The 135,883-nt window shown below is 47.4% G+C and overlaps 2 protein-coding genes and 1 long non-coding RNA gene across 3 annotated transcripts in view; all 3 read left to right on the plus strand.

Annotated features, from left to right (window-relative positions):
* The window catches only part of LOC144168828 (uncharacterized), an 8,839-nt gene extending 2,854 nt beyond the window's left edge, over window positions 1–5,985 (plus strand). The window contains exon 3 of the long non-coding RNA XR_013322252.1: window positions 1,349–5,985. This is a non-coding gene — a long non-coding RNA (uncharacterized LOC144168828). The remainder of the gene's footprint in view (window positions 1–1,348) is intronic.
* A 21,033-nt stretch (window positions 5,986–27,018) lies between these two features.
* Window positions 27,019–28,593, plus strand: LOC144168829 (uncharacterized). Its single transcript, XM_077697815.1, has one exon. The coding sequence runs from the start codon at window positions 27,182–27,184 to the stop codon at window positions 27,560–27,562; it is 381 nt and encodes a 126-aa protein (XP_077553941.1). The 5' UTR covers window positions 27,019–27,181; the 3' UTR covers window positions 27,563–28,593.
* A 16,568-nt stretch (window positions 28,594–45,161) lies between these two features.
* App-bp1 (Nedd8-activating enzyme E1 regulatory subunit APP-BP1) lies at window positions 45,162–115,727 on the plus strand. The gene is made up of 19 exons (XM_077697816.1): window positions 45,162–45,325; window positions 46,578–46,681; window positions 49,450–49,510; window positions 49,600–49,630; window positions 50,044–50,115; window positions 53,711–53,790; window positions 57,892–58,001; window positions 64,934–65,106; window positions 84,618–84,684; window positions 84,776–84,861; window positions 88,103–88,162; window positions 88,308–88,368; window positions 92,050–92,122; window positions 92,269–92,344; window positions 96,740–96,779; window positions 101,469–101,555; window positions 106,351–106,487; window positions 112,681–112,751; window positions 115,473–115,727. Exons 1-19 carry the CDS (start codon window positions 45,246–45,248, stop codon window positions 115,630–115,632), a joined length of 1,629 nt encoding a protein of 542 aa, XP_077553942.1. The 5' UTR covers window positions 45,162–45,245; the 3' UTR covers window positions 115,633–115,727.
* Window positions 115,728–135,883: the final 20,156 nt, after the last annotated feature.

A 135,883-nucleotide genomic window follows, 5' to 3' on the forward strand; every position in this document is an offset into this window, starting at 1 on the left:
GTGTACAAGAAAGGGGATAACACAATGAAAGAGACAACACAAGGCAATGGTGTGCAAAGCACCAACAAAGTTCTGTTCTTTAAAAATAACTACCACTTATACATTCTGAAGGCACAATAGAAAAAAACAAAAATAGAGCCAATACATAATATTAGAATCAACAAAATGCACTGCAATTTTCCTACACCCAATGCGTGTGCATCTAGAAACCCGTTGCTTGAACATATGAAGCGAACTGTTTTTATAAAAAGCGATACTGATGGCTCGGTTCTCTGTGTGCCTCCAATGCCGGAAAGCCACGGAGGGAGGCTCCCAAAGCTCCCGTGATATCCAGCAACCATAACTTGCAGTAAAGTTGAGGTACGGCTGCATCAAATTGTGCTGGGTGCATTCACACCCAGCACAGCACGACAGATGGTTACTGGTTGAGTGGACCCCACAGCACATACCGGTTATCCCTGAGTCCTAGATTCTAGCAGAAACTTGACAAGGGAGACCAAAACATGACATGCTGCAAGATAGCGCTGCAAGATAGCGGAATTTTATGCACAGCGCCCTGTCCACACAATTCATTTCATTTTGTGACAAACACTGCAGCCCAACATTTATAGATGGGTGTCTACAAACGTTGCTGAAGCCCACATCATCACAAGCTGTACGATTCACCGCACTGCAGAGACCAAAAAGCTTCTTAGGTGCATCATACCAATCAGCCACTGTTATTAGGCATGGCTAAAAGGCACTAACATAGCGCAGCACCACCACCAGAAACCCTCTTGTTTTTCGCTATCATTTTCTGCAACCCCTGTGGTGCCTAATTAAATAATTTTTAGCCACTGTAACCAACAAAAAGTTTGATTAACCAGTGGCTTTTAAGACGTGGTTTTAAAAGAGCACCAACTCATGTGCTCAGTGGTGACAGCTTGACTGCCAGCCAAAGGCTCGGTGGAACAATGGAAAGCAGTGGAACGCTTGCACTTCCGCTTTTTATGAAGAACTACCTCAGATCAGTCTGCCCTGAGTACCCCACTCGAGGCTTTATTGGCAATTGTAAATCTAGTCTTCTTCAATGCCCTTTCCTTCTCTTGAGGTTAACGCTAGAGTGGCCATTGGGATTGCTGCTACGTGCTGTTCATTGCCCATTGTTTGCTCCATCGTTAGTGCCTAAATACCCGGGTTAGCAAAGCCCACCATTTTGCATCCTTTCTTCCTCGTGAACATTGTGTGGCTGTGATGTGTGTTGTGCAGCTGACTTCGCATAGGAAGATGCGTGTCATTCAGCTGCTAGGTAAAATGCAACACCACCTTCCCTTTTTTTTCACTGAAGCCCTTGTGCTTTCATTGGCAGGTTACGAGGGTTGAATGATTGCTGCACCGTTGCGAGGTGAGCTTTTTTTTTTTCTAACTGTTCCAAAACATTCAAATGGCGACGAACACATTTATTTGCATCGCCCTGCACCACCGCACATAATCATGGCTCGAAACGCGATGTGGCTCAAACATTGTAATAGTATTCTCAGTTTCGTCATCAAGCTACTGACAACACTTCATAAGTCACAAAGTGTCAAGCGCAAAGCTGCTTTTCCTTGGAAACCAAGTAGCACCTTTACTTGCTGTACTTTGCTGGTTCTAGCCAATGCACCCCAGCAGATGGAAAAAGAACACAAGATGTTATTGGTGTCTGGTGGCTTGAAAGCAGCCGAACTTCAATTTAGTGAGACATTCACAGCATCTTAATTATGTTAATTATGATCTCTTTCACTACGCGCCAATCACTCAGTCCTGGCCTGGCATGCCAAGGGTTAGCTTTGTTTAAATGTTTGTGCAACCTAACGTGCTTCAGTTAACAGTGTAAATTTGTCAGCCGACTAAAAGCCCCAGTGACACACAAAGTTGAAGCTATTTGCAGCTATAGGTATACCCGGACAGCGCTGTACGGATTATGATCATCAGCGCCACACGGTTTCCTGGAACAAAAGGCAGCACAATGCAAACAAAAAAACAGTCCAAAAATGCAGAGCATGTGTGACATTGTGTCTCCTGCAAGCTCTCTTCTATGTGGAATGATACTTTACATATACTGCCACCATGATGGCTCTGTGGCGTTGTGCTTCTGAGTCCAAGGACACAATTTCGATTCCTGGCTTCGGTGACTACTTTTAAGATGGAAGCAAAAAGCAAAAATATTTGTGTGTACGAGATTTCGGCGCACGTTGAGGATCCCCAGGTGGTCGAAATTAATCCAGAGCCATCCACTACGGCGCAGCTCAGAGCCCAGGTATATTCGGAGTGTGTTAAACCCCCAGAATGTTTTTTTGTTTCTTTTTTTAACTTAGCTGGTAACCAAAGAAAGCTGGTGCATTGTAATTATCAACGTAATAAACCATTCCCGGTATTCCCCACACTAGTTCATTTAAAAATCATTTAATTTTATTATTTATTTTTACGATGGACGTGCTCGCATAATAAAAGTGCCCCCTATTATTTTCAATTTAAATGGACGAAGAAAATGAGGTGTTTCACAGAGTGCTTTCATGCTGTTCATTTGAAGGGCTGTTTTCCACACATGCCGGTCATTCGATAACAAGTGCAGATAATCGCAAGCTAGAGACCAACCTCACGCAGCTTTGATGTCACCACCAGCCAATTTGCAAGGTTCCCAAAGAAATAAAAATAGAACAGAACAAAAGACAAAACGCACCTTGAAGTTGTTTTTTAGTTTTATTTTGAGTTGATTTTCTGTTTCGTTTTCATTTTTCTTTTGTTTTCATTTTCCTTTTCAGTCACGTTCTCTTTGCCTCCTTTTCTTTGGGGGAGGTGAGCTACCTCCAACATTTCACTCGCATCTCATTGCAGCCCCCCTTTATACGCATTAATTCGATAACATTTCTGTATCAGTTGGTGTGCAGGCCTGTATTTCGATTATTTGCATCCTATTAACTTCTTTGTGGACTAGAAACTTTTCACAAAAGACTGTAGCTGGTGCGGTAAATTCTGCAAATTCTGTGAGGACTGTAATTTCTTCCTGCTTCCCAAACGATTGCTCCCGAACACATGTACCTGGTTCCACCCCTGAGATATTTAATAAAGCTGCATGGGTGCATACGTTTGGGCGAGTGTCCGCTTGTGATGGCAGCATCTAGTTTACAAGTGCCCTGCTAGAGCCAGCTTATCTTGACTTGCCACATGTCAAATGACTTGAGCACATTGCAGAAAGTGTTTGTTAACATCGAGGCAATATTCTTGAGGCGGTCAAAAAATCTGTTTCAGCCGCTCTCCTTTATAGTTGTTCGTGTGATGGGTGGGGTCATGTAGAACTGTGTGAATGTGTTTTATCTCCAAGTTCCTCCTTTTTTTTATGTTAGAGTCAACAAATTGATTCATCCTCTGTAGTTCAGTTTTACCCTTTAATTTGGCCAGGTTAGAGGTCCCATCAGCATATGAAGCTATGCAGTTTAATTGCAGTTAATTTTGGTTAACCCCTTAATCCAACCAACTTCAACCATCCGCCATATTGTGAACCGAGCATGCTTTCCTGCTTTTTTCTGTTATCATTGAAGCTTCTTTCCCTACCCATCAGATCGCATTTTACAAGGCATAAACTATGAATCATGAGAACAAACAGACAGCGCTGTGTTTCTTTGTTGTCTCTTTCTCGTGTTTCGTCATTTTGTGCTCTTTATTCCCTTTAAAATTTATCAACTCACCCAATCTTCCTCTTCTGTTAAGAGGACATGTGTAGGCATGTTTCCCAGATTGACCTTGTGTGCTTCCCTCACTGTGAGACTGAATGGTCAGTGATGGGGAGGGAGGGAAGAGGGGGGATTAACTTACCTTGGGCTTACGTTGCTGGCTATGGCTCCGGCTTCCATCTTTCCAGGCTTTGTTGTAGTTGCCTGTCCAGTTCACAAGATGCCTGCTGCACCTGTGGTCCTGTATTCAAGGTTCGCACAGGTCCTTGAAAACCTTGAAAACCCTTGAATTTAGAAGTGTAAATTTCAAGGCCTGAAAAGTACTGGAATTTTGAAAGGGTCCTTAAAAACCCTTGATTTTTCTGGAGATAACAAATGGCCCTATCTTTTCACAAGAATTTAAAGTGTTTGTCGTGAATTTTATGTTTTAAAAATGTACAGAAACATTGTAACTATCAAGTTTTAGTGTATTGCGTGAAATTACGAGTTGTGGGTTCTCATTATTACGAGGCAACATTGGGAGCAGCACTCCTCAATAGAATTCATGTCACGATACAATCCCGTGAAAGCCAGCTTCCGTTCTCTATCTTGCATGTTCCATCTAGTCTGTGGACGGCCTTTCATTGCATGTTTGCTGTGCCTCATACGCTCCATCTGCGTTTGCTTTTATGTGCAAATGGCGGACGTGTACACAGTTCATCCTGCCTTGCAGCAACACTTGCTGAGTTAATTTCAGCGGATACTCTTGCTGACAAAGCAGGAGATGCAGGCAACATTAACTAAATTTTGAAATCAAACAGCCTCAGCAAAACACCAAGGAAAACGAAAAACCTCTAAATATAAACTATGAAAAAAAAATAACGCTGGGGGAGCATTCATGAACCCATAGCTCTTATCTAAATGTGCAATAATGTTCTTAGGTACTAGGCAATATCAAAATTTTGCATTTTGTTGAAAAAGTTATAAATAATCCCAGATAAAACATAAGATGGGGACCTTGAAAATGTGTTTTCTGGTCCTTGAAAGTCCTTAAAAACCCTTGAAATTTAGCTTTTGAAGCCCATACGAACCCTGTGTATTAGGCTGCATTCTCATCTCTGGCTCCAGTCTTGGCTGTGGCTCCAGCTCTGGCTCCTACCTCTGCGATGATGTAATGGTGTTGTGTCCCCCTGTTGTTCGGTCTTGGCCTTATCTTAACCTAGTTCTTAAGATAGTTCTTAAGACGTAGTTCTTAAGACGTAAAACTAGGTTAAGATAAGACCGAAGGTCTTATCTTAACCTAGTTCTACGTCTGTTTCCTTTTTTGATGAACGCTCTTTTTCCGTGCACTGCTGTTGTGTCTTGCTCGTTAGTCTTACGTTTGGCTAGGCAGCATAGGTAGCGCTCTGGGTGGTTGCCTTTGCAGGTGACACACACTCCCACGTCCACATTTCATCTTCTAAAAACAATAAGACACATTCTTCTGGGTTTTGAAAGAACACTATTTAGAGATAGATTTAGATAGCTATGCCATAGCTATGCCATTTGGTGTGGCAGTTGTCTTTAATGTTTTAATGGTGCTAGTAGTTGATACAACTTCTGAAGTCTTAAAAAAATGGACCGTCGTGAATTTTAAAAGAAATAAACAGTTTGATGAAAACGCAACAGCTCTGCTGCCATCTTTTTCATTCATTACTGATGGGAGAGTTGTAAGTAGCGCAAGGTACAAATAACACTCCTCTCTCAGGTCGCTCTTCATTTTTTTCACTCAACTTCGCAGAGAGAACGGTTGGAGCATTTCATAGGCATCTGTGCGTAGCGGCCACTTGTCAGCGCTAAGAAGCAAAGTCGAAAGAGATGCACGTGCCAGTGTTTGTCCTGTACATCGCTCTCTTCTATATCCTGTACTTGGTGGCACTAGGTAGTTGTTTGTTCGAAATAAAGTGTAGACCCCTTAGCCGAGCATCAAGTTCTCCCAGGCCTACATCAGCCCTGTGGCCAACGGCTAGGCATATGAAGAAATGTGCCCTCAGGTGGCGTGATTTACAGCCCTGTGCCACCTAGACATGTAGGACTGTGCTTGAGCTCTATGTTCTCGGACTGTGATGATGGCCATTTTGGATCAATCTTTGGACCAGACGGCGCCAAAATCCCAGTGTCTAATGCACACAAGTTCTCCATAGACTCATCAGTTGTTCACACTTCCATTTTCAACTAGCCGGCACAAATCACTGGATGGCTTGCCATATGCGCACACCCTTAGCTGGTTGTCCTTCAACGTAGATTGTGTTGAACTCCTCCATCTTTTCTTTCTTTTCTTTTTTTTTTTTTTTTTTTTTTTTTTTTTTTTTTTTTGCTGCCATTCAGGGTTTAGAGCTGCCAAATTTTCAGAAGGTTTTAATGAAGACTGGTCTAGTGTGGATTTTACTTCATATAAGTGCCACTGTATCGCTAATTGTGACCATAGATGCTGCGCTGCTCAGGGTCGAGGGTAAGTACATACTTGTCTACAACACAGTACTTCAGTATCCTGCCTTAACCCACGAGGGATTTGAGGAAAACTACTGAAGCGTTCTGAAGTCCAAGCCCACCCCGTTGATCTCCAACATTTTTGTAAGAAATGTGTTTCTGCAGTTTTCAGATGTGACTAGAAGTTGAACTCGTAGTTACAAAAAAGTGTGTTGTGCACTATAGATGTCCATCTTGCAGTCGAACAATTATGGTTCGCGCTTTCTTTTCCCCAATGGGGGTGTTGCGACTGTCTCAAGTCTTTCTTGAATAAATTATCAGAACATTGTAAACTCACTCTTTCTTGCTTCTTGCGTGACGTTTCCCTCCGATACATAGCATATACACGGTGAATCCTTCCCTATTTAGTGTGTTGGAAGATTGTGCTGGGATTTGTCTTTCAATCATATTAGGCCACTGCGGCTGTAACTTACCAGTCGCATGATCACAGTGCGTACTTTTCCCGTTTCTTCAGCACAAAAATAGTCCAGCGCATTCTCAAGACCGTTATGCAGTGCCGCGAGGTTTGTTTTCTATGCCTTTACAATAAGCATGCTTGGGGTACACAGGTATAGTACACGTACCAGCACACAAAAAATTGCGTAGTATATGCGTGGATTTCTTCAGGGGGCAAGTTTTGGCTCGCTCTCCATGCCTTCCCATTCTCTGCTGTGAGGCCTACAGAATGCTGCCACACAACCGTGCCTGTGTGTGTGGGTAGCAGCCATTCGCAGAATATTGATTGATTGTAAGGTTTAACGCGCCGACGCAACGCAGGCGATGAGGCGCGCCGTAGTGGAGGGCTCCGGATTAATTTTGACCACTTGGGGATCTTTAACGTGCCCCGACATGTCGAACACACGGGCATTTTTGCTTTTCGCCTCCATCAGAAAAGCGGCCGCCGCGACCGGGAATCGAACCCCCGACCTCGTGCTCAGCAGCGCAACGCCTTAGCCACTGAGCCACGGCGGCGGGTCATTCGCGGAATATTGCATGCGATTGAAGGTGGATCATCTGAAAGACCTATGTAGATTGCGTTAGGCTTTCTTTGAAGTCCCAGAGCTGTTGCCATGGTCGCACAATGCGCCAAAGAGAGTTCTTCAAAGAAATAAGGGGTATGCACTAACCTCTCTCACCAGCCTGGGTTCTAGGATGTGGGTGGCAAAGTGATGGGTCTAAATAACACAATTACAGCCTCCTGGTAGAAAGCCGGTAGAGTTTGACTTATGGTAACATACAGGTATAGCTAGTTAAGTATGTGTCCATTGGATGCTGCGGAAAGGTGAGCATTAGCTTCCCATGCTACGTTGATCCAGTTAAGCTTGCTCGATGCTTATTTCTGTACAGAAGGCGCTCATCAGCAACTTTTTGCAGCAACTTGCAACTTTTTATTCTTTAACGTTCAAGGCGCATTATACATATACAACAAATATAAAAACAGTAAAAAAAAGGAATGGCAGGATTACAATTATTACAGTGCACTGTTATAATCATGTTGATTTAAATGTGCTGGCATCTGTGACTGAAGCGATGAATGTGTTAGTACTTTTTTTCAGTACCGTTCGAACGCGTTCAAACGGTACTGAAATAAACTGCTCCCACAATTTTAACTTATGCTATGGTAGTTCATTTAGTATTTTGGAACATCACTTTTCTTACAAAACTACACAAACATAAAGAATGCAGCGATGCCCTGAAAACCCTAGGTTCCTTCCGATTGTTTCTGTCTCAAGCTTTTATAACATCATTGGTCATCTCCAGTTCCAGGCAAATTGTGTTTTAACTGAAAGTTGAAAATTTGGAAAAAGTAAAAAAACAACAGACTGTTAGTATCCCATAAAGAAAAGAAGAAGTAGTAATTACTCTTTTTGAATTAACTTTAAAACAGGAAGTTAAAATTACTAAGTAAATCACAACTAAAGACTCTGAAAAAAAAAAGACAGCCAGACTCTGTCAAGTACCAAAAGTATATTTTTCTTGCAGTACATAGGCTTCTCCGGTTGTGGAACAGTTGTGGAACAATAATAGCCTGAGTTCTCCCTGAAATAGGTACTACCTATATCAAAATTCATTAGTACCCAAGTCAAGGACGTAATTGGTGATCAAGAAAAATTTCAAGTTATGGAATCGGAAAAAACAGTCATAACAGACACCTGGTTGTACACCCCCGCACAAATACTTTATCGTGATGCAAGCATTCATTATTACTCAGAATTATTTGAAAGCTTTTGCATTACTTTGCATTGCTTTTGCAAATTGCAGTTAAAGGAGCCATGAAGAGAAAATACAACTTCGTTTAATTTGAAAGAACGAGGGTTCAGTATCTCACTCAGCTCCATTACAGCCACAAAAGATGTTTTTAACGAAAAAAAAGCAAGAAGTATTTAAAAACTTTCAAATTTTGCGCCACAGTGACGTGTTATGAGCAAGAATGACGTCATACGGGCCAACAATAAAACATAATTTTCAGTGCGTTAACTGCACGTTAGCATTCAAGTGATGCGGTCAAATGGAACTAGAGGCCCCATTACAGACGTCCAGTCATGTATCGTCGCGACAGGTCAGTTAGGCGGCCGCCAATCGCACAAACAAGGTTCCGTGACGTCATAGAAAAGTTGCGGGAAAGTGGCTAGGGGGTCGCTACTGCTTCAAATGTTTTCTTTAATATCTCCGTTATTTGTTCGAAGATTGCGATGATATTGGTATCATTGTTATCGGGACTAAGCAGTCTTTCTAATAAACCCAACTTGTATTTTGTCTTCATGGCTCCTTTAAGGCGGTAAATCACAATAAAGTTAGCATTGCCCAGTGGTCTTTCTCTTTTCCTTGTTTCTGTTTCACTAGCAATTACGTCTCATTATACTAAAATCACAGTAGATGCAATGTCAGCAGTTGGGGTGTGTTTGTTGTACGTCTATACAAGTCTGCATTTTCAGGTAAGCTGCTGTTTTCTAACTTGACGGGCGTCGCTGCAGTGCGCCTGGACATGCCCTTCTGTGTGGCACGCCTTGTCAGCAAAGGCTGTCTCGATGACAACAAAAGACGCAAAATGCAGAAGTCACAACTTCTGGCTTCCACTCAAGATAGTAGAACGAGTGAACTCTTGCCAAGCGAAAAATCGAAGTACAGGGGACGGGAAAAAAAAAAAGACGAGTATGCTGTGCTTTGAAAATTCATTCCTTTTGACTAAGAGTTTTTAGCATAGCTGGAAGTTCTTTTCTGAGCATGAGGACGCGGGTTCGTTTCCTGGCCACGGTGGCCGCTTTTCTGATGGAGGTGAAAAGCGAAAACACCAGTGCGTTCGAGATTTCGGCACACATTAACGATCCCCAGGTGGTCAAAATTATTCCAGAGCCCTCCACTACGGAGCGCCTCATCGCCTGCATTGCGTCGGCCTGTTAAACCCTACTATCAATCAGTCAATGAAAGTTCTTTTTCAAGAAATGTAAAATAGCCATTTGAACACAGAATGCCATTTGAAACGAAACAGCCATTTCAAAAGAACAGTAGAAATAGCAGCGAAGAACTTTATGTAGCAAAGAACCGGAAGTGGGTCCTCATTCGAGGAGCTGTGGTGATGACTTGGTCTCTGTCCTGGAGGCCAGCAGTTTCTGACGTCAAGGTTCATTCGCAGCTCAGGTTGGAGAGGAGGAGGAGAGGAACGAAGTGGAACTGCTAAGTAGTGAACACACCCGATAATGACATGCACACGGGTGCCTGGTTGAGAGGAATGCTGCAGGGTATTGTGTTGGACATTCGGGGTGTAGCCCAGCGAGGTCAGGAAAAGCGCTCATCTGGGTCCTACGCGTGGTCTCCTCTTCCCAAACAAAATTTTGGATCCCGTTCGGGCATTTTGGGAAGAGAAAATGGAAGGGCTTGTACAGGGGTGTCGAGACGAATAGTAAAACAAAAAAAGCTGCTCTCGCATGATGCTGCCAAAGAACTGTAGGTGCCAAAACTCTGTCCAGTAAAGATGTAGATCGAACTGATTGTTTACATACTTTGATACATTGCCGTAAATTTCACTGCGACTACTTCGTATGTGCCAGTACAGAATGGCGTCGCATTGTGTCACTGGCTAGCATACTTGCTGGCTGTATTCCATGAGCTGACATCATACTTTTCTTCTTCAAATAAAACTTAAGCAAACATACGCTCATTCATTACACAGCACTTCTGCATGGCTAAATAACACGTAGATTAGTGTTGAGCTGCAGTTGCTACACTCGTTTCACATGAATGTGTTCTTTCACAATTTTTTGCCTTTGTGGGCTCCATCAAAACGTACTGCCACTTGGCCAGCACGCCACAGTGGTACATAAGAACCACACAGGCTGCATGAAACATATGGTTGTACGCTACATACTGTACATGCATGCCAAAGCCGTCAGGTTAGTTTTATTGAATTTTTGAGTCACTGAATCGCACTGAAGTAGAAAAAAATGGGGGGGTCATCATCTGTAAGTTTTGCAGTCACGCCAACAGCGAGACAAACTTCAGGACTAGCACAACTACGTAAGGGTGAAGCGATTTTATTGCATCCCCTGCCTTTCCACAGACCGCGGCCTGCAAACAGAACATCATTAAAGTCTGTAACATTTCTCGACAAGGCGGACCTCCCTTTCTACGGCCACAACACAGGACTCCTTCTTCTTTGGGGGGTAAACATAGCTGGCTTCAAAGGGTCTCACTTGGTGCGCAGAGAGCAGAGGTGTAGAGGACATGTCACCCCCATGTCAACAGCTTTTCATTCAATCTGTTTAATGTGCCTTTGCGCAGTTCTCTTGTACTAAAATGTGGCACTATTTGCTGAGTGTACCTGCAGCACCAGCTGGAACTCAGCTTGTTGTCTAGCCAGTACACATATTTTCTACCCATTCATTCTACCCATCCTACCAACTTCATTTTGGGTCTGTCCTATGGAACAACTTGTATGCAAGCCCAGGCTGTGAAGGTTGAAGATGTTCAGTGGCGTTTTGTTAGAATTGTTTGTGATACGCATTTTGATCGAAGAGTGTATTACCAGTGTTGTAACATTTTGGACAAATTGCACTTGGTTGCACTGTCCAAGAGAAGGAAGGATGCAGATTTTATATTTCTGTTTAAATGTTTGCATCATGTGACTGAGTGCGAGAGTTTGACGTCGTCAATACACTCGTGGGTACCTTATACGCCATTTTGAGAATTCAGAGTGTTTGGATCAAACAAAGTTTGTTCTCGTATGCAACAACTGTTTCATTTGTATAATGGTGTGACGTCGCATGATGTTGACGCTTTTAACACTAACATGTCGGCATTTAAACTAGCTCTTGCAAAGTTATAGCGTCTCATGTACTGGTATTCATGTTTATTCTCTTTTGAAGGGTTTTTTCTTTCATTTTCTTTCTTTTTTTATTTTGTGCACCACCGCCTAAGGCAACGCGCTGTTGGTGGGCACGTACAAATAAAGATGAATGAATGATGAATTCTTGTCCGTAGCGGGACTCCACCAGCCGCCGTGTGGGATCATTACACACTGTCTCGGAGTTCTCAGCTCCAGGAAAGAATGATGGTGCACTGTGAGACTTGTTGATTCTTGCCACAAAAAATAGTGGAATACGGGAGAAATAAAAGTCAGTTTCATTTCTGAGCAAACCAAACACCATTTTTCAACTAAAGACCCAACTACGAAAGACTTAATGTTTCACAAACCTTCTCATGTTTGCCATATGCCCTGCTTCCGTTCAAGCTCGTAATTGCCTGGCATGCCTTCGCGTGCAAGGGCCTTTTTCATGCTATATATTCTCAAGGCAATCAGCTGCTGCCCATAAGCCAGCCGTATGCGATTTTTGGCGACCAGCTTTCGTTGCCCAGCATATGGTGGTCTGCAAACTACACTACTCAATCGAAAACCTCTTTCGCGAGGTAGCCTCCTTTTTCTACCACCACCACCACAACATTTGGCTAGAGTGAACTAGAATATTCTAGTTCGCTGTAATTTGGCAATAACACACAAGGGATGAATTTTGCTATCCCCTTGGAGCTTGTGTAGATTTTCGCTCACACTATTTTGACCCACGAAAACGTTCAAGCGGGGGAGTGCTAAAAAAGACAAATACCCATACCGATGTTTATTTAACACAAATTAAATTGTGTTGCATGCAGAACCCCGCATACCTTGAAAGGATGAACCAAGCACAACCCAACTGCTGCTAGAGAAAGCCACAACCACGTGAGCGTTTATACAGCAAAAGTTTAAATGTATAGAAGCAGCTGTAACGTTTGAACGAAGTTTTTCTTAGGTCGGATAACAATTCCTCGCTGTAATAAGCACACTGTAATCGCATAGACTTGAACCGTTTCTACCTTGACAAAACATTGAACGATGCAGTTAGCGCACGTATGTCACAACACTTCATCAATTTAGCTTAAATAGGCTCACTGCAGACAGTCGATGTTCTGAAGCTACAGTGCGAACGAGCAGGCAAGGGGCGCTTGGACGGAAACGCGAGCACGCCGAGTTTCGCAGATTCACTGGCCTCGGGAATCCCACAGAACAGCGAATCCTCGGATTCCTCGCGTCCTCGCCTCGCCGGTCGTGCGCCAGCACTGCCAGCACGCCAACAAAGTGACGTCACCAGGTGTTGTCACATGACATTATGACGTCAGAGAATCAAACGGTGCCGAACATGCTCTGACGGGTTCTGGGGCTGAATGCGTTAAAATACAGGTTGTGCGGCCAAAGGGTTGAGGCGCCTGCTTGCAGTCTCTGCATAAGCGTGCCTGTGATGCACGCGCGCTGCTCTCGATAATAATGTTCTTCGAAGTTTTGCTCCGACGGCTGAGGGTCGGATTCCAATTACCTTTGCTGCTTGGTGCAGTGGGATGCGTGTTTTGGAGCGTTCGAGCGCCGTTAGCGCGCCAGCCGAGCCGCCGAGCTGCGGAGCCCCAAAACAGACGTTTAGCGCGCCGGGACAAGCGAATAAAACGGTGAAAACAGGGCGCATAGGGATCACTTGCGACCGCCACTAAGCGTCGTTCACCGACGTATACGGTGGGCGCTTGTGCTTCTCAGGCACCGCACGAGATCCGCGAATTTTTGAAGACAGCTCGCACACCGTAATGCCGATAAAAACAACAACACACTACGTAACCCGCGACTGGGCGCCGCCATGTTGGAGAGAGTTGTAGGCGTGGCTGGCGGGGCCAAAGCCCTCTCGTTAACGAAACCAAGCGAAACGGCGAAACCAGCGAAACCGTCCGGCGGGAACCGCCTCCGCCGCCTCCCGTGATCCCGTTTGTGCGCGCGGAGTTTTGAACGAGAGAAACAAGAAAGCGGATGCATAACAATAACGAGAAGCACTTCCTCAATGTAAAATGGTACTTTTTAATGCGCGCCCTTATCTCCCAGGCCTTTAAACGTGCGCGAAAAAGTTAGGAGGCTTCCAGAGTCTGCGTAGCGTTACTGGAAGCGAAGTGGGAAATGATGACAAAAATGACGGAATATATCTGGACACACGTTATGTGCCGTATTAACCCGCACAAATTGTTGCAAAATCACGCATTCAAAAGTGTGTGAGTGCGAAGTTCGGACATTCTTCTTTCGCGAAAGAGAGAACTGAGCAACGATAATATTTGGCTGCGTGAAGCTCCGAAGACGGAATGCATAAAAAGACACGCCCATGCCCTCCGTACCCTACGTGCGGTCGGCGTATGACGCGTGGTCTGTTCATTTCGAAGCGACGTTGTTTGTCATTGCTACGTTGACGCCAATGTTGAGACCGCCCCGCTCGAACTGGAAGCAGCTGTAGAGCGGGCGAACAGTTATACTCCATAGCTAGCGGGCGGCCGAGTTAATTTATTTAGTATCGTCTTGCAATGATTTCCTTTCAGTGGCAAGTCGAATTGTATTCTGTTGTATTTGCGCATATTGTAACAGGCGTAACAGGTGAGGAAAAGGGTGTAAACGCGTATGCGGCTAGCAGGGCGGCATCACCAGTCAGATTTTAAAACTTTCCGACCTTAATAAAATGAATTTCACGTTCCGGCATCACAAAATCAAGGACACGTTTTAATATTTATGGAAACAATAACAGTTTTACTAATCTATAGTGACGTCTTTGTTAGTGCCTGTTTACCGAATGTCATCTGAACCTCTATGTGAAGACTAGCAGATTGGAAGTCATGAGGCCGTCGAGGCTGTTTTTCTCAACGCTGGCTTTTCTGACGGAGGTGAAAAACAAACAAACTCTCCCGCGTATTGCGCGCACATTACAGTTGATTCTGGGGAAAGTAAACGTGAATTGAATTTAATTGAATTGACAGAGGCAGCAGAAGCTTGGTGTGGGCGAGTTGGTTGGAAAAGAGGACAGAAGAACATGAACACGGACGGGCAATAACAAATTCCATCTCTGAAATAATGATGTCTTCAAAATAGATGAAGGTAGTGTTACACTACCGTCAGGTCACGACGATCTTGCTATCGCATCAGAAAGGTAAGTGCCGCTGATCTCTTTATCGGCAAGTGCAGCTGACGGGGAGCTGACGCCCGTTCCCTCTCCCCCCTCCCCCGTTATGAACGGCTTCCAGTATCTCCCTTTCTAGCTAGCCTGTTTTGACGGTCGAAGAAGAGGTGTTCTTAAAGCTCCGCTACGTCCATAATGCCGCGAACCATGTATGGGTTTGTTTATTTATTGTTTGTTTACTGCCCGGCCACGCTCGGCTCTGCTATCTGTGTCTTGTTTTTCCTTCAAGACTACTGCTTCGTCTTTGGCCACGTTACAATATGAAGGCTTAGAGGTTTCATGACGGGGGTCTGGACTGCCTATCGAGGCCGTTTTATCCGAAGGGCCTAATTTAGGCCTATTATTTAACAAAATTTGCACTAGTTGTTTCTTTTCTACATGTTTTTCAATTGCGCTAAGTATACAGACGAAAGGACACTAACGGACAGGGACGAGGCGCAGTCCGGTGCGGTTGTGTCCTTTCGTCTGTATACTTAGCGCAATTGAACATGAAGAACCACTAACTAGCCCCATTCTACGTCCTTTTAAACTTTCTTTTCTAGTCTTTTCGGCGTTTTGTGCGTTTTTCCAACCCTCAAGGTTTGTATCCAGGATATTTATTCAGGAAAATCTTTAGCAGTTTTTTTGTATATATTTCCTCCATGCACCAGGAAAAGATACATGTTTCTTTGGTGAGTTTATTTGTATACACACAGCTGTTTTTGTTCTGTTCATTGTCGATATGGAATTTTTATAACGAATGTGCTTCTCACTCTACAGTCCTCCCTGTAAACCGCATAGCACAGGGTTCTCGAACTAACCTGACTGAGTGGGCCGCAGTCCCAAAATTTAGTCCCGTAAGGTCCGGGGCAGCGAAGTTTAACACAAGAGGGGGGGGGGGGGGGGGGGGGGACAAAAAAAATGTCAGCTGACGCTGCCATTTGAAGAAACAAGTCCTTTCCCACATCTTGCGAATATGTCGGACCATTTACGAATGGAATTTGGCGTCAGGATTAGAGAAACCTATCGATACTGCTGCGCTTTCCAGGATGTCTAAAATCTGGGCGCCGTATAATCGGACCAGGCGGCAATCGAATGGGCCGCGTGTTTGAGACCCCTGGCATTGCACATCACGGCGTAGCAGCCTACCCATTTGTTTTGCCTTTGTTCTGGTCTCCGCGCCATTCTATATATAGAAGAAAAAAATAGCAGTGGCTCAGCTCGGCTACGCAGGATATACGTCGCGCGAGCCAAGGTTCAGCTAGTTATTCTTAGCTTTCCTGGTTGTATATTGGATAAGCTTGATTAAAATGCTTACTGCTGCTTCAATGACACACAGACGGTATACCCATTATGTGACACATGTACAGTTATCAAGCGGCTCCGCCGCAGCGTCACCAATCGCCCCAGAGCTAAGCAGGTTCCACAGGCGCACGCCGGTGTTGCTGCGACGCACGAGCCATCGGTTCCACACCCGGCCACCCCTCGCATGATCATCAAGTGGACAGGGGCGCCACGTGCGTAACGGAGGTCGGCGAAGACGCTGGGCGCGTGCGGTGTGTGAGAGACGCCGGGCAGCGAGCAACGTTCTGTGCGCCGTGTGACGTCACTGCTCCTCGCGCATGCGCAGCACGGCTCTCCAGGAGCCACGGGAAACGGCTCAACCTCGGGCAGTGTAGCTCACGGTACAAAATCAACAAGCCCCGTTTTCCACGTTAGGCATTTCTCTCCGAAAGTTAGTCGCCACAACTCAGGTTGGTCCGTGGCGCCTCTTTGCCCCTAAGCATATTCCGTTCGCGTCTCTCTCTCTCTCTCTCTCTCTCTCTCTCTCTCTCTCTCTCTCTCTTGCTGGTGCATTTGTGTTTTCGACGAATTCCTGTGCTGTTGCCGCCCTTCTCCTGAATCAGGACTGCACTCTGTCGGTACGTCATTTTCCCCGTCGATGAGAGTCATTTAGCACGAACCTTTCCCAGCTTACACGCAAGTGACGGAAACTTTCCAAGCCGCACGCGTACGCCAAATGTGCGCGTTCCCGCCGCCTCATAGGATATCCGCGCGCGGCGTTTATACTTGCTCCCTTTTTCACTCTTTCGGGGTGTGATGAAATCGGAGCGAACTCGGCGCCGTCAGCGTCGGGCCTCCTGCGACGGCTCGAAAAAAATAAGCACGTGGAAGGAAAACCGCGCCAACTTCCTTGTGGCGTAAAGTCGTGCGCGCGCCACCGATTTTTCCCTGACCTGAGTCCTGGTCTGTAAGCTTCATGCCTCCGGTCGGTCACTCCTTGTCGTCTCTTCACGCTGCTTCATGAAGCCGATGTCCAGAGATGGCAAAATTACTTCTAACAAGTAATTAAATTACATTACTCATTAGTCTCCAAGAATTTTCAAAAATGTAACTAAATTACATGAGACATTACAGGAGGCCGAAAGTAATGACATTACATTACTATTACTTTTTAAAAGTAATGAAATTACTTTGGAATTACTTTGAAACGCATGAAAAGGGAACGAAGAGGCGCGAGAAGGCAGGCAGAGCTCTCATCAAGCGTTGCTTCCTTCGCGTTCGTAGAGTTCCAACGCCAGTGTAGCTCACGCTAGAAAAACTGGCATCACAGTGAAACGGTCAAAACATCACAGTTGCGGATGGATTGCAATCACGGGCTAGAAAACACTTCTCAGTGGTAGTCTGAAAAATTATTTGCCGTGACCACGTCACTGGTGAGCGCATTCCAGTTTTCTGTTGTGTTAGGAAAAAAAAGAATATTTATAAAGATTAATTCGGCACTGATATGGTCTAATTTTTCTTGGGTCATCCCGTCTCGAATTGACGTAATAAGGCTCCTTTAAGTAGATGCTTTTATTAATTCCTCTCTTGTCACCTTATATGTTATGAAAAATCTTAATATTTTTCTACGTGATACCAGCGTCTTCCAGCTAAGGTTACAACTATAGTTGTACTGCATGCTAACAGTAAAATCGCAATTGGCTGTAACAAATCGGGCTCCGCGTTTCTGGACGCCCTATAACTTGTCTATATTTATTTTAGCAAATGGATCCCATGCTTGGCAAGCATATGCAAGGAATGGCCTAATGTTAGTCATGTGCAGCGTTTCCTTCAACTCCGTGGGCATGCCTGAAGTTTCTCTGAAAATAATACAACAGACGGGACGCTTTTGTTGCAACAGTTTCATTGGGCCTCGAGTTTCGTTTGATCGGGTCTCTTGAACGCTATGCTTTTAGTGCATGCCCATATTACATTGCGCCTGTCCATATATCACGTGACCGTAGCGCGAAATTTGAAAGTTTTGTTTAATATGCTTTTGCTATTCGGGGTTAAAAAAACGTCTTTCGGTGGCTAGAATCGACCTTGGTAAGCTGGCAAACGCTAGTTATTTCGCATTAAACAAAGTTATATTTTGTTTTTGTGGCGGAAGCAGTAGTAGGCAACACCGCCAACTATATTGAGAGACGGTTGTGCCATTCGTTGACAGCATTGTCCCCACGGTATTGACCTTTTATGGTGATCGCGGCGGGGAGACGCAAGAGCGGATACGAGAGAGGAAAAGCCGATGCGTCTCTGCGGAAATCGGCGGCTCATGGAGGCTGCCTGAGGCGACTTCCTACGAGCTCTTGCCCGCAACTTAAAAAAAAAAACGATACTGTTATTATCATCTGCAAGGTGATGAATGTGTATGGCTCCTTCAATTCATAAACAATAAAGCTTGTCACATTGATGTTACGTGGTGTTATATGTTCTGTTCTGTACGAAACCAGATAGCAGAAAAATGCGCTAGTACGCTTCTGTGCCAACTTATGATGCAGCTGCGACAATTGCTCGTCATTGTCACCGGTGCTCTGCGGAGAACAAGCATTGTTTCAGTTCACCGTAATAAGGGGAGCATATAACCCTCTCGGTGCAATTAAGCACACCATTGGGCAGGCAGCAACCAGCTTGAGAGGTGACCGAAACATGAAATTATATCATCACACCAACGTAAGTACAGGGATGTCACGAACGGTGCTGTAAGCGGTGACAGTATTGCGGCAAGCTAGGCAGTAATATAAAAGATTAGATACACACGCTTGAAAGCTTGAAATTCGACAATGGAACAGAAGCGATTAAAAGAAACAAAAAAATCAGGAAAATATGTTAACATATGTTGGAAGCTTTTTGCATGTAATGCACAGCAGAGACATGATGGTGTAAAAATACCGACTGATTAGATGAGCGCAGTGCCAGGTTGAACAAAATACGCAATGAACAGAGTGGCAATGAAAGGAACAAAACCACATTTTTGATGAAACGGGCGTAAATGGTTTGGTATACAACGGGCACATATTTTAGATAAAAAAAGTCCGATAAACGGGCCGGAAACCGCCGCGCCGTCGGTTCTAAACAGGTGATATTTGAATTTGTCGTTCCCGAACTAGTATTTTAGTACTCATTAATCAACGGCGCATCAATAAGCGGTGTGCTTCGCTTCTATAGACCACTGAGCTGAAGATCACGCATATTTCTACTCTGTTTATCTTAGATCCAAAATTATCCGCCTCGTGAGTTGAAAAGTGCGCTGATGCGCTAATTGCGGCTCAGCGCATTTATGCAAATGGAGCTCGGCTCTACAAATTTTCGCGTAAATATAATCCGCAACTATATAAGGGGCTAGGAAAAGCCATTGCAAACGCCGACGTCTCATATACCAGCGGCCAAAGGTACATTCGACGTAAGGGAAAGGATTTCTCAGTGTTAACATTTGCGGATGATGCCTGCGTGAAATATTATTTTGTGTTTTGTGCATTCGGATGGGAAGTGTCGCCAAATCGCAACCCTGCAGTATCACGTGCGCTTTATCCCCTCCTGCTCGTCCGTGCCTCGTTGATGAACCTGCAACATTTCTTAAACAAGGACGACAATATGAAATGAGTCCCATAACAATTGGGCTCCCATCGAGCTGTCGGCACGGCTCGACACGCCCGACTCGACGCATTGTAATAAAGCCATCACAAGGAACAAACACGACTTCTCTGACAATCGGCGCAAGCGGGTGCGTCAGGATACGACGACCCGGCCACCCACTCGCCTGCTTACAACTCGTCAAAACATAGTCGCCGTAGGAAAGAAAGAATCGCGTACCTGTCTGCGTCAACGGCTGATAGTACGCTGCACGAAAACACTCCAGCCCTACCCTCTCCATATCGTTCTTTTTTATGATTTTAACTTCCCCTTTTGTCCGCGTCTATGTTCGTCTCGTAGGCGATCCCCCGAGCGGTGCGCCGCTTCCAAGAGCCTTTCTTTCGGAGCAACTTTCCTTCGTCAGCCCGACTCGCTTGTAATTTTGTCCGCTTCTTTCGGGCAGTGTTTCCGCCCCACGAAAACGTATTGTGATTTCCTCCCTCGATCGGTTCTTTCCTGCACACTGACCGAGTCTGATGCTTGCATTGGAGCGTGCACTTTTGCACATCTCTCCGCTCAACTTTTTGCCAGCTGGTCATTTTTGTTAGCTGGTCACAGAGCTCGCTCACAAAGCTCGTAAGAAGAAAGCCAGAGTCTAGAGATTGCGAGAACGTAGTGGGGCGTGGGCGCGGCCCCCTACCACATGAAAGAGGGTCCCGGGGGCTCGCAGAAGCGGCATTGCGGGGAATATACGGTGGGGTGCAATATTATTTATTTATTTATTTACAAGATACCTACATCGCCACGAGGGCATTTTTGTAGGGGGGACATGCAACATGTACAGAACAGAGTATACAAATACATTTATACATCCATACACTTTTTAAAAAGCACTTATTCATATTGATTAAAAAAATGAACACCACACTGATCATAAACGGGAGAAAAAAATATCGTTATTTTGAAGGCTAACCAATTCCTCTGCTCTGATAACATATTCCAGTCACTTATTGTTCTAGGGAAAAAAGAATTCGCAAGAATATTTGTTCTGTGGGAATACGCCAGCACTTTTTGTGGATTACCATGACGAAGTGATATGTAGTTTGGCTCGAGGAGATACTGTTTTTTGTCGATACCTGTACTATTGTAGTAAATGCAGTGGGAAAATTTTAACCTTAACTTTTTATGTCTGGACTGCAGTGGTTCCCAGTTCAGGGTAGCTTTAATCGCCGAGATGCTAGCAGAAGGGTCGTACTTCTTGGTAACAAAACGCCAATATGTGTCATTTAGTGGGATGGGGAAAGGTATTCGTCAGGAGTGCACGCCGCACGCCGGAGCTGCCGTTCCCTCCTCTTTCGTTAGGTGTCAATGCGGTGGTGGATAGATGACATCTTCTGACTTGTAATGTTGAGTTACTTCATGGCACACGTGATCAACGGGGTTGGCCTATCTTGCTCGCTTACCGGGACAATCTGACGGGCTACTTGGTCTGACATGATGGAAACAAAATTTCGCTAAAAGGTCTTCTATTCGTCCTGTCCTTTTAGCGCAGTTTTATTTCCATCATCGCTTCCCAGGGCTCGGCGGGATAACTGACTGATTGATTGATTGGTTGTAGGATTTAGTGCGCCGACGAAAGCAGGCGATGAGGCTCGCCGTAGTGGAGGGCTCCGGATTAATTTTGACGTCCTGGGTATCTTTAACGTGCGCCGAAATCTCGTACACACGGGCGTTTTTTCTTTTCGCTTCCATCAGAAAAGCGGCCATCGCGGCCGGGAATCGAACCCGCAACCTCGTGCTCGGCAGTGCAACGCCTACCGCGGTGGGTCGGCGGGACTCTCAGGTCAACAGGTGAGCGGTAGGCCTATTGTTGTCCGGGACGGCAGAGTGGACGAGTGCCCATACGATCATGACGGATCTGTCTGGTGGACGCCGGCAGAGGATTTCGTGGGTTGTCCGGTGATATAGTCCGCACGAGAAGTTACCGCACGTGCTTGCTGGGAATCAAATGATTACTTTGGCTTTAGTACGTTTGCTCTACATGGCGAGAGCGATGGCCGCTTCTTCCGCTTGTAAGAGGTCGTATCCGGGTAAAAGGTTGGTGCTTGGCAGGTTGGTGCAGTATAATTACGTAATATCAGCGTTGGACGTAGGATGAACTATACGTTGAGACAAAACTTGGCAAAAGGATCAGCCCGGTGCCAAAATTTCGACTGTTTGCTCGCCATCTTCCACACTCCATGGTTGTATGCGTTATAATAAGCTCAAATGTGTGGCTGAAAGGGGTCAGACGATATACCAAAATAAGGACGGCATTGACGCATGCGTCAGCCAGGGCTATCTGATAAGAAGGCAGTCTTTTTCATTCAGTACACCCGACTGCGAGGGAAACCTGGAACGGCGCTCTCAACTGACGCAAGTAATCAAGACATCCACGTATCGAACATTCATGACACGCAGAAGTCTCGAGCAGAACAAGTGGTACGGTGAATACTTTAAATGTGGGCTAGTTGGTACTGTTCATGGTGGTGGTGTTCCTGTACAGCTTTCTTTCTTGTTTTTTAGCACGTACTATATCCGCAGCACGTTGTTTGGCTAAAGATATAGGCACGTGCGTCAGCCATGATTGTCTAAAAGGAAGACAGCCTCTTTTCGTGCGAGGGGAGTGGAAAGGGTGCTCACGCGGACGGCTATAGATTACTCGCGATAGTTGAGCAAGGCCCCAGATTTCTGACGGCCTGTTGGCCGACAGAAAATGACTACCTTCTTATCAGAGAATTATCGCTGACACATGCGCCGACTCAGTCTTTAGGCATTTTTATTTGGGCGCATCATCGTCTGCAGTTTCCTTTGACTGATAGGTGTGCTCCACCACGCGTGTGTGGGGCGTTAGTTTTATTTCTTTGTCCCCGTCCATTCTTGTGTCGGTCGCGTTTTGCAGGCAAAAGAAGTTTCAAACTGGGCCGCGCGTACTGGAGGAGTAGGTTTGATTTAGATTGCCTGGTGTAGTGTGGAATCTCGTCTGTACTTTTAAACGTTTGTACTTAAACACAACAAAGCAGCGTCTTGGTCCATTAAACGAGGCAAATTTGCTCAGGCCTCTTTTCCTCCCTAGGAAAAGCGCAGAACCGAAACGCGCCTCTAACGCGGGGCAATCCTGCACCCGATTCGAGGAAACGTCCAGCAAACGCGGTGCTTCACCTGCGGCTTCGAATTGCCGTATAATCGACTAATGGGCGTTTCAGTGAAGGAGGGGATGCCGACGCCGACGTTCACAGGTGCGCGTCTTATAGCTGTCTGCAGGGATTTATCCACGATTTAAATTTTGGGGAGGGGGTGTCGAAATCCTCCCAGGGGACGGGGGGGGGGGGGGGGGCTATGTATAAATCCCTGGGCGGTGGGCTTGTGGTTGTGGAAACTTTTTGGGGGGGTGTCGAAAGCCTTCTTGGGGTGGGGGGGGTGGGGGGGGATGTTGGGATAATCCCTGGCTGTCTCCCGTCGCGAACGAAGTCTTTAGCGTAGTTATCCAATCGTTCAGACAGCTCGACAGAGAGAAGACGACAAACGGTAGACAGACGACGGGGCTTCCGTCCGTGTGTCGCCTTCATCTGTTGTGCTACTCAAACGATTGAAAAGGCATATCAGCCGACCCTCTCGAGTCTTAACATCAAGCCGGGAGCAGTAGTAGCGCGCCATGCTTGATAAATTCCATACCGGTCTCGTTTGAACTCGTGTACGACACAACAGCAACAGCGCCCCAATGCGCTGACACCGCGGAGGTGATTGTCCCACAGTGAACGGCCTCCTTCGCGGAAATCAAGATCCAGCAGGCGAGGTGGCGACGACGCGTCCACGATGTAGCGACGATGGCGACGGGGATACGAACGAACCCTATCGCATCATCGCGGAGAACCGCCCCTTTGCGATGTGACCGGGACAAATTTAACAAAGTCACAACAAACCTTTGGAAAAAGGGCACTAGCTTCTGTTACTACTCATTTTACACCACTGAACTCGCAATTACGTAACCTTTTTTCGAATAGCGAAAATGCCCGTGCGTCGAGATTTCCACCTGACCTGACTTCATCGTTGCCGACGCGTTTCACAACGCAGGCGTTGCTTCGTTGCGTTAAACACTAATTTCAGTAACGTACAGTCGTGGAAATTCGATCAAGAAAATATAAACCAGAAAAATTAACAGTGGCTTAGCTCGGCTATGCATGATATACTACGTAGCGTGAGCTAAGGTTCAGCTGGTTATTCTTAGCTTTCCTGGTTGTCTAGGATTAGCTTGATTATCATGCTTACTGCTGCTTCAATGACGCACACACGGTATCCGCATTATGTGACACATCAAGCAGCTCCGGCGCAGCGTCACCAATCGCCCCAGAGCTAAGCAGGTTCCACAGGCGCACGCCGGTGTTGCTGCGACGCACGAGCCGTCGGTTCCACACCCGGCCACCCCTCGCATGATCATCAAGTGGACCGGGCCGCCACGTGCGGAACGAAGGTCGGCGAAGACGTCGGGCGCGTGGGGTGTGTGAGAGACGCCGGGCAGCGAGCAACGTTCTGTGCGCCGTGTGACGTCACTGATCCTCGCGCATGCGCAGCACGGCTCTCCAGGAGCCATGCGAAGCTGCTCAACCTCGGCCAGTGCTACAAAAAAAAAAAAAAAAAAACGCTACAAAAAACGAAAATTTGAAGCAATCCAGTGACAACCTTCAAAGCGCCTGTTCACGCGTTGTGTGCGCTGGTACAAAGTTAAGCTTCGTGAACTCCAGTCGAAGTGGTTACAATTTTGTGGAAAGAGATAACACCCACACGCGTACGGCGGTGTTCTGACAAAGAATCAAGGGCGTAGCCAGGGGGGTGTTTCGATATCAGAACACCCCCTGAAATTTATGTGGTGCATCCCCCCCTCCTCTCGGTCTTTTTTTCGCCCATGCCTTTTACACTTCATCTATAAATTTAAATGTAAATACGAAAATAACATAACACAAGGGAAATAAGGTAGTGTTTAGGCGCAAACTATCTTTTCTATTTTTTTTTTCGGGGGGGGGGGGGTGTACAACGCCCCCGAATAATATTTTTAGTCACGCCACCACAAAGAATGGTCATGCAAAGGTGGTAAAAAGGCTCGATCGTAACGATTAGGTCTGGACCGTATTGCCTTCTTTCTACACACTCCAAGCTAACTTTATCTTGCTCAAAATGAGGACACCAAGCGGCTGAGGCATGCTCCAGCATCGGTCTCACCAAGGACTTGTTTGTTTCCATAAACGTACTCACGTTATGGCGAAAAATAGGGTAAAAAGTTGCAATCAGCAACTTGACTATGCCCTACATCTTCCGAAGAGGCAGGGTAACATCGGGATGGCAACGTTCAGACAGCCTAGTCACATTGGGCGTTTGATTAATTTGCAGATTAGTTTTCAAAGAAATTTGCAGGCGGTTACCCTAGATCATTATTTCAAAGTTTTCAAAGTACGTTTTTGGCACCCAAGTTTTCGTAGAGCTCGGGAACTCAGTCTTACCTACATATTTGCTCCATTTAAGGTCAGATGAGAACGTGGCTCCGAGATATCTGAATTCACTAACGTGAGTGCACCCATTATTGTTATTACTGAAACTAAGAGGCTGCTTTTAGTGCAAGAAAGTCATAGCTGCAGTTTTCTTAAAATTCAGGGGAATTTTCCGCGTGTCACTCCATTTGCAAACTAGCGAAATACGTTATTAAGCGTTTGGTGGTCTTGGGAATTAGTAATAGAGCATTAGTAATAGGGAATTAGTAATTAGTACAACACAGTCATCGGCACACAAACATATGCTCACAAGTGTACCAGTGAACATATGTAACGATCACGAGTGGTCGTTGTGTGTCGTGAGTGCTCATGTACCATTTAGGCTACAAGAACTGTGTGTGTTACTCTCCTTCTGGACAAGTTGGTATTCCATCGTGGACGCGTAAAGCGGAAACAAAAAGCCCTTGTCGCCATCCTTCTTTTACTTTATTTTGCTATTTACACGTCCACGATAATCTCCTTCGTATCGTCACGTCGCGTTTTGCTCGCGGCTTAAAAAACACGTGGTCTACTTTTTTTTTTTTTTGCAAACAATTTTTTTGACTAATTCGGTTTGCCTGCCTAGTTTAAGCGAAAATAACAAACAACTAATGCGAGCGAGCTTCCAGCCCAGGCGTTATACCATATTAAAAATCCGGACTCATAAAAATAAACAAGGAATGAAATAAGTTGTTTAAACCGCGTATTATGGCTTTTTAAGGCACAACAGGGCTTTCAATGCCAAGAGTAACATTCAAATTACGCGCGTCGTTTTGTAACCGCGCGCTGCCTGGCGACAAAATTTATTTGATGGGCAGATAGAGTTAATACTACTGGCAAATACACACGGGCACATAAGAGTTGACATTACCGATTCTAATTACGCGCGCACAAAACGACGGTATGTCTAATCAGCAAATTTGCTACATACAGCTTTTCAGAATCATGCGGCGGGCGCGCGCTGCGACAAATTAGTCAGCTGTTCAGCATATTCAGGCGCAGCGTCATAAATTTCGGAAAGATGTAGGGATGCGAGGGTTCACACACCGAGTCCGCCTCACATTATACCACAATCGCGCCAATAAAAAGAGAAAACGCGCCTGCTCGAAGATCAAACTCACAACTGGTTGTAGAAAAATCTCGAACCCTAAGCTCAAAACCGAAACGGTTTCATCCCATCCCCCCATCGTTTATATGTCTATGCACAGAATTTTTGAGTTTCGGTTTTGGCCCTAGTTACCGCCGCAGCCTTGTCAGCGGCAAAGCGGCGGCCGTGAAAAACATTCCTCAGCGCCGACGCGCAGCCAGCGCAGCTTGTTTGCAAGCCGCATGGCCGTGAATCTTGATCGGACATCGCCCTGGCACTGAATCAACGAACGGCTTGCGCAATGAGAGACGATGTCGAAAGCCAGCCACGCGAGCGTACGCCTTATCGCGTAGTCGGCGCGACGTACGGCCTTCAACCGGCGACGCGCACGGCACTGGGACGATGACCCCGGCGGCGTCGTTTACTGCTGGCGAAGCAGCTGTCAACGCAAAGGCGCCACGTTCAAGGCACGCGCGCAGCCTCTTTGAGATGCGGGCTACAAAAACTCCACTTGGCGGAATGTCAGGTCACCTTCGGCGCTTGCAAAAAACCCGAAGTTAACGTAAATTTTTCCTCTATTTTGCTATTGATGATGGGGAGAAAATAACTGACACCGATCCGATCGTCGTCACAGAGTGGTCCAGCGCGGGCCTCCGGTCAGAAAACGGTCCCGGTACGCTGGAGAAAAGGCAGCCGGTGCCCCGAAAACCGCCGTAATCGGGATCAATTTTTCTTTTTCGTGCGTCTGCTGGCGCCGGCCGGTCGCAGCGGGGGCCAGGAGCGAACGGCCTCGTGCCGGGTGCCGTGTGCAGAAGGACCACGTGAGCCCTGCCGGTGGCGGTCCGTGTGCAAACCCCCTTCTTTGTTCCATTTGCTGCTGTCGTCGTGTCGGGGTCGGTCCTGCTAGCTCGCCCTTCTTCGTCCACCGACACTTGGCTTCTTCGTCCCGTCCCCCCGGAGGAGCATCGTTGCAGCAGGATGAGCAGCCAGGAGTGCTACTCGTGCCACAAGACGGGCCACTTCGCCCGGGAGTGCCCGCAGGGAGACCGCGGCGGCTACGGCGGCGGCCGGGACGGCGGCTATGGCGGCGGCTCCTTCGGCAACTCCTCGTACCGCGCCGGCGGAGGTGGGTTCAGCTCGCGCGGCGGAGGCCGCGGAGGCGGAGGCGGCGGCATGATGCGCGGAGGCCCGCCCGGCCGCATGGGCGACTCGCGGGGCTCCTTTTCGGCCAACCGGCTGTCCTGCTACAACTGCGGCAAGGTGGGCCACATCGCCCGCGAGTGCCCCGAGGACGGCAAGACTTGCTACACCTGCGGCAAGCAGGGCCACATATCTCGCGACTGCGACGAGAAGCCATGAGCGCCGCGATAGCGAGGAGCCAGGCAGAAAAAAAAAAAAATCCTCCGCCGCTGCCGCACACGGATGTCAGTTTGTTGTTGCGTTGTCATCGTTCTAGGCCTGCCGTGAAGAGAAAAGCATTCGATTTCCCCCCGCATCAAGTACGCCCCTAGTGGCCGCTCCGCTAGGACTGCATTTGTTTTCTTCCCGTCACCATTCTGTCCCCCCGCGTTCGAATGCACTGTTTGACGATGTTCCATTTCTTTTTTTTAGTCCCTTCTCAGCTCATCGGGCAGGCAGAGACGTGAATCGCTTCCCCTAGGGCCAGAAAGACGCAAGACAGGAAGGTCTGGCCCAGATTTTTTTTCCTCGTTCGGCCGGTCGTCCATCTTTGAAAACGGCGGCGGAGGGAGGAGGCTGCGCACTGCGCGGCGTAGGCCTAACCGCACCGGCCCACAATGGAATCACACGTGGCCGGCTGCTTCGTGACGGCGACGCGACGAGATCGGTGACCCGTTGGCAAGTCGACGTTTCTTCTCGGATCACCCCTTCCGTGCTTTCATTTTTACATTTTTTTCTGATCGGATCTCTGCTGGTGACTTGACTTTGACGTGTTCTTTTTTCGCGTGTCTGTTGGTGCGCGCTTCGAGCCGTTGGTGTGTGGCCAGCCGGGCGGCTTTTGTATTCGTCTTTTTTTACTAAAACTTTACCTGGCGCGCCGAAATTGAAGGAAGACGACCGTGGAATCAAGATGAACAAAAAAGAAATAGGTTGGACTTCGCGGCTTTACATAACGGAGCTTGTTCGAGGACTGTTTTGAAGTGTTTTTTTTTTCAACCTCGTGTGTGTGCGCGTGTGTGGTGCGTAGAACTGGCGTTTCATTTTCTTCTACCCTTCTTTTTTTCTTCTTCTTGGCTGTGTGTATAAAAAGAAACGAGAGCCTCATGTACAACCTTCTTGTCGAAAGGCTGGTTAGTGGTGAGCCTTGCAGTTGTCGTTGCAGGGATACGGGAGGACAAAATAAAGACGAGGCAGATCTGCACTCTCCGTGACCTTGGCGTTGTTGTTGAATTGCTGAAGCGTTGCTCGGCCTTGTCGCAAGCACGACTCGGAGCCAGTGGCTTCTCTCTTCTTCTTTTCTAGGGCGTTTGTGGTGGCAGGACCCCCAGGCAATGCCTTCGGGACCCACCTTGGGGGGGCGTGCGGTCGGGTCTTTTCTTCGGCTTTCGCCGCCCGGGTCTGGGTATGGACGACTGCATTTCTTTCTATCACTCCCCTGCCCCCCAATGTCCCTTTAGCCTGTTGGATGGAGAGAGGAGAGAGAGCCTGGAGATTGGTGGTGAGACGATGTGTGGAAGCCCTTTCAAAAGCGGTGGCTTTTTGAAAGGCGTGAGTTGTGTGTGCATGGCTGAAGCAGCATGCATTATTGGCCTCTCTGGGAGCTAACTTGTAGCTTTGACGTAGAGCTTAACCCTAAAATATAGCAGATGTTAACTATTACTCTTCTTTATAGAAGTGGACTTAGTAGCTTGTTTTAGTGGTGGTGGGGTTAACTGCGCAGGGTAGGGTTAAGAGTGCTGCATTGATTGAAATTAAATCTGGCAGAGTTTTAACACTTAATTGTCATTGAAGCTAGACTGGGGTAAATGCAGTATTTGGTTACCCAATGCAGATCATGCATAACCTTTTGATCAGTGAACACAGCCTTGTCTTGTAGGTGTGCTGAATTTGAACAGGCTTCTATTAACAGTAATTTATTACCAGGGGAGCACTGTTGAAGGTATAAAAGCTGTTTAAATATTTGCAAAGCAGAGCAACCTTGTGGATAATTTGGGTGGTGGACCTACTGTGTGCAGGTATTGTCTCTGCCGCATTAGCAGTCTTGAGGCACTAGATTGCATTATGGTGACATGCGGTAGTTGACCAGAAGGTTCAGTAGAGATGGTCCTGCATTTTTCAGGCGGTATGTGGCTATGTGCTGTCTGCACTCTTTATATTTGCAATGAAGCTGACAGCTGTTGGGAAATATAACTTTTGCAAGTGTAGGAATTAGTTTCTATTGGGGGAGGAGATGCAGCTTTCTGGAAACAACGTTGGCATTGCGACCTTTATGGTCTCCTAGACATGACTGGGAACTGTTTGCTGCTTAATTTAGTGGTGCATGCTGCGAGGGCAGGCCTGGAATGGGAAAAATTTGGTACGGTCATAGAGGGCATCTAGGTAGGTGCAGCCATCAATGCCGTTGAAAGGTGGGTAGTGGTCTGTATAAGATGCGTTTAGCTTAAAAATTTTGAACTACTGGAGTTTGAACTTGAAAGGTGGGTAGTGGTCTGTATAAGATGCGTTTAGCTTAAAAATTTTGAACTACTGGAGTTTGAACTTGTAGACTGATGCTGAGGTTGAACAGGTTCAATTAAAGAAGCCACTAAGACAAAATACAAGTTGGGTTTATTAGAAAGACTGCCTAGTCCCGATAACAATGATACCAATATCATCGCAATCTTCAAACAAATAACGGAGATATGAAAGAAGACGTGTGAAGCAGTCGCGACCCCTAGCCAATTTCCTGCAACTTTTCTATGACATCACGGAACCTTGTTTGTGCGATTGGCGGCCGCCTAACTGACCTGTTGCAATGACACGTGACTGGACGTCTGTAATGGGGCCTCTAGTTCGATTTGACTGCTTCACTTGAATGCTAACGTGCAGTTAACGCACTGAAAATTGATTTATTGTTGACCTGTACGACGTCATTCTTGTTCATAACGCACCACTGTGGCGCAAAATTTGAAAGTTGTTAAATAATTCTTGCTTTTTTTTTTCGTTCAAAAAACATCTGTTGTGGCTGTAATGAAGCTGAGTGAGATACTGAATCCTAGTTCTTTCAAATTAGGCGCAGTTGTATTTTCTCTTCATGGCTCCTTTAAGGAACTGCTGATGCTAGTTGCAAAGAAATGGAGCACTGCAGAGTTTTTTTTTTTAAACCCCAGTGTGAGCATTGAATACGGCCGTTATGGAGTGCACATTTGCTCATTTTAATGGGCTCTGCTCTGCACAGGCAAAGCCCTGACTGGGGAAATGTTGCTGGTTGGTCGAGGTTGTCAAACCACCGGGTCATATTCAGAGATCCTTCAAATGTGCACCCTTCTTATGAAGTCAAGGGAACTTGGGCTGGTGGGGCCTCGTCCAGACAGTTGCTATTTTGTTTGGTCTAAAAGGCAGTTGGTGCGAATTGCTCAGTTCGAGGCCTAAGTAATGCCTTGTAAGCACGACTTTTGCGCATGTTAACAATCTGCACACCTGGCAGGTAACTTTGCACAACACGGCATCCCTGATTGTGAGGGAGTGTGCTGGTGGAGTTCTGCTTCCGGTTTTTACGGACTTTGGTTTTGGCTTCCGGTTTTTACGGACGAAACATGAAGCCAAGAGCTAAGCACCTCTAGAGGGGGTTTGGAAGCTCACAGCCCCATGGTGGCACAACACCACAGGTCTGTTGTGAATTGAACTCGAGTGTTTGCTGCACGCTCAATAGCCCCCTATAGTGGGTTCTCGTGCTCCTGCGGTGTGTAATGAGGCTTCTCAAGGCACGCCTAGCTTGGTGCGTTGGTCATTGAGGAACTTCGGCCAAGTACTTTCTCGTCTTAGGTGGGTTGTAGTGGTAGTGCAACGTGTACGAGCACTAATCTCAGTTGCATGTCTGCCAGGTTTGCCTGCAAGGGGCTTGACACTTGGCTGAAATGGCTCAGTTGGGTGGACACCAAGCTAAGCTGCAGCCATTGTGCACACCAATGTGCCCCCCAAACATGCGGCCTTCATGAGTGGAAACCAGGCAGTGGCACCACTCCCCTGTATTTGTGGTTCTGCAGAAAACGGAGCTTGCAAGGTCAGGCCTGATTTGCACAGAACCATTGTAGCGTGCTGCACGTTGTCTGCACGAAGGTTGTGCTTACTGGTCGAGGAATTCCTGCTCGATGCACAGTGGAAAAGTCTATTGGCAAATACCTTGCAGCGCTTACCACCAAGGGGGTTTTCGTAAGCGAGAACAAGCGGTTCTGGTGAAATTTTCTGACCTATCCTTCCGCAGACAGTGTAAAAATGTAACTTCATTTACTTGTTGACACGTCTTTCATGTGCAATGGACACGATTGGCATATGGAAAAGCAGCGCCTTGGTGGTTGATAATGCACAATGCAAAAGGATCAGAGATTGCGGCTTCAGGCAGAGGAACACATTAGGTCATCAAGCTTGCCAATTATGGCACTATTGACTTCAGCGTACCAGGGATGCTACATCATTTCTAGTATCATCTACAAATCACTGCTCGTCTTTCGCTAAAGAAATGACTGCCACACTTAGTCTCAAGGCACAGCTCGCTAATTAAACCAAACCTGTTAAATTGTATGGCTGTGCATGTTGTGTTGGGCTAAGTAGGCTGTTGAAGCAGTGTGTTGGGGCTCAGAAATGCTGGCAAAAGCGTAAAATGGGTAGTTGGTGCAAATACTATTCGTTCTTGTCGCGCTACTACTGCTGTGGGACGACCCCACTATGGGCTCGCTTGGTTTTTACAGTTCAAGCCTTACTTCAAAGAGTACGGAAAGGGAGCTTTTCTGGAATGGGGTGAGGAACTATCGGGGAAAAAAATGAAAAGGTTGGCCTGAAATCCAAAAATCGTTGGGAAATGTGTGTGGCTATTGTGTGGCTGCAAAAAAAGCATTGGGCACCAGTGGAGATGCCTGGTGCTTGCCAGCAGTGGAGCAAAAGGCAAGTTTTTCGACTTCAGTGCGAATGGAACTGCAGTAGCAGGACATGTGAGTGCATGGCTTTATTACAGTTAGCGTATGGTGTTCTACATGAAACACAGCTTGAGACCATCTTTGCACGTGCCCCGTCACCAGCTACGAGGTTTTGGACTAATTTGAGGGGACAGCCAAGTTTTAGTGAGAGGAAATAAGCGGCTGTGACCTCCCTTGGCAGCTTTAAATGACTTAATGATTCGGTTGTGTACATCGGAGGGTGTAAATGGCTATTGTGTAAAAGGTGCTGCTTTGTGAAAATTGGTTGCCATCCCGCCCTGCAAGTGTGGATGTTTAGCAAAGCTATTGTAATCAATTACAAATGTGGATGGAGGGGGGTATGAAATTCTTCTCGGAGTCTCGGTGGGCTTGCTGCTTGCGCTCGGCTAGTGTCAGTAGATAAGGGTACAGAGCATCGGCAGCAGGAGTGTGCTTAAAGATGCCATTTTGTTGCATCTTTGGCAGTGTTAACAAACGACCCTGTCAAAGTCGACGGCGAGGCCGTAGTAGATGCGGCAATCTCGTAACACTGGTGAACGACAAAATGGCCGCCGTTGACGGCTTCATGCCTCAGTGGCGGCACTCTAATACCTTATCTACTGACACTGAGCTCGGCATCTGCAGCGGTAAATGCTGGGGCCTGCCAAACCTGACGCATGCGCTCGGCGTCTTGGGCAAGAACTGCTCTATTTAGGGACACTAGTCCCGTCTAGCTTTCAAAGATAATCCTCAAACAATCTTTAGCGGGAACAACGCGGGGGGTCTCCATTGTTCACATGTGCCTTATCTATAATGAGGTTTTGATGCTTGTTTTGTGGTTTCCTTAAATGCATTCCGAGCTCTATGCTGCATGCCTGATTAACCTGACGCGCGCGCTCAGTGTTTTAGGCCTTGGCTTTTTTGCCCAGAGCTGAAACCGTTTGGGGTAGAGGTAAACAGTTTTGCTGCGAAAAGCCAAAATGGTGGTCGGAAGCAAGTGGAGAATGTGTTTGGCTACACTGCTGTGCCATTCTTGCAGCTTCAAGAGCATCCCTGCTTTCAGCTTAGAAAGTGAACTGCGTATATCCGGAGCGTTAATTTAATACCATTGGGCTGCTGCTGCATCTTTGCGAAATTAGCCTGTCGGCACCAAATCCTGGCGAAAACCACTTTTGTGACCCATTAAAAAGCGCGAGTTTCGGTTTCTGTGACTAGCATTGAGTCCCCCTGACAGTTGCTGCTCACACCAACAAGCCAGGCGGGGTCAAAGAGGTGTGAAAGAGTAGTAACTTTGGAAGTGACGATAAGGTATTCGTCACTTCACATTGCAGTGATGTACTGCAGATTTGAGAAATTTATGCCGGGCCGTAAAACTCAACGTTAAAACAGGCTTTGTAAGAGGCAGATAGGTTACACCCCAATAAGATGAAAAAAAAAAAAAAAATTATGTTAACAGGTTTTTATTTCCTTTGGTTCAAGACTACTTGATGACAGCGAAATAATTGGACTTGAGAAACAAGTCAACCTCCTGCAGTATCGAAGAGGTTCAATCTAGACGAAAAAAATGCCTCTTTGGCTGAGTTGACCGCATTGTATGCGTCGTTGCTGTCAGCATGATGTTAAGCAAAAGATGGCAAGTGCTGTGGGGAGTTAAGCCAGTCGTGTGGTGAAGAGGAGGGACATGAGGTGTGCCACCCGACAAACAATGACTACCAAAAAGACTGGTGTTAGAAAACTAGGAGATGGGTCCAAAGATTGATTCAGTCGACACCGTATAGGAGCATTTGGGAGAGACCTTCACTCTGGTGGTGGTAACTATGACCCAAGTGTTCCACCAAAGAGTGCTGTGAGGGACAGAGTTCCCAGAGAGAGGGGGACAGAACTTTCAGAATTGCATGAGCTTGTAAACAAGTGCCACTTTGGCTTTGAGGGGGATACTGAGGAGCGAGTTTTGGGGGTTATGTTATCACCTAGTGCAGTTGGTGTCTAGTGTGGGCAGTGTTCAGAGTTCCTCTGGCAAATGGGGATAGTATTCTGTACCCACCACCATCTTCGCCATGTGATATGGTGATGTTGGGTGTGCCAATGCGTTCACCAAGGCAGAATTTGACAGATTGCAAGCACAAATAGGCAGCATGAAGTGAGCGTCAATAAAAACTGTCCAGTGTAACCATCAGTAAAGGTTAAAGGCGCCAGTTGCGTGTGATGTCACTGCAGAAGATTTGAGAGGCAGCCACAGTGGGTGTGTAATATTTTCTTACAAGCTTTATGAATAACTCTGGGCTCATGGCTAGCCCTTAGTGGACTAATATTAAATGCCCTACAATGTAGCTTCAAGAAGTAAGGGGGACAAATAGTAAGGCAGGGAAATAAATGACACAAGGAGCTGTATTTATTTATTGATTCAGAAATACCCCTAAAGGCCTTCACATAGGGGGCAGGATACATTGAAAATAAACAATGCAAACAAGACTAACAACATTTTAATGGGCAAAAGAACTAAGTTGAAATTGAGGTTTGTTTCAAACAGTTCGGAACAAATTCAACGCCTGCTTTGAGACAAAGGGTACAAAAAGAACAATCCTCGGGGGGGTTTAACCTTTTGCAATTTGGTTAAAAGATGTGAAGGAAGTGGAACCTGCACTGTCCCTATTGAATGCATGGTGCGGGCTGGGTGTTACTAAGTGGACCTTGTTCTGTGAACCATGACTGAGAAGGGTGGCTTGCCCGATCTCTCTCCTCCAGTGAAGTGCTGAAGGGGCACATTGGTTGAACAAATGGATGGTCCAGCATAGCTGCGCAGAAGAAGAACCTTCCGTGCTGGTGGCGGCCGACTTGTGCCAAGCTACGTCTCTACTAGGCCCAGGTATGTGTTTCTGCACTAGGTCAGAAACCCCCAATGGGCAAAGATGTGTTGACGTTTGGCATTGCTTGCTCACTCCGCTCAATGGGTTACTTGCTTTTGAGTTTGTGGCTAACCCTGACATGGCTGAAGTGGCCGTGTCCCCTGACCATTTCTGGTCTTTCTTGGAAGGGACGCCAGGCGCAGTTCGTCTTTGTCGACAGATGCATGAATGCCTGCAACTCTCGGGAATTCTTGGGGTTTACCCTGAGACTTTGTTTCTCTACATCATAGGATGAAATTAAACTGCAGAGGCCACGAGAACACGGGCTGTGCACACGTGATAAAATAAAAGGTATAAAACACCACTGGCCGTATGCTGGGCGAAAAGCTGCAGATTGCACCAAAGGGTACAGAGATTGGAGGCTTTTACTAGGCTTGGCATTCTCGCCCTTGTGACAGTGGCAGGCTGTGGCAACAGCAGAAAAGAAAAGTGGTTGGGGTTTTTATTCTTGTTCGGCTCAGAGTTGAACTTTGCCATTGTTTTATCTTTTTTTTTTCTTTTTCTTTGGATTACCTGCAATGGAAAGTTAATGAGCGGTCAAAGATTTGATCGGCTCATGACGGAATTCTTTTTTTTTTCCTGGGACTCTAAAGATGTGAGTGAGGATTTATGCTAGGCACGCCTGGGCCTGGTTGCTGGTGCACGCCCATTGCTGTTTGGAGCCGTGCCTTTAGCCATTACGTGTTGCTAGATTTTTTTTGTGTGTGTGTGTGGGGGGGGGGGGGGGGTGCAAAGTGGCTACAACACCAATTTTTCATGTAGTAGGGCTTCTATGGCTCGTTCAAAAGGGGTGTCAACATGCCACTCTGTGGTTAAACATCGCAAGAAAAAAGGAAAAGTGCAAAGGTTGGGAAACAGCCCAACATTGTGGATGCGTGTGCTGCCTCGCGTAGCTTGTGTTGCAGTCTCCTTACACCACAAGGCATGTAGATGGAAACAGAAGCATGCGCAAACTGCCGTTTTCTGCAAGTTCAGTCTTGTCTGCTATGCCAGACAATTGTGGCGTTCATTACGCATGAAATTCTAGGGAAAGGTGATGCGACGATGCCTGCAAAACCTGCAGTTGTCTGGGTTCACCATGAGTAGACTGAGCAAAGTAAACTCTGCAGTTGTGGCTGGATTGTCGCCTAAATTATTTGCTGAACCTGCTGTTGTAATTCAAGCAACTTATGTCACTTCTCTGACACACAGTCCTTGCCAAAGGATGTACTGGAATAGCTTCAGAAAAGGTTAAATTGTTGGTGCAGAGTGAATGGAGCTGCTTTTGATTGGCCGGTTAACTGGGTTGAAGATGAATTCTTCGAAGCACAAACTAGGGAAGTGCTCCAGTTTACCTATCCTATCCCCTATCGCTTTTTGCAGTGTGCGTTTTGCTTCTATAGTTTGTGAGTGTTCAGACATGCTGCTGTTTGTGGTTCTTGCATTGTGACAACGCATACCACAGTTGTTGCATTCAGGAGAATGGGTTGTTTGTTCAGTTTCAGCTGTTGGCAGCTGCATTTCTGGCAAAGGCTAAATTCAGGAATAACTACGGATGTCAGTCAAGATTTAGCACTGCCCCCTTCTTTGCTCTTTTGCTAGAGGTCGTGATTAGTGTGGAGCACTCCACTGCAGCAGGTGCTTCACAGTGGTACAGACAGACAGGTCTGCGTTGCTTAGCATGAGCACTTTTGGCCTACTGTGCTGTCAGTTACCTTAATCATGTGTTTGTGGCATCACTGTCGTCCAAGCTGTTGTGCACTTACATTTCATTCGACCGCTGGTTATGCCCCGATTATTATGCAGGATCTTATTCACAGTAATTGCAATTTTCATTTCGGAAAGAAGCTTTAGAGGCAAGATCTGAAGGTCACGAAACAATATTTCAGTGGGAGTGTGGAACTGGGAAAAGGTGATAATACGCAAGGCTCTTTTTTGCAGTTTAAATATAGGATCGAGGTACGTTTTAAATGTAAAAGCCTAAGACTCGCAGCAATATGTCAGGTGGCAGTGAAACAGAAAAATAAATAATTTCCAATGTGGAAAAGTCAAAGTACGTTCTAGCTCTTAGCAATACATGTCAGAGTTTGAAAGCTGACTCCACTCCTGTGTTGAGAAAGACGTGGCATGGTAATGTTTGAGAGGGAGCTGGTCCCCAACTCTATTGTGCTGTCAATGCATGAAATATGCGTTTCTGTAGGTACTACTATACTCAACATTGTGGCTGTTGTGATGTAAATGTAAGTGTGTGTGGCGGCAGACTTTGATGCATTGCTCCATTATTAAGGAGGATTTCTTATTTCTGTGCGATAAAAGCCTTTCAGACCCTGGCCTTTGAGGGCTGTATTGTAATACGTTGTGCATGAATAGTGTGTGCATGTGGTTGCTGCTGCAGTCTCAGTCCTTGACTGCTTTTGGCTTCAGTTGACCACCATAATATTATGTTCAGAAAGAGCTTCACAAAACCTAATTACCTTGAAAATATCTGTGCTTAGTGCCGCATTTTCGCGCATATAACTTGCCCCTGCATATAACCGCACCCCCACTTCCCGTCGACGAATAAAAAAACAATATCCCCGCGTATTGCCCACATATTTTATACATGAGAGAATGGACCAGTTGTACTACTCAAGCAACATTACACATTTGTTTATGCAGAAGAACTTACCATCTGACTACGTAACTAGATGACTAGCTGCATACATTTTTTCAGGTGGGTATATTGTTGAGCTGTGTGTGTGAAACAAGCACCGTCAATGGGATAACACTGGCTTTTCGCTACTACTGGTGTAGGGGCATCACGGCCCAATGTGAATTGCGGTGAAGCTGCACCGAAGGAAATACCTCGCGTATAATCCGCACCTCTACTTCACCCCTGAAATTTTTGCGTTTTTGGTGGGGGTTATACGCGTGAAAGTACGGTGGTATTCCTTTCCTTTTTTTTACTGTCAAAATCAGCAGTGATCTCTTTCCACCTCACAGAGATTGCACTTTGGACAGAACGCATTCACTTTGTGAAGAAAACAACGCAATGAGCAGGACATGAGTAAAACAAAGACGGGCGCTGCCTTACAACTAAATTTAATTGAAAAAAAAAAGCGAAATATAAAGGGCAGTAGAGGAGCACAAATGCATAGTAAAAACAAATGAAAATGGCATGGTAGGAATATCATTGCTAATCAGTGGCATCACCCACGACAGCCACTTATCTCTTTCGCACGCAGTGTGATTGATGGCATGCTAACACAAGATTGTGAACGCTTCCAAAAGTTCCTGGGGACCCGCCGCGGTGGATCAGTGGCTAAGGCGTTGTGCTGCTGAGCACGAGGTCGCGGGTTCGATTCCCGGCAGCGGCGGCCGCTTTTCTGAGCGGCGGCCGCTTTTCTGATGGAGGTGAAAAGCAAAAACACCCGTGTGTACGAGATTTCGGCGCACGATAAAGATCCCCAGGTGGTCAAAATTAATCCGGAGCCCTCCACTCCTGTGTTGCTTCGGCGCGTTAAACCCATCAATCAAATCAATCAAAACTTTCTGGGAGCGTTGGTCAGGGTATCTGCTCACAACCGAGGCACAATCAAAGTTTGGAGAGCAACCGTGCTTTTTGCAATACGTTTCCAGATTGCTCTGCTAAAACATCTTGAGGGAAAGTGGGATGCTCGCGCAGGTGGTCATTAATGCATGGCCCAGTCTCCTATGTACGACTTGCTGCTGGACAGTGGGACGTTCATTACATTCACGTTCATTTGGTACACTGTTCATGCTGCACTCTGCGCAAGCTGCTCCATGCTCACTCTTGAAGCCAATTTCAGGTAGAGAGTGTAAAAATGAACGGAGACAACAAGAAGAGGGACGACAAACAGGCACCCCTTCCAGTCCCTCTTCTTGTTGTCCCTGTCTGTTTTCGCACTGTGAAGCTTGTGGATTACTAACTAGCCGGTGGCCTCACGCTTTTAGGTCAGATTGAGCTTAGCACGTTGTTATTCCTACCTTAACACCTGCCACAGTTTTTGTGCCACAACATTGGAAAAGCATGCACACAACTCCCTGAATTGAAGGGAGAGGAGTACATAATCTTTAATAAATGATTAAATATTTGCAATCTTGGATAGATCGGAGAGGTCCACTTGCGACAGGCTAGAGAACCAGTTAACTGCTTTACGTGTGCAGAGGAAAGTGTCCAGGACTGCGATCAAAAAGAGCTTTTGTTCAGTTCTGTTGGCAATGTGGGAAATGTTTGCATTTTCTTTTCTTTTTTTTTTTTTTTTTGACGCATTCACTGAGGGTGCTGCGGCCTTCATGGTCAGAAAGTTATGTGAAAGCGGGTTTTTGTTTCCCTTCATTGTGTTCTTGCTGTTTTCCACACTATTCTGAGGTGACCGTCCAACTCTTCCAACTTGCTTGCACAACTCTCTTGCCCTTGTACAAGCAGTGTGCTGAACCACGTTTTGATGTTCATACAGTGCGTGGTGTCAGCTGACTTGCAGGCTGATTGCGCCGGGCGTTTAAAGTGAAGGGAGGAGTCTGGGCAGAAAAAAAAAAAGCCAGAATGCATTTGTGGTTGCATCTTTATGTTTTCTTGCAGGCATGTCATGCACCAGTGGTGGTCGTAGCTTGCACAAATTTGTGATAGGGGTGAGAGAGTTGGTGTCAACTCAGTCCAGTGTGCCGTGCTGCTGTTGTGCTTGGTTGTGAACTGCAGCATTTGGCGGGGCTGTAGAAAGAGAAAAGAAAGTGAGATTTCGAAACAGTTGCGTAGAAAAGATGCCCTCTGCATGCTCTGCTTTTGTGCAAGGCCTGTCATCATCTCCGGTTGGTTCGTGTGCATTTGCAGATCCTCTCTGTAGAAAGATGCGAGCTGCTTTGGTGTGGAGCGAACAAGGCTTGCATCACGCTTTGCTTTGAGGCTTAGAATTGAGCTTGTTTGTCTTGTGTTCTGTGATTAAATGCTTCCGTGCTTGATTTAAATACTCTCGTCAATTATGTCCTTCAAAGTGTGGAGTGCGCACAAACTGAATCTAGTGTATTACAGTGTTAAGTAACAAGCAGCACCTGTTGGTGCTAACCTACTACCCAGCCGTCCCCACTATGTCAGAATGGCCTTGAAATGGTGGTTTATTGCAGGGGTCAACTACCTGTGGCGCTGTCACTTCCTATGGCGTCAGTTTTGGCTTCAGATGGGGTTAGATGGGAGACTGTTGAAAAGCAAACCGATCACTTCCAGTTGGCATTATCCCCCATATTTGCACTTAGCCATGTTGTTGTCCCTAAGCCATGTCAACTTAGGCAAATCCTGCCCTTCACCTCAAAAAATTGCCGACTGCATGAGGCTGTGCTATTTTGACTGGGACTGTGGTCATTTGTGCATGTGCTTGATTCATAAGAAATTTTTTCTTCAGTATACCAGCTACTTCCTTTACGGCAATATATATAGCACTGGCTGTCATAGTCGTTCTTTTCTGGTGCACAGAGTTCGGGAAACAGCACTGCTGAAAACGCGAGTTAGCGGCAGGGACTCCTAAGCCATGGCCAGCAGCTGCCATCGTTCTTGGCCGAAGTGGCGCACTGCATCAATCTCCCCCCTTGGTGGACCAGTGCAGGTGAGGAAGTGCAAGAAGGGAAAAGCGAGCTTCGCGCATGGCGAAGGGGATTCAGGGAATGAGATTAATGTGAGAGGGGCAGTTGGAAGGGTGATTGAGAGCAGTACACGATGACCACGATACAGCAGGGGCGGGCTTCCTTATAACGTGTTAGCTTTGGCGGGGTAGCTTACTCTTGTGTATACAAGTGCCTGTTTTGAGTCTTGCTGGAGCAAAGTGATGCCAGTAGGCGCCCTTTGTGCTGACATCTGGTGCAAGCTTCAGTGTTCATCAAGTGATGAAAAGGAATGTGCTAAAAAAGATGGGACGAAAGGAAGGAAGACACAACACAGTGCGGAGCATGTCAGGTGAAGTGTGAAAACAATGGAAAGAGCCCTGTGTACCAGAAATGAGGCTCATCAAAGCTATCTGGGGGGCCAGTTGGTCATTTGACATGATGAAAATCGTGTCTTGTGTCGTGTCCTCCTTCCTTCCGTCCTGTATTTTTGCACGTTCCTTTTCACCACGTCAAATGACTAACTAGCCCCCACATAGCTAGCTTTGATGACCCCCAGTTAGTGTGCTTCCCTCTTTTTGCATGTGCAAGTGTGTGTGTAAAGCGTGGTATGCCAGTGAGTGAAGGATGACAACATGGTCTCAGTTACGACATGATGTTGGAGACTGTGGACAGTGTGGGGAAAGCATGACTATGACGAAATGAATGCAGGGCTTGTTTGGGTATGCACTGTTTTGTATGTACACTAATTGCAACTGCTCTGGTAAACAAGGCGGCAACAGCTGGGAGGGTGCCAATGTTTGGCAATTGTTAAAGGCACGTTCTTGGCAATGGCATTAGTAGGGGCATTCAAATATGGAACAGCAGCTCTCCGATGAACTAATTACAAAAGTGACAAAGAATTCTACATATCTTATTGAGTAACAAATACCAGTAACAAATCTATGTAATGTGGGCACAAAGCATTTTTTGCGCATCAAAAATCGCCAGCTGTGAAGAGGAAAGCATCTTTTTCCCTATTGCTCCTCACTCTCACCAAGTGAGCTGCCCTTCTAACCTAGGGCATCAAAAACAAAAAAGGTAGGATGGTACTTAAAGGGACAGACAACCGATTTTTGTCGAGTATATATTCTCTATCCCAAATGAAAGGGCATCACTTAAAGCACCTTGACGAGAAACGGTTTTGCTGATAACGCCACAGAACTTTTTAAATCGAATTTTTTGATCTGCGGGCCGTATGTGTCCCTCCCAAAACTAATGCTGGCAACCATGACATAGAGTAGCTCGGCAACATACTTTTGTCTGTATGCGAAATAAAAAACGATATTTAAAAACTTGTTCCCAGCTAAAAAAGTTTGAATCTAAGGCTTTCCTCTTTCTTTGTGTGTTTTTTTAATGCAACAGTCTATTTTGCACGAATGCGCCATCTGTTGGGATAGACGATAGGTAGAATCTGGCTTCACGTTGTGGAGGCGGGAAGTTCGATTCTCCCCGGGCGCGACGTTTCTTTTTTTTTTTTTTTTAAGCTGCCGTTGGCGTATTTGGAAACTGAAATCAAATATTTTGGCAGAACAAACGCCCCTGACTCAGGCAGAATCGTCAAAGCTCCTTCGCTGGGTCTGTTTACTGAACGCTGCCGTTGATTCTGGGCATGGAGGCTCAGTTAGCCACACTGAGAGGCACCCAGCGACGGCGGGCGGCGTGTCTTTAAAAATTTTAGAATAATGTTTAGAAATACATATGCAATTTAACTTTGTACAAATACTTGTTTTAAGAAGTTTTCAATACGAAAATAAACGTTTCAGCAGTTACAGTAGCTGCTAAGTTTGCAGGTCACGTGACAGGGACACATATTGTAGTGTCAAGTTTCGACACTACGAACCGCCACCTTTCCGATTTCAGGAAGTTTGCTGCCAAATTAAAATTATTTCCGCCAGTTTGTTTAGAAATCGCTTGTGGTTATCTGGCTATATAAAACGCTGGCTTTCATACGAGCTAGAGAACATATACGCGACAAAAATCAGTTGTCTGTCCCTTTAACTAGTCCCTTAAATTTCACACATAACTCTGAGATCTAGAAAAGAGAAAAGTGGACGGAGCTTTCTTTGAATCGGCTTTCACTACTACGAAACAATGTGCACCGCACGGATTTCACAAACGGTGAAGACCAGGTGGAGTGATTTGGTTGTAAATTTTGTAAGCCAAAAAAATGCGTTCTGCTGAAGCAGTGTAGGAGTGGTTGCAAGCCGCTGGCGGAGGCCTCTGTCTGCCAGCCAGTGCTGTGAATGCCATCATATGCAGTGTTAGGAGGCAAAGAACGTGTGCAATTTCTTCCCTGGCTTGCATGTGGGCAAGGCTAGACAAGTTTAAGTGGCCTTTCGTGCACTGATGTGATAACTGTGGCTTTTTGTATTCCAGAAACCATCAACTGTGCACCAACGGCTTTGATGCCCAGGCAGTACTACAGGTGGCGTATCTACACAGCCCCCTGCGTTGTGGGCCTTGCAAAGAGATGCACACGGAAATAGAAACTGCATGTACTCGAGCGGTGAATAAATGCATAGAAAAGGAACAGTGGACTCTTGGCTTCTTCTTGGAACACTATATTGTCCAGGGCACTTTTTCCATGGTGGGCGAATGATAGAAGTAGCGCTGCACTCATTACTGGTGCTCGATTTGAATGGTAAGTATCTGCAGCAACCAACCGTGTGCACGTTATCAAGCTGAGTACCTATTGTGGAGTGCCTGTTCGTACATGAACATTTATAAAAAGATTAAAGTGTTATAAAAGCAAAGTTAGCGTTTGGCACCCTTCGAAATTTCGCTATGCTCTCTTGAAGGCTCACAAAGTTTGAACCCTATGGCTGGCTTTTGGGTATCTGTTCTGCACTGCATCCAGTCATTAACTTTGCTGTGTGTGTGCAAGGGCAACTTACAATGGAACCAGATTTGTTTACTATTTGTGCAGTTAAAGTCCCTTTTTATGCAGGATTGCTATTGTAAAAACGCACTTTGTATATTGTGAGGGAAGTCCAACGCATAGCTGGGTAACGTGAACGTAAACATGGTCATTTGAAGCGGAGGAGCGTGCGCAGCAGTTGGACAAAGCTGTTCTGGAAGAATCCAAACCAAAGACAAAACTGGTTTATGGTGGGGTGGGGGTGAACAAATTGACGTGGCCAGATGGAACACAATGAAGGCCTCAAAGTTCGTTAGGAATAGTATCGCATGTGTGACATAAAATAAACCTCTGTTGTTTTTGATACATTAGAGCTCGGTTGGCTGGCAGTGTAGTCATAGAGAAATAAAAATTTCTTTCTCTATGGTGTAGTTGCTGTTCGTTCTGGGTCCCTTGTAGTTGTAGTTGTAGATTATAAAGTGGGGTCTAGGAATACCGCAGCTTTGCGCACATTACCAGCGGTCACTCTCTTGGTTTGCCCCATTGACGAATATTTCGGCTTCACTGCTGTGTTGGTATGAACAAGTTTCCGATCGCACCGCCAGTCCAGTAGGCAAAGCCACAGTTAGAGAACTCGAAGCAAGTGGTCCATGGAATGCGATGAGGACCAACCAGCCACATGTAGCTCTGTATTTGGGGTCAAATTTCAGTGAACTAGTCGAGAGTAGCGCATTTAAAACTGCGTCTTCTACTTTAGAGGCGTGCCAGCACTTAGTTCCCCAACTCTGAAAACCTGGTTCAGCAGTCCGCGTGCCGAAACGATCGAGCTTCAACGCGTATGAAAATATAAAGTGCGCCTGACAAACGTGGCCACAACGCCACAGCACAGCACAGCCAGGGCGTAGGCGCACACGTGGTTAACAAGTCTGACAGAAGACTCGCTGAAACACGTGGGCGCAAAACAGCCTTGCTACTTTTTTTTTGTCAGCGGCGCTCACTGCCTTGCACCGCTTTTTACTAATCTGCCTCGATTCGAGGCTTGCTGAAAGAGTTCGTCATTCAATCGTGTGTGGTGTTCTTAGGCACGCAATGCTCTTTTTTTTTTTTTTTTTTCAAGAACTTGCGTTCGGGCAGTTCGGGCGATGGTTAGGCTTGAGAAGCCGGTCCACTAGAATAACAACACATCCTGTTCAGACACATTTTGATGTGATTTAAAGCAAAGCCACAGAAATCACGCTCTTACGCCTACTCATTCCTGTCTAACATGCGCCTGACAGCTGGAAACAAGGACTGATTGCAACAGGTTACAACGTTGCAACATCACCCACGCACGTAAAACTCCCGTGCGCGTAAGACTCCTGTGCACGTAAAAAAAAAAACATCGCGATAAATAAACACAAACTTAAAAAAAAGAAAGAAAAGGCAGTCTACAATTTTCGTAGTTTTCGCATTGAAAGCGATGTTTACAGGTGTCGCTCCGATCGGCAGTCGCTACGGTCGCAACGCCGGCGTCAAGGCGGACCGGGCGCGAGCATCGGATTGCGAAGCTGGCTGCCATGCACATGGAAGGCACTGTTCAAATGAACGCCAAATATGCCGAGACCGAGAAGAGCAAGAAGTACGACAGGCAGCTGAGGTAACTGCGCGAGCCCACGTTTGCTTACTTGGCTTCTGACACCCGAGTCGGGTGCGCAATGAGCACCGTGATTGTTCAGTGACCCGTCTGTTTTCGGCCGGTTTTTGCTAAATAACGTGACTGAATATTCGGAAAGGACTTGGAAATCCCGAGTAGGGTATGCTGGCATGTTCGGTCCATGTGCTATGCGCTAGCCTGAAGAGCACATCAGCATAGTTGCGCTTGTGTTCGTGCTATGACGGGAATAAATTTGAATATTCTATTCGGGGTTTAACGTGCCATAGTTACGTATATTATTGCACTCCCATTTTTCTAGCATTGACTTGTGCCCGTATGATACGGAAAAAAGAACTAAAGTAGCGAACGGTATACCCAGAACGTTCTCCTGGAAGGTATCCTGCAGTGTTCTGCAGGCGGCTGAAAAATCAAGTGCAAGTCAGTTTATTTTGGCTTTCACTTGGTTTAAATATAAACACGAGAACGTAAATAGTAAACAGTAATGAGGTAAATTTATTCGTCTTTCAATCAATGCGCCTTGAGTACTAGCTATTTGAAGACGCAGCGTTTATAAAGGAGTACCTACCGAAACCGCGGGCGCTAACTCTAGGCAAAACAGCGCAAAAAAAGACAAGGACAGAGAAAGATACACGACAGGGACTGCGCATCAGGGCATCAACAGAGGGACAGAGCTTCAACACTCTAAGGGGCAAAAATACACTGTCACGCACCCATCGACTTGTAAAGCTTATCGCTGCAGTTATCTTCCTTCAGAAAAGGAACAGGTGGTCACGCTCTGTTTGAGGCGACCACAACCCGCTGGTTCTCTTACTGTTGCTTCACTTTGTTTAACAATAATTAAAGCAACTATGCCGCAACTTTCACGCAACTCACTAGTGGCCGGTCGCTGGCAGAACAACTGATCTTGGTAAGACGATGGGTTTGTGTGTTTGCTCCTGTCATCCGCTGTGGAATGCCGTCATCTTTGGGAGCTGTGCCTTCAGATTCAGCTCGCCAAGCAAGCAGCGTCGTTTGGTGGCCAAAGGCATTTTTTTTTGTCACATTTGCCCAATAATTCAATTGAGTTATAAAACAGCGTGGGAAACGGGACTACAGAAAGGGCACACAGACAGGGCTCTGAGTTGCGTACCAACTGGCCCGCCTTCAATCCATGTTGCAGCCAATAATTCAGTTTTCCACCCAGCCTCGCTGAAAGCCTCCCTTCGCACCCCTCTGTACTTGTCTGCCCATGCAGGCTGTGGGGCGACCATGGCCAGGCGGCCCTGGAGTCTGCGCACGTGTGCCTCATCAACGCCACTGCCACGGGCACCGAGGCCCTGAAGAGCATCATCCTGCCTGGTATCCCTTCCTCTTGGCAGTTGCGAGCCTGCCTGTCTCACTGCATGGTCTCAAAGCTCATGCACATATGATTCTCTTTTCTTCAGTCTATCTTTAGCTGCTAGTAGGGGATTACTACCTTTTTGCACTTAGGGAACTTTGCCTTTTCTGATGCTGACTTTGTGGTTTCACTTTGTCGTAAAACCCTGTAGTTGGCAACACATCTGTGAAGGGGGCTGCCTCACCGTACACTCCATCGTAGCTGTGTGACTTCCAAATAAAAGGACAGCTGCATGGTCGATTTCAAGCATTTAGAGCATGCAGGCTGACCCTTTTAAAACTCGTTTGTTTAATAGGGCAGCTTTCTTTCAAGTACAGAAAAACAGAAGATGAAATAGGTGCAGATGAGGTGAAACTGTTAAAATCATCGCTGCATAAATGTGTTATGTAAGTCGCAGTGCCTTTACGTGTCTTCTTGTAACTAAACTGCTCCTAGGTGGCCTCCTGCAATGTTTTTTTTTTTTTTCTGAGCTCTCTTTAGCGCTATTGTGGCAGTTATGTGATCAACGTTCAATGAAAAAAATAAAAAAAGTGTTGGCAGAAAGGAGGGTAACATGCTTGTTCACAACATGGTGGGACACCCTTTCAGTTTTGCAAAGCCAGAGATCAGCTTTCTTATCTGAGAAAACTTGAAGGGCATGGGGAAGGGGGCACTGTACTTGTTGTCTACAGATCCTGACAGTGCCAGTTCTCAAGATTTCATTATTTCACAGAGACCCGGCAGGTCAGGCTCAGTTGAGCAGAATATTATAGGTTCAGCCACAACTCAACCTCCCCGCTATGTTCCCTAGAAGCTTAGCTGACCTGCCATTTGACCCCTCTGGAGGCTCTTTTTTTTTTAGAGGTGAAAATTTTATAGCTTTGCAGTCAGCCATTCGGCTATAGAATGAGGGCTGAATGTTTACCATTGTAAGCAGCGTTGAGTGCACTCACCACTTGGCAAGAAGACCCCCTGAAAGTGGAAAGCTTGAACACTCGAAAGTTTTTGTGGGTGTTGTGAAACTCTCAAGCGTACAAGGTTAGGCACTGCGAGTTTCTTGAATGTGGTTTGCCTTTCTAGGTGCACTGCTTAGTCTAGTGACTCCACAAAGCTGCAAAGCGTGAAAGCTCAGGACCACCGGTTTAGTGTGGGAAAAAGAAGTAGGAGTGGCAATTAAATAATGCTTCACACCAAGTCATCAGCTAAGTTGAAGTAGACCACATTGCATACCGTATTTTCGCGCGTATAACCCGCCCCTACAAATAATCCGCACCCCCCTTTCAGCCTGCCGGAAAAGAAAAAAAAATCCTCGCATATAGGCTGCACCAAACCTACTGCTCGAGCAACACATCACGTACTATGTAGACAGAGAAAAGCGTATATTTAGCAAGTAGAATACACTGACTTCAAGGCAAAAGTCGCAATTCACTCAGTGTCACTGCTCTTGCTAGAGCTATCACTTGAGCCGCAGTCCTCACAGGGTCATCTTCACGATGCAACGTGCATTGTGGTGAAGCTGCACTAAAGGCAAAACCCCGCATATTACCCGCACTCCAACTTTGTTAATGAAATTTTCGCACTTTTAGTGCGGGTTATACGCGTGAAAATACAGTATAAAGTGTCCCGTAATTTGGCATCGGTAACAACCTGATAAAAAATAAAGGAGTACATGGGTCTGATACATTTCATCTGATCGTGCTTCCGTTTCTTGAACCTTCTCACTTGTCATTTTCAGTGTTGGCAAGAAAAATGTCAGCCTTTTTTTTTTCTTTTGCTACATAAGCAAGACTTCATAGTGAAGTAGTTTTTGACTGGTCATTTTCATACACCATGTGGTTTACTGTGCAGAAAAGCGTTGACCACATTAAAGTAACAAATGAGTCGTGACCGGCACATTGCTTTAAGTAATACCGTGATAAATTGAAATACAAACAACGAAGCACGTGGCTTTCAGTACATGCCACGCATCCTTACAACGGGCCGCGTATGCGCAGTGCAAACAAGTAACGAGAGTTTGTGACCAACCTTGATATGGAAAGACTGTCGAATGTCCGTTGTCCGTTGAGTGCTTGGCATGAAATGAAAAATAAAGGAATATAGCTGCATGTGCAGTTTTCACTCATCGGACCCGCTGCGGTGGCTCAGTGGCTAAGGCGTTGCGCTGCTGAGCACGAGGTCGCGGGTTCGATTCCCGGCCGCGGTGGCCGTTTTTCTGATGGAGGCGAAAAGCAAAAGTGCCCGTGTGTACGAGATTTCGGTGCACGTTAAATATCCCGGGTGGTCAACATTAATCCCGAGCCCTCCACTACGGTACGCCTCATCGTCTGCGCTGCATCGGTGCTTTAAACCCTACAATCAATCAGTCAAGTTTTCACTCATCGTAGCAACAAATATAATGCTTGCAGGAGCGGGTGCCAAACGTGGTGGCAAGACAAACCAAAACAGTCGCACGCCGAACGACGGTATTTCCATGTCAACGTTGGAAGCAAACTCTTGTAACTTGTTTGCACGGTGTATACGCGGCCCATCGCCAGGATTCGGGGCATGTACTGAAAGCCATGTGCTCTGTTGTTCGTATTTCAATTTATCACGATAGTACATTATCATCTTTGGATGACTACTCACCAGTCATGACTAGTTATGCAGTCTGTTCCCCACATTGCGTGCAGTCTGTTCCCCACATTGCGTGCGGTGTTAGCCCAGAACTAGTTTTGCACCTGCCTCGTGCCTCCACCTCTTGTGTTCCCAGGTGTTGGGGCCTTCACAATCATCGATGGAAACAAGGTCACTGCTGAGGACGTGGGCAACAAGTGAGTCCTCATCCTTTGGAAACCTTCTTTCTAGCGCCTCGGGGAAGCTTAGTGGTGCAGGTTCTAACTAGTCTTGTTTTGCCTTCCAGCTTCTTCCTCGACTGTGAGAGCATTGGAAAGGTAATGGGGGTTCCTTGGCAGCACGTCTTTTGGGTCTCGATGCGTTACGGTGCTTGTGTTGCATTGTCTTGTTCAGAGTTCCCCAGGAATTCAATTTAAAGGATGGTATCTAAGTTTCTGGGGGAAGGCATAGACAAGGTAGAAACAGAATTCATGATTAATTTATTTGTGTCGTTGACGCCAACCCTTTCATCGCACTTTCTTTCGTGTTGAAGTCATGGTTTCTCCCATCACAAGCCAGCCATTGATGATGTATTGCTTCGTGTATGTTCCCTTCTTCCATTGCTATTAAACAAAATTCTGCTTCGTACATAAAAAAGAAAAAAGGAAAAATTTGATGCAGGTTTTCACAAAACCCGTCAGAAAAACAAGGGGTGTGTGTGGGGGAATCACTGGTCCTATTTCTTCTTTAGCCGAGAGCCCAGGCGGCCACGCGGCTTCTGCTGGAGCTCAACCCCGATGTGCAGGGGGACTTTGTCGAAGAGGTGGGTGCGCTTCGCTTTTCTTGTGATCTTGGAAATGGCTTCGGGACTGGGTGGATGGCAGTGCAATCGTGTTAGACTGGGCGTACAGATCTGAGTGCAACTTTTGGGTCTCATAGGCAAGCATGCGGGAGGAACTCATGAAGAACCCTGACTCCTGAGGCAGTGACAGACAGTTATAGATGAAACAAATTCTAGCTTTTGTAATAGAGTCCCACATCGAGCGGCAGCTTGTATTGTGAAGTATTATGTGGTGTAGGCCTCCCCTAAAGCAAATAAAAGGCTGCCAAGTTTTTAAAATGATAAATATGTGAAAAAATAAAATAAAAATTAGAGTGCGGCCTACATTTGTATTGGAACATTTTCGATGCACTTTACTAGTACTGCTAAAACTGACCACAAAGATCTTGGGCCGCGTCACATTGTCGACAGCTGTGATGTCAAAGGTTAGGTGCTGAATGTGACTGCCTTTTGAGCGTCCACAGAATCTGGGGCCAGATTAAACTTTTTTTCTTGCATTTAGTCAGGTCTTCATTGCATGTTCTCGGCTACATGGAATGCCAACTTTCATGTGCGCTAGCTACCATATATGACACTGCTAAGATTTTTTTTTATTGTTAGCTCTTTTAATACTGGGACCTTGTACTTAGTTTGTTGGCAATGCATTGTCTTCACACTGGCTTGTCCCTGTAGTTCCAATGGAAGAAAGGAGCACTGGTAAGCCAGGAGGGAAAAGCTGGGGAGGTTAGGGATGTTTCCTTTTTAGGAATAATGTAGATCCATGTTTTTTTTTTTGCTTTTTGTTCAGCCTATTCAGTTTGGGCTTCCCTCCTTTTTTCTTACTGTTGTAGTGCCAATTCTTCTTTTGTACGTAGTTTGTTTTAGTAACCTCGCTCCGCCCTTACAGCTTTGTAGTTAACTATCCCCTTTTTTGACTGCCGTAGGAAAGTTCTGTTTCAGTACCAACTTCACTAACATGTAGCTGGTGGAAGCATTGCTTAGTTGCGGTTGTTACACACTGAAAGGAATATTGTTCAGTGGCTTTCCTTGCCTGAAAACTCTGCCTTTATCTTTCCAGCTTCTCGAAGTTTGGCGCAGGGTCTTGTCATGTGCGGTTGCATAGCTTTCGACACTTTGGCCCTGTTTTGGCGTTTTCCTGTATTGCTGATGCGCGTGAGGTGGGAGTGAGGCCGTCCTCGTAATCTCTGAACTTGTTCTCTGTTTTCTAATGGGCATTCAAGTCTCTGTCGACACTCTCCTCCTTGCATGATAGCCTCATTGTGTGAGTGGAATTGGGCGGGAAAACACGTGCACAAAACTGCACGAGATAATTTTGTCATTATGAAACAACAGCAAAGGAGGTGCAAATAGCATGTGCAGCTTACTGTGACATGTGGCACAATTTATGTGATTGAGGGATATGCAGGGTTCCAATGGAATTACTCAATGCAGCAGCATCAGCAGTGACTACTGTAGGCGTTGTGGCGGCGGGTGCCTACCCCATTTTGTTTGCACACAGGAGGTAATCTCTTACGAGGCCATAGCAATTACAGGCAGGCCGGGTAGGGAAGATGGTCGCACTGTGGCAGTGGTTTACATATGATACCCAGCATCTTCCCTCTCTACATCCATTCGCCAACTGGCCTGGAGTAGGAGCATCTTCTTCTACATCTATGCATCCGCTGGCATCCTGTAAAGCAACCACCATATCCATGCCTGTAGAGTTATCTATGCGGTAGTTGGAAGTTTCTTGCTGTCTGTAGAAGGACCTTTGTTTGAAAGAAAAGTACCAGATGGGACATTGTATTGGGCTCTCACAAACTGCAGAACCCTCATGCCTTCCCCGTGAGCAAGGTTTGACAGAGGGTCAGATGTTAAATGGAAATCAGGCTTTGCCTTGTATGCAAGTACATATATGGCCCGGCATGCTTGATGTGACATCACCCGCTGGTGTATCGTGATAGGTAACAACGAAAGCTTTGATAGTAAGTGTGCGGACATGCTACGCTACTTTCTTTGTTTGTGGGCTGTTTGAGGGCAATGGAAACATTTGGAGGACTCGTTCACAAGCACGGTGCATTCGTGGCTTCCCTAAGGAGGTTGGCAGCTACTGTGGCTGCAGTCAAACTACCAGCTTCATGCGCAGCACTGTCAGGCCCTAGCTGCTTTTAACGTGTTGTCGAGGGGGAGGAAAAGATGCGAAAATTTTGTTTCAACAGCACAAAATAAGCTTGCACTAGTGAGCAAGGGAAATGTTCGTGGAACAATATAGTTAGCTTCAATGCCAAGGATTGGTATTTGTGGTAAATGACCAGATATTTGTGGTAGTGTGCTTGCAGCTTGTGCAAGGAAAGCTGCTGACCCCCTTGCAATCTTTTTTTTTTTATTCAAATACCCTAAAGGCCCTTGCAGGGATTACATAGGGGCGGGGGGGTTCACAAAATAGCTCAAAGATCTCAACACAGTTACTCAAAATAAACAGCAAGCGTAATTTCGAACATGGAGTAGGGGTTAGCAAACACAAACAAGAGGAATACAAGAAGCAAAGGTCATAGTGCATCTTGTCGAAAGCACAACAACCCTACTTTCCTAAACAAGCACGTTTAAACTGCCCTTCAAATGGTTGACGAACGAGTCATGATCTAGCAATTTGCAATGGATGCAATTTGTGGTGGCAGCTTATTCCAATGATGAATGGCAAGAAATAGCGGCGATTGTCGAAGAAGATTTGTGCGTGCAAACATGGGGCAGACTTTGAACGGATGATCGAGTCGAGGAAAAATGAGATCCGTGGGCTTGATACGGGATGCTGCAAAGGACGATGGGGTGTGATACAGTCTGTGGAAGTGAGGGAGCAGTGCTATCTGGCGTCGTTTTTCTAGAGAGGGTGCTTTGGATAGGGATGCTCTAGATAGGGATGCTTTGATAGCTGTGATGCTGGATGTCGTGGAGTAATTTTTAGTGACAAAGCGTGCTGCTTTATTCTGTAAGCATTCTAGTTTGTTTATTAGGTACGTCTGATTTGGATTCCGAATTAATTAAAGAGGCATATTCCATCTTCGAATGAACTAAGGCTGTGTAGGCTAAAAATTTGGACGATTGATTTGCTAAATACAAATGTCGTCTAATGAAGCCAAGACTTCTACTTGCTTTTAAAATAACATCGTCAATATGATCATTTCATGTAAGGTTAGAAGATAAGTGAACCCCCAAATACTTTGACGTAGACACATTTTCTATGCACATTTTGGTCATAAAATATGAGCTGAGTTGAACGTTACTAGCCCTAGTAAATGACATCGTTTTAGTTTTTCAAAGATTTATTTCCATCTGCCATTGCTCACACCAAAGGAAAATTTTGTTGAGGTCAATTTATTTTGTTTTTTTTGCCAGTTTGTGGAAAAAGTAATTGTACTATTATATCCTTTCAATGTTAGTGTCAGCTTGATTAGTGGGCTGTGGGAAGTAGTGGTATGAACTCCGCTGGATGAAGCCGCAGTGTTTGGTTGTTGTCGACAGCTGACGAACAAGCAAAAAAAAAAAAAAAAAACGTTCATTTGGTTTTTGTTTTGTTTAATTCTCTCTCTGCCTTTTCCAGAGTCCGGAAAACTTGCTGGAGCAGAACCCCGGCTACTTCTCGAACTTCTCGGTCGTCATTGCGACCACGCTTCCAGAGAAGTGAGTGCAGGGATGGCTTTGGACCTCAGCAGTTCAGTTTGAAACTCCCTCAAATTGAAGCAATGCCTGACACTACTGTGAGGTTTGCATTATAGTTGGGCAGAGCATGCTTAGGGAAGGTACTCGTGCTTAGGCTTGCATCTGATGTTATCTTATTGTATCTTATACCCCGGCTGTTTGAAAGGATGTTTGAGTCAAATAGCTTTCGAAATTTCAAATGCCATTCGAACTGGAAGGAGCTGCACAACAATCTCGAAGGCTCCATTCTCAAAAGCTTCACCCGCCATGTTTTCATGTCGTCATTGCTGCCAAGTTTCGTTCTTGTAGCGCAATACAAAAATTCATTGCAGAATTAAACTGGGCCAAAAAAATAAATGCCAATGTGAGTGGTGAGATTGATTATCACGTACAAACATGCAGAAAGCATACCCAAGGTGGAGTGGGCAATATGGCTTCTGAGACCATTTTTTGTTTCCGCACCACTAGTGTCGAGATTACAAAGTTTGTGATCATAAACTGAGTGATAGAAAAACAAAAACAAGTTAAAAATGAAGAGTGTGCTCTTTTAAAAACCAATTTTTACTCGTAAATAACTGATTTAAATACTGGTCAGCCTGAATTTAACTCATTTTAAAAAAATAATTTAAATTACCCCAAATTTAAATAAATGTGAGAGGCAAGGTGTGATAAAACTTCAGTTGGTAGTGTCAGCGTTACTGCTTTGTCTTTCGTCTTTGTGCCCCCCGAGTTAAATTTGGGCTTAACAGTATTTAAATCAACTATGACCCAACTGGCTCAAATTCTGCCTATTGTAGTAAATAATAGCTTTTGTAATTACGGCACGTGGAAACTGCACCGTAGTGTGCGAACGTACGTGTGTTAAAGGCCTTTGAGAACCTCAAAGGTCGGTGGCGGTGCTCCTTTGACTCGAGTGGCCGTTCAACCCAGCGCCCTTGAAAAACGTCGTGTAGCAGCTCAGTGGTGGCATTTGAGCTGGAAGACAGCAGTTGGTTCAAAGGCCTTTGAAGTGCCCGTACAAAAGGGGTATTGGGAACACGAGAAGTGAAAGGCACGCCATTGGTACCACTTGTATCCCAGAAGGGACGCTTTCGGATTTGCTTTTGGGTGCCTCTCGGCAGAACTTGCGCAGAGGAACCGCCTGATGTCCTCCCAGTCATTCTCAAGCCTCTTGTGGCATGTTGTGGTGCTGAGTGAGAGCGAGGATTGGGCATGAAGAAAACATGGGCAGTGCTTGTGTGACACTGTATTTCAAAAGAATAAACAGAGAGGGAGTGGAGTGGAGGGCCTGATACTTTTGCACTTGCCTAGAGGGCGTGTGTGAATGTTTTTTTTTCCCCGTGTGGTTGTGTTTAGATGTAGGAGTGCTAATTTGCTTCCTGAATTACCTGTGGGCGAAGTTCACAGTGGGTCTACTGTGAATGGCCGGTTTTAGGTGTACAGTTGAACCCCTTTATAAGAGACACGTACCGGGGAGCAGTTTCTGTCTCTTATACGAGATGTCTCTTATAAGCAGGGTACCATGTTTTCACTTATAATCAGACCCTAGTTCAATGTGGGCACCGTATAACTAAAATAAGCCCAAAAGAACGCTACAGCATGTTTCAGAACATTCATTCTAATTTATGTTTGGCCCCCAGAATTTGTGAAACAGTTCTGAATCTTTGTGTGCTTCATGACTATTTGCACTGTTTTTTACAACCGATTCTACAAGCTGTTTTTCCTTTCCTTGTTTGTGGAAGATGAATCGTAGATGTTGAGTTCACAAGCCTGATGAATACCCAGAGCGCACAGCTTCTTCCGCTGTGTGCTCAGGCTATTCATTACGCTTGCAGGACTCAATGTCTGCAGTGCTTCTTGATTGGGAGCTACGCGAGTTGGAGAGCCCGCATGTGTGATCGCGCTCCATCCAATGAATGGCAGTAAGCTTCAACTACTTCTGTCAGTTGCATTTCCATTGGCAGGGCTTCTCATTGTCATTTCATAGCTGACTGAACCACTGCATGTGTGCTGAAGTTATAATAAATAGCGACTGCAGCTGTCTGTTGTCCACCTGTGTTTCCACAATGGAAGCAACTGCAATTAGTGACTGGTGGCACTGCATCTGAAGTTAAAATGTCTGTTACAAGCGAGAATATTGATTAAACTTCAAGGATGACTTGTCCCTTATAACCAATCTTCTACATCCAATGTCTGTTATAAAAGAGGTCGATTTAATGGGAAAGATAGGGCAGCCAACCATGTGGGTGAATAGTGTCTCTTATACCCATTTGTCTCTTACATCAGTGTCTCTTATAACGAGGTTCAGCTGTATTTTATCTGGGGGAAAAAGGCTGCATTCCTGTGGAAGAATAAAACGAAACGAAATATTGGTGACCAGTGCATTGTTACGCTGTTTGTGTGCGGTGAGCAAGATGAACCGAAGTGGTGAAGATGATGGAAGTTAGAGGAGGGGAACGAGGAGTGCAGCTGGCTGTCTTGAGTGGCCACCTCAAATAAACCTTTGCTATCTGCATGAGGTCCGAATTAATGCGCTTTCAGGGTACTTGTACCTACTTCAAAGAACTTGTACCTGTTGCATACCTGCCAACTCGTCCGAATTTTCCGTAAAATATACGAATTTTGACCCGTCTTACAATTTTACGAATCCTGCCTGAAATTTCACGAATTTTCGAAAAAACTGGGGCCATCTATTTAAACGACACTGTGGAACCTGCGCCACCACGAGAAAGCAATACGTAGTCTTGTTATCACCACCTGCGAATCTGCGATTTGTGTTGTTTTCTCGGGGTGGGCTGCGCATCTATATCCAGAATCGCTGCTACCTCGGCAAGCCTGCTTATAGCACGTTGTTTACGGGCCGGTTACGACTTCCGTGTTTGTGGTGCTCTTTGTATGACTGCCGCGTCCTGCGCAGCAAGACCCATGGTACGACTGCGGTAGTTGCTTCGCAGTGCAAAAGCGGGCTCGAAGCCACAAAAGCACTTCCAAGTGTTCTCGAAATCGTACATACAATCTGAATTTGCTGCCCTTCCCAGCGGAGTTGCTGCTCATTACTCTTCAACACTGACGCTTTTCACGTATGGTTCTGAAAACGCCACAACGCGTGAAGAAAACGTGAATCATTTTAGACTTCAAAATTAAAGTGTGCTGCCCACCATTTCCCCCAGTCCGCAGATATTACGAATTTCCATGTCACCAGGTTGGCAGGTATGCTGTTGTCATTGAGAGCAGGGCTCGCAGAGGTCCTTGAAAACCTTGAATTTAGAATTGCCTATTTCAAGGCCTTGAAAGTCCTGGAATTTTTTAATGGTCCTTGAAAACCCGTGATTTTTTCTGGAGAGAATCAATGGCCCTGTCTTTTCACGAGAATTTAAAGTGTTTGTCGTGGATTTTAGGTGTTAACTAATGTAAAGAAACATTGTAACAATGAAATTTCAGTGTATTGCGTGCAATTGAAACAAGTTTGGTGAATTTTCATTATGAGGCAACATTGCGAGTAGGCACTTCTCAATCCAATCCATGTCAGGATACAATCCAGTGAAAGCCAGCTTGTGTTCTCTGTCTTGCATCTTCTGTCTACTAGTCTCTGGACACTCGCTCATTGCATGTTTGCTGTGCCTCATATGCTCAATCTGCGGTTTCTTTTCCGTGGAAATGGCAGACGTGTATATAGTTTGTCCTGCCTTGCAGCAACACTCACTGATTTAATTTCAGCTGATACTCAGCTGAGTTTTGAAATCAGACAATTTGAGCAACACAGCAAAAAAAAAAGAAGAAAAACACCAACCATGAAATAAAAAAAGGTGGGGGAGCATTCATGAACCCATTAGCGCATATCTAAATGTGCACTAATGTGCTTAGGTATTGTGCCATAAAAAACCATTTGCATTGTGTTGAAAAAGTTATAATCAGATAAAACATTAGATTGGGACCTTGAAAATGTGTTTTCTGGTCCTTGAAAGTCCTTGCAAACCCTTGAATTTTTGCTTTTGAAGCCTGTACAAACCCTGTGAGAGGAGCTGATGTTGTCCTTCCCGCCTTGCTTGTGCCTCCCTGCTTGCTGCGTGCCCCCGCCCACAGGACGCTGCTGTCGCTGTCCTCCCGGCTGTGGGATGCGGGGGTGCCCCTGGTGGTGTGCCGCTCCTACGGCTTCATCGGCTACATGCGGCTGCAGATCGGGGAGCACCCAGGTGGGTAGGCGGTCTGTCTCCTGCCTTTTCTACCCACCATGGAAATGTAGAGTGGCGGTCCACTCGGAGAGAAGACAGTCTCTGCGGGGGGGCTGTATAGCTACAGTATAGTACAGTGTATAGTACAGTGTATAGATACAGTGCAGTGTATAGCTACAGTGGCTAGAATAAGAAAGTGCGATGACCGTGCCCACTCCCGCGTGATGCTGTTAGAGGAAAATCCAGGTGGCGCTGTCACACGCTTACACGTTCGCTGCGACGGCGGCGGAATATGGAGTACGAATGTGTTCACGTGCAGCATCGCATTGAGAAAGCCTCTTTGGGAGCTATTCTACGTGCTCGCGCGAGTTGAGATATAATGAATGTCGTTTTTTTTTAAGAACTACCGTATAATGCGGAATATAGGTCGACCCCCTTACCTTGTAGCCGAAAAATGCAAAAAAAAAAAAAAGGTACCAACCATTGTTTTATTGAGGCTATAACTTGTTTCGTCTCAGATTACTCATTTAAAAGTGTGTGAAGTATCGTCGGACGACTGCTTCTGGCTGGCTGTCGCCCACACAGCAGGTCGTCCTCGGTGCAGTCCAGGGAATTGCTTATGCAGCACTTCTTAAACACTCACAAGACCATGTCATCGTGAAGCGAGCGCAAAGCATGGGACACTCGTGTGCAGACCGGAGCGACAGCCAGTCTGTGCAAGCAGTCAGCAAACATCTTGGGGTATCCATTCGTAGAGACATTGCACGACACTAGCGGACAAAATTTGCCTCTTTGTACAGCCACACAGGTGCACAGAGCAGTGCTCATGAAACGAGGCCTTCCGAGCGTTGCATACCGAGAGCTGCCCCTTCAGCTAACGCCGCTAGCAACACTTCTTTTGGTGATACCGAACTGGTGCAAGGCGGACACGTCATTGGCCTTTGAAAACCCCCAACTTTTCTTTTAAATGCTGCTGTAAACTGGCACCAAGTGCCTAAACTCATTTTGAGCAAGAAGAAAATAGCACGCACACATTCGCCAACAGCGAGAGAAGCGACAAAACAAAGATGGCGTCCCGTCCGATTGGTGGTGGTGGCGATTGTGCCTTTGGGGTTTGTATGGGCTCGATGGGCTGCCCGGTCGCCAGATGACAACTGCCAGTGACTGCAATATAGGTCGAGGGGTGACTTTCCGGCAAATGTTTCTGTAAAAAATCTCGGCCTATATTCCGCATTATACTACTACAATCGAAGTTTACAGATGACTGGGCGCGCTTTGACAGCCGAATATAGCCGGCTGGCTCGGACAATTATGAAACGCAAATCAGAGATTTGTGGACTGGTAACTGGTAAACACGCATTTTATTTTCGACGTGCTCGTTACAAACAAAAAAACTGCTCACTTTTGATGAATTCCTCATGATTGGTTAAAAATTACAAAGGCTCAAAGCCATCAACTTTCTTTGCTCAATGGGCCTTGCCTTTCGCTGCTAGTTCTTTGTTTGTGCGTTTGTGAACAAATTCAAGCATTTTTTCTCGAATTGTCTTCGGAAAAGCGTTTTCGACCTTCGATTCTGCTCTTACATGGGGCAATCGAGCTTTAAGTGCTTCTTCGTTTCACGAAGAGGCATGCCTTCTCCTTTTTCAATGCCTTCGTGTAAAAGTGCAGCTAGAGGTCCAAAACGAATTTGATAGTCATGGACGGGGAGAGTGGCAGACTTATTCATTATGTGAAACGCTTCGTAAATGCTTCCAATGTCTGGAAGGGTACGTGTACGGGCTTTGGCTTTATTCTGCACAGCGCAACACACGCTGCTAAGGGCGAAACACTCAGCGTGTGGTTTCCCCCATGTTGCCGAAGGTAGGGTCAAATTCTCGACATAAAAGGAGCGTGGGGGTTCTTCAAACTCTGCACTCACAGGGAAGTCACCATTCTTAGCTTTTTGGTTGCTGGGTGGGGTTGCGGGTGCGCTTTTCGCTTGACATTTATTTTCGCTTGACACTTGACGCTTGACACTGGGAAGTTGTTTCCGCTGGTACTTCGGAAGATTGGAAATTGCGTGGGCACAGCTTCCGGGGCCAACCAAGGCCTGCCCCTGTAGATTGAGACAACTTCGCCGTTCACGTTCAATGTTCCGGGAGACGTATCTTTCGCCGAAGTGTAGCTTGCACACAGCGGTGGTTTCCTTGAGCTGCTTCTCAGTACGTGGTATTGCTCGTCGCCACTGCGCCAATACAGACGCGTGTCCTTCGGAATGGCAAACAACGACAGTTTCTTTTTGCGGGACTTGTACACCGTACAGCGGCCCGGCACAAAACTGTGACTCTGCTTTTGCGGCACTAATGCACCTTTAAACTTGCTACGGCACAGCAAACAAGCGGTGCTTCTCTCTGGTCAAAGCGGCATCTGCACTGTGACGATCTGCGCGTGCTTCACCAGACGACGTGTGTAAATGATCGCGCGCGCCCCCTCGCGGATCCCTATTGGCGGCTTCAAAACGCCTCGCAGGCGCTGCATACCGCTAATCACACTTTCTTATTCTAGCCACTGTAGTATAGCTGCGAGAATTTTCGAAACTGGGCCATACATAACAAAGCTTTTTCGCAAACAGTCACCCAGTTGCATACATTTTTTTGTTGCGAATTTGGTGCTGAAGGTGGTCGTAGTGGGAAATCGGCAGATTATGGCCAAGTTTGGAAGAATATACATTGTTCAGTCATTTATTTATACCGTCAACCCTCACTTGAGGGTCATTAGAGATAGGGCAATGAAAAATATACACAAGAAATGCAGGTATGGACACTTTCAGCAACTTTAAAAAGAAAGCACAGTCATGTCATTTTTATGGGTAAATGTATCACCCTTTGTTGAATAATTAATTGGTTTAGTAGTTGGATTTTTAACGAAAAAGTTGAAGATGCTGTGTGCAGATGTATTTTGAGGCGATATTTTCTACTGGGTTCTTGGGTTACTTGGGCTGCGATCGCACTGCTGCGTGTGCGCACAAGCTTCTTCTGCTCGCCAAATTTTCTAGGCTGGTGTGTTGTAGGCTTTGCTCCATGATACAGTGCCACAAATGGGAAAAACTGCTTCTTGTGTCCAGCTAAACTGATCTACCTCAAAGTGGCCATGTTTCAGGCAACAGTAAAGCTGACAGTCGCTTCAGAGTTGCATGATCCACTGCAGTTAATGCTTCTCCGCAATGTCTTTGTTTTTTGTATTTATTTCACTTATGCAGCTGTGTTCACGTGTAACAGCTACATTCATAAAGTTGTGCTGCAAAAAGGAACGTTTGTGGAAACTGTCTCGCTGCTGTGCCAGCCTATGGGTGACAGGCAGAAGAGCACGACAGTGTAACAGATACCCAACTGCAAATCCTGGCAAGGTGTAATACGTGTGGTTTTCTGTGAGGTAGGCTGGCATTTGGTATGAACTGTAGCTTTGATTCAATCCTCAGACTGGTACCCCAAACCACCACAACTGCTCACTTCAGTGTACAAGCGAGACTTCTGCTATTGAAGCTGTCAACTTAAAGTTGTTCTGCATCACGATTAGTTATCCGTGCAGCTGCTAGATCGCACGAAATGCTTTGCAGACCACTCTTTACCTAGGTACAAAGTTACCATATTTACATGATTGTAAGTTGACTCGAATGTAGGTGGACCCCTCCAAAATTGCATATCTCTCTCTCTCAAAAAAAAAAAAAAATGCGAGCACAGAAAGCAACCTGTTTGAACGCTGCTGTGAACAAGCGCTGAGAGAGTTCTTCAGGCTCAGTGCACTTATGACAGATGGGACAATTCAGCAAACACAGAAGTGGCATGCAGCAACATGGCCGCCTACAAAATCGTATCACAAGGAGAAGCTCTTCCGTCAACTGCCAAGAGCCACCGTACCTTTCAAGGTACGGTGGCTCTTCCATCAATGATCGATGCTCCCACAAGAGCTGTACGCTCGTGGTGCACCCAGTAGATGTTAAAAGAGAAAAGCTTTTGTATAAGCACACGGAATAACCGTGCATTGTGGGTTGAGCAGGAAACTTTATTCCCAGTCATGGGAACACATTCACTGCGAGATGACAACCACCGAAGCTACCGGCACTGGCCACTGCCGCACGATATCAAAACAAACAACGTGGCGGCTCACAGAAGCGGCCACTCGCAATGTCTTTTGATTCGTGAGTACGCTACTTGCATTCAAGAAGCGTTTTGTTTGTCTCTGACAAACAGAATGAGCGTTACCGAATCCCTTGAATCAATGCACGGTGCTTGTGTAGGCGCAATCATATCGCATCCACTACACTTCCGAATGCACTGGTGGAAGGAAGACAGAGGGCACAGATTGGGAACGCCAACTTTCAAAGTCGGCATCACCTTTATTGATGCCAGAATGTATGCCGTGGTAAACGCTACACTCTGACCGTAACCATAAAAACAAGGCTGTTACGCTTTCACCAGCTTGTAGCCTCCCTCCCCCCCTGCACCCCTTTCCCTGATTTTTCATTTCTCTTGTTGTTACAAGCGGCACAAAGTTCAATTTCAATTCTAAGTCGACCCCCCAACATTAAATTGTCAAATTTAAAAAAAAAAAAAAAAAGTTGACCTACAAGCGTGTAAATACGGTACTCATGCAGGCCTGAGTGCATGTCCCTGAGACATGTTTCTGAATTCGAAGGTCACAACCCATTCACTAGGTTCGCCTTCCTTGCACGAGCTGTGGTGGTCTTGCGGACGCATGCCACCAAAAGTTACGAGTTCGGTTCCACTCAAACCGTTCGTTGGCATGTTTTTATTATTTGAGCAGAGGGCCATTTTTTGCACCACCTGTGTACAACAGACACTGCATTTTTAATCGTCCCGGTTAACTAATGCTTCCACAAAAAAAAAAAAAAGATCAACTTGACACTTTATTTCATTAGGAACCAGGGCACAATGTTGGTACTCGGCTACGCTTTCCTTTCTAGAGAGTGTCAATGGGACAGTTTGGGTGTGGCCACGTTTATCAAGCCCGTTGCTGCTGGAGGAGAAAACTTGTGTATGTTTGTGGTGGTCAGTTGTACGCACTCACATTGTGATACTGTACACCTTGTCTTGTTACAAGGATATGTTTTGTGCATGTTTTAGTGGGTGATTTCTTGTTTTCAACGAGGCATTAACTTTATGTATCTGAGTTTATTAAACAAACTGGCCCTTTGCATTTTTGAACTTTTAAGTACTATTTAGAAGACATTTGAAATGTTTGGATAGCTCTATTCTTTTGGTTCAGTTCTTGTTGAGAAGAGAGGCCAGTTTTGATTTTTTAACCGCTGTTAGTTCTCACAACCAACACCACCTTTTTTTTGTTTGTTGATGTTGTGCTGGCCAGTCTACTAAAGTGGACGAGGCATTGAGGCCTGTCCCCCCCCTTTTTTCTTTAGTGTTGTGGTTTAGTAAGAAAAGTTTTTTTTTTGTTCATAATTGAGGATTTGTTGGTTTCCAATTCGTTTTTATTCATCAGGGAAGTTGCGGTATTGTGTTGAATTGGCCCCCCAAATGTAATGGGCGGTGCTTTGTACAGGGCTTTAAAGGGACCCTGAAACACTCTTTGAACAGTGCAAGTACAAGATTACACTTCCAGGAATACCTGAGCCAAATATTACACGTGCAGGTGAAGCTGTGAGCGCGCAAATCGCTGTGAAATAAGCGGAAAAAAACAGCCGTGCTCTCTTCAATTTCAATTTTGCTCATTATGCACCCCTGGCATGACCCAAACGACGTCATTGCGGCCATGGCTGTCCGATCGGCTGTCACTGGTCAACTTCGCGGAATATTTCTCGCATTTCCTGTAATGATACGCCGTCGTCGGTGCTGTGTACGAACCTCTTTTATGCCTGAACCTGACGCACAGTTTTGGCATTTCTTTTGTTTTGAGTGAGCGCGGAGTTTGAGTGACGGACTCAATACTCCCTTTTCAATGAAACCACTCGACAACAAGCGTTTATTGCTTCAAAAATGCCCTACCAGACTGAGTGCCCGCTTGCGAGCAGGCAGCCATGCCTGCTTTTTTGTGGCACCAGACTGGAAGTAGATCCTCCGCGTTGCGGAGAAAAGGAGAAAACTCCTCGGCCTGTGATGTATCGAAGGCCACCGAAGAGAACGCCGTGAGCTGCGGCCCTATCCGGTAGAGAGCATGTAGCTATCGTCGCGTTATCCGCTGCCGAGTTGAGAGGGAACGATTACGCACGATTTCTCATAGCGCGTAGTTTTGGTGATAGTGAACGGATTTTTATGATTCTTCTGGGAGGAGATTGGTGGAACAATAGACTTTACCCCCAAATACATTCCTAGTAGTCGATGGTATGTGTTGCAGGGTCCCTTTAATGTCTCCGTTGAGATGGGAGCTGTTGCGCTGACTAGAGTTCTTGATTTTGTTTTTTCTTTAATAAGCAACCAATGGAGCTCCTGATCCAGAGTAAGGGCGGTCGCGGCTGTATTCTTCAGTACAAAGGGCATCCTTTGAAAGAGTGCCCTAGTTACCTAGTTAAGAAAGGGACTGTAGTGGCCACTCCTCCTTTTTGTAAAGTCTGCTGAAAGTACCTAGTTGTGTCACAGTGAAAGCAACACTCGCATAACTGCAACCTCCCTTTCAGGAAAAATGGAAAGAAAAGGAATGTCAAGGGACACTGGATCATATAGACCAGAAATAAGGGTAGCGAAACGTATTTGCCCTTTCCAAGGTGGGGCCGTATCGTCCTGTTTCTTCGCACACCCTTGGTGTTTCAGTGGTTGGAACTGAATGAGAGCAACAAGGCGCATTGGCCCCGACCAAAGTTGCATGATATCATCCTGTCCCTCGCATCTTCAATGTTTCAGATCATGTGGGGGCACCAGTCATGAATTCCCTCGAGTGAGCATGTGCTTGGCCCATCCCTGTGTCTTTCTTCTGCCCCCTCCCCCCATGTTCCCTGGCCGCAGTGGTGGAGACGCACCCGGACAACGACCTGGACGACCTGCGACTGGACCGACCTTTTCCGGCCCTCCGTTCCCTGGTGGACTCGGTGGACCTGACGGCCCTGTCGGACAAGGAGCACAGCCACACCCCCTACGTGGTCCTCCTGCTCAAGGCCCTCGACCAGTGGCAGCACCAGGTACAGCCACCACACACCGGGGGGATTGGCCACACAGGCCGGGGTTGGGATGAAGTCGATGGTTGGGTAGCATACTGCCCAGTCAGGTGGCATTATACACAAGATGAAGCACAGGTCACTGACCAAGTCAAAGATGCAAAAGACACTTTAAGAGCACTGCGGCATCCTTGTAGGGCTGTAGCGGGAGCTGTAATGCTCCCGAAGTGTTGTTTTCATTTTAAGTGCAGAGCACCTTAGGGGCTCGCCTTGTCGTCGTAGCTCGCTCGCTTGACCCAAGCAGAGCCACACGACGTTACGTCGTAGCAGCGTCCCACAGAGGCTTCCAAAGCCAAGTGGTTTAGATAGTCGTAACGGTTAGGAACTCGTGAGCCGCTGGCGCTTGTCCTACATTTCCGTGTTGTTTAGCGCAAAGAAAACTGTCGGAACATTTGAGGCAAGATATACGTAATTAACCGCCAGCGCCCACGTTCACTTAGTTAGGAACACTCGTTGGGTCGGTTTTTGTAAGCAAAAATAAGTGGCAGTGCAACGCAGGCATGTGTGGGAGGAAGAGCAAGCGCGAAAAGAACAGAACTCCCGCTGGTGCAGTTTCAGGCAGGGGTCGCGCGAGCACGGCGGAGGCGGGAAATTTGAAATGCGTTGGGTGGCAGCAGTGAGCGGATAATAGTGCTGCAGCCCGTTATGGCGAATCACTGTTCTCCACTTCGGACAGCCTTCACATTGAGGGCTTTAATTTTTGACATGGTCAATGACCTGTACTTCATCTTGTGTACGGTCCTGTCCCAGAATACATTTGATGCTAACGCTAACATCGATAGGGCCCGTAATCCAATGGGGGGCCCGTATTTCTTACACAGTTGTGCCACTCACACAGTATTCCGATTATTGCGCACACCGGAGCAAAATGCGGGTTGCAGTTTTGAAACATCAGGCAGCACTGTAAGTGTAACGGCACCGCAGTCAGAGCAAACGGAGCTGAAAGAATGTGAGAATATCGGAAAACAAACTGCCATGGGGTCACAGTGGTAATGGTGGGGAAATTGTGTCCTCTGCTAGGCATGCTGTCTTGCAGCACTTGTGGACAGTTCCAGCAGTCACAGTCTGTTTTGTTGTGATGGAAAATTCGTGCAACGATAGATGTGCAAGTTAACGCATGCAGTGCCTGGCTGGGGAACAAAACGTGATTCTCAAAGATTTAGAACTTTTTGTGAGAGTGGCCTTGTGTGCAATACGTTCTTCTCACGGCATTCTTGTCAGACTTGTCAACTAGCTTTCTACATACGAGTTTGACCAACCCTCGCCGATTGCCTTCGTTGAGATTTTCACACACCAAGGCTGGCGTTGCTGTGGAAGCATTAGAAGCAACTGGGTTGTTCTGGTACTGTCACCAATTCTTTTTAACAATGGCCCAAGAGGAAGAGAAAGGTGTTGAACTGTTTGCACTGCTGTCCTTTAACGAGGCCGAGCCTTTTATAGTCTCATTTTTTTAAGTCTCATTTATCCGGAACGGAATGACACTGGGGCGATGCAGCAGTGGAAACAATGAACAGGGGAGGGAGAGCAGTGTTAAGGGGGGAGGTGGGGATCGGAGTGAACATTTTTGTGTTTTGGCATAGAGTAACGAAATTTGGCAGGCATGTTGGCAACCTTCCCCAGCTATCGAAATGGTTTCTGCTTTATTTGGAGTAGTGCCATCTGCTTTTTGCGTTTTCATTTTTTTGAGGGGGCGCGCACGCGCGGGCCCTTTGTCAATATACGCGCAATTTCATATTTCGCCTTTTGTTAAAATTTAAAGATTGGGCGGAAAGTTGGAAATGGTGAATTCATGATTTGTCCACCGTCACTCATTGACGCAACATTGACGCAAAAAAGTCGTGCGAATTGTTATTAGGCAGCACGAGGCACTGTGTGGAAACATCTTTTTTGCGTGCACTTTTGATTCGCACTTAGTGGTGCTTTTGTGTCACTCAACGGGGGAGAGGGAATGTGAGCGCTCTGACAAACAAACAAACCACTAGAGAACCATACAAAATACACTCCTCACCAAGCATTCCCACAAAGCCAAAACCGAGCTGGAGATCCCTTCATTAAAAAGTCTGTGTGAAGTCCAACACATCAGACCCCTAACCAATCCGAACTGCTGCACTCACGAGACACTAAATAGTGCCTACAATGTTCTTGCCTACTGGTGTTGACGTGGTGTCGATGTGATGTGGCTTAGGCATGTGTTAGTGATGGGGCCAGCGTCACTACACCTAGCCATAATGGGCCCAGTGCCATGGCTGCGCCGTACTTCGTGGGGGGGGGGATGTGTTATGCACGGTTTTCTGGCGTCCTGTTTTAATGAGTTTTTTTCTACTGCCATACAAGTTGGACTTTAGGTCGACCTTGTGGCCAAGAAATTAGAAAAAAAAGAACTAGGTACACATTATCACTTTATTGAGGCTATAAGCACTTGTTTTGTCTACGGTTACTTATTAGAGCTGTCTGAAATCTTGTCGGATGACTGCTTTGGTCTGGCTCCCACCAGCAAGTCATCCTCGGTGCAGTCTGAGGAATTTCTTGCGGAGAACTTCTTAGGCGCAGACTGTCGCGAGAGCCGGTTTGCGCAGGCGGCCAGCGACCGTCTTGGCATTGTTGCCGGTCACCCATTTGTAAAGACGTCGCACAATGCTCGTCGACAAAAGTGGCCGCCTTGACTGTCAGTTCCAGATGGACAGCTCAGCACCCACGAAACGAGGTCTTCCGAGCGTTGCGTACCAAGAGCTGCCGCCTTCACATTACGCCAGTAGTGCGCACTCTTTTCGGAGGTGCCGAACTGACGCTAGTCGGACTTTTTGCTGTTGGCTTGGGCATACCTTCCTTTAAATGCTGTGGGCCTGAACTTTTCTTGAGGAGGCACACACTCACTGACAGCGACAGAAGGAAAAAAACAAAAACAAAAACAACGCGGCACATCCGATTGGTGCTTGTGGTGATGGTACCTGTGCAGTTCGGATGGGCCCGATGGGCTACCTGCTTGCCAGACGACAACTAACATTATGCCACTGACCAGTATATAGGTTGAGGGGGGACTTTTTGGCAAATTTTTTGGCAAGAAATGTCGACCTATATTTCCACTTATGTCTTTTGTAGCCACCTGAGCAAGGTGTCAGCCACCTACATTGTGTTAAATTCATGTCTGGCCTATTCAAATGCATTCATCCATGAATAAGCACTCTTCATCTGATTTGCTTTGATCTGCAGTTTTGAAGGGGGGGGGGTTTATGGTGCGATTTTTATCACTGCACAGAACTTGTTTGTTTCCATCTTGTTAAAGAGATGCTGATATGTTCGCTCAAAATGCATGTTGGCTGAAGGTTATGCCACGACTACCAGCATTGCCTCAGCTGAACTGGATTGAACTGCGATAATTGCCAGCAGTGCTGGCACCGGAGAGATTGAGGCATTATCTCATAGAAGAAACCTATCAAACAACACCCGTAAATTTTTTGAAGGGGGGTATGCAGCATTGATGTCGACGTGAGCCGTCTTGTCATGCCCCTGCAAGGAAACAAAAATGAAGGGCATGTTCGTGCAAGATTGTGCATGCAGAGGTACTTGTTTTCATGCATCTTTTTTCACTTTTTCATCTTGCGTACCCTACAAACACTTGAGCAACCTCTGGGCTACCCGCGAGAATTTTCATGTTCAATGGAAAACAATTCAGAGACCTACTCAAAGTCAGCAACAGAGCCGTGCAGGCTATATGGTAGACCAAAAAATTCCCTCGCACTTCCCCGAGGGGGAGAGTGTGTAAGTGCGAATGCACGGTTGTTGATTGCGCGATTACGGTGAATATCGTGATCTTAATGAGTAGTCGAGAGATTACACACACGCACACAACTACAAAGAAAGATATTTCACTCGTTATTGCTGGTACCGTTGCCCGGTCCGCCATCATCGTTATCGAGATGCAGGACCAGCGACCGCTCTCGACGACGGCGCACGCTCGACTAATACCCTCCCGCGCCACGCGGCCGCTACACGAGCGCCCTCACGCGTCGGAATGCGGAGCGCCCGCTACGCGAGCGAGAGCTCTCCCGCCCGAAGTGGAGAGGAGGCGCCCAACACCCGCAGTCACTGAGCGGAGAGAGGAGGAGGAGAGTAGCGTGCGCCCATCTCCCCCCGTTGCTAGGGAAGACGAGGAGCGCGCGCACCCGCAGCTGTTGCTATGCGGACGACTGCGGCGGACGATTCAGGCTCGCTTAAGAAGTGCATTCACACTTAAAAAAACCTCGGAGGAACTTGCTAGTTTGGCCATTGCGCCGGCTTAAACAAGCGGACCAGTTCCCGCAAGGTGTGGGGCACATGCAAAGCTCTCTTTGGTAAAACTAAATCCCTTAACACCACGCAAAACCTGCTACTTTCTCAGTCTATAGACAAAGAAGGATTTGAGCGCATTGCAGTTGAAACATTCTTCCCCTAGGACGACCATTACGACTTTACTGTCTGCACCCCAATCTGTGCTGATCAGCTGAAGGTGTGGAAGACATCGTCTTTGAAGTGGGAACCAGTTTTTAAGACGCTACCAGGGTCCGTCAATGCTTTTCTGGTCATGAAACTCCCGGCCGAGTTTCGTTTGGGGACAAAGGCTCCCACGAGAGGCGCTGCCGCAGATCAGAGGGCTAGAGTAGCTAAATTCACACGTGTCCGCCATACAAAGTAGAGACACGTATGCGTTACGCCGCCATTTTGGGTCGCTCGCTCGCCACCGCAGCAAGTCATTGTATCAAAACCACACTGTAATTATCGCCACAACGCGGTTTACTGGCGAAGTGTGAACCATCGTATCTGTTTCGCGTTGCTGCGTCTTGTCGGAAACGAAAAGAACAGTGCATTGAGCGCTTCGACCCAATAAGGGTGGCACGGGATCGTTCAAAGGGTGTCTCCACCCTGAACAATTCTATTCCCCACTTTCCTTCCCAGGATAAGAAGACAGGAATAGAAGACAAAGCCGAAAAAATATACCCGCACCGGCTCTCATTGGCTAGTTTTCCTGCCTCCACTAGCCGGGCATTTTGTGCGAACCGTTGCCCTCGAAGCCTTATTTTTTTCTCTTGTAAAGAAATGCAAGCGGCACTTCGGGAAAAAGTGTATGACCTCTGTGGTAGTGCCCACAAAATGCAGCGCGCATCCGACACTTGCGGCCGCAGTTCGGCTGTCCAACAATATGCCCTCGACAATGTCGGCGTACACATTCGGAACACGCAATGTTTTCCACTGTTCCACGTGCTCTTCTCCTATTTTTAAGAGGTCCAGTAGTCGGATAGATGGAATTTGGAGATAACTTTTCGTCTTGAGAGCAATTAGGTCACTGGGCTTGCGTGATGGACACCGCAAGGTCTTGCGGCAGTTGATGCAACCTATAGTGTTGAAAATTTTTTTGCCACATAGCCCGCCAAGTACTCGAGAATAGCGTCCTTTGTAGACATAAATTCACTGGTCCCTTCACCACTGTCCAGGAACTCATTGGGCTCCAAGAGGACGTCATCAAGAAGCATGGCAGCAAGGGTGTCAACTTGAAATAGCATTTTGAACGGTTGACATGTGGCAGGAAATTAAGTTTTATGAGAGCATTGAAGGACTCTGGTTTTATGCAAAAACGGCCTGCAAGAAAAAGACGTTTGTGTAAATAACAATTACGCACGTGCTGATAAGAAAAAAATGTATTGTGTAGATAAATGAATACGCAGGGACTCTATTGAAGGCCTGCTGGCAAAACTCTGCAGCTTACAATGGGGAACTAAGGTACTTAAACTAGAGTAGAAAATATTTCCCGCTGTCACTTGCCTAATTGTTGGCTCCTTTAGCTGAAAGAGACCCTGCAGCTGTAGCAGTACCGTATAATGCGGAATATAGGTCGACCCCCTTACCTTGTAGCCGAAAAATGCAAAAAAAATAATTAGGTACCAACCATTGTTTTATTGAGACTATAACTTGTTTCGTCTCAGATTACTCATTTAAAACTGTCTGAAGTATCGTCGGACGACTGCTTCTGGCTCGCTGTCGCCCACACAGCAGGTCGTCCTTGGTGCAGTCCAAAGAATTGCTTATGCAGCACTTAAACACTCGCAAGACCATGTCATCGTGAAGCGAGCGCAAAGCATGGGACACTCGTGTGCAGACCGCAGCAACAGCCAGTCTGTGCAGGCGGTCAGCAAACATCTTGGGGTATCCATTCGTAGAGACATCGCACGACGCTAGCAGACAAAATTTGCCCCTTTGTACAGTAGCACAGGTGCACAGAGCAGCGCCCATGAAACAAGGTCTTCCGAGCGTTGCATACCGAGAGCTGCCCCTTTAGCTAATGCCGCTAGCAACACTTCTTTTGGTGATACCGAACTTGCGCAAGGCGGACACGTCATTGGCCTTGGAAAACCCCCAACTTTTCTTTTTAATAGCACGCACACATTCGCCGACAGCGAGAAGCATGGAGGAAAGAGAAGCGACAAAACAAAGATGGCGTCGCGTTCGATTGATGGTGGTGGCGATGGTGCCTTTGGGGTTTGGATGGGCTCGATGGGCTGCCCGGTCGCCAGATGACAACTGCCAGTGACTGCAATATAGGTCGAGGGGTGACTTTTCGGCAAATTTTTCTGTAAAAAATCTCGACCTATATTCTGCATTATACGGTAGGTTGGGTCCATCTCCGTCGACTGAAGCCCGTTTTGAAGGCCCCACCAAGTCCTTAACCGAGAGCATTCGGTAGATAAACAAGAACTGCTGCACTGTTGGCCGTCCATCATCTCCAGCGACATGTCTCGCAATGCCGAAAAAACGCTGGAACAATAAAGAAAGCTGGATAAGACAGAACTGAGATCATTTCCAAAGCACTCAAATTACCTCTAGGGGATCCTGACCGAGGTTTCCAGTCAGAACGTAGCAGAAGCCCGACTTTAAAAGGGTTTCAATTAGAGCCAACGTGCTACGCAGGGTTATTCTCAGTGCCGCACATGTAGGCTTGCTCAGAAAACAGGCTTGTCTCTGCTTGGGCAAGTCTTCTATGTAGGTAGACCAGTCCTGAAGCCAGGCAATGTTCTCTTTTATGGTCTGAAGGGCGGGCAAGCTTCAATTTAATTGAAGCAGAAATAGGCCAACTTCAGTCACAAAATATATTATTATTGTTCAATAACTCACTGCAATGTGATCTTTTTCATTGTACTGCACTTCCTGAGGTCTCCTTGTGTTGGGGCAGTCGAACAGCCTGTTCAGACGTCTTGTGAAATTTATAGTTGCAACAGACTGACGCAAGTTTGTGCATTCCTCTTGCTTGCTGTAGAATTCCATCGCTGTTGCAGTGGTTTCACTAAAAAGCTATAATGTGAAGGAAATGATTTCATGACTGACAATGCGCAACATAGACAAATGAATGATTTCATTGTTCGGATCAGGCGTGTGTTTGCATCACGGTGGAGGAATAGGAGAAGTGTGTGAACAGCGGCGCCCCGCCGTACTGAGCGCGCTCCGACGATTTGCGTGCGTTTCGCCCTCCCTCCGAGAGGCAGCGCTGTATGTTCAGGGGCCATCGTTTGCGCAGTTTCATGTGGTGAACACGTATACATGTGTAGCGTTTGCACGGTTTCTTGCGGTATGAATCGTTTTGTAAACCTCTGATGGGGCAAAAGTGCTTCGTCCCGCGTTGCACGACCGGCTACAAGTCGTGTCAGGAGAAGTACTCGCTGTTTTCTGCCCCGAAAGACGACGAGCGTCTCAAGCTCTGGCGACATACCATACCGAGGAAAGATCGCCCGCTACAAGCAACAGACAGTGTTTGTGAGAGACATTTTGAGCCTCATCTCGTGACAAAGACATGGACTTCTCAGTACAATGGCAATGTACTGATGAGCATGCCACGACGAGCATCACTGGCGTGTGACGCTGTTCCCCCGGTATTTCCCGATTGCCCGCCCTACCTCTCGAAGAGATCAACGACTCGGAAGCGGCCCGCTGAAAGGCAGCAACAACGACGACCCGCTGAACTGTCACACGAGTTGCGATGAGACGCCTGCAGTCCAGGCAGGCATCGACATGGAATCTCCGAAAACGCAGTCAGGACCAGAGGAAGCTCGTTGTTCGCCGTTCGAAAGCTTGTGTGGCGAAATACAACAGTCATTTCTGCCTTCTGATTCATGGGGTCGCCATAAACTTGAGCTTGACGGTGTGAAGAGTGTTGTGTTTTCTCAAATGAAACGCGTGAAGAAACTTGATTGTTCCTCGTCAGAAAAACCTTCGGGAACACGTGCCGTTACGACGTTTGTCAACCCAAGGATCGTCGAAATTGATGAAAAAATGGAGGCGAATGTTGTTCTAATGGGCCAGTCTATTCCCGTGACAAGGCTGCAGTACAGCAGTTCTCTTACCACTAAGGAAGATGTCCGAGCTCTTCTCAAGCACGTGGATGAAGTCAACATCTGCAGTGGCGGGCCCAGCCCTCTCGAATTCCCACATGTTGAGCCAGAAAGTGCTTATATTGATATTTGCCAGAAATGGCGCCACAAAAAGTGCTGCATGATTCTCAGCGGGGATTCCCCATCATGTGAAAAGTGCGTCAACCTGGCAAACACCTTGCGGACGAGAAAGAAGAGGATGGAGGAGAAGAAACGTCTGTCAAAGCCAGGCCGTCTGCGTCTTCCTTCTTTGCAGAAAAACAATGCTAATGTGGCAGCATTGCGCCGTGCAAATTATGCACTGAAGCGATCGAAAAATCGCCTTCTGAAGCGATTCAGCGAACTTTCGAAGGAGGTGAAACAAGCACGTGATAAGCTGCAGCAAGTGTCGGAAGAGGGAATTGAGACAATTCTGAACAGGCCTGACTTCCCTGCCGCACAGCTGACTGTTGTCAAAGAGTGTATTGCCGCTGCCAAAGTGGCAAACAAGAAAGGCCGGCGGTACACTGAAGAATAGCTGCTGATGTGTCTTCTGCTACATATACGCAGCCCGTCAGCGTACTGCTTCCTTAGGGACAACAACGTTCTCCCCCTTCCTTGTGCTACAACTGTGCGGAAGTACCTGAGCATGGTGCGCGTGAAGTGCGGCTTCGACACAAGGTTCTTCTCAGCCTTCAAGAAAAAGATGGCAACAAAAGATGAGTTCCAGCGACGTGGCATACTCGTTTTTGATGAGATGAAAGTGAGAAAAGAAATGAGGGTCCATGCCAAGTCGATGACTTTCAGTGGGTTCACTGACTTTAGGGACACTGCAGCTGCGAGCGATGACCTTGCAGACCACGGGCTCGTTTTCACTTTCCGCTCCTTTGGCGACCGTTATTCTCAGCCTATTGCGGTTTTTGCAAGCAAAGGGCCCACGAAGGGAATAATCCTCGCACAGCTTATCTTAAAGGCTATTTTGTTGCTTGAGGAGGCTGGTGCCTTCGTTGATGCGATTGTGTGTGATGGGGCTAGCACCAATCGTCTCATGTGGAAAGAATTTGGTGTGAGTGGAGCGTTGCAGAATACGAAGCACTTCTTCACGCATCCTGCTGACGATAAGCGAAACGCGTTCGTTTTTTCTGATGCGCCGCATCTGATAAAGTGCGTCCGAAACCGACTGCATGCACAGAAAGTGTTGCGAGTGGGCGGTGAATGGGTCCACTGGGCACACTTTGACAAGTTGTTTGTTGAAGACACAAAACAAGCTGGGAACTTGCGTGTTTGCCCAAAAATAACATTTGCGCATGTCAATCCTTCCCCCACAGAAAGGATGCGTGTTAAACTGGCTACGCAGTTGTTCAGCCATAGTGTTGCCAAAGGGCTCGAGTTTTATTCCAAAAGAGGCACAAAAGGACTCGAAAACGTGAAGGGCACAGTGGCGTTTAGCCTCATATTTAATGAGCTGTTTGATGCCCTTAATCGGAGAATCCCAAAGGAAGGTATCCGTCTGGGAAGCAGAGACTTGAGGGTTCTCGCTTCATCGTTGCACTGGCTCAACAAGTGGGAAAAGGAGGTGACTACAGGAGCCATTCCTCCTTCCAACTTTTTGACGACCCAAACTGCAGAGGGCCTTCGTGTGACAATTTTGTCGACTCTTGAGCTGTGCAGGTTCCTCTTGAAGGAGTGCAACTTTAAGCACGTTCTGTCTGAGAAGTTCAACCAAGATGTCCTTGAGCGTTTCTTTGGAATCATCCGACAGGCAGGAGGCCAGAACGACCACCCTTCAATGCCAACGTTTTTACAGTTATACAACATGTTGTCGGTGTAAGCGTGATAAAGCCTCCGAAGTTTGGTAACTGCAAAGTTGAAGACTCCGAAAGCCCACCTGTGCTTACATTGAGTGACTTGAAGGTCGTGTTTACGGAAGGTGACAAGGCAGAAACATTGCTGCAGCAGTTAAAGAACAAACTAGATGGTCTTGTTTCTGCTGACATTGAGTGCGAAGATGTTTTCGACCATGCACACGGAATGCCTGAGGCTGTCGACTGTATCATTTATTACTTGTGTGGGTTTGTTTGCCGCAAACTGCTCAAAAACACAACATGTTTCAAGTGTCGAGAGAGCCTCGTGGAGGAAACTCAAGTGCACCAGCAAGTAGAAAGTGCCCTTGTAGACTGCAAAAGCAAAGGCGGCTTATTGCACCCTAAACGGGCCACATTTAGGCTGTTGCGGGCAGCAGAGGCAGCATTTCAGGAGCAGTCAACGTGCAGAAATGCATACGAGCTTGCATTGGAAAGCATGCTGGAAAACTACACTTTCCAGTTTCCTTGTCCGGATCACAAAGAGGAAGTTATGGCCAGCCTCCTGCACAATTACTTTTCAATGCGCATGAGGCAGCTCTGCAAGCAAAAGAAAAATCAAATGAAAAGCAGAACGCAGGAGCTCAGGAAGCTTGCAAAGCTGGTATAACCGAGCATCGATGTAAGCGGCATTTTGTGTTATTATTTCACACCTGCGTCTAATTTTGTTCAGATGTTTTCATTTTGTTACTATTTCATGTTAGTCTGTGACTTTGTTCAAATAAACTGTCAAGTGCAAGTTTTGTTGCAATTGTGAGGTGCCCCTTTCAACTTTGACCATTTTCTTTGTTGTATGACAGTGCGAGTTACCTAGAAATTATTTGCAGCTTTAATCATGGGGTATAGAAAAAGACGCGCGGCTATTTCGTGCTGCGACACACGAATCACGCTTGCGCTTCACCATTCTGCTACACAGTTCGATGAAACATCTATTTTTTTTTTTGGGGGGGGGGGGGGGGGGGAGGCAAGAGACTAGTTTTGCTTGCTCTCAAAGAGTGCCTGTAGGCTGCCTATACGAAGACGGTGCAATGAGCTATTTATATCTGGCGCATTCCATACCTACGACGCAGCTATCGTATAACACACGGTCATCAAAAAGCACCGCCCAAGAAGTGACAAACCGTAAAATTGCACCTCGACGAGGAAACTCATTCTGCGAATTTCGTGCCTACATTGCTTTACTGAGTGGTGGAATGCAGACGCGACCAATTGAAACTTTAACTAGCAAATAGCCTCCTGACTTGCTTTCGGCCGAAGTCAATCAGTGAAGAAAAGGGCTGTTTTATATACACGTAGCGAAGTAAACACTGGCGAGAAGTGCCGTCCACTAGTGTCTAGGTGTCGTTTATTACGCTACAGGCTTTTTCATTATGCCACACAGAGTTCCCGCCATCAAATTGCAAAGTAACTAGGAGAGGTAGACATCACTAGAATCGCGCCGGCCGGCTGCTATAATAGTTGCGTCGGCTCCCAAGGTCGCCAAAGCCATTCAGGATAAGTACTTAGAACGCTTGCGCACAGAAAAACGTTACTAAAATTTATAAACGACATGCAATAATGCACGTAAAGATTATTTTACGAGCTTACATTGCTTTAACAGAGCGAGTATTCACAGCGTTGGGCCCTATGTGTTGTGATGACCGATGGCCCCCATGCGCGCGCGCCATCCATCGGAAACTGCTTGAAGCGCACGCTAAACCGGTATGCTTGGGCGGGCGCAGTTGAGCCACCTCTCATATTCCTCCATTCATTCACTCGCCTGCACTGCAAGCTTTACGCTCATTTTTTGGAAGGCGTTTGGAGAGATGTGGGCCTTCGTTAGCTTTGGCACTGCCCGGAGCCCCGACTGCTGCTCCTCATACTCTAGCAAAGCCTGGTAGTGGTCATAACACTTCTTCTCCGTGTGGAAGCTGTGACATTCGCAAAAAAATTATATCACATTTTCATTATCTCCGTGAAGTTTTAAAAGAGCCATGTTTACTTCTCATCAGAAATTTTCCAACCTTCAAGAGATTGTTTCGAATGCACTTGAAGATGCGGGGGGGATCGATAACCGAATAAATTACTCGGGAAGGGTCGCACGGGTGTTGAAAGGACGTTTGAGGCTTCTTGCTCACCGGTGATACCTGATCAGGAGAAGATGTTGTTTTTCAAACTCTGATATATAATTGTTAAATCTTGCTGATAGAACTCTCAATCTTTACCCAAAGAGCTCAAAGCCGATCGGTTCGACGTCGAGTTGTCACAAGTCACTGCGTCAGCTATGGCACCAGCCTTGGCAAGGTGTACAATACACTGCAGGAGCAGCTTAGCCAGTATGCGGCCAGGTGCAGCACCAGTGGCACAAAAGGTGCCAACAGTTTGAGACCAGCCCCCCAGAAATGGCCGGAACAGGAAAACCAACACGTGGTCTCCATCCTTCACTAGGTCAGTGGGTCTCGTGTGTTCACCCAAGTCGACCTTCCCCAGAAGTGCCATGTCCGACTCCCTCAGGTGGACCCTCTTCCTCACACTCATCTCGTCAGACATGAGGACACCTGCAAAAAAATGTTTTAGTAAAATATAAACGTCGACATCCAACCGCAAGTAATGTAAAATAAATGCAGTAAGCAGTATCAGAGTCCGTCAAAGCATTGACGGACTCTGGCAATATCAAACCTCGCGTTTCCCTTTCAGGGGCTTGTCGCAGCTTCTCTTTGAGTGCAGTGAACAAATGTTCGTCAAACCCAAAATCAGCTTTCAGGCTTCTTAGGTAGGCGTAAAGAGTACGAGGATGTGGCAGGGGGAGATACTGATTTTCGTGGAGGAATGTGTACACTGAGGTGAATTTTATTTTCAGTAGCAGGCAATCGTACAGCCATTCCTTCTTGTATCTGAGGATAAAAAGTGCAGGTTTCCACAATCACAAACATGCTAACGAGCAGCCGCATCGATAAAAATCTAACAAGCAAACAACAAAATATAATTCCAAGTGCATATGTGCGTGCAACTTAATTAAGTCTATGTAAGGGAAAAATGAGAGAAGCCAGTACGTGTGAGATCCAGTCATAGAATAAACCAACACAGTCTACAACAGGCAGTGTGAAATGAATTTGTGCATTGGTTGTAGCAGGCACTATTTATGCAACAGTGCAGCAGTACCCCAATATTTGTAGGGAATGCATTTACAGGCAGCTTGAAAAAACTCGGAAAATGTTTAGAAGGAAGCATAGGTGGTGTACAATCAGGCTCTTTTGCGGGGCCACGTGTCGAAACTTACTGAGCCGCCTTCGCTGACGTCGTGTCTGCCTTCATTAAGCACTGGTCGAAGATCAGTTCCTCGTGATTAGAGAGTTTCTGAAACCTCCTCTCCAATACGCTCAGTTTTTTTGTGCGACCTGCCATTTTCGCAATCTTTAATTGACACTGTTGAAGCTGACGCTTCGTGCTTCGAAGTTGCGCCCTCAAGTTTTCTAAATCGTATGAATGCACTGGGTTCTCTGTTTGGCAGGCTTTATCCACGCTTGTGTGTTGTCTGTTCATCCCCTGCACAGTTAAAAAGGCCGCATCTTAAAACGAGCTGTTGTATTTACAATTTATCACTGTAAATTCAGCTGACACTGCAAACAAGTGGCAACTTCTGGGAAACTTACCTTCATTTACACGTAAACTTGCGTTCGCGGCTCTTAGGTTGCAGTTTTTCGATGTGTCCCCTGTTCCGCAGATATCTGGTGAGACACGGCGTCGTTTTGCAGGCGGCTGCCGCGTCACAGACCTGGGGCGAGCTTCTCGCTTCGGAAGATATGCGGGGAGGGCTTCAAATATACATGGAACCGCTCATGCTCGCAGCTTTGGTAACTCACGTCGCAGCGATGCAACTCCTCCATTCACGACGCACTCGTCATACCAAATGACGTCAGCAGTGCCGAAATGTTTTTCAGAGACGCGAGCGTGTTGTGAGTTGAAAGAAAATTCGGAAACTTCTTGCCGGGGAATAACTCTCTTCCGCTTCGCGCACTGCTCGGCGTCCGAAGGAAAGCGAAATAGCGATGCCTTCTCGTCGTTTCCTCTGTAGCCAGAACGGCAGCCAGGCACGCAGCAAGTATGCGGGATGATAGTTCACAGAGCACTTCTCAGCACTGATAAAGCAATCGGACCATTTCAGCCTTACGCGACAGGTGAAGCGAATGCGCCGTGCTAACACCGCAAGGAGCGTCTGCTACGCACTGCACTCCCCTCCGACCGCTTCGGCGGCTGCCCTCCGATCAACGCCAGCGCCGCGGTGCGGCCTCCCTGGGCAGCGTACGAAGCCCTCCCATAGTGTGACGGCGAAGTTTCACGACCAGAAAAGCATTGACGGACCCTTGACGCTACACAAGGGAAGAATACCGACACGGACGGCACCACTTAAAAGACGATGAACTAACTGGCCCAGCTCTCTACCTCAGTCAACATCATCTTTACCATATAAGAAATACGCACGGCACTCGAGGCCTGTCAAGAGCATTCCTGGGAAAGGCAAAATTACCTGGCAAATACTCCGCAACCCTGACAAGCAAGCCAAGCAACTGGCTAATAGAAGAAATTAACGAAGTATGTATATCCGGCATAAGAAATCTATGAGAAAGGAGACATGAAGGACTTGAAAAATTACAGGCTGATCAGCTTACTGTCAGTCATCTACGAGATACTTACCAAGGTAATCACTAACAGAATTTCTGCAACCTTAGATTTCAGTCAACCTAAAGAACGAGCAGTGTTCCGTAAAGGCTATTCAACAATGGACCATATTCACACGATCAATCAGGTGATAGAGAAGTGCGCTGAGTATACTAAACCCCTATATATAGCCTTCATGGAATATGACAAAGCATTTGACTCGGTCGAAATCTCAGCAGTCATTCAGGAATTACGGAACCAGGGTGTAGATGAGCATTATGTAAGAATACTGCAGGATATCTACAATGGGTCCACAACTGCCATCATCCTCCACAAGGATAGCAGTAAAATACCTACAAGGAAGGGCGTCAGACAAGGAGACACAATCTCTCCTATGTTATTCACAGCATGCTTACAAGAAGTATTCAGAATGTTGGATTGGGAACAGGTGGGAGTAAGGGTTAATGGAGAATACCTCAGTAACCTCAGATTTGCTGATGACGTTGCCTTGCTGAGTAACTCGGGGGACGAATTGCAAAGCATGCTTTCCGCACTGGGCGAACAGAGTAGAACCGTGGGCCTGAAAATTAATATGCAGAAAACTAAAGTAATGATCAATAACCTCGGGACAGCACAGTGGTTTGAGATAGGTGGCGAGGCAGTGGAAGTGATAAGCGAATATTACGACTTAGGCCAAGTTGTGACCCCGGATCCCAACGATGAGGCAGAGATAATTAGGAGGATAAGAATGGGTTGGAGTGCATTCAGCAGGCATTCTCAAATAATGAATGGCAGCCTACCATTGTCCCTGAAGAAAAAAGTGTATGACAGCTGCATCTTACCGATACTCACCTATGGGGCAGAAACTTGGAGGCTCACTTAAGAGGGCTCAACTTAGATTGAGGACGGCTCATCAGCGAGCAATGGAACGAATTATTGCCTATATCGAACCCTTGTATAATTCTGGTAAAAATTACATGGATTTCAAACTTTCTATATCGAACGCGATTTTGCTCACAATGGATGTATCGAACTCTCCCACGTGCGATTTTTAGCTCTTCTTAGGCATGTGGCAGGCTTTCCCGCAATACATTGTTGCGCAGCGGTGTCGCAGGTGTCGCTTGCGACTCCCGCTCGAGCTCAAGCGCGTTCAAACCAGCCATGGCAGAGTGGACCAGCTGCAGGCATGCATGCCATTGGCGCTGAAAGCGCCCCATTGGGCGCTGCGGGCTGCGGTGTCACCGATCTTCAAGTCTGCGCCACTTGCTGTGCGCACTTGCTCGGTTCGCTGGGTTCACCATTATTCGCTTGTAGCCATGCTTGTCTCCGCACTGTCGAAAACGCCGAGGACTCCATACCGCTTCTGAGCACGAGCGAAGTCGTCGCTGCCGTGGCCCTGCTACGGCGATACTGCAATGCCATTGAGGGCAGCGGTGTTGCGCTTGTCGACTGTTGTTGACCGGGGAGCAAGCAGTCACCAGCAATGCGTTGCGCTCCAAGAAGCAGGCTACACTCAGCAGTTCTTCCGCCCCAATTATTGTTTTCTTTCTGAGAAAGGATCGTATCAGTAGTGAACTGCAGGGTGGTAAGAGCTCAGCGTTAGCTCGTGACTCCGTCGGCAAGATTGCTCTCATATAAGTTTTTTTTGCTTCACTTTCTATATCGAATTTTTGCTATATCGAACTATTCTGCAATCCTCACGCTTTTCGGTATAAGCGGGCTTTACTGTATATGCAGTTAATAGTACCATCTGGCTTTAGCTTCGCAAGACGGTTCTCACCCAACAGCAACTTCAGGAGCACATACAAGCCGCGCTCAAAACTTGCCAGCACCCTTCAACATAGCGGGATGCATATGTATCTTTTACGTGTGACAAAACCACATATGTTGTGTTTTGTGGCACGCAGCAGCAGAAGAGTGTGTATACTTCTCAAATCACACATGCTCTGCTTGTCCTCAGAGAGGTGGGTTAAAATTCTTGTCATCCTGAAAATGGCGGGTGCAGTGTGCAAGAACCGGACAGGACAAGCGCTCGTCGTCCTGTCCGGTTCTTTTCTTTGTGGTCCTGTTTTAAAGCACAATTTCCAACCAACCATGTCGCTTTACCAACTCGCCCAACTCTCCATCCTGCTGCTTCACATAGTACAGCGAATAAGTAACTGTGCGGGAGGGGCTGCAACGAAAATGCTCAAAATCTTGACCCAGGCTCTTCTCGTGGGCAAAGTGACCTATGGATATGTTTTGACTTAACTCGGACCTAGTTAAAGCAGCTTCAGGTTTTTCATCACGAAAGCCTTCGAGTCATCACTGGCCTTCTTCCCAAGCATACAAGGCTTTAGGAGCTATACAAACATGCACAACTTCCTCCCTTTACAGAAATCACATGAACCCATCGGAAAGGCCCCATCATCCTACGAGCACCCACTCCTTCCGGCCGTGGGCTGTTTGCGCATTGCCACCTGTCAGCACACCACTGCAAACAATTCCTTCGCCGATACCTGGTGGGATGACTTTATCATCGTCAAAACGAAGCCACTCCTCACAAAGTTTGAGGAAATCTACCGTAGTAAGGAACGCATACGCACACCCCCAATTACCTAGTGGAACACCCATAGCGGCACTTACACCGATGACACTTGGGACCTAACCTCAATTACTGGCGGATTAGCGGCCATTCAGCCGATATTCCATACCACTTGCCAACAGGAATGTGCAACGGTGCCTTCGTCTACTCACCTCCAACTCGAAGCAGTATAAGTTGCTGTCTGGCAAATTGAATTCTCCGACTCATCCCACCAGCCTCATGCAACTATTTTGACAGGTAGTGAGGAGACCGTCCACACGCTAAGCCAGGCATTTTAGCCGGATTTCATCTGCACCCGCATCAAAATGATTGCCAGGAAGCTACTCCACACCAAAGAAATTCATATTCAAGTAGACTGGGTGCTAGGACGCTGTGCTAACTTCAACGATGGGATGCAGGCCCTGGCGAGCGATTTTATTAACAGCGCAGCTGTTTAGCAAATCATTATTTTTCACATCCGCAGTGAAGAATAACTAGAAAATTGTAAGGGTACGTGTGCACATGCCTTGTGGTGACTGCTCGGCAGTTAAAAAACCAAGAAAAAGCCGAGCCAAAAAAAAAAAAAAAGAAAAAAAAGAAAAAAAAATTATGCTTATAGCAAACAATGATAGAGTAAACGCCATTGGTGCAGCGAGGAAGAAGCAAATCGGCTGCAATCATGGACTTCAATCATGGTCGTGAAGGTTGCGTGCAGGTTTGCTACTTTCAAGTCTTACGGGTAAGTGTGAGCTTTGTCGGCAGTTTTGCACTCACTCCTGTGCGGTGTCTTCTCACCACGACCCAAGTGTTGACCCATTTGAAGCCTATGCCACCTACAAGAAATGCACTAGGTGTTGAGTACACTGCCACGTCCCTACCAACGACCACTCTTTACCTCCATGACTTCCAGGCGGCCTTGAGGTTCTTCTGGGTTCTTACTCACAAGGTTCGAGCTGTAGTAGCGCTGACAGCAGACCTCCTTCGCAAATGGAAAATGGACCGGCCATGTACATCACTGGAAATACCACCAACCATCCACCCTTAGCAGTGCGACCCCCCACCTGCTTTACCAACGCTGCCTGTATAATCCTTGCCTAACGCGTGACCGAAAAATGGCCGAACAGCCACTCTCCTGTTGCTCTCTCCTACCCTTCCCCGCTCCCTAGCCTTCCTGCGTGCTTTCATGTCTGCCAGCCAGTGCCGCTTCTTGGAAACTATGCAAAATAATTGACAGTTTGTGTAGCGTTCCCCAGGCGGCGCTCCGACGCCTTCGAGGTAAGCTGACTGACACACGCTGTAGAAGTGAGTGCAGTGTTTGCGACTCGTGAGCAGTGACGTAAGGTGCGGCGTCCGCCGGCACGCGCCACTTAGCGGTGGAGTGGCTGAACTAAGTGTTCCTACGCCTCCCATTGCAAAGCGGGCGACACGTTAGGCAATGTTTATGCAGGCGGCGTTGGCTTGGCGCGCTCTACAGGAGCTACACTGAACGTTTGGGCTGTGGACGTGGACGAGACTGTGAGCTGAGCGTTTTAAGATGAGCAGCATAAAGTGTTTGCCTGACTGTCTCTTCGCACCCGCAGCCAAGCAAGTTTTTGCCTCACTGTCGGCCTTTATTTTGCACCAGCAGCGGTGTCGCTTTGTGAATGCAAAGTTTTTTCGCCTGGTTTGACCCCACCTGGCCTGCCACCTACTTAGGCTGAGTCACCATCGTTGCATTAGTTACGTTTCTTCCCTCCTTCCTCTCGTCTGCTTTTCTTTCCATCGCAGGGCCTCCCTTTCACTTATAGCTGAAAATAAGTGATAATAAAGTGAAAATAAACTCAAATGATGGTAATGTAATTGTGTGTGATGTTCCCCCTCCCAAATGTCCGGAGCAAAAGCCACGGGGGTACAGGCCTGAATGCACGTGGACTTGTGCGGGCAGGCTGGGCCTGTGGCCAGGCCTGTGGTTTGCCAAATCCACCCGCAATCTCCTGGTGTTTCTTGTCCAAGATCTCTCGTCATCTTCACGCTGGTCATTCTGCCCCTCTCTTTGTCCAGACGGGCTCCAAGGCCCTGCCCAAGACCAGGCAGGAGAAGGAGGAGCTGAAGGCCCTGATCAAGAAAGGTGGCTGTTTCCCCATCTCATCTCATCCCCTCCTGCAAATGTGAAACAGAGTTGGGTATATGCTCCCCCCTGTTTCACGCTCCCGTTCCAGCGAGGAGGCCCAAGGAGAGGGGCGAGGAGGAGGAGAACTTTGAGGAGGCCCTCAAGGCGGTCAACAAGTCGCTCAGCCCCACCGAGGTACGTAGTGTGGCCTCGCCTCTCTGCATCCTTCCTGTTCTCCTTTGTTGTTGTTCTTGTTCTTCTTCTTCTGAGGCAGAAGTTTGCATGGCAGAATTGTCTGCTGTCACGGGCGTTGCGGCACGTGCATTCCTTTCATGGGATGTTCCACACTGCTGTAGTGTGGAAGCATGTCTGGAGATATTTGTGATGGTTTTCAGAACTGTGGCAGTAGAGGTGTGCGAATATCAAATTTGGGACCGCTAATCTAATACGAGCAGTGAAAACTGAGCGAGAATGGAATGTCTTCAAATATGAATATCTTTGCCGTAATGGTGCTGATAAAGCATAGCTACAAAAGAAAAAGATCACTTGTCAGGATGAAACGCGACTAAAGGTTCGTGCTTGACGCAAAAAAATGATGCGGCAAGTTAAAAATACTACAGGGCTAAGACCTGGGGCGGTATTCTCGCAACTGTCCCTTTTGAAAACGTCCCCTTTGCGTCCCTTTCAACGTGACGTACTTCCGGTTAAGCAGTGGGCGTTGGCAGTAGGTTTGCCGCGCTTGCGCTACGTCACTTCCGGTTGTTTGCTTTTAGCCAATCAGGGCTCGCCAAAAGGGACATTTTGAAAGGGACGCAAAAGGGACAAAACTCGAGAATACCGCCCCAGATGGCGAGGCAGTGGAGCCAAAATGCGGCACACACATGCCGTGAAGGAATGTGCGCCCCTCAACAAACACAGAAAGTGTGTTTGACTGGCCACAGTTTTTTTTGCCATTGAAAAGAGGCTGGCCATGCTTGTGGTTGTGAGTCCCTACTGCAGGTGTTGCCAATGATTAGCAAGTCTCGACTCCTCCCTCGTGCCACTGTATTCATAGAACACATCTTATAAAGCGATGGCTTTCTTACCAACCTGTCAATAAACATGCGTTTCCCCATAGACCAGGTGGTTGACCGAAAAGCTATCATGCGATCTCTAGGCGCACGGCGCGTGCGAAGAACGGTGGAACCCAGCCTCAAAAACGTGCACACAAAGAGAGAGTAGGACAACACGCACGCTGGGACTACCAACAGTTTAAACAGTAAAATTTCGAATGAAAAAACAAGGTTAGGCCGTGCGCCGTAAAAACTGAAGTTAAGAAGGTCAGCTGATGACGCAATTCAATATTGGCTCTTTTTCAAATATTCAGCTTCTTTGCCTGATACCGTTAGTGAGGGCACACTCACGCACTTATCAAAACCATGCTTTTGCAATCGTCAAGCTTCAGAAAGCTCCCTCGCACTCTGTGGCTGCCCTGCCAATTATTTCAGTTTTGTCAAAGAGGAGGGTGCATCCACAACCGCGGCAGTGGGCTGGCCAGTCCCCCTCCTTCCTCCCCGCCTGACGGGACTGAAGTTTCATGTTTCTTTAAACGAACATTCAGACAGCATCCCGTCTGCCGTGTATACATTTGTGAACCCGCGCTTCCGTTGCATCGAATGACGGTTACTTGAAAATTGCGAAAAGGAGCAATACATGCATCGATTTGTTCACAGCCCGAATGGGCTAAAGAAAGTGTCTTCTATTTTTCTTCTATGGCCTGAAACTTTCCCGTTTTTGTTTATTCCGTTCTCATCCCGGTGATCTTTGTAGTAAACACTGTGTCACGCGATCAGTTGCCTACTGCTAGCCTTGTGAGGGGGCGCAGACCTTCGTTGAGCCAATGAATCGGCTTTTTGTCTGCGCCCACCCCAACGTCTTTTTGATACTGAAAATAAACTTTCTCGAACTTGAACTTGAATCATCAAGAAGGAGTGCAGTAGTATACCTTTGTCTTATAGCTAGATCACGTATGGGCATATATTTAGATCACTCGTAGGTGCGTTTACATAGTGCGTAAAAAATTGTCACACGCATGGCTTGTTTCATTTTTGCAATTTTGGTCTTTGATGGTCGATTGGGTGCACTTCCAGCTTTTGTGCTTCTTTCAACTTTCTTTGGGATGGGGTGGTAAATTTCTTTTTGGCGTATGAATTAAAAAAAAAATAGCGTTCCACTTCACCCGACGTGCACTAGAGTTATACCCCTGTCAAACGTGCCTATCTAAGTGCACTTACGCCGAGTGCACTCGGGCTTTTTGAGTGACACTTTGGCTGTGCGCTGCTAAACGGCAAAATAAAGTGCCCTTGATCATGATATCAGTGACGATAGCTGGCGTAAATAGTACGCAAAATTACTTGAAATTCCCCCTCTTTATCGCGTGAAAAACAATGTAGCCATATCGTTGCGTTTGCATCGCTCAAAATCGCAATCGGCGCCTCGCACAAGTCCACAAAAAACAGAGTTGGGACGGCGACTGAACGCCGGCGCAGATGTCTGAACTGTTATTCACTGCGCAGCGAATAACAGCAGAATTATCGTTTCGGGGAAATTATCTGAAAGCGTGGATTATAACGGAGAAGGTTGAAGCGGGAACACAATCACAGCGCCACAAGAAACCACCTACGAGAATGCCGCACAGAACGGCTGCCATGGAGCGAAACCCCAGCAGGTGGCGCTGGCACGTCGTTGAGAGAGAGGTGTTTTTCTTGTTTTTCGTCGCTGCTTCTCTTTTTGTAAAAGTAAATGAGCAATATATCTACAATTAACTTTTAATGTTACGTATTATCACCTAAACGCTCGCGGTTTTATGTTGTTATTCCCGATTTTCAGGCTTCTGCTTACGAGATTACTCACTTGGCGAGCTGGCCCCGCTAAAGTGTGTTTGGGGAACACACTCAGCTTAAAGTACGTTCCTTGTGAAGTGTCATTCATGTTTGCCATTTAGCTGCTCCCGAACGACATTTTAGCCGAGTGCACTCTGTGGAAGAGCACTTAAATAGTCACGTTTGACAGGGGTCACGTGAATAATCACGTTTGGGCATTCTTTCACGGCTCTGGTGTTGTGCTTCGAAAAAGCCAACCCACTGAGGCAAGCCGTGCAGTGAAGCTTGAAGGCATGTTGTCCAGCAGAGCCAACTTCTTGGCAATTATCATTACCGCCGCAGTCATCCTTACTTGCATGGCTACTTTCTGGGGTCCAGCTGCTCCCTCTCTCCTGGGATCCACTGTAAGTGCGGGGAGAAGCCAGGTCGACCCCCAGCCGTGCACCTGTTTTCACATAATTTCTGCTGCCCAGCACACGCATACCCCCTTAATCCTGATGTGAAAATTGTTGTACGCTTCCCTGTTCCTTTGCGACAAACTGGATGAACAGTGTTGTCACTGCATTTTCCCCCAGGTTCCCCCCCACGTGAAGGAGCTCTTTGACGAACCCGCCTGCCTGGCAATCACCCCCGAGGTGAGTAGGCCACATGGGGGGCTTCTTCATCCTCTGTGGCCTGTGTCGAAGCTGTTTGTTTTTGTGGTGGTGCGCGTGCTGTGGCTGGTGCGAGTGCTGTGGCTGGTGCGAGTGGGGGTAATACCGCCCTTGGCTCTTCTTTCAGAGCAAGCCGTTCTGGGTGTTGATGCGGGCTCTCAAGGACTTTGTGGAGAATGAGGGAAAGGGTAAGCCCCTGTTCTTTTGGCTGGCATTTTTCCGTAGGCTTGCTTACCCTTTTAATAATGCACGACCATTCTTCAACAGGCAGGCGCCCCTAATATCTAATGTTTGCAAAATAAATGCTAAGTTGGGCAAGTAACCTACTTAATCACCATTATAGTGTAAATGGAGGTGATTGGTGACCTAAAAACTGTTAAGAAGTTAGAAGTAAAAAAAAAAAAAAAAACGAATAAAATGCTTGACATAGTGCACTAGCAGTGCATCTGCATTCAGGTGTGAAGCCCACTTTAAGGACACTTACCAGACTCACCCGATTCTAACGTGCCCCCGATTCTAACACGGCCCTGATTTTCCTGGCAAAAAAAAAACCAAAAAACTTCCACCTCCAATTCTAACGCGCACGGAACTTTGTGATCCAGAAAAACGAATGCGAGAGAAACGGGCGATTTATTTCCCGAGGTAATCTCTCGTCTTACTCCTTGTTGCTCTCCGAGAGCTCCTTGTCGCTTTCCGCTGACTACAACATCTCGTCCTCGGTGCCGCCAAGCGCGTTTGTGATGCCACACTACTGAACGAACGTTCAACCATGGTCGATGGGATCGTGGCCCACACCTCGCAAGCCCATCCCGCGAGCTTCTCCAGAGGGGCACGCTTCAGCCGATCGCTCATTTGGAACGCATGGGAGCCGCTTGTAAGCCACACGTGGAAGCGGCGCACCTTTGCTGCTGCTGCTGCTGCCATTGCTGTAATCAAGCGCGCAAGTGGAACAATTTGACGATTGGTGTGAACGCCGATAGAAAAGCCTAGGTTTCCTGCGTCCAAAACATGGGGGGGGGGGGGGTCTGAAAAGTCGTTGCTAAAAGTGGCTAAAAGCTTTGGCGCCATCTTGAGATGGCGATGGCAATGGGTGGGACAAAATTTCCGCTGTTTCGGTTTCGTATCCGATTCTAACGCGCATGTGACTTCTCCGCCTATTTTTTCGGAAAAAGAATCGGGTAAGTACGGTAGTGCACAGTGCTCCATGGGGGGGCCTTCATAATTTGGAATGGGTCTGCTTATGTTTTCTCTGGGGAAGTAAGTGCTTTCCCAGCAGTGCAATGCATTTGCGTGTAATAGTGATGCAAAACTTAAATGGGCTCAGTGCATATTAAAAGAGCTGGGAATATGCCTATGCATTAGTACCCACTTTTCATGATTCCTGTACGCTGTTCTCTTAGCAATTCATAACTGGCCTTTCCATTAGTAATCCATCACGTGGGCAGTTCTACTGATCATTAGGCTGTCCTTGGAAGTTGTCAGTGGTTGCCCTGATTGCTCTGTGCAACAACAAATTGATCCTGCTATGTTACTGGCCGCGGGGAGCTAGTAGTTTGGGCCGCGTCTACTGCCGGGCGATCAGTTTCAGTGTCACAGCGGCATTCCCACTGCAATTCTGTTGCATTGTGGGGTGACAATAGCCCACAAGAGAGCAGCAAAGTGTGGCAGGATAGTGGGAATACTTTTTCCAACCAAGTACAGGGTGTTAAGGCAAGAGAAGACGGGCAGCAGGGCTCGGTGTCATGGCTGACCGAAAACGGGGTTCTGACCTTTAATGACAGGATTATGTACACGAAGATGATGATAGGGATGCTGACAGCACATACCCCACGGAGGGGATTCAACATCCTCCCGCCGCCGCAGTTCACACGTCTGCCGCTGGAGAGTTGAGGCACCAACCACACGATGCCACTGAACCTGCCGCTAGTTCGCACTTTTCTCAGGTGCCCCGCGGCTCGATCAAACCCTTTGCAAGCAACGAATGGGACTGGTGTCGGTAAACCAGCACGCGTGGCTCTGCTGATACTCTGCGTTGTAGAGGAGAGGTTGCTAAATTCTTCCTCAGGTCGAAACGGCTCACAACGGCTTCTTTTTCTCCCGCCCGCGAGATCAATAGACAAGTAATGAATCCTCAGTCCTAGCTTGTGGTTTTCATTCCGTAATGTAGATCCTTTCATGCCGTCGTCAAGTCGGGGCACCTCTTCCGCTTCCAGCGGTGCTGAAGCCGGCGTCTCAATCTCAGAAGCGCCGACCGTCGCCAACGTGATGTGCCGCAGAACCACACCGCGTGTCCAGTGTCTGTCGTGAACGAATTCCAGATACGGCCTCGGACCACTTTCAATGGGTTGGCGGTTTTGGAATAATTCTTGTGGCCTGAGTTGGATGACGCTCGCCCATCGGTCTCACGCATGCCAATAGCTGCCCCTGTTTTCTTGCCGGTTGTCTCCGATTCGGGCGACGTTATTTCCACGATGAACGTCAACGGAAAAAGCGATGCTGCCTTTTCTCGATCAGGCGTCGCTATTGCCTCATGTTGATCAGCAGCGATGAGCTGTGCTTGCTCAGGCTTTTCAACTCGAATTTGATGCAAAGACTCATGCTGACGCACTGGTGCGACCTCCCACACTTCGTCGATTGCATCTAGCGAGGTTTCGGGAAGTTGCGGGAAGGATTCGCCCTTCATGAAGTCCGGAACACAGATGTACTCAAAGTCCAGAGAAGGCTGCTCAATGCGTGTTTCTCCAGGAGCTTGTGCTACGTTCGGTTCGATAGGAGGCGTTTCTGTTTCCCCAAGCTCCATGCTTGATGGCAAGTTGTCGCCATCCCCGTTGTGACGACTGGGCATGTTTTCGACGAACGAGTATAAGAACTCTCTCGGGGTGTTGAGGAAGACGGTCATTTCGGAAAACGATGTAGATTTGATGTCTAAAGGCTGCTTGTTTTTTAGGCACTGTAACCAATGTTGGAGGTAAGCATTTGCTCTGAAGAAGCAGAGGGTGTATCTATCCACCTCCTCTACCTCCTGCTCAATTTCCTCTTCAACTAGGTTAAATATATCAGAATCCAATTCGATTAGATCATTTCTGATTTGTTGCAGGTTCGCCAAGTTAGCCTTCAGCTTCGTCACGTCGCAAGATTCTGAAATCAAGAGCCGGTCGCTACTGTTCAAAATTCCCTTAAAGTCAGTACGGATATGGCTCCGCAACGAACGCAGAGCGTCCAGCTCACCAGCTTGCTCTTCGGTAGCGGGGCTCTTGGTGCCAAGCATGGTGAACTGGACGGGACGGGGCGTGTCTGCGTCGGTAGGAGAGTTGCGGTCGGTTTTCGTCGGTGCACCGGGAATGGCCGCGCCCGGTGTCGGTCGAGTCTGGTTGGTCACAGGTCCCTCGAGGACGGTGGTAGGAACGCCAGTGTTGGCGTCGGTGCCTTCGAGGGAGTCGGTGGTCAAATGCGGTCGCTGTCAGCCATGGTTACAGTTAGCTCAGGGTGAGTCGACGGTAAACAGTTCTGGGTCTCACATGCCTGCAGCCACTGGCATCCCTGCTGCTCTCCACTTCGGTCCCTGGTCTTCTTCCCGGGTTTGTCGGCACCAAAATGTTAAGGCAAGAGAACACGCGCAGCAGGGTTCGGTGTCATGGCTGACCGAAAACGGGGTTCTGACCTTTAATGACAGGATTATGTACACAAAGATGATGATAGGGATGCTGACAGCACATACCCCACGGAGGGGATTCAACACAGGGAACCAGTTCTTTGCAGGAGTCTACATACCACTTTCCCCATTTCTCAAATTGTGGGGGTTAGTTGTAATGGGTGAGATCTTGGTGGTGCCCCAAGTGTGGTGCTGGTGCCACTGCTGGTGCGTGCAGGCGCCCTGCCGGTGCGAGGCTCCATCCCGGACATGACTGCCGACTCGGACCGGTACATCCAGCTGCTCAACATGTGAGTGGGCAGCCCCGCTTGTTTCGCTCGCGCTGCCCAAAGTGGGACTCTGTTCGGGCTGGGCCTGTTCTCCTCCTCCTTCCGACCTGCTTGCCCACTGTGCCGTCTCCCATGTCCACGCCCTCTCCTCTTTCGTCCCCGCCCAGCTACCATGCGGAGGCCGAGAAGGACGTGCAGGCGGTCTACCTGCGGGTCCAGCAGCTGCTGGGAACCATCGGAAAGGTGGGTGGACAAGGGACACAAGGGGAATGTACATTTGGGTCCAGCTCGCTCGCTGGACCCAAGTAGGGCCCCACGGCATTCCGTAGTAGCGGCGTCCCACAGATGCTTCGAAAACCAAGCGGTTTATATAGTCATAACTGTTCAAAACTTGTGAACCGCTGGTGCTTGTCATGAATCTCCCCGCTGTTAAGCACAGAGAAAATGGCAGGTACATACGAGGCGAAATATACGTAAATAACCGGCAGTGCCTGCATTCATTTAGTGAGGAACGCTGTTGGGCTGGTTCTTACGATAGTAAGCAAAAAAAAGTGGCAGTGCAACGCCGGCACGTGTGGGAGAAAAAGCAAGCACAAAAAGAACAGAACTTCCGCTGGCGCAGTTTGAGGAAGGGTGCGCACGAGCACTGCGAAGGCGGGAAATTTGAATCGCATTGGACAAACCTCCGTTCGGTTCATCGGGAGAGGAGTGAGACAGGGCGGCGAAGAGCGTGATGGGTGGTAGCAGTGAGTGGATGACGGCGCCACAGCCCATTATGGCCAATCGCTGCTCTGCACTTCCGACAGCTTGCATGTTGAGTGGAACAGCTTTGTCTCATATTCAAGGGGCAGGGGAAGGGGGGATGTCGGCCCTGCTGGCCACACATTTACAACATGGTCCAGAGGTAGAGTTCCCACAGTTGCTTATCCCAGGCGTCTGAACAAAGACCTTCATTGTCCATGAATACTGTCAGTTTGGCGCATATTTCGGGATACTCATTTACAGATGACTGAATGCCGTTCTCAGCTGTGTTGGTCCTTAAAGGAGCCATGAAGAGGAAATACAACTTCGTTTAATTTGAAAGAACTAGGATTCAGTATCTCACTCAGCTCCATTACAGCCACAAAAGATGTTTTTTTAACGAAAAAAAAGCAAGAAGTGTTTAAAAACTTTCAAATTTTGCGCCACAGTGACATGTTATGAGCAAGAATGACATCTAATGGGCCAGCAATAAAACATAATTTTCAGTGCGTTAGCTGCACGTTAGCATTCAAGTGATGCAGTCAAATGGAACTAGAGGCCCCATTACAGACGTCCAGTCATGTCTCGTCGCGACAGGTCAGTTAGGCGGCCGCCAACTGCACAAACAAGGTTCCGTGACGTCACAGAAAAGTTGCAGGAAATTGGCTAGGGGGTCGTGACTGCTTCACATGTTTTTTTTTTAATATCTCCGTTATTTGTTCGAAGATTGCGATGATATTGGTATCATTCTTATCGGGACTAAGCAGTCTTTCTAATAAACCCAACTTGTATTTTTACCCGCCGCGGTGGCTCAGTGGCTAAGGCGTTGTGCTGCTGAGCACGAGGTCGCAGGTTCAATTCCCGGCCGCGGCGGCCGCTTTTCTGATGGAGGCGAAAAGCAAAAACGCCCGTGTGTACGAGATTTTGGCGCACGATAAAGATCCCCAGGTGGTCAAAATTAATCCGGAGCCCTCCACTACGGCGCGCCTCATTGCCTGCGTTGTGTCGGAGCGTTAAACCCCACAATCAATCAATCAACTTGTATTTTGTCTTCATGGCTCCTTTAAAGACTGCCTGGCAAGTGATGTCCGCGAAGAAATTGTTTGTGCAAAATTTTTGGGGGAGACTTAGAAAAAAAGTCACTTTATCTGAAAAACAAATAATGAAACCAATACCAAACATGCGTTTTGTAGAGACATGCTCCAGTAGTGCTTTGTGGTAAAAAAGAAATCTACGCAGAACGTTCTTTTGATCAACAAAAAAAGCCGTCCAGGTGCTAGAGTAATGAGGTGAAACCAGCTTTAGGTTTCCGACTGTTTTGTTCTGCGAGAATACACTTGGAGAAAACATAATTCATGGGGGGCACAAATGCTGCTAGAAGTATTATAACGGATATCATAGCTTACAACAAGGAAACTCCTAGCTTCAGAGTGAATCAACTACGGTAAATATCTCGAAAACACTCCTTCTCACTTAACGTGAATGTTCTTACGAAGGCATTGCCTCACTCCCATAGTCATTGCACAGTTATTATGTAAAGGTGAACGCTTCTTACGAAGTCTTTACAAAGTTCATTGAGTTATAAACATTCTTAGACAGGAGAGCAAGCTTTAGAAAAGTGCACACAAGAATTTGAATTTGTCCCTTGAAGCAACTGAGTGGATAGAAGTTTCAGTGATAAGCGGAAGAAACTGGTCAGAGTGAGTTTGTATAGAAACAACAGTTCACAAAAGGATTCAAAGTGCAGGTACACGCAAGATAAGATACACTATACATTACAGATCGAGGAGAAAAGGAGACTACACAGTGACAAACGCGATAAAAAGTAATGCTAACTAACTACAGTAGTGTTTGTAGACTCTAAGGAGCGCATTGAGGCAAAAGATGGAGTTCCATTTTAAATCTAATAAGATCCTACAATGTGACTACACTTTAGGAACAGTTTAAGGGGAAGAAATGAACGCTGTTGCTGACTCCACTGACTCCTGTTTGTTGCACATGGCATTCCATTGTTGGCCAGCTTTTCAGCAGCCAATCTGAAGGCTCTGTCTTCCCCTTCTTCAGCCATTTATTCCCAAACTCCTAATAACCATCGCAAGCCCCCTCTGGGTTTTGCCGTCTGACTTGCGACATGGCGGCTAACAGCTGGAGAAATTTATTTTGTAGTTGTGGTCAGGGCAAGTACCTCGGGGTTAAGTGGGCATCGTATGACTCCCAACGAAAGCCCGGATGAGGGAAGTACGGTGCGGCAGGCCTTTCTGGAGGAACTGTCACTTGACAGCAAGTCGAGTGGCTGCACTGTGTTCTTCAAATCATGCTTTATCTGCAGCCACCAAAAGATAAATACAGTGGAACCGTGATAATAAGACTTCTAAGGGAACACGCAAAAGGGTCGTATGGCTGGGTGTTGCATGGTTGGGGCACGGTAAATGTTGCCCTAGTAGGTCGTCTGACATGGCAGGGGGGCTTAGAACTTATTGAAATCGCTATATTTAGTGCATTATTGCGTAACTTTCTAACCCCCTAACTGAAATCTTGTTGCAGGAAAAAAAAAAAGCCTACTTTGTGCCGCTCTGTGGCGTTACGCTAGCCCCCCAGGCCTGCGCCTCGCACACGCGAAATAAGGTGGGGCGATGCATAGCGTGGCTGAGCAATTTGAGAGGGGAAATGGTGAGGGAGTAGTGGCCAAGGTTTGCAGGCAAGTTGCACACATAGGGCAAGCAGGCAAGGAAAGGGGGAGTTTGGTTGTCGCCGTGGGGTATTGTCACGCTTGTCGGCTCGGCTTGATGGGAGCTTCGGATTGGCAGTCAGCTGGCTGCCTGGAATTCGAGTTCTTGTGGTCGGCGCATTGCCGCGCTGCTGCCACACACGGCTGTCAAAGGCTCTTATTCGTATTGGTCGTATTCGCACCTTACCTCTTGTGTTCTTTTCAGTAGCTGTAATTTTGTATCGCAGTCGGCAATTTCATTGCATGAGGAAAAACTGAAACTGTTTCTGAAGGCTCACTAAGGGTGGACATGGCTCTTAAAACTATTTCTTCTAATTTTTAAGTAAACTCTGTGAGACTTGTCAGTCTTGCTGCTTTCCCCCCACTGATTTCAAATGTGGCATTATTTTTTCAATCGGTCAGTTAGTTCCCGAGATAATTAGATGTAATCAACCATTTTCGGAGGAACAATAGGCAAAACTGTGTTGGTCACAAAACCGTAATCTTTACATTTTCCAACACTATGAACCCTGGTGAGTGGAATAAGACAATCAGTTTTTTGATGCACCGCTTGGAACTAATTTTACAGCTCAATAAACCTTGGTGGCACCAGTGGCAAGGAACCCTTTTTAGTGCCTATTTCAAACACTGAAGTTTAATGAGCTGTGAAATTAGTTCCAAGCGGTGCATCAAAAAACTGTCTTGTTGCACTCACCAGGGTTCATAGTGTTGGAAAATGTAAAGATTACGGTTTTGTGACCAACACAGTTTTGCCTATTGTTCCTCCAAAAATGGTTAATTACCGCCAATTATCTCGGGAACTAATTGACCGATTGGAAAAATAATGTCATATATGAAATCAGTTGGGGGGAAAGCAGCAAGACTGACAAGTCTCACAGAGTTTACTTAAAAATTAAAAAAGGATTTTTAAAGAGCAGTGTTCCCCCCCTTAACCCTAGCTAACAACTAGGAGACTATCTGTTTTAGATATGGCTGGAACACAATCGATGACGTCTTTAACCACCGGTGATTGGCTTGAATGGGCACAGCAGGTTCTTTCTTGGCTTACGGCCACCCCAAAAAGAGGGTTGTTTTCCAGTTAGGGCCAAGGGGCCGTGCACCCAGCAGATTTCTCGTTTCCTCACTGGTCTTTTTTTTTTTTCTTTTATTTTCTCTTTCTCTGCACACAGCCTCAAGACTTCGTGACTGAGACTGACGTGCGGCTGCTGTGTAAGTAAATGCTCTTTGGATCACTTGCCGAGTCTGCAAAGCACAAAAAAAGGAGTGAGCGAGGACATGGCTGCATTCAGTGCTCTGTGTTGTCTGGAAGCCGATTCCCAAGTGCTGTGATGTGTGTGGGTGAGAGTAGAGGCGGTACTGGTCACCATCAGACCTGGTGCGCACTGAACTGCCACTACATTCACATTGGTAACTTCTAGAAGTGTACGAATATTTGAAGCAAATATCATATTTTATTTCACTTCAAATTGAATAGCACTATATGAAAACGCTAAATATTTTCAAAGTATTTCGGTGCTCAAAAACACCAGGGGTCAGTTGTTTCACTCAACCCAGATGCATGAAATTATGCCTTGTTGAAAAGGTTAAATGTACTGCTAAAATCCCATGAAAAAAAAAATATTTTTGTGATGAGTTTGATATAGTTGATATCGTACTTGTGATGTACCACCTACCGTATTTACACGATTGTAAGTCGACTCGAATGTAGGTCGACCCCCCAAAATTGCACCTCTCAAAAAAAAAAAATGCGAACGCCGCCTAGAAAATTATATCACAAAGCATGGCCTCCGCAATTTGCTGCCGGCAGCACATCGCGCAGGCGCCGCCGGCAGCAGATTGCGGAGGCCACGCACAAAGAGAAGCTCTGCGCTCACGGTATGCGCGGTAGCTGTTAAGAAAGAAAAGCTTTTGTATAAGCACCCGGAATAACCATTCAATGTGATTGATGTGATAGGGTTTAATGCGCCGAGGCAACGCAGGCGATGAGGCGCGCCGTAGTGGAGGGTTAATTTTGACCACCTGGGGATCTTTAACGTGCGCCGAAATCTCGCACACACGGGCGTTTTTGCTTTTCGCCTCCATCAGAAAAGCGACCGCCGCGGCCGGGAATCGAACCCGCGACCTCGTGCTCAGCAGCGCAACGCCTTAGCCACTGAGCCACCGTGGCGGCTAACCATTCAATGTGGGTTGAGCGGGAAGAACATATTTGCTGCGAGGTGACAACCATCGAAGCAACCGGCAGCGGCCACTGCCGCGCGATACGATACCAAAATAAACAACATGGCGGCTGACGGAAGCGGCCGCGCGCGATTTACTTTTGAGCGACTAACCTCTCACCAACGCGTTCGGAAGTCTACTGAAGATTGTAATATGATATGGGCTACGTTAGCGCCGCGCATGGAATCAAGGGATTCGCTAATACTCATTTTGTTTATTGAAGTTGAATAAAACACTTCTTGACGCGTTTTTGCACGCGATTCGTGCGCGTCAGCGTTGCGCGGGTGACTTTTTCACGCCCGCGGCGACGATTGCGCGCGCGTGGCACCTTCTACTGCTTTTAAATTCTACCAGTTCTACCTCGGTAAAACGCGCGTCGAGCGCGGCAGCGGGAGGAGCCTGACGACGCGCGCTCTTCATGGTGCCAAAGATGCTTAGGCTTACCACGGTGACGGATATTTGCTTGGCGCTTGCCCTAGCGGTGCGGATAATGCCTTATAGTGTCGTTTTCGACCACATTATCAGCTCCTTTCCTGCACAAACGTCTTCGTTTGTGCCTTCAGTGATATCTTAAAGAGCGGTTGGAAGCGGTCGCTGGAGCTACGCGCACCTCTTCCCGAATGGTGCCGCCATGTTGCCGCCGCCGATTGCGTAGCGCGAAACATGCGGGTGGTATTCGCGGCAGCGTCAGTGCGGCACATTTTCACGAGCAGAAGACGCCCCATGCGGTTCATAGTTTAGACCATAATTATGGGAACGAGGGTGCAAAGCTGTCCCCACCTCGTAGCACCCCCGATTTCTCGTTTCTCTTGCTGTTACTAGCGGTAGACGGTTCGACTTTGATTCTAAGTCGACCCCCCAACATTAGATTGTCAAATTTGAAAAAAGGGGTCAACCTACAATTGTGTAAATACGGTAAAACATGTACCAGCTTTCTTTGCTATCGGTGACGGGCTTTGCTGCAATGCACTGGTTACGCGTGGCTAAGGGGCAGAAAAGGGAGGGGCTTTGGCGAGCACCTCTTGTCTCCTTGTCAACTCTGCTCTTCTGCGTCCCTTTTTGCATCCCAATCACCCCAATAACATGTTTGCCCTGATGCTGCTCCGGCCAACAGCCTCTATGTACAAGAAAATTCAGTTTTTTTTTTCTCAATAAATGGTGCACAAAGTACTGTGATAACAGTGCAAAACTAGACAACGCACGTACAGGGGCTGACACATACAAGCTCTGAGGCTGATCTCTTTATTTTTTTCTTCACAAAGCAAGGAAAGCGATGAGCTTGTCAAGCTTCGAGCTCTTAGACGTCCAGGGGAAGCTTGTTTGCAAGAGAAGGCATTGACAACGCGACACCTGCAAAGCTAGTTTGCTGACTGTTTCCTGCTTGTTATGAGGCACATGCGACAATTTCAGTTTTTGTGCATTTACCGTATTTACTCGTGTAATGAACCCCCCCCCCCCCACTTTTATTCTTGAGAATTCACTTTTGCGTTGCCTTGCATAAAAAATGCGGCCCGAATAGAAAAGGTACTGTTCGATATCTTTATCTCAGCATGATTGCTGAAGCCGTCAATGATTGGAGTAACTGGATATCACTCCACAGTGCCAGCAGAAAGCATTTCTACAGAAGAAAAATCTGAACAGTAGCCAGCGACACAAGCATGAATGCCGCGACTCTCTACTTACAAATTTCACCCTTGTGGAATGTCATCTGCCAAACGCAAAACAAACGCGTGCCATAGAAGTGTGGCGTTGTGCGAACAAAACAACAAACGTACTTCGCACTCCGCATTTCTGCCCTGCTTTGGGCTTTATCTGCAATTTTGCCGTTTTCTTCATGTCCTTGTGCTCCAACCTTTTTTTTTTGTGTGTGCTCCTGGAGCGTGGTGTAAGATAAGCTGGTACGCGAGCTACAGACGGTTTCAAACTGAAGGTGGTGGAGAATTTTCGTTAAACAACGGGAACTGCGTGGTTGGGCGGCACTTCAGTGTTGACCCACTGTGTTGATTCAGTGTTGATCCAGTGTTGACCCAGTGCATGTTTGCTACTGGTGAAAATAAGAAGAGGAGCTTTGGATGATGAACGAGGATCGCCATGTGTTTTGTGGACCCAAAGAAGAGAGGTTTTCCGGTGTGGGAAAATAAGTTTCGGGCTACATCAAGAAACTCCGAAGGGATGGCTTGGTCGCGTTGCACAAGCTGCTACTGCCGGAAGCCACGGCATCCCTGCTTCCACTCTCAAAGCAAGCAGCAGTTGTATGACGCAGTTCATGCGCTGAAACAGGCTATCCCTCCGAAGGCGTACGACGTTGTGCCGGTGGCTGCCGGCGGATTGTGAGGACATTGTGGCAGTTTTCATTGCTTCGGGGTTCGGATGCAGGGCAGAGAACAGCTTCTTCTGCAGCACGGACCAGACGGCCATCATCTTGATATGCCTAGAAGCACCACGGTTGAAATGAACACCCGTGACAGCATGGAAGAAGGTGTGCTGTGGGTCGACAATGACCAGGAAGCCGCAAGCCACTTCAGTCGGGAAGGCTGCTCTGACAGCGAGTGGGGGATGAACCTACTCTCGCCAGTAGGGGTGGGGGGCACTAGCATGTTGTAAGTAAAAAAGAAATTGGGTTACGTCATTTCGTATGTGTTTTTACTGAAAGGTAAGGTTTCGATAGCGCTTCTCGTACCACCTTTATTGTCTGAAATTTCAACTGTTGCAACTTTTTCTCGCATAATAAACCCAACTTTGCGCCAAATTTCCTGAAAAAAAAACAAAAAACAAAACTGGGTTCGTTATGCGAGTAAATACGGCGTACATTAGGGGTGAAATCCCTTTGCACAACCCATATTTAGGCTTTGTTGGTTGGACATTGTGAGTACTGGGAAAGGGACCTATGAGCAGAAGGATGAACCCGCCACATCTTAAGGGCATGCCCGTGAGGGCTTAAGATCCAGGCTAATTTCTCGTACATATTTTGCACTGTCCTATTCACCGAAACTCCATCCGAGAGTTGACTAGAGTGCTTGTGGCACCGTTGTTTATGTTTTTCTGGAGAAATAAATGTGTCAGTAGCAGGTTGTGGGGATATGTACCCTCATTACGCTAATACTGAAACTCTTGCAGTGGAGGCCCCCACGTGAGATGAAAGGTTTCCTCATATAAAATGTAGTACCAATAAAACAAAAAAAAATACAGGAGGGGACAGCTTTTCGAAGTTTGTGCCTTGTGCATAGAAGCACATTGCGAACATCTTGAAACGAGCCTTTTATTTTCCTACAGGGTACTTACTACAGGCATTGTTGGCTGTTAAAGGCTGAGGGAGCTCTCAAGTACAGTAAGACCTCGTTACAAGAGACACTGTTAGAAGGGACTCTTGGTTATAAGAGACATTTGAATGAAAGTGTTTTGGTTGGTTTGCCAATGTTTGCCATGTTACCAACATTGCATACAAGAGACTTTGGTTACAGGAGACACATTTTCCGGGTCCCTCGAGTGTGTCTTGTGACGAAGTTCTACCGTATGCGACAGCCTGTAGTGTTCATTCAATGTGCAGTCCGCCTTGAGTAGGTGTAGTAATCGGCCCAGGCGTCTTTAGCACCTGTTCTTGAGTAAGCGTGCTTTGAGTGCTCGAGTAGCTACAACTTCCTCTGTTTTTTTTTCTTTTTTTTTCCTCCTCTCTTGGTGCAGGCAAGAACGCCCACGCACTGCGGCTGCTCCGGGGACGCTCTCTGGCAGCCGAGTATGATGCTGGCAAGGCCCGGGTGCAAACCATCTGTGAGTGGGCACCCCACAGGGTCTCCTCCTTGGTGCTCCCCTCTTCTTTTTTCTGCAGCCTTTCAGTGAGCGAGAAGCCAAAATTCCAGGCAGTGAAAGTGAAAAGGATAGCCTAACGTGGTCTTTTAGAAATGGGACGTGTTCGAGGAGGCCGACAGAAAGATCGGGCTTGGCAAGCTAGGCCTGCTTCCATGGAATGGGTATGCAGGCACCACACAGCAGAGACATGTGGGAACCGGTTTGGGTATTGAACAAGAGAATCGTGTACGGTGGGGATACCATTGAGCTGGTGCTTACACGGCAGGAACATGTAGAAAAAAAATTAATGCGCAACGTCTCACGAGCCTTGCACAGTCATTGTCAAACTGTTTGCCCTGGGCTACCTGCTACACAACTCGTGGAGAGAGGTGGAACTGTGAAGCCAAACATGCAGACCCATGAAAACATGAAAGGGCTTTAGCCAAAAAGCGGGTCCCATCTGCAGGTATAAAGTGCGAGGAAAGGCTTGATGGGACGAGCCGTTTCATCTACAAGCTCCCAGGTTGAAGAAGCAAGGACTGTGCTGTTTGTAGCTACATAGAAAAACTAGAGAAGGCAGGAGGGAAACTGTTTTTATGCAAAACCTGCAGTAAAAACCCTGGCATGCATCTTCCAGGGGCAGCGATGTTCTGTGCAGGGAATTTTCGGTTGTCATTTTGGCCAAAAGGGGAAAAGGGAATCTTTGTTCGATGGAGGGAATTCTAGGAGTCGTGGAATAAAATGGAAAAATAATGTCAGTACACCGGACCTCGCGTCATTTATTACTTTGTTTTCTTTTAAAAATTTCGTCAAATGTGTTCAAATATCTGAAGTCATGTTTCCGCTCGGCAAAAGCATCCAAGACAGCTTCCGGTTCATGAAACAAGAGGGAGAATAAAGAAAAGAATACTCAATGAGAAAGAGCTAGTGAAGCGTGAAGCGGTGGCGGCTGAAGGGCTGAAGCCTGTTCGCATGCATTCCTGCGCAATATATACAGACGTCTTTTGGGTGGGCCTTATGAAATGTGCTGTCAACAAGAGATGGTGTGCCAAGTTAAAATGACCTCAATTACCCAACAACATCTTGTTTTTCATACAGGCAGTTCTAACTTAGAGCTTTAAAATGCAAAGCAAGCATGCTGTTTAGTACAAAACAAGAAATGTAAGTCAAATGCCGCGGAGCGGTAGATGTAGTAGTATTAGTACCCGCAGAAACTGTCATTTTCTAGCCGGCCAATAAAGATGTTGTTCTCTCTCTCAGAACGACGTCTGCGCCCATCTCTTCAGGAAATTCAAACCAGAATAACCAGTGAGCTGAAAAACCTATCTTCTTGGTTTTTTGAAAACCGCTTAACACTTAATGCAGACAAAACTAAGTACGTCATTTTTCGCTCTATGTACAAGACCACCCACAATTTTTTTACACTTGCTCTAGGCAGCTCATTAATACAGCAAGTATCGCATTTCAAATACCTAGGAATTTTTGACTGTCATTTACACTGGAAAGAACAAATAAATAGCACATGCAAGAAACTAGCTTTTGGTTGCCACGCACTCTTTAAGGCAAGATATTATTTTCCATATGATATACGACGCTCCCTCTACTATGCATTCTGTCATTCACATATCAGTTATTGTTGTGAATCTTGGGGGCAAACGTATAAAACCTACCTGTCGCCTTTACTTCGTATGCAAAAACGAGCATTGACTGCGTTGATAACTGATTCAGGTCTTTCCAGAAACAACGTTTTCCATGATAATCACGTACTGCCGTTTTGGTCCTTGCGTAACTACAAAATTTCACTCGTGATCAACAATATAATAAACACCAATTCTCCCTTTCCATTAAGCATTTTCACCTTACCCTCTCGTAGTACAAGGCAAGCCTCGAATTTCAATTTCAACCTTCCCAAATGTAACAATGTATATGGTGAACGCCTGATCGAGTTCAGTGGAGTCAAAATATGGAACGACCTTCGATAGAGGTGAAAACAGCGAGAAATTTGAAGATGGCCGCTAAACAGCATTACAAGTCTTGTGAAATTTTATCTGAAACTCTTGCTATGTGAATCATCTTTTTAGTGACAATATTTTTCTGTTGTATTTGTTGTGTCTATCTGTGAATATGTACAGTCGCCAGCAAAAGTTTGCGGGATGTGCGGCGCGTGGCCGAGCGGCGCAAAACTGCATTGCTGCGCCATCTGCAGCCAGCGAGCGCCGGGTTGAGGCTCAAGGAACTGGCGGGCTAGGCGCGCTTTGCGCATGCCTGTCCTTTATTTGTTACCGGGCATCTCTGATCACTCGCTTTCCCGTGACATGCTTTGGATGTTCGCGGCAGCCGCGGTGGCGCCGCGTGACCATCGCTGTCGTTCAGCTATCACTGGTGCTACAAAATACGCAGCCCGCGGCCGCCGTTTGCGCGGCGCGCAGCAATCAATAAATGTTATCTTCCAAGTGATGTAATGGTCCACGACTAAATTTATTTTACAGGAGCTAACAATTGATTGATTGATTTTAGGGTTTAACGCGCCGACGCAACGCAGGCGATGAGGCGCGCCGTAGTGGAGGGCTCCGAATTAATTTCGACCACCTGGGGATCTTTAACGTGCGCCGAAATCTCGTACACACGGGCGTTTTTGCTTTTCGCCTCCATCAGAAAAGCGGCCGCCGCGGCCGGGAATCGAACCCGCGACCTCGTGCTCAGCAGCGTAACGCCTTAGCCACTGAGCCACCGCGGCGGGTCAGGAGCTAACAAAGGCTACCTGTTGGAAACTGCGTACCTCGATGTGGTGCTCAGAAAAATGTCGCGTCGCCAAATTTAATTTTGCTCCAAAGCAAACTTTCTGGGGAAAGATCTAGATCTCAATGTAATGTAGGTCTCATGTAAACATCATGCTGGAATGGGCTGCGAGGACGACCGTTAGCATTACGCCGAATCACATTTACTTGCCATAATTAGTTTTTAGGGAAGCAGTAAACGATACGGCATTCACTACATGACAGACTAAGGAGGAGGTACAGTTAGAGAAAACGGCTGTAACTCTTGTTTTGTTGGAACTACCCCAAAGGAAATTTTGTGATAATTAGCCCCGGAGACGACTACAACGGCAATTGTGGGTCAGCTGACAGTTTATCGGTCCTTAGGTTAAAAATAAAATAAAGTATTTCCTATTCAACCGCAGTGTCTCTTGAAAGATAAGGCGAGGTTCAGACTGTCCGCAACTGTCGTAACTAACTTTAAAGAATAACGTCATTTCACGTCTCAATCCACAGAACAGCGTGACACGCCGTCTTTTTACGTCCATGGATCCCGATATGGCTTTTGCGTTGATAGTCTGAACATAGCCTAAGATTTATTCAACGTTGCGCGCCGCGCAAACGGCGGCCACGGGCTGCTTATTTTGTAGCACCGGTGATAGCAGAATGACGGCGATGGTCACGCGGCGCCACCGCGGCTGCCGCGAATATCGAAAGCATGTCACGGGCAAGCGAGTTAGCAGAGATGCCCGGTAACGAATAAAGGACAGGCATGCGCAAAGCGCGCCTAACACGCCTGTTTGTTGAGCCTCGACCCGGCGCTTGCTGGCTGCAGATGGCGCAGCAATGCAGTTTTGCGCTGATCCGCCACGCGCTGCACATCCCGCAAACTTTTGCTGGCGACTGTACAATTCCAGTTGTATGACATGTAGCCCTGTGTACATCTCAATTTTTCTTGAGCCCTCTACGCTCTGACGTTTAAGTGCTTGTGAATTGCTTGTGAATTGCTTGTAATTTTATATTGGACCGGCCACTAGCCTATGCAGCTATCGGTCCAAACAGTGTCTGTACATACTTCGTGTTTTTATGAATAAAGTTTCTCATTAAAAAAAAAAAAATGCTACGTAAGGCATAGCCTCAGAGTGCTTGCTAACGCCCTCGCGCTGTCGTTAGCGCTGGCTAACGTGCAAAACTGAACAGGAATCCACATAGAGGTCCATTGGCTGCATAAAGAGAATGCAGGGAAATTTGCGGGAAATTCTTTCTGAACGTAGAAATGGCAATTTTTCTACCAAGTACGGAACATCACTGTCGAGGGGAATGCTTCAAGCGGTTTCACATGCTGCTCAAATATTGCCAAAGGAGTTGCAAGCACAATGCGACGGAAAAAATAAATGTCCTGCGAGTTTTCTTTGCACAGTTTGTGTTTTTTTTTTCGCGGCGCCAAAAACTGGAAAAATAGTTGTGGACCAGAATGAGAGGAAAGTGGGTAAAATTTTCCCACAGTAAAAAAGGGTCAATGATTTTGGCATGAGGGTCAGTGTGCGATCATACACATTCTGAGAAGGGGGCCTTCTCAGGGGAAGGTTGATAATCGACAGCGCAGGGACACCCGGCATAATCACCAGGATTAGTACACGTTCGTGCATTGCTCTTGTACAGTGCTCTCCAATTGATGTTGAAGGATGAAGAACACCCTTTCAAAAGTGCCGTAAGTTTTCAGCCTTCAAATGCTTGAGGTCCGCATTCTGTCCTCCACGCCATTCGTGCAGCACAGCTTATTCCGTGGTGCTGTTTCGTGATGACAGCAGTGATGAAGTGAGGTGTCACTCGTGGGTCTTATTCCTGTGGAGAGGTGTCCCCTTCCTTTTTTTCTCTAGAATGACTGTTTGATAGTTGTGAAGTGACAACTTTAGCTCCGTGCTTTTGGAACTGTAACCGTGGGGTGTAGCGATTCTCGATCCTGACACGCTGCGATGTTGGAGCGGCTCGATGAGTGCTGGTGCTTCCCACCCCCCCAGTGACGAGCCTGGACTCCCCCGAGAGCGAGATGATCTTCTATGTGATGCTGCGGGCCGTGGACCGCTTCTACTCCGAGTACAACCGCTACCCGGGGTACTTCGAGGACCAGCTCGAGACCGACATCAGCAAGCTCAAGGTACTTATGTCCTCGGTGTAGTGCTTGTCACTTTCTGAAATGGCCCTAGGGAAAAAGTCGGGACTGCAATGGCTAGTTCCGTTCACACAAACCGTGTTATTGTTCTACTTAGTGGCAGTTACAACTCCTTACACAAGTGAGATTCCGGCAGTTGTCAAACTTCTGGGAAGTTAGGGGTTCGTTTTTTGGTGGAGAAAACTGTTGTGGAGAAAAAATTGTGGATGCACAAAGAGTATAATGTGTCTACACCCGTTACAAAGGACGGACCCTCATAATCTGGAACAAAAAACATTCACTGTAGTCGAAGTATGCAGCATCCGACCGGAGGTGAGGGGGAAAGGGTATATGAGCGCAAAAGTGGGTACTTCGACCGGCATTCCATATAGATACTATAGACACTTTGTTCTTTCTTCGCACCTGCAGCACCTCTGCAAAGCGTTCGCGTGAGGGCAAAGATTTGCCAAATGACCGTTTCCAAAGCTTAGCGCCGGCACCTGGAAAAGGCCTAGCGCATGCGGTCAAGTGTTTAAAGACGCATGATAAGGTGAGCAAATAAAGCAAGAGTATAACTAGGAGCAATTGTTAACCAGCTACAAAAATCAGTCCTGACCATCAGAACTAGCTAGGCTGTTTTTAATCCCTTTGTGATGAGGCAGGTTTTCCCGAAACCGTTCGCCAAACAAATCGGGTCGCTGCCTGATGTTCTCCCAAGGCAGCTACCACATTTTTTATGATTTTGGTATGGTCACTGGAACAGCTTATATGAAATAATATGATGGACAGCTGTAAAAACAATAGTTAGACCAGTTGGACTGCGCACATTTGAGATTCAATACACATGCAAAACACTTTATGCCTACACATCCACTGCCATGTGATGTGCATCAAGCTGACAGTGCTAGTACAGCCTACGCTCATTACAGTGGATCCGGCAACAACGGACTTCTGTTTGCAACAGACCATTTCTGTTGGTTTGTTTGGTCCCCATGCATTTTAAATGAATTCCACTCCACTCATAACTGACCCGGCTAGAGCAGACCATCGGCTACAACAGACTAAATTTTACGCAATTTCTTATCTTTTTCACCTAACCTAGCTGAACGGGAACGATACATGCGTGGGAATAATAAAGACCGAATTTCACTGAACCCGAGTTCTTTATTACATAAAACTGTGACGAGGGCAGACTCGGCTCTGGGTGGACCACTTTGCGTATTCGATAGCGCTGTTGCTCAATCTCACCAGAGTCGTGTTTATCGGCAGTGGCCTTGTTCTTGACGGTCGAGCGGACCGTCTGCTTAGACAGGCTTGTACTTCTGGTGATGTTGGCTTGGTTTTCCCCATGTTCGACAGCGTTAATTATGCTTAATTTATCTGACAGCGAAAACAGCTACCCGGCCGCTCGTGCCGCTGGTCGTACAAAAAAAAAAAAGAAAAAAAAAGAAGGCCACTGGCACTGGCTTGGCTTGGCTGCGGCAACGACCAGGCTGCCAACGGTGTTGCCAGACATAAGTTTTCTTGCAAAACTAAACAAAGAAAAAGCATATAGGGTGCTGGCCTCGCGGAAGTCGGCTATTTACATTCAGTGGAAACAATTTTTGCCTAAAATTTTGTCTGCTGTAGCCTCTGCTCTAGCCGGGTCCGTTACGAGTGGAGTGGACTTCATTTAAAATGCATGGGGGCCAAACAAACGAACAGAAATGGTCTGTTGCAACCGAAAGTCCGTTGTTGCTGGATCCACTGTAACGAGCGTAGACTGTACTGCCACTGTCAGTTTGGGTGCACAGCACATGGCAGTCGATGTGTAGTCATAAAGTGTTTTGCATGTGTCATCATCATCATCATCATCACAAGCCTATCTACGCCCATTGCAGGGCAAAGGCCTCTCCCATTATTCTCCAATTATCTCGGTCCTGTGCCAACTGTGACCAATTTATCCCGGCAAACTTCTTGATCTCATCGGCCCATCTAACTTTCTGCCGCCCCCTGCAGCGCTTGCCTTCTCTAGGGATCCACTCTGTTACCCTTAATGACCAGCGGTTATCTTGCCTTCGCATTACATGTCCTGCCCACGTCCATTTCTTCTTCTTAATTTCTACTAATATGTCTTTAACACCAGTTTTCTCCCTGACCCACTCCGCTCTCTTCTTGTCCCTTAATGTTACACCTATCATTTTCCGCTCCATTGCCCGCTGAGTCGTTCTCAATTTAAGTTGAACCCTCTTAGTGAGCCTCCAAGTTTCTGCCCCGTAGGGCCGTAGGTGAGTACCGGCAAGATGCAGCTGTCATACACTTTCTTCTTCAACGACAATGGTAGGCTGCTATTCATTATCTGAGAATGTCTGCCATATGCACCCCACCCCATTCTGATCCTTCTAATTATCTCTGCCTCATGGTTGGGATCCGGTGTCACAACTTGGCCTAAGTAGATATATTCGCTTACCACTTCCACTGCCTCGCCACCTATCTCAAACTGCTGTGATGTCCCGAGGTTATTGATCATTACTTTAGTTTTCTGCATATTAATTTTCGGGCCCACGGTTCTACTCTGTTCGCCCTGTGTGGAAAGCATGCTTTGCAATTCGTCCCCCGAGTTACTTAGCAAGGCAACGTCATCAGCAAATCAATCTGTGGTTACTGAGGTATTCACCATTAACCCTTACTCCAACCTGTTCCCAATCCAACGTTCTGAATACTACTTGTAAACATGCTGTGAATAACATTGGAGAGATTGTGTCTCCTTGTCTGACACCCTTCCGTATAGGTATTTTACTGCTCTCCCTATGGAGGATGATCGTAGCTGTAGACCCATTGTAGATATCCTCTAGTATTCTTACATAATGCTCATCTACCCCCTGGTTCCGTAATGCTTGGGGGTAGATGATGCTGGGGGGGGGTAGAGGTGGCAGCGATGGCGTTAGAGGTAGAACAACCGCCTCGCGTGCAGAAGGACCGTGGTTCGAATCCCGGTGCCGGACAATTCCCACTGGATTAAAAAAAAAAAAAAATATCCGCGTATTGATGGAATTGCACAAAGGGGCTTGGGGTGCGGCCTGACCCCGGCGACCATTGCCGGTAATGCACTCCCTCACCAGAGCAGGATTGGCCACCCTGGTGTAGTAACGGCCACAACCTCCCATGAATACGACAATTTGCATGTGTATTGAATCTCAAATGTGTTTACTTTCCTTCGATTTATTGGGCACTGTAGCATTGTGGTAACGAGATCAGCATGAAGACTTTGCTAGTCATGAGATCATGTCTGTTGTTCAGCATAGTTATCGATGACGCTGCTGTTAGCATCTTGCACTTGGTTCTTCTTCGGAGTATGACTCTGTAGAAGTACAGGCGCGCACACAATTTTATGGACCACGCCAGGGCGCGGTGGAAACCACCACTGTGCACTTCGGAGGCGTGACGCCTGCTTGCAAGATCAACGCAGCACACATGCCCATCCTTTCTTGCTTGCAGGCATGCATATTTTCTCACTTGTGGCAGCCTTGTTCCAATTGTCAGTAAGGCATCCTTTTTAGTAGTATCCATTTTGGTGCCTTGCGCTGCTGAGCACGAGGTCGCGGGTTCGATTCCCGGCCGCGGCGGCCGCTTTTCTGATGGAGGCGAAAAGCAAAAACGCCTGTGTGTACGAGATTTAGGCGCACGTTAAAGATCCCCAGGTGGTCAAAATTAATCCGGAGCCCTCCACTACGGCGCACCTCATCGCCTGCGTTGCGTCGGCGCGTTAAACCCTACAATCAATCAATCAATTCATTTTGGTGCCACGACCATGTACTGCCAGACGGGCTGATTCCCCAGTTATTGCACCTGCGTATTTAGTGTCCACACTAGTCATCCGTCGGAAAGGTTCTGTTTTTTTGTTTGTTTCGATACAGTCGGCGAGGTGACCCAATGTTGTTCGAATGACGAAGTAAGAAACAGCAAGAGTCGATGAAACCATTCTGAGTAATGATGGATCAGAATGCCGGGAGCACATTCAGAAATCTGGCCACGCGTGTAATCAGAGCACACGGTATGCTACAGAAGCATCACCCCACAGTACGTTACTGACATTTGGAGTGCGGCTACAGAAAGCGAGGGAAATTCCGGGCTGTCTCCACTAATGTGAAACCTGGGGAGGGGCAAAGCACGTAGTGTATAAGTGTATTCAAAGATTGTAAGTCTGTCCCTCTCCATACGTCACGCGCTGATTCGGCACCAGAAAAGGCGGGCTGGTCGCTTGTGCTCAGCTGGTGTCACTAGATCCTGCCTGGCCTTCAAAGATAATGTGTAAACATGATCTTTACCAGCAACACATGGTGGGGGGGTGCCATTGTTCACAGGCCCCTTAGCATCCATAATGCAGCTTCGATGCCGAGTGCTCGGTGTCTTAGGCCTTGGCGTGTTGCCGTTTTTGCCTGCGGAGATGAAACCATTGGGATTAAAGGTACACAGATTTGCTGTAAAAGTCTCGTGGTGTCTTTGAAGCCCCAAGCTTTCTAGTGTGAGATGTTGAAAAACGAGTGTCTCGGTGTGTTCTCTTAGTGCGCATTTTTGCCCACAGGGATGAAACCTAGTGTGAGGCATTGGAAAATGAGCGTCCCGGAGTTTTAGTACCGTGACTACATAAGACGCCGACGCCGACAGCTTGCATGCCATGTTGATCTTCACAGCAGGTGTCGTGCCTCCAAAGTGCGCAGCAGTGGTTCTTCCCAGGCGCTCGCATGGTCTGGAAAATTGTGTCGCCGACTGTACAAGCCTGATGACTGCTGGGCCCTGGCATACTTTGCGCAGTGAGCAGTAGGGTTCCAGATTTTAGGGCTACAGTCCTCTTGACTGCTGCTTTGTAATGCGAACAGGGGGTGTTCTGCATTTCGGGGTGCAGAACGCTGGCTGTAGTCTTTACCACGAATGTCGGCGGGATTTTGTCTTGAGGGGGGCAAACCCATTGCGTTGAGGGTGGGGGGGGGGGGGGGGGGCGGGCGCAAGTGGCCCTTTTGAACCTGCCTCCCAACGCCCATGGTCTTCACTGGCTCAAAAAAAAAATTCACGCCGTTCCACTCAACGTGAAAGCTGTTGGAAATGCACACCAGTGATTCGCCAAGAAGGCTGTGTCGCCATTCAAGGGCTCTTTGCTACCACCCTCACGCTCTTCCCCTCTCCGTCTCGCTCCTCTCTTGATGAGGTTTGTTCAATTCAGTTCGGTTTTCCTGCTTTTGCAATTCTCGTTTGCCTTCTTTTGGGGCAGCTCGCATCCTTCTCTTTATCTTTTGTTTCTTGCTCTGCCTGGAACAGCGGGAGCTCTGTTCTTTTTGTGTCTGATTTCATCTCGCACATGCTCGAGCCCTTCTGCACCATTTCGAACACGGTGTTCTTTTTTTTTTTTCTTGAGCGGCCGCTGAATTTTTGCTTACTAGCATAACACCCCACCGAATGAGCGTTCCTAACTAAATGAACGCGGGTGCTGCCAATAAAGTATGTATATTTTGCCTCGAATGCACCTGCAGTTTTCTTTGTGCTAAACAACGGGGAGATGTATGACAAGCGCCAGCGGTTCATGAGTTTTGAGTGCTTATGTCTGCATAAACTGCTTGTTGCGGTGTGTCTGGCTTGAGTAAGCCAGAAGGCTGAACAAAGGGACAAGCGGGTTCCTTTTCGAAACCTCAGTTTGTGTGCATGACGCCGTGTTCCTGTGGTGGCCACAATAGTGCGGCAGCAAACGAGCCACGGCAACAATCCGGACCCCTAAAGGGCAGTGCACCTGGGGGTTCTCAGTACCATTCTTCCCACAAGGTGGATTCACGAAGGAGCTAGGTCTGACTGGGAGACTGACCTGAAGCCTGGTGAGGGTAGTGACGAGGCGGGGGCCAGTAAATTTGACTCAGGAGGGCGGCAAGAAAAGCTATAAGAAGCACCTCAGGATTGAAGGCAAGTGCAAGTCCACCAGGTGGGAGTGTCCATAGAGTCACCATGTCACGCTTATCATCACCATATCATCTCATATCGCGCTCTCTTGAACCCAGATTGGTTGCTTGAATGAAGGCCCATCATCCATTGATCCCCAGAGTGTGCAGAAGTCAGCTGGGCTGATCTGTCTTCCATGTTTCTCAGCTGTTTTTCTGAGTGAAGGCCACCTGTGTGCTGTGCTTGCAGTATGCTCAGTGACTCACGTCCTGCACCTGTGCCTTTCCCCTTGCAGGCGTCCCTTGGGCAGGTGCTGCAGGAGTGGGGCACGGGGCCCATTGCCAGGGACGACTACGTGCACGAAATGTGAGTCGCCTCTCTTCGTCCGCCATCTCGACGAGTTTTTGAGGGGAAATGGAGCAGTGGTTGGGCGGCATAGACACCCTAAAGGGCCATGTGGGGGAATCTCAGCCTGAGTAGAATTCAAAATGAATGGCTGTGAGTGAGAAAACACAAGAATGGGGACGAAGATCATTTTTTTGGGGCAGCACAATGGCAACGGTGAAAGCAACATTTGATGGCAGCAATATCCACCCTGCCGCTTCCCTTTGTCTCCAAAGGGCAGGCGGATGGGCCATCTGCTACCTGTGGGTTCCCCTGTCACTTGTATTCGGCACTCTGGTTGCATGCCAGGTCACGTGTGTGCAGTCATCACGCCAGTCATGCTGCAAAACTTGCGCTCACCACCACACTATTTTATGGTAACTGGTACACTAGATGAGAATTAGGGCCCTATTGGAAAACGCTCATATATTTCGGGAATGATGACCTAATCAAGGTCCTTACTGCACTGAGTGCAGTAAAGAAGGCGTAGCGCGATTTTTTTCTCTCTGCAGCGGCGCGCCACAGTGTGCAAAAGCTTGGTGAGCCACTTTTTACAGGCCATACTTTGAGCAGTATAAAAAGCAGCAAATAAAAACATAAATATAATGCTTTTCTTGTATGCATTTCAGTTTTAATAACCAGTGGTCAGTGCGCAGTCTATACGTCAAGTGCGTGTGTCCTTTTGGTCCGTCTTGTGCTTTAACCAGCGCAATCCAACCAGTATAACCAACTCGCCCGTCACCAGGTATTACTCAAGCGTACACCATTCTAAATTTTGTAGATGGGGACATGGGTGGGTCATAACATTTGCTAGTCCCTGGTGATGTGCCTTGAGGTCTTCTTTTCTTCCGAAGCACACCACAAATGTCGAGTGACATGGAGTGAGAGATAACCTCATTACACACGACTCATCTCTGGATCGTGGAAGTTTGGTCCGTGGCGGTGGCATTGAAGTTTGAGTGATTGGAGTTTATCGCATGAACTTGCGGCACTGGCACGCAGCAATAAAGGTAACTGGAGACAAAATTGGTGTGCTTCCATGGTGCAATCATATAACACATAAACCCATAGCAAACAAATTAGCTGCTCTCCTTTCTTTCTGCTTGTCATGCCAGGAGTGTTGTTGTGCAATTTCTTTTGCTGGTACCAATTCATGTGCATGTTTGGGCCAGGTATTAAAGGAGCCATGAAGAGAAAACACAAGTTTGGTTCATTCAAAAGTTTGCCTCGTTAGAGTCGTACTAACACCACTTTTAACGCAAACTTCACTCAAATAAGCTACATAATTAGGAAAAAAGGAAATGGCCATGCGACCCACTAGCTCATTCCCCGCAACAGAACCTATGATGTCACATGTGACAGCTCTGGGATTGGTGGAGGGCGACAAAAGCAAACACAAACTAGTCAGAGCTTATAAGCTTGCCGAACGAGCCATGTGCGCTAAAATTTAGGGCGCATACTTTTCAAAGCCGTAAGTTACAAAAGCACAGGTAAACAGAAGTGTTGATGCGTACTGCTGTTGGTACTGCGCGCACTATGCTTGGTTAGCTGCACAGGACTGCGGGGCTTTGGGGTTGTCTCAGACTACACATGCCGATTGACGCAAGGAACGGTGTCTGGCGTGACCATATTTGCCAAGCGAGCACTATGTTTTACGAAACGGTTATTTTCTCCGCGAACAAAAACAAGTCAGATTTAAATGCGGTCAAAAACAAACCAAAGGCCACGGAGAAAGAAATTCTTGCTCTGTGCCAAAGGCTGAAAACGGCTTGCTACGGTATGGTGGCACCTAACGGCAAACAAGGCCTCCCAATCGGCTGCAGAGCTTTATGGTCCCTAGAAAGACCATAGCAGAGCAGTCGGTTCCTGTGATGTCATTGGAGACCACGAAAACGCACGAGTTAGCGGGAAAATCAAAATTCTAACTTAAATTAATTAATTTCTTTGTGAATAAAGCATTGTTTGTATTCAGAAAAGCATTGAGGGCACTATAAAACGAGAAACCTTTCGAATAACACAAACTTGTATTTTGTCTTCATGGCTCCTTTAAGTGGTGCAAATGCACCGTTGCCACGTAGCGCCACCATTCACTATTAGGTGCAGAGCACTTTAGGGGCTCGCCTTGTCATCGTAGCTCGCTGTAATGCTCGATGTCAAGCGACTGCCGGAATCAGGCGGTGCAGCGAAATAACCGACCCAATTAGAGCCCGGCGTACTGTCGTAGGGCGTCCCGCAGAGGCTTTGAAAACCAAGTGGTTTAAATAGTCGTAAGCGTTCAAAACTTGTGAACCGCTGGCGCTTGTCATACATCTCCCCGTTGTTTAGCGCAAAGAAAACTAGGTACATTTGGGGCGAAATCTGTGTCCATAACTGCTACCGCCCGTGTTCATTTAGTTAAGAACACTCGTTTGGGTTGGTTTTTGTAAGTGAAACAAAGTGGCAGTGCAATGCCGGCATGTGTGGGAGGAAGAGTAAGCATGAAAAGAACAGAACTCCCGCTGGCGCTGTTTCAGGCAGGGGGTGTGTGAGCACTGCGATGGCGGGAAATTTGAAATGCGTTGGTGGTAGCAATGAGCGGGTGACGGCGCTACGGCCCATTCTGGCGACTTACTGCTCTGCACTTTAGACAGCTTTGAGTGGAACGGCTTTAACTTTTAGTATTGGCTGCAGGAGAGTAATGGGTGCAATGTTGTCTTGTTGCAGGTGCCGGTACGGTGCAGCTGAGATCCACACGGTGGCAGCATTCATTGGCGGCTGTGCGGCCCAGGAGGTGATCAAGCTGGTGACGGGACAGTACGTGCCCCTGAACAACACCTTCATCTTCAACGGCATGACCACCACCTCGGAGACGTTCCTCCTCTAGCAGAAGAGACGTCCGCCTGGAGATGACGTCACGTTGCAGTTTCGTGTAAAATAACCTGTGTTCCGGTGTTCTCATAAAGGAGAGATTTCACATTTTGTAACGTCCCCGCACGGGGCACCTTGAGTAATCTTGGTGACGGTGAGTGGCGACACCGCGTACCCCGAGCCCCCCATACTTAAGCTGTTACCTACCGTGGCGAGAAGTTGAAAGGTGAAGGGTTAGAAGCCGTGAACGGTGGCCGTCGGAGCCCTGGTCAAGCTCCGGCCGATGGGCTCCCTGTCTGTCTATCAGGCTGGGAGCTCCGGGACCTCTTTGACCATCAGGGTAACGTCAAAGAAGAAAGTACCCCAGTTCCCTGCTTTATACTATGCCGCATGGTACTTTCGAAATCCTCTCTCCCAAATGATCGGGCCCCAAAAAGGGCCCGCACCGATGTAATTTTCAAACCTCTGCCCAACATGAAATTTAACACCCCGGACAACTTTCCTCGCTTCTTAGTGATACAATCTAAGAACAAGGAATCTCCAGTTACCTGCAAGTCGGTCTTCTTAATTGCCAAGTTCATTGAGAGTGTAGTTGGCGCGAACTACAAGGCAAAGAAGCTGACATCGGGGGACGTGCTTGTAGAACTATCTACTAAAAAACAATCTGATAGTCTCTTGAACCAGACCGACCTACTTGGCCTTGAAGTAGCTGTAACGCCACACCGGAGCCTTAACAGCTCGCAGGGCGTCATATCTGAGATGGACCTGCTCAATGAAAGTGAGTCTGACCTCCTCGAGGGCATGCGTGACCAGGGCGTTACTGCGGTAAGAAGAATAATGATCAGACGCGATGGCAAAGAAGTAAAAACTAAACATGTGATCCTAACTTTTGACCGAAGTGTCCTACCGGAGTCTGTCACTGCAGGCTTCCTTCATTGCAACGTACGACCTTACATACCCAACCCACGCCGCTGCTTCAAGTGCCAGCGGTATGGGCACAGTACTACCACCTGCCGCGTAAAACTGACATGTGCCAAGTGCGCAGGACATCATGACCCTTCAGAGAACTGTGCTTCTAACGTATTGAAATGTGCCAACTGTGAACAACCCCACGCTGCATACTCTCGGTCATGTGCTAAATTCAAAGCCGAGAAAGAAATCATAAACATGAAGGTCACCCAGAACATTACCTATCAAGAAGCACGACAGAAACACTCAATGTTTTCGCAAAGGTATGCCGATGCAGCTCGCCGGGGGGCGGAGCGGCGTCTAGTCACGGCGGCCACCCAGTACTGCGAAGCAGACTTGGTGCCGTCCCAGCCCCCCCAGGTGCTGCCCAAGGCAGCCCAACCATCCGACACGACACCTGTGGCGCCCGCAAGTGTTGTGTTAGCTGCGAGTGTGAGGAATGACGGCTCTGCCGTCAATCCTCCTCTTCCGGCTGCCAGACTGCAGGCGGCCATGGACGTAGATGTGGTCGGTCCCACGACCACTTCTGTGTCTAACAAACAGTCGAGGACGGCAGGGGCTCCTGCCTCCACTTCGAACATATCCCGAGGCGGAGCCCGCAAGGACTCCATCTCGTCACTGTCACACCACTCAGATGATGACATGGAGGTAACACCGTCTCTGCCAGTGCCAAAGGCGGAAAGAGAACAGCGCACCATGGCGGGGCGAGGCAAAAAGCCACCAGCCACCCGTGTCACAGGCCCAAGTCAGAACTGATAGATAGTATACATCCAGCCCGAGTCCTCATCTACACCAGGTAAAATCTCCTCCCTAAACATTTATGGTAGCACAAATAATTACACAGTGGAACTGCCGGGGCCTTATTAAAAACCTAGATGATATATATGAAATCCTACACAAAACGCAATCAGCCATCCTATGTTTACAGGAGACACACTTGAAACCTAAGCACACCAATTTCCTGAACCAATACTCAGTATTTAGGAGAGACAGAGATAGCTGCACGCACTGCTCTGGTGGCGTAGCTATAGTTACGCAAAAATCTATCCCTTGCCAATCTCTTCAATTGCGTACCGCCCTAGAAGCGGTTGCAATCCGGGCAATTATTTTCAACAGATTAACAACAATTTGCTCACTATACATTCCCCCTGAATATCGTTTATCTAGCTCTGAATTTGAGTCTCTCATAGATGAGCTGCCGGAACCGTTCCTACTCGTAGGTGACCTGAATGCACACAGCCCACTATGGGGATCTGAACGCACAGATTCCCGGGGCCGCTTGATAGAAAAATTCCTCTTCTCATCCGGAGCTTGTCTCTTTAACAAAAAAGAGCCGACATACTACAACACTACACACAATACATACTCACACATAGACTTGGCGATCGGCTCTTCTGTCCTCTTTCCGGCTGTTGAATGGGAAGTGGACGACAACCCCTATGGGAGCGACCACTTCCCTGTCATCTTGAAAGGCATTGATAAAGCCCGTAACAGTTCCATCTGCCATAAAAAGTTTAAGGAATCTGGTGCTGATTGGTTAAAATTTAAACAATTATCTCAGCTTTCATACACGTCCTTAAGCTATTTGGGCATTGACGAAGCCTGTGAACTGGTGACTGCACACATTCTTCATGCTGCCGAGGGCTCAATTCCACAAACATCTGGTGCCACACCTAACACTAGGAGGCCGTGGTGGAATGAAGAGTGTAGGCTTGCACGGCAGGCTCAAAATAAGGCGTGGGGTGTCCTTCGCAGGTACCCCACTACGCAAAACTTGATTTCCTTCAAGCGTGCAAAAGCACAAGGAAGACGCATTCGCCAGCAAGCAAAAAGAGATAGCTGGCGCTCTTTCGTGACTTCTATCAACTCGTACACAGATGCAGTCAAAGTATTGAACAGAATTAAAAAGTTTAATGGACGGAAAACACACACCCTACCTTTGGTCAACAGTACAGGCGATACCCTAGAGGACCAGGCAAACACACTTGCGAAATACTTTTCATATGTATCGAGTTCTGCTCATTACACGAATGCTTTCTTACGACACAAAACATCTATGGAGAAGAAACCGATTCGTGATAACAAAAGATCTGACGAACCATACAACACGGAATTTTCCATAACAGAGCTTTTGGTCGCCTTGGGAACATGTAAAGCTTCAGCGCCTGGGGCAGATAGTATATCATACACAATGATACAACATCTGCACCCAGAAACTCTCCGAACACTCTTGCACTTGTTCAACAAAATATGGGCGGCGGGATACTTTCCGAGAGCTTGGAGAGAAGCAGTTGTAGCTGCCGTATTAAAACAGGGGAAAGATGCCTCACTACCTGCCAGTTACCGACCGATAGCTCTGACAAGTTGCTTAGGAAAGGTTTTTGAAAAAATGGTAAATAAGAGGCTAATCCATTTTCTTGAATATAACGGCATCCTGGACAGTTGTCAGGCTGGTTTCCGATCAGGTCGAAGCACAACTGATCAGCTAGTTGCCTTTGAGTCGTATGTCAAAGATGCTTTTATCCACAAACAGCACTGTCTTTCTGTTTTCTTTGACTTAGAAAAAGCATACGATACAACTTGGCGTTACGGCATACTGCTTGATCTCAAGGCATTTGGTGTGTCCGGACATATGCTAAACACTATTGAAAGTTATTTGTCGGAGCGGACATTTAGGGTAAGAGTAGGGACAGTGGTATCAAGAACATACATACAAGAAAATGGGGTTCCCCAGGGTGGAGTATTAAGCTGTACTCTGTTTATAATTAAAATGAATTCACTTGGGAAATCGTTGCCACCCTCAATCTCCTACTCAATGTATGTTGACGACGTCCAAATAAGCTTTAGGTCATGCAATCAGTCCATATGTGAAAGGCAGATACAGTTAGGTGTGAACAGGCTTGCAAAATGGACGGACGAAAATGGTTTTAAATTGAATCCTCACAAAAGTACATGTGTGTTATTCACAAGACAGCGTGGAATTCGTCGAGAACCCGATGTCACACTGAACGGAGAACGGATTGCTGTCAAGAAAGAACACAAGTTTTTAGGTGTTGTACTTGACGGAAAACTAACATACGTACAGCACTTAAAGAAACTCAAACAAAAATGCCTAAAAACCATTAACATTTTAAAAGTGTTGTCACATCAGTCTTATGGTGCTGATAAAGACTGCCTTTTACGTCTCTTTGTGAGTTTAGTTAGGTCACGTATAGACTATGGAAGTGTAACATACGGGTCCGCGTCTAAAACTGCCTTAAAAATGTTAGACCCAGTACTACATTTGGGCCTTCGCCTTGCCTCTGGAGCCTTCAGGACAAGTCCAATCCAGAGTCTTTATGTAGAATGCGACCACTGGTGCCTAGAGCACCAGCGTGCTTATACAGCACTCCTCTATGCTATTAGGACAATGTCTATGACGAATCACCCATGCAATTCTATTGTGAATGACATCTCATCCGCCCATTTGTATTTAGCGCGCCCATCGATCCCTGCCCCTGTAGCCTTGCGTGTCAAAGGCCTTGCAGAGGAGATAGGGGTGTCTTTAGATGATGGCATAAAAACCTGTATCGCCGATACAGTCCCACCTTGGGACATGTCAACTATTCATTGTGACACATCCTTTAAACAAATTGACAAGCGTCGTGCACCCCGCGAATTGATTTTACAGCATTTCTTAAGTTTACAACACAGATATCCATGCGCCTCTTTTTACACAGATGCTTCCAAGTCTTCTTCTTCTGTGTCCTGTGCTGCACATGGCCCGGACTTTGCCAGCACAAGGACATTGAACAGAAATTGTAGCATCTTTACAGCAGAAGCCTATGGTATTCTAATCACAGTGGAACACATTACACAGAACAAAATACAACAATCAGTCATCTACACAGACTCCCTAAGCGTAGTAACTGCATTGGATTCCTTTAAGCCCACAAAAAACGTTATTCTAAACCGCCTTTTTAAAGCTCTTATAACTGCCTATAAGTCAAAGCTAAAAATACTTGTTTGCTGGATCCCTGGACACAGTGGCATTCTGGGCAATGAAATTGCTGACCAGAACGCCACTTTGGCGGCCCTACGTAGTGGTGTTGATGTAGCGCAGGTCCCTCACCTCGATCTGAAACCAGTAATCCGGAGGGGAATCCGTAAATGCTGGCAGCACGTGTGGGACACACACACAGACAACAAGCTCCACTCAGTAAAACCAAACCTAGGAAGATACACAACAGAAAAACAAAACAGATTCATTGAAGTATCCATTTGCAGACTGCGAATAGGCCACACTTACGCTACACACGCATATCTTTTGAATGGAACACTCCCACCTGTTTGTAACAAGTGTGGGGAACGACTCACCGTCCTCCATGTATTAATTGAGTGCACATTCTGCAATGAAGCCAGAAAACGGCATTTCCCGAAAATATATACCTACAACATTCCACTACATCCTTCACTGTTTTTAGGAGATGAACCTATGTTTAGAAACAAAAGTCTTTTAAGTTATCTTGCAGACATCAAGTTTTTAAAACTCATCTCGTACAGTGCGTGACCTCAGAGCCTACGAGCAGTGAGTGAGGCCCTCATGCTCCCTTTATCCGCACGGGAGGCCCACTCTCGTCGCATGCTCTTTGGCTCGAGGTGCATCATGTTGCACCCATAATCCATTTCAGCCACCATTATGAGCATCTTCATGCTTTAGTGGACGGGCCCTCTACACCCATATATACAGTATTTTAAGATGTATCATGCTCATTTCATACATATTTTAAGCACAAACATGACTATTGAAAGACCACATAACATAGTTCTGGCGCTCTTTGGTCTTAGAAACCCTTGCGCCAATAAACCACAAACATACATACATACACATTTTGTAACGTGTCCACTTGTCTATTCATGGTGCACCACCAAGTGACCAAACAAGAAAGGAAGAAAAGGCTGATAGATATCAGGCATTGGGGAAGGTGCTCTTTGTCTCTGTCTTGCACTGGCTGAAAACTTGCTCCGGAGAAAGTTTTCATGGCCATCTTTGTTCACTGCCACTGTGCGCTCACTCCAAGGAGTGCTCTTCATTTGGAGGGAGCGAAGTTCTGTCCCTAGAGAAGGCAAGCGTGGCAGGGGGCAGATGAGATCAAGAAGTTTGCGGAGATAAATTGGTCGCAGTTAGCACAGGAACGGGGTAATTGGAGGTCTATGGGAGAGGCCTTTGCGCTGCAGTGGCTGTAGACTGGCTGATGATGATGAAAGTTCGATCAACTGTGCAATGGTCAGGGTGGAGGGAACGAGTGAAAGGTGCCTAGGAAAAACATCCTGGAGGATCACCCAAGGTAATCAGGTCAAGCCCACTTACATCTGCAGCTATAGGTGGGCTCCAACAACTGCCAAGCTGTACTAGCCAGAGCTCTTCGATGTAGGCAGTTGCGAAACTCCGCCTCAAAGAACGGCCCGCACCTGGACCCCCCCCTCCTTTGGATCGTGCGTACGGCGGCGCCACTGCAGCCACTGCACGCACTATCCAAAAACCGAACTAAATATTCAAACTGACAATTTAACCTTAAATTTTGTTTTAAATATGCATAATGTTTTATTTTTGTACTTCCTTTAAGTTATTCATTGCTTTCCTAACTGCGGTTTTTGTGGAGAATGTTCTGCGTCTGCGCAGCTGCCTCGACGGGTTGGCGCTTGTGCGAACACTCCGGCACGACATAGGTCCGACCTGAAGTACTAAATTTGCAGTTATCGCTCTGCCTACATCACACTGTTTCCTGAAACTTATCTAGTAGCTGATCAAGTGGCTCTAAATAATCCTTTCAAGTTTGCGTCAAGCCTTCGAAGCGAATTTTTAACTTTTCTTGCTGCCAGAAGATGGTAGATGACGCGCAGCAGACAATGCGCAGGCGACGCGTCTTGTTGAACACACATACACAATTTTTTACTTCTCTTGGTTTGAATCCGTATAAAACACTTGTGTGATTGAACACCTTGGGCTTCTTCGGCACAAAAAATTTACGCAAGAAAAATTTACCATTTTTCGGCCAGCTCGTCGAGTGGTGAACCACGGTGTATAGTTTATTTTGTCACCAACAAATGGCGCCACTGTAAAACAAGATCCAAAACAGTGAACCAATCGTGGGACCACTTTTTGATAGATGGGGCCTATGGGAAGTTTCGCAACTCCTACATCAAGTAACTCTGGTACTAGCCATGTAGTGACTCCCGCATGGGTTTGAATAATCGCACACAGTGAATGGGCTCCAACGCTGGATGGACTTCAGTGCTTCTCTCAAATATGGGGCTTTATTGGCAGAGAGGTGCAGGCAATGTTCTGAACAACCAATGAACAGCCGCTTATGCTGGAAGCACATTGTTCTGTCCAACTGATAAGTTGTACGTGGGTAAGTAAGAAACATTTGTTTGGGAACGAGCGGTTGAAATTTGGCCATGGGTGGGTCTCTCTGCTCAGGGCCCGGTCTCTTCCGCTCCTCTCCTGGCTCGACGAACCAAGGCCCTCTGAATCCCAGCCTCCTCCCCTAGCTTGAGAGTGGTGTTTGGTGCTGAGGGCCATATGATGGGGCAGTCCCAGGTTGCGTTGGACCAGTTCGATGGTGTTCCACTGTTATTGCATTTCTTGTCGTATTTTTGTAGAAACATCCGGGCTAGCCTTGTGTTGCTAGGGAAGGTATTGGTTTGTAACTGTCGCTCACCGTGTATAACTCGCAAGGCACCCCTGACAACCATCATTGACAGAATCTCCTTGTAGAGTTCTCATGGAAACGGCTCACATTTCCTAACGGCTCAGTAGAGAAGAGGTTCCTCTCAACAAGAGAGAATAGACCTGAGAGTTTCTAAGAAGCCACAGGCTGTTGTTGTGTCTGCACCACTCACAGCTAGTCAGAAAGCAAGGTCCCCAAACACCGAAAACAGCTTTTTCCGGTGGAAACGTTTTTACATAGTTGATAATGCTCTTCTCATTCGGCAATAGATGTTGCGTGGCCATGTAGGTGCAAAAACGCACAAGATGAACTACCTGGCACGGCAAATAGGGTGAATTCTAGAGAAATTGGCGTGTTGTAGAGGCTTCTATACAAAACGCAGAAGGCTGCTGTGTATGGGCTGTCTTTCGAAGAAAGGGGTGGGAGGCAATGGCAGTAATTCATAATGGCAGATGTCGATAGTGCTTGTCCAGAGAAAACAAAAGGTAGACGATAATGTAGTTATGGTGTAATACAGTAGAACCTTGTTACAAGAGACACTCAAGGGACTTGGGAATCATGTCTCTTGTATGTGATGTTGCTAACGTGGTGAACAAGGGAAAAACAAACCAAACTGTTTTCATTCAAACGACTCTTTTAACGAAGTGTCTCTTGTAATGAGGTTTTACAGTAGCTAGTGTTTATGTGCCATGACCCATTTGAAAATTATGACCATTGCGTCACCTTTTGAACGTGTCCTGCCCTGCACATTTGATGTCTGTGAGTGGTAGATCTCATGCAAGGACGAAATCCTGCAAGCAAGTAAATGCTTGTAGTGATTGCTGTGAATAGTTAGCAGTGTTGCTGGCCTGCGTGCCAGGTCCTTCCTTTGAAAACGACGCTGCCGTGATTAAAAAAATTGTGATCGTTCCACTCTGCTAATTAAGGTGGCTGACCAGCCTAGCAGAGGTTACTCAGAATTTTGAACAAAGGTACAATCTCATTTATTGCTTCGATGAGTGGTCATTCTGACGAAAGGTATGCACACACGTTTGTTGGTGGTGGTGAAAACATTTTATTGAGCTGGAACGGAGTTAGTTGAGCCGTTCCTCTCTTGTGGGGGGCGTCCTCAGTCCAGGAGGCCCTGGGCACGTGCGGCCAGTTGCGCCCGGGATATCAGCTGTTGCTGGTCACCCAGGTCGCCGCTAGCCAGCTGGCCCTCCCACTGCTCAGGGGTTGGGTTGGGAAGGGGGAGTAGAGTTGGGGTTAGGTGGCACTCCCACACCATGTGGTATAGGGTGCATGGGGATGGGCAGTGTTTGCACTTTGGAGAGTACTGTGCCGGATACATAGCATGAAGGCGTGTGCCATGAGGAAAGGTGTTGGTTTGTAGCCGTCGTAAGATGCACTCGTCGGTCTTGGGAAGGTTCGGATGGGGTGGAGAGAAGTGCTGGCGTTGTCGGCGTAAATGGGCAAGGATGTCAGCGTAGCGGAGGGGTATGGGCGGAGAAGCACTTGGGTCGTCGGCTCCCGTGGGTGCCCGGGGTATGAGGGCGCGGGCAGAGGCGTGGGCCGCCTCATTCCCAGGGAGAGCCGTGTGACCCGGTGTCCACACGATGCGGATATCGGGAATTGGCGCTGATCGTTGGGCAAGAATGCGGAGGGCAAGGGCCGAGATTCGTCCAGCTTGGTAGTGGCGGCAAGCGGTCTGGGAGTCTGTCAGGATCGTCACGTACTCTAGATCGGTGTGGGCGGCCAAGGCGATTGCAATTTCTTCTGCTGTTGTTATGTTGTTGGTAGGGGTGGTAACTGAGTTCACAAGACTTCCTGTGGAGTCGACAACGGCTGACGTGTGGGCTGAGTGAGAGGAGTATGGAGAGGCATCCACGTATCGAGTGTCGTCCCGAGATCCGTACTTGACGTAGAGGTGGGCAGCCCGCGCCTTGCGGCGGCCTTGGTTATACGTTGGGTGCATATGGCGGGGTATAGGGGAGACAGTGATGTGACGACGGATAGCTGGTGGAATGCGTTGAAGAGTATGTTCCGGTGGGGGGAGCGGGTAGCCGAGACGACTTAATATTGAGCGACCGGTGGTTGTCAGGAGGAGGCGTTCTTTTTGGCTGGTGAGATGCGCCTCGATGAGCTCCTCAAGGGTGTTGTGTACCCCGAGTTGTTGGAAACGGATTGTTGACGTGGTGATAGGTAGCCCAAGTGCCATTTTGTAACTTCTCAGTATGAGGGCGTTTAATTTATTACTTTCAGCAGGTTTTAGTGTGAGATACGGCGTGCCGTATGTTATGCGACTTATTAGGAGAGCCTGTACAAGGCTTACAGTGTCGCGCTCCTTAAGGCCTTGACAGCGGTGGGTGATTCGTCGAATGAGGCCGACTAGTTGCATTACGGTGGTTTGCAGTTGGGTGAGAGTTGCGTGGCCAGCCCCATCTTGTTGAATTTGAAGTCCTAGTACCCGAAGAACGGTCACCTTGGGAACGGGTTTACCCTGTATGGTGAGTGAGGGCTCAGGCGGTGGAGGTGGGCGTCTGCCACGAGAGCGGGCGCGGAGAACGAGTAGAGACGATTTTTCCGGGGCGCAAGTAAGTCCGCAGGTTGTCAAATAGGTGAGAGTGGCATTGATAGCTTGCTGGAGTGAGTCTTCCTGGTCGCCTACTGATCCACCAATAGTCCAGATGGTGAGGTCGTCGGCGTAGAGTGCGTAGTGAATGTGAGAAAGAGAGTCAAGAGCTGGTGGTAACCCGAGAAGTGCGACGTTGAATAGGAGTGGGGATATTACTGAGCCTTGTGGCGTGCCCTTGGGTGGTGGGTGGAAAGCAGAGCTACGGAGGTCACCGATTCCGATCGTAGCTGTCCGGCCAGTTAAAAATTGACGTACGTAGTTGTAGGTGTGGAGGCCGCAATTGGTGTAGCAGGTTTTATAGTTGGGAAGGTTGGTACATCTTCAAACAAAACAGCACAAAATGCTGGGTGGAGTAAAGAAGAGATGTACTCAAGAGCTGACTGACAATTGTTTATTCAGCACACGAGGACGCCGGTTCGATTCCCGGCCGCGGCGGCCACTTTTCTGATGGAGGCGAAAGGCGAAAACACCCGTGTGTACGAGGCTTCAGCGCCTGCTAAAGATCTCCAGGCGGTCAAAATTCCAGGCAGCCATTGGCTCCGCTTGGCGGCAACGTTTATATATACTTTAAAGTATCTATAAACGTTGCCTGGTGGTACATCACGCTTTTTTGTTTGTTTGTTTTAGCAGCCGCGTGCAGGCTCCTCCGACAACTGCCGAGCGGAGCCGGACGGCCGGTCGGCCCGCTCGAACTGCCCGGCGGCCGTGCTGCTGGTGTCGGCCGTGGTCGCGTCAGTACGTATGTGTTGAAACGAGCGTTTGAAGGCCAGATAGGGTGTCCCAAGCACCATATGCCAGCTCGCGACAGTAATTGATGATTTACACCGGCGGCTAGCGTTCCCGCATGCGGCGCTGCCGCGGCCCCTCCGAGGCTTGATTAGCATCGAAGCGGCGCCGACGACGATCACCAGCGCAACCTTTCAGCAGTGCAGTTTCATACGGCCTGCGCTTCGGGTATAGTTCCCACCTTTCACCGCCGCTAGTTTGTGGCGCTTCGGACCAACCCTCGCCAGTTGACCCACAGCACGGGTAGAGTGTACTAGAAGTTTTAGAGTGGCCCGAGCGGCGGCCTCTCACATTGCTCCGCCCGGTCGACTTTCGCGCAGAAAATAAAACCGGTGTAGCGGCGGCGCTGCTGTCGTCGACAACTGAACAGCCGGCGCTCCCCGGCACCAGCTCCAAGCCTGCGCTCGGCAAAATTTGCGTTGCTCGCGGCGGTGTTTTGCGCTTGCGAAGCTGATTTATTTTGGATTATGAAGTTTGACGCGCCGGCGCTGCACAGGCGATGAGGCAAGCGGTACTGGGGGGCTTCGGATTAATTTTAATCACCTGGGGATCTTTAACGTGCGCCGAAATGTCGAAGACACGCGCGTTTTTCGCTTTTATCCTCCATCACAAAAGCGGCCACGCCGCCGCCGGGAATCGAACCTGCACCTTCGGTCAGCTGATTTAGAAAGTAGACGCAGAAACGTTATGACTCCCCTTGAATGATACTTTCTCATTTTTTATGCGTTTTCTGAAAACGTTAATTCTTGATATACAGTAACCTCTCGTTAACTCAAAGTCGTAAAATTAGCTGAAAATTTTAAGATAAGCGCAGAGTTTCGAGTCAAGTCAAATGCAGAAAATTTGTAGCCAGGTCCCTGAAATAACAGCTAGTCGTGCTAACAAAAGCACTATTGCACAGGGGAGATTTCGTAATGAAGGCAAAATAATTCGCAGGAAAAAGAAACTTATTATTGCAGAAGAAAGAACTGTGTTGCGCTCGGCTGTTTCGCGTTCGCATCTGCACCACAGGAAAGCATAGCCGAGCTTCTCAATGCATCGCGTGAATTGGTGATCGACACCGCTACATTCTACCTTGTTACAAATCTGACGCAGCATGTATGTTATTTCTGGCGTTGTACGCACGCACTTCTGGAGGCTCCTCCTCGTCCGCATGATCAGTCCACAGCAGTGATGTACGCGCCAGACAGCATTCCGGTGACGGGGACGCGTAGTCCGCGTAAGCTTGCACTTCACGACCGCGTTCGGCGGGAGTAATCATTCGAACGGGGACCTTATCAGCTGCCTGCAGCGGACTTTGCCTTGTGTCCTCTCTGCCAGTATTTCGAGACATCCGTGGTCCTCCGAAAAAACGTTTCGAGATAAAGCGGGCTAATGCTTAGCGCCTATGGGAGGTTGATTGATTGAAGGGTTTAACGCGCCGACGCAACGCAGGCGATGAGGCGCGCCGTAGTGGAGGGCTCCGGATTAATTTTGACCACCTGGGGATCTTTACCGTGCGCCGAAACTTATGGGAGGTAAACACACTGTGAGAAGAAGTTTCGAGGAGATATTTTGAGATAGCAGAGTTCGAGTTAACGAGGGATTAATTTGACGGACAGACTCCAGGAATGCTTTTCCCTTCCCCTTCTTGACTCTGCGCATGAAGCAAAAGCGGCGGGCGCACATTCTATATAGGCTGTCTTTTTTTACGTTTTTTTACGTTCTCATTTGGAACAAAAATACCAAGAGCCTTCTTCTGGGCTTCCCCTGCCGTTGATGCTTGTACTGTCGTTAGTGGGCTTTCTTAATTATTTTCTTAACCTGCTGTGTCGCATATTGCAGGCACTTGGTAAGGAAGTGTGTACTGAAAACGAAGTCCCAAGTCTGCATGACCAATCCTGCATGCCAGGGGAAGATGTCGCTGTGTTTATTACCTCTTGTATTCTGTTTTTTTTTTTCTGGGGGGGGGGGGGGGGGGGGGGGGGGGGCTTCTCAATCCTTTCGTGCATTTTTGAAAGTTTATTAGCGATCTCTAGGACGTTTTTACCGGTTGCTTCAGCAACAAGGAGCTCCACCATGACAGCGTTATGGATGTGCCGCAGCCCTTATTCACAGCAAACACCTTAACGGCGTTGGTTGCGACCAGCACGTGAGACCTTGACAGCAAATTTGGTTGGGTTCTGTATACATTGTGGCACGGATTGATCTCTATATAAAAGGTTTAATCAAGTTCCGTGATTACATGCGAAGGTGGGAGCAACACCTTGAACTTAGCCGTCTCTAATGATCGAGGGCGAGTTAGGAAAATGCGTTGGCCAAAAATGTCAATTTAAACCTCCATGCTAGCGTTATTCCTAAACCTTTACCTGTGTAGACTTTGTGCATGATTTCCCACGTTACATTTCATTTTCTGGGCTATCGAAAATGAAAACAAAATGTGTATTTTGTTCCAGTTCCATTTATTTGAACCTCCAGTTAGCGTTCGTGAACCTACAGAGGTTCAAGAACGCTGTTGTCACGCGCCATCTGGGAGTTCATTGTTGTCGCGGTCAATATATTTTCTGATCTATGTTTTGCATTTGTTTTATGTGCGTGTAATTGTACCATCAGCATACTTGTGAATTAAATTTGTGCTAATTTGATTCAACTCCTTTCTTGACCTAATCAGGTGAAAGGTGGTGCGATTAATAGAACGTTGCGGGAATAGTTCTATGAAAGACGGTCATTGGGACAACTGAGCTAACCACTGGGCTAACCCCTTTTTAAAAAGGATACCTCGCTTGCGCGTGTCATTTTCTGATCGGCCACCAGGGTGACCCGTAATTATCCCAAGCGGGCCACTGCATAAATACTGCTATAATAACAACTCACGCAATAAAAAACAAACGCAACTAATGATATTAACCTATATAACTGCAGTCCGAGCGTAAATTGCAAGACAATAAATAAAAAAATCATCTGAGAAGCTAGGATACCTCGCTTCTGATCGGCCACCACGGTGACCCATAATTATCCCAAGTGGGCCACTGCTTAAATACTGCTATAATAACAACTCACGCAATAAAAAACAAACGCAACTTATGATATTAACCCACATAACTGCAGCCCGAGCGTAAATTGCAACACAATAAATAAAAAATTCATCTGAGAAGCTATCAACCCAGTCCTCATATATTTTTTCATGTCCTTTGCGTCGACTAACTATGTCCATCAAGCAGCACAATAAGGACACAATCATAAAGCAGTCATGAACTGGATCATACCAGGTAAGTTCACGCAAAATACCTTTTAATGGGAAATTGAAAAAGCGAAAATGTCGCTGCAATTACTTTATTTACAATCCGCTACGAATGCTGCAAAGGAAAATACGTAATTTTCCTTGTTGTTGTCGAGCGGGAAAGGCAAAACTAACGCAAAATGAGCTGCAGCGTTTATTTTTCATTTCGTTACCCACAGTCCACTGTACCTACAGTATATTTAAACAATTGGACTACCCGCAGAACAAATTTCGAGCGCTCCGCGCGTAAAGCAGCAGCGTTTCCTGGCCCGCGCGCGGCCGTGCGCGCGGCCAGCCGCCGCTTTCGCTTTCAGTTGTCGTTGACTACAGCGCCGCCGCTATTTTCTGCGCGAAACGAGCACCTCTACGGGCGGCCGGTCGGGCCACTCTAAAACTTCTAGTACACTCTAGCACGGGCGGGGTAGAGGAGCGGTGCGCGCGGTTTTGCCGCTGCCCTAGCCCTGCCGTGGCTACAGGTGATACCTGCCAGTGTTAATTTACATGGGCGTTCTTAAAATAGTTGGTTCCTTACCCCCTTCTGAATTTTCGGTCTATTAGGGTCAAACAGCCTAACATTATCATTCGGAAGCGCCGAATCAAACATGTGAAAGAAACATTTCAACGCGGGGCGCATGACGAAAAATATGCGAGGTCTTCATATCTTATCAGCGACTGTATTATATGAAAATGGTGAGACAGCCAAATAAACACGGCACTTTCCGTGACTGAAATATCATTTCTTATTTTTTTTATTTTTCCTTTCGGATGATGTCTTGGTTTGCACACGCACAGGGCACGACCAGTGACGAATGATTTCCCGTCGAGGGAGATAGGGTTATCGCTTAGCTAAACGTGATTCAGCTATTCACGCTCCGGTCGGGCTGAGCGGCCCGCCGGCAGCGAAGCGCGCTGTCAAAAACACACAGCTGCTCGGCCAGAGGCGATGCGTCGACTAACAGAAAGGCGGGTTGGAAGGGCAGAGGGTTGGTTCGAAGCGCCCCCACTGTAAAGAATCTGCTGTATTGGTTCCTTCTTGGGTGCGCAGGCCGTATGAAAGTGCGCGCTCGCCGCTGCTCCAGTCCGGCCGTGCGCACTGTCACCCCCTATCACGCATTTATAAACAGATCTTTAGCAGTAGTCCCGCTCTGGTGGGCGGTGACAAGTTTTGGCTGGTGCGGTACGCTGTACCGTGCATGCGCTGCAGAGTGGGCTTCATGTCGACCGTGTACAGGCATATATGCTTGCCGCGGTCACGCGTGTAGCGGCCTTTCCGCCTGCAGAGACTCTCCGTGCTTTTTAAGCGTTATTCATACCATGTAAACGTCGCGCTATGTCTGCAAACTCGGCTAAGCTGACGGATATCGACGTTCGACATTCGTCCCTACAGAGATACGCCGTGCCGCCAACGTTGGTGTCGCCGGTGCCGGAGCGCCGCTCACCGGAACCGCACCCGCGTTTCTCCCAGAGAAGGGAACGACGCATGGATACAGCATGTAAAGGGGCGCAGGACCAGCCTGACTGTTCAGTGCTTCGTGCGTCGTAGAGGCTGCGTCACATGCAATCTGCCGCATGTCAGAGCGCGGCAGTACGGCGGGGAGTAGTCAAACGGCCGTTTATAGCGAACTGCAATATGCACCGCGATTAGTTCGATATATCCAATAGTTCGATATAGCCGAACCCGCCTATAACGAGCTTATTGTTATGAGTTCGCAATCCGCGAGAGCCCCCCGCCCCCTCCCCAACTCCGACATCCGCGTATGCAGAAACGAACACACTACAGTAGCCATTACCAGACCAAAATAATCAATTTATTGCAAGTATCAAAGCTACTTTCCGCCTTAACTGCCCACGTTGCAAAAAAAAAAAAAAAGGGGGGGGGGGGGCAGGATTTTTGTTTTCACTTTCGTTTTGGCGGCTTCAACTAGCATAGCATTCTCTACACGAAACATTGTTTGCACCAGTTCCGAGTCCGTGTCCTCAAAAATCTAAGAAGCATTGGCGGAGCACATCGACGGCCGAAAGCGCTTCATTATAAGCGTCGGATGGATTTCACTGGCGACATCATCGGGAACGTTGGCGAGCTCTTCCCACAGTTCACCGATGCTGCTGTCTTGGTCCGCACTCACTGAATGGGCGGGTTCCGTCGCGAGTCCCGCGCATCGGAAACAGTTCCGGAAAGTATTGGGCGTCACGTCGCTCCGTGCAAGGCGCAATGCCTCAGTCGCGGCTCTTGCTCCGTGGTCGCGGCCAGATTGATTCTGATTGTAGGGTTTAACGCGCCGACGCAACGCAGGCGATGAGGCGCGCCGTAGTGGAGGGCTCCGGATTAGTTTTGACCACCTGGGGATCTTTATCGTGCGCCGAAATCTCGTACACACGGGCGTTTTTGCTTTTCGCCTCCATCAGAAAAGCGGCCGCCGCGGCCGGGAATCGAACCCGCGACCTCGTGCTCAGCAGCGCAACGCCTTAGCCACTGAGCCACCGCGGCGGGTCGTGGTCGCGGCCAATCCACATCTCAATCGCCGCTTCGAGATCATTCATTTCGGCGGCCATTCTAGGCGCCCAGAGTTCGATATATCGGATGTGAACTTCGTTATAAGGAATATGTTTCCCATGTATTTCCGTAACTGAAATATTTTTGTTCGATATACAGCATAGTTCGCTCTATCCGGGTTCGTTATAGCCGGGTTTGACTGTAATTCGGTAGGTGAACAAGTAAAAAAAAATCTTTTTGCGTGTTTGTGCGGCCCCTGCTTTACACAGAGGTGTAATGTTTGTAATGAAGGGGTATTCTAGTGATTTCGCGATGGAAATGGCGACCTTAGGAAGCCTATTTGGGCCCCTTTAATAATTATGCACGCGGAAATCAATTTCAAGGATCTCGTACACGACAGGCCGGAGTATGATGATGTGATGATGACTGTAGGGTTTAACGCGCCGACGCAACGCAGGCGATGAGGCGCGCCGTAGTGGAGGGCTCCGGATTAATTTTGACCACCTGGGGATCTTTAACGTGCGCCGAAATCTCGTACACACGGGCGTTTTTGCTCTTCGCCTCCATCAGAAAAGCGGCCGCCGCGGCCGGGAATCGAACCGGCGACCTCGTGCTCAGCAGCGCAACGCCTTAGCCACTGAGCCACCGTACAGGCCGGAGTAGAGGAACGATTCAGAGTACCAGCGTAAGCCTTTATCAAACCCCGAGATGACGCTCGTCTTCACGAATATATCGGCTGACGCCGCCGCTGCAGCGGAAACATGTTGCAGACCACGAATGTATGTTGGGTATGCCAGCCCGGAGGCGTCAACAATTGGAGTCGTGAACACTGCGCGGCCTGAAGCTACAACTGCAACAGAAATGCGACACGCAGAGGTACCACGACATCCATGCAATAATTTTCCGATGGTGCATCTTGGCCTGCCAAGTGCACTTGAGAACACGGACTGTATTGATGTAAATATCACTAGAGGTTTCCCTTTTTGTCCATTTCGAAACATTGCGTGAGATCCACCAATTTTTAAGCTGATTGTACATTTCAGACATTGTCACGCCGGAGCAAGGATATTGCTCATTCAAGTGAATTGTTTCGAAGCTAAACCACTGGCGGGCCATGGAGTACATTGCATTTTCTCGGGGGCAAAATGAGTTCTGCTAGTTACCGGCTTGACTCGTCAGTCTACGACAGCCAAGTAACCTCGGTGGCGGAGTTTTGATAGCGACGTCAGCGCAGCTGCCATAGACGGGCTGACCTTGTGTCTCCGGACTTCGAAGCAGTGTTGGTAGAGCTGACGTTTGCTGAGGAAACGTACCTCATATGCTGCGTTTACTGCGCCCCACCACTACGAAGGGAGTCGTACGACATGCTCAGTGTGGCGCTGTCGAATGCCATCTCAAAACATTACGTCAACGTATGTGTTGTCGGAGACTTCAATGCTCATGTCGACTGGTCCAACGTTGAAGCACCCTCCCCTTCCGATGCCGTCGACGACTAGCTCCTAGCTGGGAGTTATCCATGCCGCTGGTCTCATTCAGCTTACTCAAGAAGCATCATACACCACTAAATCTGGCCGGACAGCATTTCTGGACCTGGCACTTGCCACAAATGCCTCCCTGGTGCACAATTGCAAGCCTTCTCCAAGTCTCCCAGGATCGGACCACTCCGCACTCGCGGTCGACATCTTTCAACGCCTGCCTAAATACGGCCGTTTCGCTAAGACGATACAACTGTTCCACAAAATGGATGTTCCGCATCTGCATCAGCTCGTGCACCTGGCCCCATAATTCATGACTCTGTCTGAGGAATCGCGCAACGATATGCACGCATCCTGGCTTGACTTCATGACAGCCATCCAAAAAGAGTGCACGTCCGACACGTCCCTCTTCCTCGCGTCACCCCTGGATAACCCGTGTCGTTGTAAAACTCTGTCGGCAAAAAAAAAGAAAAAAAAAGAAAAATCCCTTCCGCAAGGCCAAGCTTACCGGGAATCCCAGCCACTTGAGCAGAGCGAAAGACCTTTAGCATGAACTAAAACGGCTTACCTATGTGTCTCGCGCCCGTTGCGTGCAATCAGTCGCCGCCAAAGCCTCGCAGTGCCCCAAGCTCTTCTGGGCTTATGATAACTAGCAAATGAAGTCCCAGCCGGCTTCCCAGCTCTCCACCCAAGAAGCCGTTATTACCGACCCCCAATCCATGGCTAACCTTTTCCGCCACTATTTCTCTCAAACACAAACTGAAACTGCCGATCCCACCCCACCAACGTTGCACCACCTAATTTACAAGCTAGCCCCCCCCCCCCCCCCCCCTTCACTCCACAGGCGCCATTACCCCTGCTGCACTCTGCGCGCTCTTCACTGTCTCAACCCCTACCAAGCGGCCGGACCCAAGGGCGACCGCAGAACTTCTTGCAGGGAGGGGAGGGGGGGGCATCTATTAGCGGTGGGTGTACGGTTGGATAGCACCAAAAAGGTGCTATTTGTGGTTACAAAAAGTACAAACAGCGAATTAGAACCAGACTTGGAGGATATAAATTGGAACAAAGAAGTAAAGTTAATAAAGAAAATGCGAAAAGTTCCTGTCACTTTGTAAAGAAGAGTGGCCAGTCTCGCTGCGTGAGGGTTCTCGACTCACGCCAACTGATCACCAGCGCACAGTACAATACATTCACATACATAGAACTGCACTCCGTCAATCTTCCTTGAGTTGCAGCTGCAGACGCCTCGGGTTTTTCTGGGCAAATTGGGACATGACATGTGTGATGAACTCTGTTGAAATGGCTCACGCAGTAAAGATACTACTGGCCTCCCTGAATTTAAATGCAGAACAGGAGTACAAGCGTTTTGAGGGGCAGATTTATAGGTTTTCTTTTGGGGGCTTGGGTGGTGCCGACATTTCGCAATTTCGAAGGAAAGGGTGTACAAGGTGATGGGACGGCACGGGAGGATGTTACACTCTCCCTACTAGGTGTAGCGGCGAAGATTTTTTGCTGGATATAGGTGCAACTTTGTCCCAAAACTGAAGTTCTTGCGGTAAGACTGCACAAATCTAGAGTTTAGAAAAAAAAGTCAAACCTTTCAGAATTGTTCGCTATCCTCAATAGCCAGCACAGGCAGTCTGTTTCACTGCCGTCACATGACCGGCAATTTTAGTCAGTGTCTAAAGTGCAATATTGACCGCAGTCCTGAAGGGCGTTCCATACGGAAACGCAGGACCTAAGTGTGCTGATAATTTGAGTAGCGTGGATTGTTGCGCTAGTTGGTTCACGTACATAATTAAAAACACTTTGCGCTAAAGGACGGGACAAAGGAGAGAACGTCGGTGTCGTTCTCTCCTCTTTTCCGTCCTTCAGGGGAAAGTTATTTTAATTACGGGCCAACCAAGCTGTGCATCTTTTTTGTAGTGCATAAAAATACCCAAATTTCCAAGGGGGG

This window comes from Haemaphysalis longicornis, unplaced genomic scaffold (genome assembly GCF_048455015.1).
Source record: "Haemaphysalis longicornis isolate Haplotype H1 unplaced genomic scaffold, Haemaphysalis longicornis Haplotype H1 scaffold_2, whole genome shotgun sequence".
NCBI lineage: Eukaryota > Metazoa > Arthropoda > Arachnida > Ixodida > Ixodidae > Haemaphysalis > Haemaphysalis longicornis.

Coding starts and splice junctions, on each gene's coding strand:
- LOC144168829 (XM_077697815.1), top strand. CDS start 27,182: ATGAGCAGCCAGGAGTGCTACTCGTGCCACAAGACGGGCCACTTCGCC.
- App-bp1 (XM_077697816.1), top strand. CDS start 45,246: ATGCACATGGAAGGCACTGTTCAAATGAACGCCAAATATGCCGAGACC. Junction 88,369..92,049: donor TGTGGAGAATGAGGGAAAGG/GTAAGCCCCTGT, acceptor TGGTGCGTGCAG/GCGCCCTGCCGGTGCGAGGC. Junction 92,345..96,739: donor TGCTGGGAACCATCGGAAAG/GTGGGTGGACAA, acceptor CTCTGCACACAG/CCTCAAGACTTCGTGACTGA.